The sequence below is a fragment of the Perna viridis genome, chromosome 11, assembly GCF_037379345.1.
Source record: "Perna viridis isolate PV_CMFRI_1.1 ecotype Kerala chromosome 11, ASM3737934v1, whole genome shotgun sequence".
In the NCBI taxonomy this organism is placed as follows: Eukaryota; Metazoa; Mollusca; class Bivalvia; order Mytilida; family Mytilidae; genus Perna; species Perna viridis.
This window is the reverse complement of record NC_142455.1, coordinates 10818589-10959660: the sequence shown is the minus strand read 5'-3', so window position 1 is coordinate 10959660 and position 141072 is coordinate 10818589. Positions and strand designations below refer to the sequence as shown.

The 141072-nt window shown below is 33.4% G+C and overlaps 3 protein-coding genes, 1 long non-coding RNA gene and 1 pseudogene across 4 annotated transcripts; 2 read left to right on the top strand and 3 right to left on the bottom strand.

The window, feature by feature from the left end:
• Positions 1 to 24149: 24149 nt before the first annotated feature.
• LOC148602962 (uncharacterized) lies at positions 24150 to 45533 on the bottom strand. Its single transcript, XM_088552355.1, has 6 exons — positions 45255 to 45533; positions 32849 to 33018; positions 31427 to 31564; positions 30901 to 30972; positions 27112 to 27324; positions 24150 to 26481 (listed from the first exon to the last, which is right to left on the bottom strand). The coding sequence occupies exons 1-6, from the start codon at positions 45374 to 45376 to the stop codon at positions 26387 to 26389; spliced, it is 810 nt and encodes a 269-aa protein (XP_088408481.1). The 5' UTR covers positions 45377 to 45533; the 3' UTR covers positions 24150 to 26386.
• Positions 45534 to 51955: 6422 nt separating this feature from the next.
• LOC148602961 (uncharacterized) lies at positions 51956 to 67721 on the bottom strand. Its single transcript, XM_088552871.1, has 7 exons — positions 67322 to 67721; positions 61454 to 61620; positions 60699 to 60845; positions 57865 to 57969; positions 57145 to 57348; positions 56413 to 56676; positions 51956 to 55632 (listed from the first exon to the last, which is right to left on the bottom strand). Exons 1-7 carry the CDS (start codon positions 67465 to 67467, stop codon positions 55616 to 55618), a joined length of 1050 nt encoding a protein of 349 aa, XP_088408997.1. The 5' UTR covers positions 67468 to 67721; the 3' UTR covers positions 51956 to 55615.
• An 8690-nt stretch (positions 67722 to 76411) lies between these two features.
• On the bottom strand, positions 76412 to 134731 carry LOC148602958 (uncharacterized). The gene is made up of 17 exons (XM_088552219.1): positions 134650 to 134731; positions 123394 to 123515; positions 120505 to 121682; positions 116044 to 116146; positions 111176 to 111314; positions 107666 to 107865; positions 105935 to 105982; positions 95550 to 96562; positions 94754 to 94838; positions 92942 to 93034; positions 92019 to 92189; positions 89281 to 89463; positions 88387 to 88563; positions 86539 to 86718; positions 84115 to 84300; positions 80592 to 80780; positions 76412 to 78798 (listed from the first exon to the last, which is right to left on the bottom strand). Coding segments are annotated over exons 1-17 (4350 nt in total). The 5' UTR covers positions 134652 to 134731; the 3' UTR covers positions 76412 to 78517.
• On the top strand, positions 101904 to 102804 carry LOC148602960 (uncharacterized; annotated as a pseudogene).
• On the top strand, positions 105811 to 115615 carry LOC148602959 (uncharacterized). Its single transcript, XR_015916465.1, has 3 exons — positions 105811 to 105988; positions 112008 to 112086; positions 114151 to 115615. It is a non-coding gene; the product is annotated as an uncharacterized LOC148602959 (long non-coding RNA).
• Positions 134732 to 141072: the final 6341 nt, after the last annotated feature.

Genomic DNA, 141072 nt, shown 5'->3' with positions numbered 1-141072 from the left:
GAACCCTAGCCGGGGGCTAGGGCGCTCTGCCCACAGAGCAACTTGGATGTGTGCCCTAGGTGGTTGAATGGGGTACCTCTGGCGTGTTACATGCTGGGGTTGTCAGGCTATAATACGGAAAACCTGACCTCAAACCATAGTGGTGCACCGTGTTGGGAAAGATGCCATGTTCCTCGCACGTTAAAAAACCCTACTGTGGTATTCTCCCGGTGTAGGAACAATAGGGCTCCGCCACAGGAGGCTAAGTTGCCTGACCCTACCCACCTCTCCCTATTTCCAGTGGCAATTAAAATTTGTCGACCCTACTGTCCTTGTGTCCCATCCCTTTTTCATTTCATCGTCATTTCATGTTCATTTTATCATCAATTTCATGTTCATCGTCTGAATATAGCTGAAATATTGCTGCTCGGACGTTAAACCCCAACAAACAAACAAACAAACTCTTTTTTCCCATTATCCCGGACTCTTACAAAAACTTGTACTTCATGACAAAGAATATAAGTGAAGGCAATTCAGAATGACGCAAAAGAAAAGTAAAACTAGAGCCACCTACATAATCCTATCTAAACAATAGCTTGGCATTCATTTGATTTACTGCCATATATATCTAATATGACTTTCCTTTGAATAGATATATTACTTTCTATCTATTAGGTGTGAGACAACAATAAATATTGGCCATTTTCATCACAAGAGATGCGGACAATTTATATGAAAACACTCTATCTAATTATATCACGTTGTTTTCAAGAACTTACTAATGATTATAAAGAAAACATATCTAGGCATATTGAGTCAACAGATTTCTATTATAGATAAGCGACAAATCTAGACTTTAACCAATAATTACACCAAAATGGTGTGAACTTTTTAAGCTTATTAAGTACTATCTAAAAATTGTCAATAATAAAAATTTTGTCTATTGAAAAATAGCATAAATTTTCCATGTGCATATTGTTTAGTGCACTTCATGCATTAAACAAAATATGCACATGGAAAATTTGTTATTTTTCAATAGACAAAATTTTTATTATTGCCAATTCTTATAAATTAATTTTAAAACATATTTTTATCTTTAAACATGAGAAAAGTAGCTCTGAATTTAACTGAATAGGGGCGTGTCAATATTTTTTTTATTCACTGAGATATAACAAAATTATTTTAACCAATCATATTACAGTATTTATCTCAAATTAATTTATTATACTTTTGTTCAAAATTAAGAGTAACAACAAAGCTACATAACACTAATCCAATCCATAATCAAGTCAAGTTCAAATCAAATCTGAAAAATATAGATGTTACATCACTGGAGTACATTAGGTACCCCAATGGTTCTGACTTGGTACAGGCATTTTAAAAAATATCCATTTTTCATGAACAAACTAGGTGGTCTAAAGGTAGCAAGGTCCCCTCGAGTGGTGGATGGTGTGGGTTAGAACTCAGTACTTATTCTTGCTAATTAGGTAGCATTGAAGACAGAGTGACAACAGCTTGGAGATAGAATACTGTGTCTAAGTGGGATGGTACAGCCTACCTGCAAGCTGTTGTACCTGTGGGTTGACACATTTAAATTTTCTCAGTGTGTCAGTCTAGTACAAAGCAGGGTCAGTTTGATTGGCTCAGCATATCAGACTAGTACAAAGCAGGGTCTAATTGATTGGTTCAGCATGTAAGCCTAGTACAAAGCAGGGTCTGTATCATCGGCCCAGTATGTCAAAATGTTACAAAGCAGGATCTGTTTTATTGGCTGACCATGTCAGTCTAGTACAAACAGGGTGTGTTTGATTGGCTAAGCACGTCAGACCTGCACAAAGCAGGTTCTGTTTTATTGGCTGAGCATGTCAGTCTAGTACAAAGCAGGCTCTGTTTGATTCGCTCAGCATGTCAGACCAGTACAAAGCAGGGTCTGTTTCATTGGCTAAGCATGTCAAACCTGTACAAAGCAGGGTCTGTTTGATCAGTCTAGTACAAAGCAGTGTGTGTTTGATTGGTTCAGCATGTCAGACCAGTACAAAGCAGGGTCGGTCTGACTGATAAAATATTTTGTCCTGAAATGCATGAATTATCTGCCATATGATGTAAAATCACAATCAATCCATCAATCTATTTTTTAATAATGTTTTACATCATTTTCTAAAATAAAATGCTGAGCTAGAGCATATGACTTAATTGTCCCCCTCACCTAATTTTTATGGTCCATAACACAGAAAAAAAACATTTGAAACTTAAGAAAGGTTCCTTCTATGAAAAATTACCAGTAAGACCTATCAATTAGGTTACAACCCAAAATATCATTCCTTCAATGTGACAGTCGCCAATGGCAAAACAGAATATGCTTACCCTTCCAGAGCACCCGATGTCACTCCCGCTCTTTTGTTGAAGTTTATATTGCTAAAGCTTTAGTTTGGTTATGTGATGTCTAGTTTTCTCTATTTTCAGTTTTTTTAGGTCACAGTATTTAATTCTATTGGAAGTACTAGATTGTGTATGTAGATTGTCTCTGTCATATGATTTTACATTTTGCACTAAAACTGTCCTAATATTGATGCTTTGTTCATCATTCTTTTTGCCAATATTCCAAGCATTCCTTTTGTAGAACAGATGCTGAACTTCCCTAGATTTACTTTTTATCTAACTTGTACTTCAATATACTTAGAAAGTGATAAAAAGTTTAAATCTTCTTATTATTTGTATGCAGTTATCTACCTAACAGGTTGTCATTCAATCAAGGAAAGACCAACACAACTTTCTGAAGTGAAGTATGCTAGATATGTCCTGATTTCTGTCAAAAATTTAGTAGGCATGCAATCACAAGCCACACCCAATATTAAATATTCATGATTTTTTTTTCCAAAAAGGCTCACAACCCAATAGTTCACATTTAAACAAAGGGTGAAATCATTGTCAATTCTTATAAACCATACAATTTGTAGAAAATTTTAAATACAATATAGAGCAAAGACTGTATTGTGTCATTGTGTTGTTGGTGACAAAACGCACGCCAACTAAATTTTGCACTGAATGAACTATGCTAATTTCTGTAAAAAAAATATTATTTTTTAATAATCATGATTTATACAATACAGAGACCTTACACTTTGGAAATTTCTCAATTTCTTAATAAAGAAAATAATAATTAATTCACTATGTACAGTAACTGAATGTGGAACAAAATAGACACCTAGATAAAAATAACCTACAAAATATAAGTTGTTCCAGAAATGACTCTCCTGTGTGAAGGCTTATCAACATAAAAACTGTCTATATAATGTCTATCTTTCCAGAGAGCCTACACTTCTAAAGTTTCTTTATTTTTTCCATAAACAAAAAAAAGTAAATCAAATGAAATAGACTAAGTTATAGACACCAAGATAATGATAGAGAAAATATAAGTTATTAGACTAACATTAATATACCAGAAATGACTCTCCTGTGTGAAGACCTATTTAGTATCAGATACAAAAAATAAAATAACTATAAATCAGAAATAAAACATACAGCTGCATCAAAGAAAATGCTTCACCAAAAATATGTCTACAGCTAATAATGCCTTTCCTACAAATGACCATTATATATGAAACTAGTATTGTTGATGAATTAAGAAAATCATATTTTTTGGCAAATATTTTAGGCTGTAGTAATTTAGACTTATGGTCTGACAGAAGTAATAAAACATTTGTGCTAAATAACATGATGGGATAAGATGCTAACAACACTGTAGTTAAAAAAAAAACATACACAGTACACATTGTACAGAAAGTTGATATCAACATATTTCCAATATATATGAAGCCAGGCACCAAATTTGTAATCAATCCATCCATTTGGATTTTTGTGACAAAAAATTTTCTCTATCATTCCATAGAGTAAACAAGGCTCTCAAGAGCATGAATCACTCACCTGGTTTAATAGTTGAATACGTGCAAAACCTAAAAAAATAGTCTAACAGCTTTGACCAAATTAGTACAGATGATGTTTGTCATGATACTAAACAATAATCATCATTCTCCTTATGTTAACTGAATTGCATGCTGAAAGTGCAGAAAATCATTGAAAATTGTATCAGTTGATTTTTCAAAATTTGCACTGATTATATATCTTAACATACTTTCATATTGATATACATTTTTTTCAATTTTCATCAATTATCAATCTGCTAATGTTTATTAACAAGACACAAAATCAGGGAAATCAAAATGACACTTTCTGGGGTCATTATTCCAAGGAGGATCAATATTTTTGCAATTGTATAAAATACAAGGGATTCAATAAAGCTTACCACATAGTGGGCAGTGCTTTTAAAAAAAAAAAATTTTGAGATGGGGCCATTTTCAGATTTAATCAAAGAAACTCAAAACTTAAAGAGGCCATTTGTTAATAAACCAAATAATTTTTTTTTATGTGAAAGGGCCATTTTCTATCAGAAGGGGCCAATGATGCATGGTCCCTTACCTTCCCAACATCTGAGTGGGTCCATCATAGTACTCTGTATTAATAATGCAATCTGCTCAACAGTACCATTTTTGTACTGTAAATGACTTCTTTATGACTTAGTTTGGCCAAACCTAACAATCAACTGGTGTCCTTAAACCATCTGTAATTATTTAACTTAGGCCAAAATTAAAAACATCCTAGATTCTCATCCCCCTCCACACTAATTTTTTTACCCTTCCGGAAATTTTTCTTTTGGATTTTTTTCCCAGTTTAAATCAATTTCTTTCAAACTGACTGTATTTTTCACTTAAATTGATAAAAAATAAAAAATGCCCACTCACCTCTGATTTAAAAAAAAAATGTTGAGATGAGAATCTAGGAATCTTTCCTTATGATGGCCTTACTTGAAAGCAAGGAATTGTTGAAATACAATACCACAATAAGAATTTACTCTAATTTACTTTAATTGCTAAAAGAAACCTCTTTCATTTCGGTTAAGTAGGTCAAAAAGCAGTCTTGACTATGCACAGAAATTAGTGCAAAAAGTCATCTAGTTTAAGTGTACTTCTGTATTTAAAAAATCATTATACTGGATTATTAGACTGTACTTAAAATTTCAATTTACAATACATCAAAATTCCAGACATGTTTTGCATCATAACTATTGGTGGTAAAGGCCCATAACTCATACAAAAATTACTTAATATGCATGAAAATTCCATTAAATTTTCTTGATGGCAAACATTCATAAAAACAAATTGATTTCCTTGGTTCTGAGACATTTTTTTCCAAAAATCAAATGTAGTATAAGTAATAAAAGGAGCCGCATAATAAACAAGAGGCTCCCAGAAGCCTGAATCACTCACCTGGTTAAATTTTGCCTTTCAATGGCAATAAATTCAACAAGGAAATGTCCAACAATTTTGACTCAAGAATTCTTTGTTAGGACTTATCATACGGATCATTTTAGCAATGAAAGTTTCTTTCTATCTATTATAGTTTTTAAAGATATTGGCTGAAAACTGTAAAAAAAAAACAACAAAAAAATGTCATTTTTCATCTTTCAAAGGCAATAACTCTTACATGGAGTTGTCTGACACTGAGACTTTTGTAGGCCTTATAATAAGGATCATTCCAGCAATTGAAAGAATTGGGCTAAACCAAACGATTTTTGAAATATAATAAGGGAAAAACTACTGTCTGACCCCAATTTTCTATTTTTAATTACGGCAGCCATGTTTTTTTGACGGATCAAAAATCCCCATAACAGTTCTATGCAAGGTCCCTCAAGTAACATTCATACCAAGTTTGGTTCCATTTGGTCTAATAGTGTCAGAGGAGAAGAGTTTTGAAAGATGTAACATTAAAAATAGCAAAAGAACTTCGAAAAAAGGGCAACAACTCCAACATGGCTTAACAGATTAAAACGAAAACTTGACCACAGATAGATCTCATCATACTGAACATTTTACTCTTTCAGAATTTTGCTAAACCTAACTGTTTTGGAGATATAAGCAAACAACTACTATCTGATCCCTATGTTCAATTTATAGAAACGGCACCAATATTTTTCAACAGATCAAAAATCCCCACATCAGTTCTATACAAGATACCCCAAGGAACATTCATACCAATTGGTTAAGTATTGTCAGAGAAGAAGAGTTTTGAAAAATTGTTAATGATGACGACGGACAACGACGACAACAACAGATGACAGCAATGGATGCCAGGTGATGGCAGTAGTTCACATGGCCTTTGTCCAAGTTAAATGTAAAAAGACTAATTTACATTATTTAACCAAATTTGTAAAATACATGAGTTCCATTATTTTTCTTTACATTCACTTTAACTTTTTAAATTATTGTGAACATTCATTTTTGTGACTGGTCATTTTTGCCAAAAATGAAATTTTTATTTTGACTATGTCAAGAAAAAAATATGATTTCATTCAATTAAAATATAGCCAGACTTCTGTGCATTTAAAAATGTGTTCCTTTGTTTGTCTTTCTTCCTTCCCCCTACATTTTGGTAAACATATTGTGGAAATGCAGAGTCAACATGAAGTAGCACATATTGTTGTTCTAGTCATACCCCCATTCACACAGAAAGTTGATATCAGACAGCAATCACAATCATGAACAACATATTCCCTAAGTACATGTACATAAAGCCACAGACCAAATTTAAATTCAATCCATCCCTTGAGAGGCAAGATTTTTGTCTTAAAAAAATTCTATTCTATTTTATATAGTGAAAAAAAAAGCAAAAAAGTTGATGTTGGACAGCACCCAAAATTCATTGCTTACAACATATATCTAAACTGTTTTAAGACACACTTAATTTTAAACTGTACTTGCCCCGGGTGACAAGAGAGTGGAATCCTTGAACACTAAGATCTAAAGGTGACAGCATAAAAATTGTGCTAACAGGATTAAATGACTACCTATCTACATTCCTAATTAAAAATAATCCTATATTTTAACTGGGACACTAACAAAGCTGATTGAGAACAGATGTGACAAGACACAGTATCTAGTCTCACAAGACAATTATGTCATAAAGTTTCTGACTTTATATAATTACCTTACTAACTTTGCACAGTCAGAACAGGAAGTGAATATTAAATATATATACAAGTACTAACAACTCTATCTAGTTGTCAGGCAGTTGTAGGTGTACCAGCCAGGCAATTAGGATAGAAGGCAAAATCATAGCAAAAATAGAGGCGTTTATCCGGAATTAAAAGAGTTAAATTAATATCTTCAGATCATTAAGACTATTTCATTTTATGTCCTTTTTCTTTTTTTTTTTTTTGGGGGGGGGGGGGGTTCAACAATTTTATGGCCCTGAATTCATCCAAAAACTTATTAAAGATCTTGCGTGAATCCATAAATGTTCCTACCATTTGATCCTTGTCGATTGGTAAAAAAAAAGATTTTCCAAATAGCTGAAATTGAAAAAGAATATCTCAGGCTTCATGGATATATATACATCCCTTAAGTAAAATCAATTGATGCATGCCCACCTATTTCAAAGTGTGTTAAAGTATTTGCAATTATACAAAATTATTAACAAGAATAGCTACCAGTATCGCATTGTTTTTTTTTGCATTTATGGTTTAACTTGACCAAATTTGGAAATGCATTTTGTTTTCATGAATTTGAAGGATATCAGTTCAATAAAATTATTATCTTGACTCTTTATGACGAGCATATCTATATTCAAGTAACATGAAGCAAGTACTACTCCTGCATAAAGGATAGTTTTCAAGTTACAACACATTTTAAGTATGTGGTTAGTATCTGAAAATAATCATTTTCCATACATTTCCTCTTATATATGAAAAAATGAATATTTTTTTTATTTTTTGTTTTTCTTTCAAATAAATAGCTAAAAAGAGTTGCCATATAACTGTGTGATTGATTTAAACACAGAAATGTCACAAAAGTCAACAGCCAATTTTTTTAGTGGACTATTTTAGTGGTTCAAATGGACATATTCTAATGCAGCAAGAAAAATAATGGTGTTTTTTTCACATAAAAACAGAATTTTTTTTCAAAAAGCATCTAAAGCAGACAAATGTTATTTTGATATTTATACCAGTAAACTATTTTTCTTGCATCATAGCTATCTGTTTTAAAGAAAAAATACTTGTCCTGTCATACTGAGGTCCATTTGTATCTGCCTGGGGTACCAAAATGGCTTCAAATCTGTATTTTCTTTATATGAAAAGCTATATTTTTTAAAACTATGATATCATTTTTCCAGGATTTATTATAATTGAAATGACCATATCTATAGCTTAGAATAGTTGGTTGTACCAGTACATATACTTTACTTTAAACAAGAGGCTCCCTTCTGTTAAAGACAAAAAAGGAGGTTGGGATATTAATATTTTCATATATGGAACTCACAAGTGGGGATTAAATAATGATTTGGAACTCATTGAACAGCTAATGTATCTACCATGTCAGAATAAACCACAAATTTGGTAAGTTTGACTCAGCAGCTTTTTATCAAACGTAATATTTTCTGGCAAAAACTGAGATATTAGTCTTATGCCTGGAATAGGGTAATTATATAAAAAATTGAATAGAAAAACTCATGTTTGTAGCAGAGCAATGATATTCTAGATTTTCAGTATGAAAATTAATACTGTAGCAGAAAAACAACAACTTTTATGATTATATTGAAATGTTTATTAGTAATAGGTACCAGTATTGCATTGCATATCCCTAAGCGGGTGTATGTCAAAACATGGATGCTATAAAAATTTAGTGCATTTTCTGTTTGCCTCTCTACAAACTAATGTTATGTCAAAAGATAGGAACAATGAATTATAAAATAGAGCAAAGATCACACTATAAAATGACAAAATTTTTTAAAGAAAGTCTAACATAATGACATAAAAATGTTCCACTGAAAGGGTTGGTTTGATGAGTGCAAAATGAAAGTGAAAGTAGAGAAAATGGCTATTTATAGTTCAAGACTACTTTTCTGTCCAAACTTCGTGGACTCACCCTATTTTCTTTGCGGGAAATTATTTTTTCACATGTCCTTAGAAATGCTACATAAGTGAAAGTTTTATTGAATCAATTTACCTATTTTTAAAAAATCCTAAAAATATGCACTTCACTATAGAAGTCTATGGGAAAATTAATACGATACTGAGACCAATAGACTTTAACAGTGCTTGAGCCAAAATAACTGTAACATGTTTAAGGTATGAGCACAAATAAACAAGAGGTTCCCAGGAGCCTGAATCGCTTAAATGGTTAAAGTTTGTCTTTCAAGGGCAATAAATTTAACAAGGAGTTGCCCAACAATTTTGACTCAAGAAGACTGGTAGGACTTATCATAAAGATCATTTCAGCAACTGAAAGTTCCTTTCTATCTATCATTTTCAAGATATTGGCTGAAAACTGTAAAAAAAAACATCAATTTCATCTTTCAAGGACAATAACTCTCATAAGGAGTTGCCTGGCAACTTTGATGCCCAAAAACTTTTGAAGGCATTATAATAAGGAACATTTCAACAATTGAAAGAGTTGGGCTAAACCTAATGGTTTTGGAGATACGATGGTTTTTATGCGAAAAACTACTGTCTGACCCCTATGTTATATTTTTAGTAACAGCAGCAATAGAATGGCAGCCATGTTTTTCAACAGATAAAAAATCCCCCATATCAAGTCTCAGCAGGATACCCCAAGGAACATTCATACCAAGTTTGGTTCCAATTGGTCAAGTACTTACAGTGGAGAAGATTTTTTAAATACTTAACATTAATAAAAGAACAACTTTCCAATGTCCCCCACCAAGAAAAAAAAAGTGAGGAAAACTTTAAATTCACTGAAATTTTCTCAGTCCAAGGGACATAACTTCTATAAAACTCAATCAACCCTAACCAAAGTCGAACTTAATCTGTAACTTCTCATAGAAGGCTACATACAAAATATAAAATCAATTGATGAAAGCATTACAAAAAAAGTGTGGAAAACTGTAAATTCAGTGAAATTTTCCAAGTCCAAGGGCCATAACTTCCGTAAAAATCATTCAACCATAACCAAAGTCGAACTTAATCATTAACTTCTCATAGAAGGCTACATACAAAATATAAAATCAATTGATGAAAGCATTACAAAAAAAGTGTGGAAAACTGTAAATTCAGTGAAATTTTCTAAGTCCAAGGGCCATAACTTCCGTAAAAATCATTCAACCATAACCAAAGTCGAACTTAATCATTAACTCTTCATAATAAGGCCACATACCAAAAACAAACTTATTTGGTAAACGCATAACAAAATAAAAGTGTGGAAATGCGGACGGACGGATGGACGGTTTTTTAAAGAAATATAATTAAAAATAGCAATAAAATGTTGAAAAAGGGCAATAACTCCAACATGGCTTGACTGATTAAAATGAAAATTTGACCACAGATAGATCTCATCCTGCTGAATATCTTTTATCACACCAGAATTTTTGGCTAAACCTAAGGGTTTTTTGAGATATTTGCGAAAAACTGCTGTCTGACCCCTTTTTCTTTTTTAGTCATGGCAGCCATGTTTTTCAACATCAAAAATCCCCACATCAGTTCTCAGCAGGATACCCCAAGGAACATTCATACCAAGTTTGGTTCCAATTGGTCAAGTAGTATCAGCAGGGAACATTTTTGAAAAATTGTTAAAGATGACGACAACGGACGACGACATAGGCCAAGTGATTGCAATAACTCACATGGCCTTCAGCCTGGTGAGCTAAAAAGAGTTGGTAGCCATTCAGTAGCAGGAAACAGTTTTATATTTTTTTGGCCTGAACATTCATAGGTGATCAAATATAAAAGAACATTGACTGAAAAAGGCTTCAGCAGCTTATACGAGCAGTATTTAAGTGAACTGAAAAAAATTTTATGTTATTTCCATATTTGACATAAGAGCACCTACCTCAAATACTATATTTGGGGAGATCTCACGTATAAGCACTAAGCTCTAATGGCATAAATCTGACCTAGAACGGATGAACATCAATGTCAATTTTTCTATTTATGTTGCCATAAAATACAACTGGTAGTGAGTTAATATCCATAAATGACCAAGGCAGTTACAATCAATCAGTATTACAATATCCTGCTACTGGTGTTACCAATAGAAAATGAACTGACATTACTGAAAGATGAATCAAGGAAACCAAGGTTATAGCGATAATCAAAAGAATGTAATCAAGGGACAAAGACCAACCAAACATGGCAAACAGACATACACAGCAAAGAACATGAAGTAACTAAAATCATACATACAAAGTAACAAAAGCAAATGAGCAACTCAGACTCCACTAAAAACTGGGAGCATGAACCAGGTGCACCGGTAGGGTAAGGTACTGAAAGATGAATGTAAAACTGTGAGAATCAAAGGTTTATAATATAATACAACTTACAGTGAAAGTGTTATTGTTTGTTGGGTACCAATTTTCGTGCATGTCGTGGGTAAGGTAAACCACAAAATTTGATTCCCAGGTATATAATTACTTTCAAAGTATTCCATACAAGTCTGTTTAACAATCAGGCAACATAATTAGAAAACTACACAGTTAAGTAAGATTTGCTATATTTTCTTGGCATCATTGGAAATTTACAGATGATAACATGATTTTTTTCTATCATTAGGCAAAATTAAAAAAAAAGATGTGTTTTCTATTACTCTATACCCATCTAATTTTTCCCTAAAAATAAGTTTTTTTGCTTTTTTTTTGTCATTTTGCAATCACTGTTGAGGTAAGAATATTTCAACAACAGACTCAATGTAGAAAAAAAACAGTTTTTTAATAAAGAAAAAACAAAACTTACCAACCTACCATATTTTTTCAAAGATGTAATAGGAAACATATTATTTTTGGGCAACTGAGGATACACGAAGGTACAAAAGACCATCGATCGAAGGCAGATCCTGAACAGTGTGCAGGTACATCCTGCAATGTGTAACCCATACCCATAACAAATTCCCCGTACCCAAATCATTATATCGCTGATTTTTTTTTTATTATTGGTTGAAATTTTATACTGAAACTTGGTCTTAAAGTCATGAATAATGTTTAAAATCAGTTGAAGTTAAAACTAGTTGAAACATGTATGATATTTTCATACTCAGTCGATTTTATGTTCTCAAAAGTCCCAAAACGTGTAATAGGAAGTGACCATACCAAACTAATAATTGACTATTTCTTACTTTCAAGTCCAAATTTTACTTTTTTCTAAAAACATTCAGAGGTCAGAACTTCATTTTAAGACTTTTGATAACCTTTTTGAAAGATTTGATATTGTTTCAAAAAAAGAATAAAAAAATACAATAACAGTTTGAATTCCATACCGTACTGTAGCTAGAATCCCTGGATCAGAAAATAATGGATACGATCTTAATTTTTAATTTTTTAAATTTGATTTTAATTTATGGCCCTTCAATAATTCAAAAATATTATGGTATTCTTATGTGAAATATCTAATAAAACTGTACAAATAACAAAAATATAAGACTTAGATTTTGGGTATGGGAATATCTGGTTACACATTGCAGTGCTTTTTAAAAAACTTAAAATCAAATAAAATCATTTTTTTTAAAAAACATATTAGAAATCATTGATTCTGTCCTAGCCATCATATCATTTTGTAAATGTGTACAAATAATCAGTTGGAAATAACAAGTAAAAATGAAGAAATTGGCAAAAGAATATTTAACAAGTATATGGGTACTGGAAAAAGTTGGTACAGGTACAGGTCACAAATTTTGGTATATATATGTACCATGTGCACACCTTCTGGTTTTTCAGAAAAAAAAATGGTTGATTGGAATGAAAATAACTGAAGCATGATAGTGCACTCCCCTCTTTGGTCCGAGTTAGCCGGCCGTTTAAGTATCTCCCTGTCTAAGAATCAGGCAATATGTGTAAAAGATGCGGCACATGAAGAAAAAACGCAGCGATTTTATTACATTATCCAGATATTTGTGCGCATAACCTTCAAATATTACTGTCAAAGTATTTGTTAAGTTTGCCTTTTTAAGATTGATTGGTCAATATTAGATGAAATGTACTATAGAAAAAATGGCAGAAAAATTTTCCAGCATATTTTTCCTATATAAGCAGTAAAAAAATATCTATGTAACAGATGCTTCTGGATAAATTTAAATTGTTTTCCGCTTGTTTTCAAGATGTATTGAATATGTTTGAGGTAAAAAAAGATCGAATTAAAAAAAATGATGAGCCACTCATTGCCTGATTCTTACACAGAATGATATTTATTTCTTCAATTCTTGTATCCACCATTGTCCATTGTGGATTCTTTGATAACTGAGTAATAGTCCACTGATAATTAACAATGGTTAGACGACCTAGGAAACACATTTATTATTTTGTTGGCCTAATAAGTAATATGTATGACATGCAAATTTACGTAATCACTTAATCACTTATTCTAATGGTACTTCTATAAATGATCTCCAAGAAGACAATCTAAATATGTGATAACTACTTTACAACCTTTAAAGCCTTTGCACTTCCTCACAGAAGGAGACAATGACACCCTTTGTTTAGTCAGGTCTATCAGTTTCTAATACAGCAACACCCTTTTCCATCTCCAACAAGTTGTGCTATAATTACCCCAGTCGCATTGTGTCACAAAATTGATTTATTGCTGGACAATCTCTAAGACAATAACGTCGTTAGTAGCCTTTTCGGCATTAATTCAATTACAAATCGGTAATTAGTCTAGACAATAGGGGAGATAATTCATTAACTGAGGCCACAAAAGATAATATATCTTGAAGTTCTCATCCATCTTGGTCACAAAAGCTCTTATTAGGATGCAACAATCAATAAGAACCCTAAGCACATAGATGAACAAAGATTAGATAGTGGCAAATGGTCATTTGTTGAATGCATATTTCATTGTCATAGATACAAATACATTGTAGAAAGAGAAAACAATTGACTGTTGGGAAGTCGATGTACATAATAACAGAATAGCAGCAAAGCAACTGGTTAGGTTGCCATTGATACAGTTCAAACAGTACCACTCTGATACAGAAAACTGTATCATTCATTTTGTATATATTTACAGTGGTTCAATGTAAGCCCAAGGGGTGGGGATTCCTGAGGTTGGAATCCCTTCTTTTCAGATTAACAGAAACTTCACCTGATTAAACGCAATCCCTTTTGCGATTCGGCGCAGGAGATTTTTTTTTAGACAAAAACTACTGACCTCTATGTTCTATTTTTAGTAATGGCGGACATGTTTTTTGATGGATCAAAAATCCCCACTTTATTTCTATGAACTTCAAGGATATCCAAAGGAACATTCATACCAAGTTTGGTTTCAATTGGTCAAGTAGTGTCAGAGGAAAAGATTTTTGAAAGAAATAACGTTAAAAATAGCAAAAATCGTTGAAAAGGGGCAATAACTCCAACATGGCTTAACGGATTAAAACCAAAACTTAACCAGAGATAGATCTCATCATGCTGAACACTTTTACCTAATGTCAGAATTTAGCTAAACCCAATGTTTTTTTAGGTATATGTGAAAAACTACTGTCTGACCCCTATGTTCTATTCCCGAGGTTGGAATCCCTTCTTTTCAGATTATCAGAAACTTCACCTGATTAAACGCAATCCCTTTTGCGATTCGGCGCTGGAGATTTTTTTTTAGACAAAAACTACTGACCCCTCTGTTCTATTTTTAGTAACGGTGGCCATGTTTTTCGACGAATCAAAAATCCCCACATCAGTTCTATGCATGATACCCCAAGAAACATTTATACTATGTTTGGTTCTAATCAGTCAAGTAGTTTCAGAGGAGATGAGTTTTGTATAATTGTTAACGATGACGATGGACAACGCCGACGACGACGACGACGGACGCCAAGTGATGGCAATAGCTCACATGGCCTTTAGCCAAACAATCATGAAAGGGATATTATACACTTAAAATATACATAAGAGAAATTCAGTGTTTAAAATCAAATCCACTAGCTGAGAAAACTATGACGCGCACAGAATTAGTAAAAATTATCATTGTTTTAGGTAATCCTTAAATATTTATGGAGATCATTAATTATTTATGGACCTCCACCATTTGATTTGATTTCTTGACTTTCATAAACATTTGTTTAATATCAAGAAGTCCTGAAATATTTTTGGACCATCCACCATTCAATTTCAGAAGCTCCTCAAGTATTTCTGGACTTGCACATTTTTTTTTATTTTCAGACGTCTAAATATATTTCAAGACTTTCTGAAATCGAAAATTGTGGAGGTACTGAAATCAAATTGTGGAGCTTCATGAATATTTCTGGACCTCCACAATTCAAATTTAGGACCTCCTAAATTATGTCAGCATCTAAATAATTGTTTTATTTCAGGAGGTCCTCACTCCAGAAATATTTGAAGAGCTACATAATTCGATTCAGGACCTCCTCAATTCAATTGATTTCTGGAGGTCCTGAAATTAAATGGTGAAGGACCAGAAATATTTGAAGACCCCCTGAAATAGAACAAATCATATGGCAGAATCAATGGCAATTTACTCATTTGCATAGTGGTCATATTGGATTTGAGTCACTGATCGCCATTTCAAAGGCTTATATAGAGAACTTTAAGAAAAAAAATACATAACAAAGAATTTCAGTCCAGATACATTTTGTCCGCATGTGGACTGGTTTTTATCAATTGTATTGATCTAATTGTAGAATTTTCTTTGAACTCATTTCGATATTTTTTATGTAAAAAAAATCGAAGAATGGTGTCTGTTAGAAAGCACATCAGATGATTTCAATTTATGAAACTTGGCTAAAATACCGACTCTTCAATAATTCTAAAGAGGCCAAAAAAGGCAAAATCATTTTAGTTTATTTTTCAATGCGTGCCGGGGTAAGTGAAATAAATCGCTAAGAGGGCCATTAATATGTACAGGGGCTTATTCAGGTGGGGGCATGACGGGCGTGCGCCCCACTAAAATTTGCAAAGCATGGGTTGTCAGGGGTAGATTTAGGCGGTTTTAGGTTGAAACTTTAATTTCTTGCTATTTTTACCACAAGAGATATATTTACATTGCACCACTCTAGAAGAATATTTCAAAAATTTAACCTCAAAAAACTTTTTTTCACCTCGCTCTGCTCACCAAAATTGTAACTGTGCGCTCCCTAAACAAAAATCCTGGAACAGCCCCTGATGTAGAATGGGGATCACGTGATTACAATGTACCATCTCATGAATCAAGTATCATCATTTTGCCCTGTGCATTTATGGAGGTCATGAAATAATTCAGGAGCTCCTGAAATCGAATGGGGAGATCTATGAATAATTGAGGAGGTCCTGAATTCGAATGGGGAGATCCAGGAATAATTTAGGAGCTCCTGAAATCGAATGGGGAGATCTAGGAATAATTGAGGAGGTCCTGAATTCGAATGGGGAGATCCAGGAATAATTGAGGAGCTCCTGAAATCGAATGGGGAGATCCAGGAATAATCAAGTACCCCCTTAAATAATGATAAATTTGACTAATTCCGCGGGAAAAAATTAGTTTTAGACAGTAAAATAAAACCGCCTTTCAAAGTGCGATGCCCACTTGGAAACTGTTTGCAGCATTGAAAATTTTACTATTTGAACAGAATTCTGTATTAGTATATACATTTACCTCTATTCATAGTACGCGTAACTAAGGTAAGCAATATAGCAGACATCTCAACCTGAAATCCGCGGGAATTTCCCACGTGTATTATGAAAGCGTAATCAAGGGAATCAAGGTTATAGCGGTAATCAAATGAATGTAATCAAGGGACAAAGACCAGACATGGAAAACAGATGTACGCAACAAAGAACATAAAGTAACTGAAATCATACATACAAAGTCAAAAAGGCAAATGAGCAACTCGGACTCCACTGAAAACTGGTAGCATGGACCAGGTGCTCCGGTAGGGTAAGTGTCCTCTGCTTTTCCTATGACTTCGGAACACATCATCTTTATCGAAACATCTTTGATTTTTTGTTGTATAGGAGAGTTCTTCGTGATGTCATCCATCACATACAACATATGAATTATTTTATCTAAATGAAACATGTTACAGAATCAAAATTGGATATAAAACAACAAAGTTATGAAGTTGTTAAAATTGGGATTCTAATAATGAAATTATTAATTGTTTATTTAGTTGTGTATACGTACTTGCTATTCAATTTGACACTTAATGATATGCAAATTAATGAATGAGACTGACGAACTCTCCTATTGGTCTGATTTGTATTATGGATTCTAATATGACGTGCTTTAAAGCTCTTTAGACCACAGTCATGGTGAAAAAAAGACATACGACCAACGTCATAGACTGTGTCTATTCAACTATACGAAGAAACTAGTATAATTGTCTAATTGAAATAAATCACAGAAACTCCATTTTCTCATTGTTTTAACTCGAGCTGGCCATCTATGTCGTTATTATTATCGCTCGAAGTAGAACAATTCGACATAAATGGCAAGTGAAAATAACAATACAAGAAGAAAATAGAACAGTCAACTATAAGTGGCAAAGACCCTAAAATATTTTGGAATCTATTAAATACAGTTGCTAATAAGTACAAAAACCTAAACAAAAGTAATGGAAGCAATAATAAAGCATCCATATTGATATTTCAAATATGGTAAAAATCCTGCTCAACAGCTTGGAGTAAGAAACAACCTAATCTAATATGGATATAAGACTAAATGAAATTAAGAAAGCAATATGCCGGCATACTCCGCAATGGAAAAGCTTCAGCATCTGATATATCAGATGAAATGTTACAAAATGTAACTTGTGTTCTTTTGACGCCACTGCAAAAAAATATTTAATTAAGAAGCAGTCGTTATAAAAATCAAACAGGAGGCGATTCATGCATGTCAAAAATCCACCATATTCACTTTAATTTCTTGTTCATAAATCATTGTAGATTAAATAATCAGTCTTAGTTTTTCATTTAGGGGTTGCGCTTTTGAGATAAAACTTTTATAAATTGTACATGAAATTAGCACTTTGTAAGAGTTATTGTTCTTGATTTGGTTTGTTTTGGTTGCTTTTAGAGGCTGGTTAAAGTGTAGTTTTTTGGTTGTTTTTTTTTTTCAAAAGTACATATCTAATAACAGAAATGACTATTGTCACATTAAAATATAACATATGTAGATCAAAAAAGCATATACATTCATGGGTTTTTCTATGCCTTACCAGTGTCTGAATTTTATATGGACAGGTACTTAAGTCCTGAACACATAAGAAAGAATAAAATGTCTTAATATACAGGTCTCAATATACTGTAATGGAAATTGTTATACATGTATTGCCTGTATATGCAATGGGCCTAAACCAGTTATTGTGTTGGAGCCAATTAAATTATGGAATTTATTCCGTGATTTATTTCTTAAGAAACTGGTCCACAATACTCTGTCTATTTTCTAGATAAGCTTACTATAATCGAAGTATGCCATCCTTCTGTCTGTCCATCAGAAGTTTTCTCGACGGTTTTAATAACTATATACACTGCACTGAGGCGTAGACGCATCCCCCGGAAAAGGGGGGGGGGTCGGGGTTGAAGGTATGGCATCCGGGCCTTCACTTTTGTTTTTTATTTCGTCTTTGCATGTATTTATTTATTATTATTATTATTTGTCAAAATTGGACTAAATTATTAAATGAAATCCTGAATCCCCATTTATAAATAAAATGTCTTTTCACAAAGGCGGTGTTTTTATACGAAAATACATGAAAAATGAATTTTAAACAGACAATATTTATGGAAATTGCATACAACACTATATATATGTCAACAACATAGTTTGCATTAGGAGACAGAAAGATTTAAGAAAGATAAACAAAAAAAATATAGAAAGTGTAATGAATAGTGGAGACTAATATACTCTAGATACAAAACATGCGAAGATGATTCCAACAATTGCAAGTTATCGGACACAAAAAGGATATTTATTTCTTAGCGTCCAAAAAAATTTTTTCCACGTTTAATTTAGTTACGTTATCACTGAGGACATTGGGAAAAGCTCTTGACTCTATCTATCATGCTTTGGACAATTCATTAAGAAACAGATTTCATCCACTATAGAATTAGAAATACTGTAATAGGACTAGTATATCGACATGTTTCTAATTGAAGTTTAAGGTTACTGGTACGGAAACGTGAAAGAGATTCCATTTTCTATAGAATTTTTACATAGTTGGTATATTCAATCATCAGTCGATGTAAATTTATTTTAAATCTGCAAATCATGGATCTATCTTCTACATTTGTTAATTTATCAGTATTAAGTTGGTCTTATACCCATTTTGTAGACTCCCCTGAAGAATATCATTTTATTACTTCTTCCAGTATAAGAATTTTGTTCCTGTAGATACTTGTCATTAATAATTTGTTTTATTTGTAACAGTTTTGCTTTAAGCATATACTGATTATTGGTGGTCTGTGTTTTTAATATCTGAAATATAGGATTCATATTTTATAGTAAATTGAATTTTTCTATATGTTCCAAGTTTGTTGTATTAAATGACCAACATAAATTTCCACAATGTCATATGATTATTTTGTAATTTTTTCTTGATACTGTAAACGTGACTCTGTTTTATATTTCCAAGGATCTTCAGCATATGATCTGTGTTTAGATGTTTTGATAAAACATGTATATATTTCATCCAACATGGTTCGTTTTTTCCATACATAATGTTTGATACATTCCCTTTATTAGCTCTTCTTTCGTTGGGGGTAGGGATACATTTTGTTCATTTTACTAAAAAAAATCTTAAGTGATACCGCAATTCTTTTGGTACCATTGGAAAACTGAGACATTTAGATACATTGTGATACCTATATATATATTTAGTTTTCTTCGGAAGATTTAGACGCTCGAACAATTGAGGCACAAAAATCTTTCGAAGGGGAGCTAGGCTGCAGGGAGTTGGCACCCCCTTTTCATCGGAAAATATGTCATCTTCGTGATTAAGTTAACCAAAAAAGGCAAATAATGTTCTAGCACCCCTTTTTCTGAGGATTCTGCTAGCATCTCTTCCTTTCAAGTGTCTGGATCCGCCCCTGTAATAAGCAAGATAGCCATGGTAATAAAGTGTATTATTGAGGTACACTAAGCTAATCATAGAGGTCCAATGTACCACTGAGGTATATGTAGCTACTCATTGAGGTTCAGTGTAGCACTAAGGTAGCTTGCAAGTTATTGGGGTACATGGTACCGTAGTGGCTACGAATTATAGTGGTACAATGTATCATAAAGGAGGCTAGCTATGGTGGTATGTACAATGTACCATTAAGAAAGCGATTCATAGTGACATACTTTATCATAGAGGTACTAGTCCGAATTACCTCTGACCCTGCAACCCTCCTTGGGTATTGATATCTTTAGGAAGGTTGCAGGGTCTACTCAGGGGAAATTTGGACTAGGAGGTACATGTGGATAGACATGGGCAGGGGAAGCTGGTAATGAAGGTATGTGTACCATAGAGGTAGCATAGTGTACCATAGAGGGAGTTAGTCATTGAGGTAGCGCGTATCTTGGAATGTAACACCACAGCCGATCTCAGGAACGTCATTTATGACTCAATTACTTAAACTTAGGTGTTGAGTTGAGTTCTTCAGTTCAGGATACTAGTATGCCTTTGTTTTTGGATAAGTATAGCTTCGGATTATGTAGAATTATTATTTTATATTTAACAATGGTTTTGTGTACCATTTTTCGCTGCTGAAAATTTGCTTACAACCCCCTATCGGTGAAATCAATATATAAAAGAAGAATAGTCCTATAACAAATTGTTCTGAATATACTGTGAATTTAAGTATTGGCTGTTTAGACGTAGATAGTTTGGATATATACAAATTTTAAAGGCAGCCTTTATTGGTGTACCTATGAAAAAACTCGAATGACCAAACTTGACATGTCCATTTTACAACCAAAAACTATCAATAGTAAAATGTAGTTTTCTACAACTAAGTCTACGCGTTAATCAATCAATATCACAGTGGTCAAAGAACGCTAACTCAATTTTAGTCAGCAGCACTAGCAAGAAATCCGCTGTTTTTTTTTTTTTTTTTTTGTTTATTTTTGTTTTGTTTTGTTTTTGTTTTTGTGTTACTGTTTTATCAGTTCTGATTCTATTTTACTAATTCGAACAATAATATGATATAATCAATAATGTACATGCACATGCAATAATAAAAGTTAGTTTTTATTTGTTTAAAGATGTTTATAAATATGACGTGACTAGAATAATAAATAAGTCATTGAAAAATAATACAAATTTAAAAGGTCATTTATACAAATATATAACTCATATAAAATATAAATAAACACGGTAAAACAAGAAGGAAGTCCAAATTTTCGGTCTTACGGCCTTCGTCAGGCCGAATAGCTCTGGCCAAAGAAAAAGATACCAACTACCAATTAAGACAAAAGGAGAATGATTTTTTTTACACAAACGTACAGTATCATGGTTTGTTAGTAACTATTCAATTTTGTATACGTATTACATAAACATCTGTACGTGCAGCTTTTGAAAAATGAAGTATTATCAGGCGCGTAGCTGAGGCCAAATTGAAGTGTAGGCAAAATTATAGGCAGGGGGTCTGGGGCCGCTTAAGGCCCCCAGCAGCTTCGCCCCCCCCCCCCCCCGAAGCTCCGCGGAGATAGCGTTTTAGAGATAAAACAGGCCTAGCTACGCCCCTGTTCGGCGTGCCTCGCTTCAACTCAATTAATCGAATATATTACTATTCACTTGACAAATGATGAATCTAAAAAATAAACACTTGTGCCACCTGGGTCTTGGGGGGGGGGGGGGTTGCTCAAGGCCCCCAGTGAGTTATTGCATAAAACCTTTATTTTATCTTTAAAATGTATGTTTTTATTTTTGTTACTTTTTCCGAAAGTACGCCACTGCGTATTTCCATATAAGCAGCTACGCCCCTGCCGAATCTGGGATAACATTTTCGTGTTTGTATACAATATGTACTAGTCCGGCTGCATATTTAATAATGGGAGCAAACCCCTGTGATACACTAGAAGTGTTACTAGAGGTAAATACAGATGTTTCAGAGTATAGTGGTGAGTGGCGACATACTCTGATGAATTTTACATGCTTTGTTTGTCACATTGCTATTGTTTGATTGCAACACTGAGAATCTGGGAGGGTGAACTACCTCAGGCTATAGATCTTTCTAAAGAATTACATAAAATATTGATATCCATTCTTCATGTCTCAATAAAGTCCACATGATTTGTTTCTCATGAAATGAAATATCTTATAATTTGAAATATGGTCTTTGTTTATATCAAATCTTTTTCTTGAATTTTAAATGATGTGTGAAAAAAAGTTGTTTTTCAAATTTTCTCTCGTGTCTTTACCAATAAAGTTCATGACTATGTTAAATGTTCTTACACCCAATTTGAATTGGGTATATAGTGATATGGGTGTTTGTCCGTCCGCCCGTACTTCCTTTCCTGTGATACGCAGAGGGTTATCCGACTCTTATCCCTTACCCCGTCTACGCCATTGAACTGAGTGTTGTGATACGTTCACAGAATCTGTATGATATATTCCCATTGTAAACCCCTTATTTCAAATTTTGATTCAAATCAATTTGAAAGTTTCACGAGGGCAAAACATATAACAACTTTGTCATATATGATTATGAAGACACGGGACACACAACTCTTATCCGTTACACCGCCTACACCACTGAATATAATTTAATTAAATTTTCACAGCACCTTCATTACATCTTCTCATTGTTCACCTTCTATTAAATGTTTTCCGAAAATAGGTCAATATCAATTTGTGGTCAAAAGGTGCATGCTATCACATGGGGGAATAGGGGTATTAGTTACTTAATATTGCATACAGTTTTTCTTTTCTTTTATTTCATGTTTTAATCACAAATGTTTCATTCAGCACTTTGTCATGAATTATAATAGAAAAAATGAGGTTTTTTTTTCTTTTCTTGAACTTTTTGTTCTGTTGTTATTGGATATTTTGTATGCATTTTAAGTAATCTGAATTTATGTCAATACAAGGAGTTTCGATTTGAATGATCAACTTGGCTGGGTTTCTAGAAAAGCAGAGGACGCTTACCCTACCGGTATACCTGGTGCATACTCCTAGTTTTAGTAGAGTCCGAATTACTCATTTACTTTTGTTACTTTGTATGTATTATTTCAGTCATGTTATGTTCTTTGTTGCATTTGTCTGTTTTCCATGTCTGGTCTTTGTACCTGTATTACATTCTTTTGATTTCCGCTAGTCTCTTGGTTCCCTTGATTACTCTCTCATAAAACAAGACAGATTGCAATGAATAATTGTATATTTCAACATAAAGATCCATAAAAACAACTGAAAAAATCAAAATGTGTATCACATATTACAGAAATTATATGATTTATTTATTCTTACATAGACTACTAATTATAGATATGTAAAAAAATATATGTGAAAGTAATTCTTTGTCTTCTTTAGAACGGTTCTTCCTAATATTTTGCAAAGAAATGCAATATTATTATAGAATACAACCGTGTACCAACCTTAAAAGATACTTTAAATTAAGTTTGCAACATTCGAGTTTCAGTTGATGTTTTGACGTTGTGGATTTGTTTATTTGGTATTGAAGATTCACGAAAACCACTTGAAAAAAAATACAAAAATGTACCTTTATTGAAAATCCGCGAAAACCACTTGAAAAAAGTACAAAAATGTACCTTTATTGAAGGTCTATGAAAACCAGTTGAAAAAAGTTCAAAATGCATATACCTTTATTGAAGATTCACGAAAACCACATGGAAAAAATTACAAAAATGTACCTTTATTGAAGATCCATGAAAACCACTTGAAAAACTACAAAAATGTACCTTCATTGAAATTAAGATTGCTGTCATACACGTGTTGTATAAAGGTGAGAATTTCACATATTAAATGCACTGTTATGATTTTTTTTTCCAAAATAAAAACTGCAACCTTCTAGCATTCAAATAAACAATTCTAAAATTATCCATTGATGTGTATTTTAAGTAGCGGTCTTTCAAAAAGAAACACTGGGTCTCCCTTGAATGAAAATATACCATTATTCTGGTGGGCTATTTGACCTGCTTAATATCATTTGTGATTGTTACAAGAATTTGTACTTCAAAGAGAAATTCAAAATTAAGGTTCATGACTTTATTTCGAGGTAATATTTGACAGATACAATAAGATATTTTTTTCTAAATATATGTACATGTAACTTATTAAATGAAAAGTAGTGCAGTATATTTACATAAAATGTCAAATGCATAAAACACATGCCAATTACACACAATACATGTCAAACAGATAAACATATGTCAATTGCATAAAACACATGTCAAAATGTCAAATGTACAACTCATGTGTCATTTGCATACAACAGATTTCATATGCACAAACACGTGTAAATTGAATAAAATAATATCAATTGCATAGAACAACTTGAAGTTATTTTTTTTATTTTACTTACTCCATCTGTAGTATAAGTTATTTTTATGATATTTGTTCTATTTGTGTTGATTTCCGTGATTTATTATATGACGGTTACCTGGACTGTATGACATGAGTTTCCGTTTTTAATTAACTGGGCTTCAGTACTTTGATTTTGGTTTGGGTTTGTGGGTACTTATTGGACTTGGATTTTGTGAGCGGGAAGACATGGTTGATTTAGATAAATTTATATGTTCCTAAAGTATTTGGATTCCATTTATGTTTATGTCCACTTGATAGTAACTTATCTTTTGATAATTTCACCTGGGCTAATAATTGTAATATTTTAGTTTGTACAGATTATGAGCATGTAGGCAGTCTTTCCAGTTTCGATAATTTTCCACGAGAGACCCTGTTTTGTTGACATTTTGAACCGTAATAGAGAGTTTGTTACTTTTGGAACGGAAGGGTAGCGGGCACGTAATTTTTCAGCGGAATTTTGAAATATTCTGTTAGATTCCGGTTTTAAAAATCGTTTCTGCTCCGTTCCGTTCCAAAGGTAACAAGCTCCCCCTACTCTCTATTACGGTTCAAAATGTCAACAAAACAGGGTCTCTCGTGGAAAATTATTGAAACTTTAATGATAAATGTAATTTTTGTAGCAAAATTGGTATCAGCATACAGGAAAATGATTCCGGAATCGAACTAGGCAGGTGTGACATGCACAATTTCAACTTGAAAGTCGTTACAAGCGGATGAAGGGCGATACTCCGCGGTACCGCTAAATCTCCAACTTTTTGTATGGCACATCGTTCTGACCCCAACCCGACATATCAATATCCAAATAAAAAAGAGGAGGGTTGCAGGGTCAGAGGAAATTCGGACTAATCTTCTAAGAGCACGGGTTGTATGAAAAACTACATGTCAATTTCTGTTTACTATAACAATTTAAACAAAATATCAAAAATAAAAAATATGTTGGCTTTCCAACCATAAATCATATTTTGCATGATTCTTAGGTGGAGTACTACTTAATTTTGTATGCATTTTAAGTTAGTTGCTTTGAGTTTGCTTATTTTGAGTTCGCTTTTGATATTGATTGTATTTAAAATTTGAGAATAAGATGGAGTTGTCTTTCTTTGTATGTGTCTGTTTTATTACATGTTATTTTGTTACTAAGTTACAACTGCTGATATGCAACTATAAACTAAGAACCCTAGAATGGTTTTTTTTATTGAAAAGTTTGGTGGTTTCTGCACACCCACCAATACATCGTACTAAGATTAAGAAAACAACCCCATTTTGTTCAACATTACATGCATTTAACCAAGAAATGAGAACATACTATAAACGAATATTTTTGTTGTGTAGTTATGTTCGCTATCTTTGCAATCGACAAAAGCAAATAGTACCCGCGATGTTTTAAAAGAAAGAAAATATATAAAACGCTAATCGTTTTTCAAAATCCCAAAAATAAATACCTTCGAATATGTTCACCTGAATCGTAAAAAATAGTACGGTTAATAAAAAGTTCTTCAATTGTTCAGATTACCTTGAAAAATGTAAATTAACGCACATTGCTCAGCTCCTTGCGATATTTAGAAGAAAAACTCACTCTGTACTGTATTTAGAGATTTGTGGGCGTCAATCGTAGATTTCACGGTGGCAAATTGTTCGAGTTAACAGGCGATGACCAATTACGGTTACCTTTGTTAATAAATATGCGCATGCGTAAAAAAATTAAGACAATTAGCACTGAAATGTACGATGTTGTCCAATTAAATTCCACATTACAACAAATGTCTCATAAGAATTACTTTTTGGATAAGATAGAAACACAAAAAGGACTTATTTCCACCAAATTGTTCACATTAGTATTCGGAAGGACAACGAGTTAGTCTTGTGAATTTTGCACAAGAAGACGTTCTAAAGATCCTGATGTATTTTCATCCGAACATGGCTCTCTCCGTCACAACTTCCAAAATGGCATTATGGGAACGTCGGAAACGAAAAGGAGTTTCTGATACTCTACAATCAACATCTACAAAAAAAGCTGCAATCGTAAAATTTATACGTCGAAACTGAGAAATTATATTACTGATATTGGATGATTGTTTTACCGATTATGTGATTGAAATAATAGAGTTGTCTTACTTTAAATAACAACCACCAGTGTCAGTGATTCAGTAGCAACAAGTCATATAAAAAATTGTGTTTATTTTCATTTCAATCTTCCATTCATAAACTAGTCAAAAGTCCAGTGTTTTTATCGAAATCTGTAGCACAAATTTTTACAAAATAACACATTGACCAAGAATGGGCGTGAAGAAGAACATGAAAAAATGGCAATAAAATTTGTTGGAAATGCATTTTCGACACTCATACTTGAAATTAAAGGCTTTCAGTCAATCAATGTGACACCATGTTAACATAACAATGGGTTCCGACTGACGTTCTATGATCTACAAAAAACATAACTTGTAGGAACATAAGACTTTTAACTGGGGGCTTTCACGCGAATAATTGAGGACTTCCCAGAACACACACATTTTGTGTCTGCGTTAAAGTTCAAACAATTACTTCCTAACTACATTCGTCATTTCCGATATACGTCCTAAAGGGCGTGAAAAGAAATGGGGGGTAGATCCTTTTCCGGTTAAATGATGCTCACCTACGTGCGCTGTACAGTCTGGCTGACTGAACAATGATCCTATGTTAACTCCAAAAGATTCTTGTATTTTAATTTTAAGCCCGTTATTCTTACGGTCGTCTGTTGCCCAATCTCTAACAGCCTCTGTTGCATCAAAAGTTGCCCATGATGAGAATCTGGACCAAGTAACTGCATTAGCAGATATCAAACGGTTCATACGTGTGCGACTCCTTCCTGAAATGAAATAAATGTCTTGAAAACATCGTTATAAAATCTCATTCTATACCCATAGTAATCGATCCTTTCTCTACCTGATAGATTTATAATCGGAAGCATTTGGTGTTGATAAACGAAAGGAAATCCTCGTTTGCACTATGCGATATTATCTGTACAGAAACCTGCCCGATTTTTATATGAAATGGTTGAATTTTGTTTATACTTTTTTATACTCATCTGTTTGTTTGCTAAAACATTCATTGAAAAGTTGCTTTTCTTGACTAATTTTATCTTGATTAAATGATTGCTGCCGCCTGATCGTGATGAATCGAATTATTTCCGTCTGCGGATCGCTACATTTCCGGCAAACAATTCAAGAATATTCATTCTTTCTGCATCAAGTGAAGTGGTATTGACAGATGAGACAAACTTTCAAGCCTCGGAAAGAGACTGACATTCAGAACTCGGTCAAAATGATGCAGAATTACGATGATAAAGAAAGATTGTATGCTAATATGTTATCACATATTTTGAAGTGATATGGACGTTTTTACCCCGTTGAGGCTAAAAACCACTAATTCCACTTTCCATAGGCTTCTATGCTAATTTCACAATATTCAATGGCTTCTCTGGACTTTACCTTAACTTTAACCTGCAGAGGACTATATATCAGCATGATTCTACATATGTCAGCTCACAATCCTCAGAATGGCATGTGGGGTTAGCAGACTTGCAGTGCAGTACTGGTCACCGGAAGTGAAGGGTCTATAAATAGCATGGGAAATCCCAGTGTTTTCACAAGATAGGGGTATATTTAAAAATCATTATGGAGATTAGGCTTCACATCACAAGAAGCAAAATGCACCTATAAAATGTACAGAAATGTTTTTCCTTTCAGAAACTGTTTAAATTTTTTAAATAAGATGAGAACTTTTTTCACAGCACTATGAGGAACAGGGGTAATTTCTGCGTAGGACTATTTTTGCGTACGTTCCAAATGCTCATTGGTTGAATTGGTGGTCTGTAACCTAAAGAGTCACTTTTTGTCTTAGAAAAAATAAATAACTATACAGGTATCTTCCTACACACATACTGAATGCATTTGCAAAGTTTCAGTGAAATGTGACAAGCACTTTTTTAAATATTTGATTTTTAAATATAGGGTAACCAAGTTGTGCGAGCAAAAAAGTGACAATATTCTACCATACTTAAATGCATTAAATATTTGCAAAGAACTTTTTCTGACTTTTCAAATAAAAAATATCAATCACAACTTGTTTTTTAACAATATTAATGAAGAAATAGTTTTAAAAGTAATCATTTTCTGAGAAATTGGTCTATTTTTAAAAAATTATTTCTGACATGCCTCCCCCTTTTTCTTGATCACATGTCAAAAATCCTAAATCTTTAAATTTTCACAAAAGGTGATATATTTGGCTTTAAATTTGTAAATACAGTGTTTTCACATTAAAACATGACCAGTAAAGGGCACCTAAAGCAAAAAAAGTACTCAATAATGGATTTTCCATGTTGCCATAGGGGAATGCTGATATGGCCTTAACCGCAGTAATGAAAGTGAGTTTTTCCTCATTTCTAACCTAATTTTTGCTCAAATCTACACAAAACTTGATTTCAAGTGCTTATTACCACCATATTTAGGTGAATATAGCCCTCAAAGTTTAATATTTGATATTTTTACTAAATTTTCTACACTCTTTACAAGATAGGACATAAAAATCAGCCAAAAAGACCAATTTTCAATAATTTGGACCTATAACTTAAAAAAATGCATATTTTGAAGGATTTTTGTAGTGTATTCCTCTCATGGCAAAGTTAATAAGATCTTCAAGTAGTTTAAAGCTATTTCAAAAAACTTTTCATTTTGCCATGGCTTCTTCTTAAGGCTAAAAACCACTAATTCCACTTTCCATAGGCTTCTATGCTAATTTCACAATATTCAATGGCTTCTCTGGACTTTACCTTAACTTTAACCTGCAGAGGACTATATATCAGCATGATTCTACATATGTCAGCTCACAATCCTCAGAATGGCATGTGGGGTTAGCAGACTTGCAGTGCAGTACTGGTCACCGGAAGTGAAGGGTCTATAAATAGCATGGGAAATCCCAGTGTTTTCACAAGATAGGGGTATATTTAAAAATCATTATGGAGATTAGGCTTCACATCACAAGAAGCAAAATGCACCTATAAAATGTACAGAAATGTTTTTCCTTTCAGAAACTGTTTAAATTTTTTAAATAAGATGAGAACTTTTTTCACAGCACTATGAGGAACAGGGGTAATTTCTGCGTAGGACTATTTTTGCGTACGTTCCAAATGCTCATTGGTTGAATTGGTGGTCTGTAACCTTGATAACGCCGGAAATTTCAAGGCGATATCAGCCAAGGACTGATGACTGTTTATAGGCCCGTCGCCTCCGGCAACGATATCGATATTAACCCGTCGTCAATGGTAACGTCATTGGTAAAGACAGCAACGTTCGGAATAAAATACTAGTAGTATACTAATGAAGAAGGACTTGAAGTATTAATATATATATTTTTTTTTATTTTGGTAGTGACTTTGTAGTGATATTTTCGATTTCTGTTCAATGATCTTATAGAGTGTAACATTGCATATTCCATATCGGGTCATATTTCGACACGAGGGTTCATATCATAATATGGGAAAAAGCTTGTCAATGATGCAAGGGGCGATATAAAAAAAAATGCAATATTATTATTTTGAAATCACATATTTGAATCAAGTCATATTTGAATGTAAATATTTTTTTTCATTTACAAACTCTTGGCCCGGTTTCATAAAGAATATCAAATTGAGATTTTCCTCAAATTTTCAATTTCAAATTGGTCGAAATTCGAGTTGAGGAAGGATTTAGGGAAAATCTCAATTAAAGGATTTTTTTTATGAAATCGAGCCCCATCCCTGAGCGTCATCGCGAATACTTTATACTCGTTCTGTTGCAGTTGAAATTGACGTATTTTGGAAATGATGTATGCAGTTACGAAGTGATTGATTTTAACGCAGACGCACAACGTATGTTATAAGAAGTCTCGCATATTCCCCTTGGTCGGGACATCGGCAATATAAAAAGATAGCAGTATATTATCAACTAAAGTCAAATGTTATTCGAGTACAAATACCTCCGTCCTACACAAGCAAAGCCTATTATCAAATTATTTATTTCCTTTAATCAAATTAAGCGTTATACTTTTTACCAGTGACGTTACCATTGACATCGAGCCGATTTCGATCAGATTGCCGTTGACGACGGACCAATAACCATTTATCAGCCAGGGGCTGATATCGGCTTGCAACTTCCGGCATTAATAAGGGAAAAACATCCTATCATTTCAAATATGTGATACTTGTTTAAATTTCTGTTTGAATGGTTCTACAGAGTGGTGATGACCTTTTCCGCTTGGGTGATTTAGAGTGTTTTACATGTTTGTGTAACTAGATTGAATTTATACGTTTGTACGCTCCCCATTTGACGGTTTTGTGTACTAACATTTGCGTTTCCCTTTTGAGTGGTTTTGCGTAGTAATACTTCTGTTTTTTGTTGATACTTACGTCTTCGTCTTAGGGGTTTTGTGTATTGATACAGCATGACAGCTAGCCGTGTTGGTTCCGTCCGTTGTATATCTAGAATAAAATGTTTCTATTCATGTTTAGTACGAATGGCTTATTTGTAGTTACAATTTTTGTTCTAATACATATCCACTGTATATTTAAATAAACCACCGGCAAAATCTTGCGTTTTACACCAATTCTAATGCATCTAAGCATCAACCACAGGGGCGGATCCAGGATTTGAGTTTGTACGTGGGGGGATTAATTGAATTAAATGCCGCGCAAAGCAAGGCAAAAAATATTATGGGGTGAAAGTTGTGGTGAAAAATTAAGATTTCATACAAACATTTTTTTTCTTACCGATTTAAGGGGGGGCGTACGCCCAGCACGCCAGTCCTCTGATCCTCGCCTGATCCGTACATTGTTTCTATTTCAAGATACGCAGTTATTATCTATAAAAGGTGTGGTAAAGAATAGCAATTTGATTTGAGCGGATTCCATGGACAAAACATGTAATTTAAGATACCTGTATTTGGGAGAACTCGGAGTTTTAACGTAGCGTTAACGACCGTCTCTTCGTTGCTTATGATGTCAAAATACATATTTTGTTCATAGTTGTTAGATTCTGTCCACAAGGTTTGGTTGATTCTATTCGGCAGTGAACCTGAAATGAAAGATCATTGTAACCAATCGGAACGTCTCAGACTTTCTAGTTACACCGAAGAAAAACCTCGGAGGCACTAGGCGGAAGAATCTGTCCGGAATTTTGACCGATCCGATTCTAAAATTGTAATTTTACGGTTGAAATATTTACCATTACTTTTTTTCTTAGCTCCTCGCTTCGCGCCAGAATTTCTAAACTAAGTTATTGTTCTCTATTTCTTGTGATATCTAACAAAATTTTTAGTGCCACCTGTTGAATAGAACTTCTTTGAGTGGCAAATTTTTCAAGAAGAAATTCTCCTTTCTGCATCCTAGGTTACTATTTAGTGTAGCGAAAGTGGCCGAGCAGTTCCGATTGCATTGTAACATTACTCAACTGTCACTTCCGGAAAGAAAATTCTCTGTTCTACCTCTACCTCACGGAAGTATACAGTTTTTATGCTTTGCATGCTCAGTTAACATGAATGGGTCTATTGGGAATGGGATGGGACATCAAGAATATACGGAACATTGGGGTAGGAAAGGGGTAAATATATATATATATATATATATATATGGATTGTACATTCAGTTGGCCTTTTCCAATATTTATGTATTCGACATATTGCATTATAATCATGTAAGCATCAGAGTAACTTGGACTGATTTCATTCTGTTTCAATTGATTTAAAGAGTTATGTTCCTTACTATAGGTCTACCTCCTTAAGAGGGAAATAAGTGTATGGGTTTCTCCAAAATACAGATTCGTATATAGAGAGGACTTTGTGAACGTAAAAAATACGGCACAAGCAGATATGTTCGGCGCTTTACTGCCATACATACCAACGCTCAGGGTTTCATCCTGATCGACCTTAAGAATTTGGCCCTCTTTCAGGGTTCAGGTTTGAGAAAAATATTCTTAGGATTTTCAGAAATTGTCTGGGAAAAGAATTTCACCTCCAATTTTCAAATAAGAGGCTACCTAACAAAAAAAATAGTTGCCCAGATCCAATTTTCTCTTTGGAAAAATCATCAAATGTTCTTCAAATTCCTTAATTTCGTTTTCGGTCGGGGGGCTTCGCCCTGGTCCAACTGGGGATCTGTCACATTGAGCGGTCCCCAGACCCCTTGCCGATTTTATCAGAGTTTTCATAATTTATATGCTGGCAAGTATGTATATCTGCATATTGTATCATCTCTTACTATATATGTACCATTGTCGATGTTTTCAGTTTTATACATTGTGTAGAATGATGTATTATAGTACATAATCGTAGGTTTTAATGCAGCTGTTCACTTAACTTACAAGACGGCAGATAACATCGGCTTTCTTCAATCTTTCTATTTTGATATTGAGTAAGTACTCGAGCCAGCGCTTCCTGTCGACTCAGGTTAGCGGTTATTTGAGGGGGCGAGGCAAATCCTAGACTCTCTAAAACATAGCTTCGTAGCATGGATAAACGTTGACTTTTAATCCTGAAAATTCAAGAGGAAATATCGTGAGATCGGTAAAAAATAAAATCAAATTTGGTAGGTAACTTTAGAACCACTGGGTCTGATTTAAGTCAGAGAGGAAGTGATCTGATCTCAGACCGGAACTACTCAGTATTTCTAGTAAAATTGTAGGAGAAATAGCCGAGTAGTACCGACTGTGCAAATATTGGATAACTTCATATTTCCCCGTAACATTATTAATCATGCACTTCATGCAAGTGTTATCGTGTGTATCATATTTGCCGATGTCGTGGCCTTATATTAAACCAATAACCGTTATTTTAAAGGAATTTTAACTGATAATTTGCACAGACGCACTCGACACTTTTATTTTATTACAGATACACCAACTGTATATCATTTAACAAATGAATGGCATCAATCGTGGATTTATTGGCAGAAATTGAGCATCAATTGAGCAAGTATTATCAGGGTTAATCATGACACGACAACAATTTTTTAAATCCAATACATTTATTTCCTAACTAAAGTCATGTATGCGTTCAGGCATAATTATTATTGTAATTCAGTTGCAGATCAGACTCCGGTGTTTTTTGAGGGGATTTTTTTTTTTGCTTATTTGGCAAAAAATAGCAAATTACAGTCTGGAATCTCCACGTTTATAAGTTTTGGATAAGTTTCTTTTTAGAATTCCTGGATTCGACTTTGCAGGGTTTGATCTCTACAATGATGTAGTACCACTGTTTTTAAATGAATGGACTAAGGTAGTTTACTGAATAAATACAAAAATATCAATCACATATATTGCAAAGTTCGATAAATGATGTATCGCTATTTTGTTTAAAAATCCCTTTGATCTTACTGTATGATAGTTTTCAATATCACGTCCGTCGGAGATTGGCAGTTATCCCGTTTCTGTGCCTCATCTTTTTATTCCTTTTATGTGAAGTCAAGACACTATAATTGTCTAGATAAAGCACGTGTTCTGTACATTTTATCATAATTTCAACTAAATGCGGTTGTAGTGTTGTTATCGATGGCATGAAACAGATGCATCGAGCTTAAGAAGCACCTGATAAATAACAATAAATAATAAATGAATGTACAGAGTTCGTCTATTTGGGTTATTTACATAATAATTATCCTCCAAAACTGGATATAGCTCTACCTAAAGGCAGCGTTATAAAATATGCAAGTCTACGATAACATGAGATGTTTAGGTTTGAAAAATCATTTATCAAGTTATTGAGGAATCTAAAAGTTGAAAAAAACCCAAAGCAAACCAAACCAAAACAGAACAAATAACAAAGAAAACAAGACATCATAAAGAGGAGCACAGATCAGCATGAATTTTAAAAGTTTTCAAACGAGGTTGGAGCTGAAAGTTCAATTATGACACGAGGTCATCCATTTGCATATAATTATTTGTCAACGACAACTTCTTTCCTTTACCGTGTGTTTCCGTCTATACGGCATCTTGTTTACAATTATATTTTGACAAAAAACAATTTATCCGCATCAAGCGTGGACTTTCCGTACATTTAATTAGACGTCCTGTTTAACTTAAAATTACGTTTTCAAAAAATAAAGAAAAAATGCTAAAGGTGCTTCTTAATACAAATGTATTATTTCAATGTGTTCCGGGTGGTTTCTTAGCCAAATCTGTTCTTTAAACATTGATGATTGCATACAATGTCGAACTAAAGCATCGAAAGTCTAATATCAATACAGCTTGACTGTACTATTGTAGGCTAATATAGTAGATCTTATCTTAACTATACTGCCATTTCTTTTTAAGTAAAGCATATTCTCAACGTGAAACAAACAATGTCCTTGAAAGTGCAGTTGTAGATATATTTAAACCTGCGTACATCTCCAGTCGTGTATACTTGAACAAGATAACGATAGGAAAGGAACAGGTATGGTGGAGCGCAACAAATGCACCTTGAAGTTCGTGTAACCCCTATAAAATAGTAAATTCTTGCAGAGATCGCCGAAAAGTCTTCAATAAGTGAAAACACGAAAGGCCTCAACAACTATAGTAATACAATCCACAGTAACAGAACAATGACTTTCCTTCAAAACAAACTAAAAAGTCAAATAACAACAGGGAGACACGTTTATGAGACGTTTCGAAATGCATTGTGCTAAAATACTTTCCGCAGATGTATTATGGAATACGACTGTCTCCTGTCTGGCCGTCTGTCTCGTCGTCTGTTTGTTCGCAAAACAAATATAAAGTGTCTTGAAAGCGCAGTTGTACCAACCTATAGTAACAGTATACTTGGCCAGGATAACGAGACTTGCCGAATTGAGTGTCATTTCATACACATCATGCTATGTAAATCTCGTCCTTTCCGTCTGCCTCGGCATCTGTCCGCCTGTTCCTCCGACCACATGTCTCAAAACTCCCGAAAATTCCTGCTTCAAGGTTTTATCAATTTAAACACTGCATAGTGGCGGGACGTGCGTACGGCAGATTGCAATGTAAGATTATAGATAATCTTTTCTTCTTCATTGTAAAGCATTACTCTTTGGGATAATGTCATGGCCAGTTCAAACAACTGATGTTTTGTTTACCAATGCTTTGGCCATGATGACTTGACCTTGAACTCAATCTGGGTTGTGAACAAATTGTGTTTATTTACAGGCCTACTTAAATGTTTACAGATATGCAAGAATACAGTTATTTTTATAAATATGAAATGCTCTATGTATAAGTCTGTTTTACATATGTTAGTCAGTTATTCATTTTTTTTAGTTAAGAAAAGCCTGTAATGGCCACTTGAAAAACATAAGACGTTATTACGACATTGTACGTCGAAATTACGATATAAAAACTCGAAGTAACGTATTAATTTTCGCAATTGCTAATTTTCGTCAAGTGAACATATTTAACGGATATCAAATATTTGCGGTTTCAAAAAAATGTTTAGCGTTATATAGACTAAGTGTTTATTAAATTAAAATCAATTTCGTGGGTAATTATCTTTCGCGGTTTTCTGTCCACCGCAAAAAAAAAGAAAATTAAAAATTTGTTTCCCTTCTAGTGCATTTACTTATATACATACGTAGAAAGGTGGATTCAGAATATTGTGTTAAGAGGAGGGGGTTTTAACATTATATTCAATCTCAGTGCAGATCGAAGCATCTACGTAGGACAAATAAAATGACATTTTGTACAACTTTAGGCTAATGCCCAAATACATTGTAAAGCTACGTATGGTAGAAAACAGAAGATATGTTGCTGTGAAATACTTGCCCATGACAGTGAATAAGATTTCTGTCTTAAAAGAAAAATAGAACAGTGTGTCGACTACACTTGCTTCTGGCACAGGGTTGTGTTGTTACAAGATTGAAGTCATCACTACAGAAATTTTATGGTCGTCTTCCCGAACTCGTGGATCATTTCGGTGTATTCTTTTGCACCATGAAAACTGATTCGTTCAACATGTCATAGTTTTCCTTTCCTCTTTCGTCTACCCCGGATTTGACTTTTATGAGCAACTCGGCTGGTGTTTCTAGAAAAGCAGAGGACACTTACTATACTGTTGCACCTGGTCCATGCTCCCAGTTTTTAGTGGTGTCCGAGTTGCTCATTTACTTTTTTTGCTTTGTATGTGTTATTTTGGTTACTTTATGTTCTTTGTTGTGTTTGCCTGTTTTCCAAGTCTGGTCTTTGTCCCTGGATTACATTCTTTTGATTTCCACTAGAATCTTGGTTCCCTTGTTTACATTTGCACTTACTGTACTTATGGGTACGCCTTGTTTGTACGCTATTTACAATATCCTTTTTCATATTCCTGACTTTGACTTCGTTATCTTATAATTTTGAGCAAAGGGAAGCAACCTTCCAATCCGAGAGACTGGTTTACTGTCTGATTAGAGCAATGGACAGAAGTAGACTTTAAATTCAAATATTTGACTTACTGTAGCTATGGTAAGTACATGGTTACTTTTGAATAATTAATTTCAAAAATGTTTACTGTTCTTCCTTTCCCCAGTGAGACCGCCAACCTGTCTGGTATTAGTGGGTTACTTGTACGTCCCTTTGAAAAACTTGAAAATATGAAAAAAGGCTATTGTACAATATATACAGTTACATGTATGGGTTACACCGTACTCCAGTGACATGAATACATTTCATGGGAAGTACATATTAAAACATGGCTCTAAATATAGTATGTACAAATTTGACACTGAAACAAAGAGCAAAACCTGTTTCAACGGTGATTGGTGTCGATTAGGACGGGACCTTAATTGTTTGTTTTTTACACCTGGTTGTAACATTGTATAGCGGTGCAATTGTTAAAAATACCAAGCTGCATTATAAAATAAGCATTTAAATTATATAGCACCAACTTCAAGATTAATACACGTGCCTGACATATGTGTTTCATAAAAGGTACCATATAATTTAGTGCGTCAGAAAATTGTGCTATACAATAGCTTTTTCTTTAAGTTGCAGGTGAGCACTTTTTATTGCCACGGCCTCGGCGGGATGGTATATATATATATATATTATGATGCATTCTACTTTCGTTTTACCATAAAGCCTGTATGTAAAGTGTTCATTTTTGAAAAGTGCGAAGTTCAAAAGTTTTTGTTGATAAAATGCCTTGTACAGTAGCTAAATAACTGGTTTTTATCTATCTTCCTTAGAACAAAATCTTATAGTTTGTATAACCAAAAAAATATCTGAGAATGAGTTGTTCGAAATCAACTCGATTGCCTGACCTTTGAAAATTATACAAGGTATTACTATGAGCGGAGCTGTAAAGCACGAATCTTACCCGTGCGTCGACAAAGGAAAGACCATAAATTCAAACTTTTTAAAAGCTCTTATCTAAAAGTATTTGTAAACTGTCGTTTTAAATTCGGATCAGACAGATCTCCATTATTGGATACTTCGTCTTTCAGACGTAGATAACCATGTATTGGCAGTTTCCTGGCCTAATTATACCAAAATTTATCTATTATAGAAATCTTAGCGTTTACTTTTGATGTATACCAGATAAGACTTAGATACGATGTGTCAACTAAATTTCCTCTTTTACACTAAAAATGAAATTTGTCAAATGGGAAAATGATTTAAAAGGCATTAGATAGTATTTGCTTGAGAATTTATACATGTCATTGTATGTATTGACTTAAGTGAAATATTTAGCTTTATTATATACAGCTCTAAAAATTAAATAAGTTAGTTTTTAGTACAAAAACTTTGACACAGTGTCAATTACACATAATAGTATAAACAACTCGATCTTTATCACACATCTTTTTTGTTGTAGCATTATTTGTGTTAACCGCGTTCCATAAAATACAATTGTATTGGGTGGCTTTAAATAAAAAGGTGCCCGACTGAGTACACGAAGTTTGAGATAAAGAGAACTAACAAATTGCTAGTCGGCTAACAAAATAGACGATCGTAAAACCCGGAATACTAAGTATCGGATGAAGGAAAGCTTTCATATCTACGTTGATATTGAAAAGCGCATAATACTTATTTTCATGCAATAGATAGACCAATGTATTATAAGTCATGCAAACGGTTGGTTTACTGACAAAGTTTGTGATTATGATTTTTTTCGATCATAATTTGACAATATTTTAATTTTAAAAAAAGTTTTTTTTAACCTTGAGAATAGTTCTTATAAAAAAAATGCTAATTACACTTGAGTGCGGGGCTACAAAAAGTTTGAATATCAGGTATCTTCTTACCGCTGTGGGTTTTGCCCATCACCAAAGACCGTAAGGTAACCTGTAGAAGTTTAATTGTTCGTCGCCTGATCTTTGGTAGATAACTTAGGCTACCTCATTGGCAGTCATTTTTATATTGTTATGGTGGTTGAGGAAAAGATGGTCAACCCCTAATGCCATGGTGACCTTTCGATTTCTAAATATAAGTAATATTACAACAAAAACGGTGTTTTAGTCCTAGAATTATATATAAAAAATCTGGCTAACTGAAAAAGGTCAATGCAATAATCCTTCCCTTTTAATATTTACGGAACGATCATTTTAGCAAGTTTTTTTTTCAAAGGGAAGTAACCCACAAACACCTGACAACCTGCTTGGCGGTCTCATAAGGGAAACGGAAAAAGTAAACATTTTCCTTGGAAACTGAAACTTCTTTTACTTCGGTAAGTACCTGAATGGTTTGAAATAAGTTATCCAAGTACTTACCACGGCTCTTATAAATTGAATATTTGAAGTAGAAGTCTACTGCTGTCTATTGCTCCAATTTGACAGTAAACCAGTCTGTCGAAAAACAAATTTGTAGAAAGTTCCCCTTTCCTTAAAATCTTAAAAGACGGAGACAAAGTCGGGAATATAATGTAAAATGGACTACTTCACTATACAAGCGTCAGCAATAATATTACTATAGTAACCAAAGAGTTTTATATTTAACTCGTTGAGTTAACCGACTCCTAAGAATGACAGTACTTGTACTACAGAAATATCATAGATCTGCTTTCAAACATTCATTCGGATGTCACCACAGTAAATAAGATGATAAGTGATCCCTAAAGATATATATATTACATCACTGTTTCCTGCATAAGTAACGTAATGATCAAATTCGTTGTGTGTGGTATCAGTAAACCACTTGAAAGCTATCTTGTTCTATATTTTTGTTTGGCCTAATTTTCGTATTGTTAAGAGTGCAATGTATAGTGCACATGTACTTGTGAAGATCGGTATAAGGATCAGCCACCAATTGGCCTAACTAAGTACATGTACCAAGAAGGATTAAAAAGTGTTTCCCTGTAGAGAAAATGATACAAGTTACAAACATAACAAGGTTTGTTACAGACAGGTGGATGGCATAGGTGTAGGTAATAAATGAAAAAAAAATCATGTGAATATTATTGGTACGCTCGGAGCAGTACCAACCGTAGCTTTTCCCACGCCCATGTGTATGGTCCTAAACAACGGTAAAAACTCCTTAACGAATATGCACGAAGATTATGCCCAGATGTTCTCTTTATCAGTATATCTGATGTCAGAGTTTTAAACATGATAACTACTGCCTATTCATCAATGAGGAAGAAGATTCACGAGGATATATTATGGTCTTCAATACTGAATTCTGCATGACCGCTATTGATCTAGTTTTAGCGAAACCGTGCAAGCGGAAAAAATAAATTGTATTTGAGCCAATTTGAACAACTGTGAAGATTTAAAATGACACGAAGTAGTTTATAGACCAATCAGAAGACAGAATAAATATATTTATGTCATAAATTACTAGAATAATGTACTACGGTGGCAGAACGTGGCCATGCAAAACACATTTAACGTCGTTCCCTTAAAATGATTATTTGTTTTCTGAATATCTACATGTATGTCGTTCCCACAGGAGTTACCTTGTTCCCTCAATATATTATTTTGTTTCACTCATGATTCTGTGCTGTTCCCTCAAGACGTTATATTGTTCCCACAAAAAAATTTATTCATTTTTCCCTTATTTTGCATCGGAACTCCACGCTTGTATCGGACAATTCGTAATTCATATAAGTAATGATATTGATAAGTTAGTGGAATGTATATCGACCTTTCAGCAAAATAAAATTAGTCCTAAAAATTCCTAGTAAATGGTTCCAGTTGCAACCTCTAAAATCAATCCCAACCTTCCTTTCGAAGTCTGGCAATTCGTGCTTAAACCTCAACAAGATTCATCCCATTTTAGTCAAGTTATCATATAGCCATCATGACTTTGATTGATTCTTGTCCTTTTGAGCATCAATTGGTTCAAGCCACACCCCAAAGTAATCCAAGTTTACGAAATTCTTTGATGGCATGAGCATGACGCCTTGCGGTGTATTTCAAAGAGATTCATTTACTTTCTGTCAATTTCTGGTCCCATCTTAATTCATGAAAGTGTTTTTTTTTAATTTTTTTTTTCTGGTCCCGTTATTTGGCTCCAACTCTTAAGAGGTTCAAAGTCTAAACCCCGAAAATCCATCCAAGTATGACCTTAGTGGTATATCATATTGTGAAACATCATTTAACTGGAGTTATACAGTTAAATTCTAAGAAATGCTTGTTTAAGCATCTTTTGGCCCCTAATTCTAAAACGGTTGAGACCACTTACACAAAAATCAAAACTAATCTTTCTTCTGTTATTTTATACTTCTTGTAAAAAAAAGATTCACAGTTAATACTTAAGTTATCGTCACGTGGGTATCGTACAAAACCAAGATGTCGACACGGACGACAGCTCCACACAATTATACGCCAACAATTTTTTGTGGTCGTATGAAAGATCGTCTGAAGATCCTTTGAAACCCTTAAAATAGATTCTGCAGCAAATAGTTGGAACTTAAACGTCTTTTATTTCTCAAATTTTAAATGATTTGATTTATGATTATACATTAGAAAAGACGCTTTAATTTAGTAATATGATGAAGTTGAAACCTTTTAACGCTCCCGAAGAAACATTCATAAAAAACAACTTTGATAATTTTTGTCAGCTCTTATTTGATATATTATAATTATAACCTTCAAATATGGTAAATCTTGTAATGATATATGTCCTAAAGCATTATACTAATTGTCATGGTCTGATATGTCAATTGGCCGAAATGTCCGGCATTCATAAGGATTATCGGTTGTCATGGTCCTAAATGACTTTGGGTCGAATTGTCGGCACTGGTAAACAATGTGGTTCATATAAACAGCGAAACGTCTTAAAAATTCTTTTATTTAATTTAGTTTCGCATCATTCTGTTTCGATTTGTATCGTTTAATTTGTTTTTTTTTAAGTACCCAAGAATTATGGGAAATATTAATTACGTAATTTTCGTAAACATCTGGGCGCCATACTACAGGCTGTTATGGTCAAACCTATCTTGGGAAAGCTATGATTCGATTTGTATTAAATCATCGAAACTAGCGAATACTTTTCGAGGCTGGTTTGGTTCTCAATCGCATACATACAAGTATACGCAAACGAAGCTGCCATGATGCTGTTTTTCAGCTCCTGAAAATGAAGGTACAAACCGGGTATTGGTGCTTTTTCTTGCCGTAAGTATATAGAACCAAGTTTATTATACAACCATGAAGGCTCCCTTCGGGAACATATAAATTGTATTTGTAGCTGATGCTCAAAGCAAATACAGATGTATGGGATCAGTATTGGTCTTTCTAAAGATCTGTCCGCCCTGGTAATTCTAGAACTTTAAGGATAAGAATTGATCCTGGTCAGAGATCTGTCTGATCTAAAATTACAGGAAACCGTTCTAATATTGATTTGTCAGAATTTGTTCTGATCTGGAGCGATTTTGATTCAAGAATTGCCAGAGTATAACATTGTAGGAAATAATGTCATTGTTAAATGCCATTATTATAATGGAACAGTTAGTCGAGAGGTACACAAGCTATAAAATTATATGTATTTACAACAAAATATTGTGAACATACTGAAAATATACAAATCGTCTTGATAAGGGTTTGTCTGACCTAGAATTGTTTTAGAATTGTCAGAAATCGCTCAGATCAAGAACTATCATGGGATTGTCAGATTGTCAGAAAGAGTTCTGACCAAGAATTATTCTATAATTGTCAGACAGAGTTCTGACCTAGAAATGTTGTAGAATCTGAACTAGAAATGTCCTAGAATTTTCTGAAAGCTTCTGACCTGGAATTGTCCTAGAACTATCAGAAATCGTTTTACGCCCTGACACAAGTTGTAAATAATCGTTCTATCATTGTCAGTCATCCCGACGATTTACAACTCTGAAGCGAGATTAGAGGTGATTTCCACTTTTAATTATTATACACGGCTGTGTTAATTGATTTTTTGTCTTGCTATTTTTTACGCATTACACAAACTGCTTACCAACCCTTAAGAAACAGTCTTTATAAACCTCAGACAGTAGGTGAAACATGTAAAAAAACAAAAAATAACACAAATCCACTTTTAATGTCTTACACAGAAACATTTTAAGACCACAAAACCAGTCTTATTTTATTTGTTGCACTTTTGAGAATATATATTGTATATTATATATATTGTAAATGAAATTGGCACTTTGCAGTTTATCGTTCTGGTTTTGGTTGATTTATGTGGAGATGAGTGTATGCGTTAAAAAAAACTCCGATCTATATATCAAAAGGACTGACGTTATATGTAAAAATACGGCGTATTAAAAACATCGGTTATTTGTGTGTGTGCGTGTTTTTTTTTTGGGGGGGTGGTGGGTTGGTGGTCTATCCATTATATTATCTATACCATTGGCAGTGTCTGAATTTATTGATCTGTACAAACAAAGCTATTAACGTGGTAAACTAAACTGTTTTAAGAACTTGAGAGTTTGTTTTATTTTAACCTTAAGCGTAAATCAGAGCAGTGATTTGCATATTGGTCTCTGTTACAGCGAGTACAATGGCTATTTTTATGGAATTGAGTAATATTTCCGTTTCTTAAATTCTGAGGGACCGGTGCAAAAAAAAAGAGATTTAATAAAAGTTACAACCCTATGGCTATCTAAATGAATAAAAAAAAAATGATGTCCTATGCCAACTTGGTAATAAAAAGTTAAGAAATTCTTTGATGGCATGAGCATGACGCCTTGCGGTGTATTTCAAAGAGATTCATTTACTTTCTGTCAACTTCTGGTCCCATCTTAATTCATGAAAGTGGTTTTTTTTTATTTTTTTTTATCTGGTCCCGTTATTTGGCTCCAACTCTTAAGAGGTTCAAGTCTAAACACCGAAAATCCATCCAAGTATGACCTTAGTGGTATATCATATTGTGGCACATCATTTAACTGGAGTTATACAGTTAAATTCTAAGAAATGCTTGTTTAAGCATCTTTTGGCCCCTAATTCTAAAACGGTTGAGACCATTTACACAAAAATCAAAACTAATCTTTCTTCTGTTATTTTATACTTCTTGTAAAAAAAAAAGATTCACAGTTAATACTTAAGTTATCGTCACGTGGGTATCGTACAAAACCAAGATGTCGACACGGACGACAGCTCCACACAATTATACGCCAACAATTTTTTGTGGTCGTATGAAAGATCGTCTGAAGATCCTTTGAAACCCTTAAAATAGATTCTGCAGCAAATAGTTGGAACTTAAACGTCTTTTATTTCTCAAATTTTAAATGATTTGATTTATGATTATACATTAGAAAAGACACTTTAATTTAGTAATATGATGAAGTTGAAACCTTTTAACGCTCCCGAAGAAACATTCATAAAAAACAACTTTGATAATTTTTGTCAGCTCTTATTTGATATATTATAATTATAACCTTCAAATATGGTAAATCGTGTAATGATGTATGTCCTAAAGCATTGTACTAATTGTCATGGTCTGATATGTCAATTGGCCGAAATGTCCGGCATTCATAAGGATTATCGGTTGTCATGGTCCTAAATGACTTTGGGTCGAATTGTCGGCACTGGTAAACAATGTGGTTCTTATAAACAGCGAAACGTCTTAAAAAATTCTTCTATTTAATTTAATTTTATGGAATTGAGTAATATTTCCGACTCTTAAATTCTGAGGGACCGGTGCAAAAAAAGAGATTTAACAAAAGACACAACCCTATGGCTATCTAAATGAATAAAAAAAATGATGTCCTATGCCAACTTGGTAATAAAAAGTTCGCGTCCTACCACGAACTTAAGCATTCTAGTCAATTATTACATGTATATAATTATGTTATTCCAGTTTCTACTTTGTTATTTTAATTTTGTGCTTTTCAATTTATCCCGAAATCCTAAGAGCAGACAGATTGGAATAAATTATTATGCATTTCATCATATAAATCTATAAAACAATTTAATAACAAAAATTCAGATGTTTACCTTTATTGGGGTGTTTCACATACTGCATGATTCTTACAAAGACTGCTACTAAAATAGCGTAAATGTACAAGGTCAGCAGTAGTTTGCATTCGCTTTATATCATATATTAATACATCTGTTTTTGGGTATTAAATCATAAAAAATAAATAAATTCATGTACATGTACAAAGCGAATTGTTTTTGTTTGCCAATGTACTTACCAGATTAGTGAAATATTGTGTTACTTTATCATATACTGGTATATTCGCCATCTTTGTATAGTCTTTCTATAGTCACTTAAAACAAGTTAAATGGTACAATATGCCGAATTTGGCAATAAGATTTAATCTAATCGATCTTACCGGTAAGAGAACAAATTGTTCAATATATCCAAGAAAATCGCGCGAACTGCCCATGTAAAGCGAATATAACTATAATCGCTGTGAACCTACCTTTGTAATGTATAAGAAGGAGATGCTGTAGTTGTTTGAATATCTTCATTTCTCTGAGAACAAATTTCACTAACATAACTCGTTAAAGTTAGTAAAATCCAGAAACAAAACTGAAGTTCCATAGCTTCACAAGGTTACAAATACGCACGTGTTTTAGACCACAACTGAATTCAATTCGTCAGAATTTAAAATGTCATAACGTTGCCAAATCGGTTAGAGGACGTAGGAGAAATGACAAAAATATAAATACACCATCAATTTTATAACATGAGTATATATATATTCCCCTGAATTAGATATTCAATCTTCTATGACGTAAAACAACAACGTCTATGTATGTTTTTGACCGACGAATGAACTTTGTTTAACACTCCGGAATCTGCAAAGTGTACCTCCTACTTGCATGTTCTTTTATTATAATCCTAACACTCTTGAATTCAAGTACATTTTTGTTTATATATATATCGTTGATGTCAAAATGTAACTATACTCGAGACCTTGACTGGGAACAACTTTTTTCGCTCTCCGAAACTAACAGAGAAAGTAGACCAATAACAAAAAAAATGGACACATTATCTTTCATTGCATTTTTCAATTTCAAGTTTTATGTGAAATCCGAAAAACTTACTATGGTTCCGACTGAAATTCAGGCAAAATCTATTGAATATTGACTTAAATTCTTATTTCTTACAACCTTTGCGATGTAACCATTGATGTTCAATAGGCCATATTACGTAGATCATATATCATTGATTATGTACAACTGGGTCCACTACGCTTGTGGCTATAAAAAATCAACATCCGTTTTGCATGTGAAATTAGGAGCCTGAAAATAGCACAATGGCAGCCCCTTTTTCGTCTACTTAATAAACGCGATTGAGAACCACACCAGTCTCGAAAAACATTCGCGAGCTTCGATGAAGAAAATAAAAATCGAATTACAGCTTATTGGAAGATAAAGATGGTCAAAACATGGTGCTCAAAATGACCTTATCAGCTTATCAATGCTGGACAATGCAGCAATAAGACATTTCAGATCATGACATCCCATTTTTTCCTAACGAATGGCGAACATTTCGGTACTTAGACATTTCAGACCATGAAAATTAAGAGAATGTATTAGGAAAATGAAAACCGTATATAAAACATATTTTACCATATTGTAAGGTAAAAAGAATATGCCAGGGCTGACAAAAACTAGGAGAGGTGTTTTTAGTTTGTTTCTTCGGGTGCGTCGTCTCATATTAAGAACTCTGAAGCACACAATGCCATCTTCGACTTGGTCGTTTCATGTTTAACTATATTATTTAAATCTTACGTACCCCTTTGGAAAGTTCATGCCCAATTCGGAAAAAAAGTATTGAATAATATTTAATCTTGAACTGTATGCTATTCACGAGATCATTTTTGATTGATTTCCGTTTCATAGCTAGTGTACATTTTATGTTAAAATACCGTGAGGCAAGTCAAAATCGAACCTCAATAGGCTATCAAATTGGTTTGTTTTAAAAAGGTGGTTGGTTTAACTAGGACCAAAATACATTTAAAATGATAAAAATGGGCTATATATAATGTCCGGTCTAGACATGTTATAGGATTATTCAGTTTACTGAGGGTTCGGATCGGACAGGTTTCACTGTTATTTAATTCAGTTTTCAATGGAGTATCTTGAATTCGGTTTGTAACCACGATATTTCACGAGACCAATCGTTCCGGGTAAATAACTCATATTGATAGGCGAAATTGAACCAGTGACTGGTACATGTACCTACACGTTGCTCTAGTGTTGATAATACACTCCAATCACTATATAGAATTGAAGGTAATAATTAGAATGTGACGCTGGTCGATTTTTCCTTCCACGCAAAAACGAATGGGCAAGTGAGCTCAATGTAGTATTTTAGCTACATAGTTTTCCATGTTTGTTCTCTGAAGAAATACATAAAAAGGCAATTCGTGCATGGTTCTTATGTGGAATCATGCATGAATGTCAAACTGTGCCAAAATGTGCTAATTAAATGGAAAGATGTCCTGCTATCAAAAGTTCATAAGAAATAATAATCAAAGCTATCACTTATTTTGCACTAAATAGTTTCCTCGTTCTTGGACAATTTTCAAAAGGTGTGTTGAGTGCGAAGACGATTTTTGTTACAGATGTCTGGAAAATCCTACCGTTTGAACTGTGTAGCATGAATAAGAAAGAAAGGGGGGTGGAGAAATAAAAGTATGCATGTACATGCATGATTTAGTAAATATACAATTTGTTCTAACATTTTACCATTCGTTCAAACACTAATCATGTGGTTTAATTTTGGTTAAATTAATTACTTTATTAAATCGTTCTGGGTTATTCAATAGTGAAGAGCGTCAGTGACATCTTGCATACTAGGCAGATCCTCTGTCCAAACATCTATCCTTCGGGAGTGACGTATGCAATTAGGATGTGTGTGTTTTTTTTAAATTTTAATGCAGACGCACATCATGTTTTATATTGAAGTCTTGCATGCTTCCGTTGATCGAGACATCAATTTAAGAGCTACATAACGTTTGTTTCGGAGATTGTTAATAACATAGCGATGCATTATCAACAAAGTTGAGTACAAATATCTTCGTCCCTCAAAGGCAATTTAAAGCCTAAAATCATATTACACAAATGATGTGAGTTATAATAAGACTTTCTTTACCGATGACGTTACTATTGACGACGACCTACATGCTCCTTGTAGCGGCAGACGTTCGTTTCCTCTCTTACTAACCTCTGCAGACAGGCCTTTTGAAATTTTCGGGCGTTATTCAAATCATACTTCGTTTGACAATCAGAAAACGTCGCGTAAAATCATTCACTTTCACCCGATTTTGCAAGATTCTTGCATTTTCTGAGAAGGCTGGCGGCAGTGTTTACAGTGAATTTCGAAGTCTGACGCTGTTCAGAGCATGGACGGGCTGATGTCGATGACGTTGCCGTTTTGGACAGTCGAATAACCAGTTATCAGCCCGGACCGACAACAATCTAAAACATGCCAGTGCATTAGCAATCATAAAGTTAAATTCAATATGAGTACATTGTCAGGTTTTAGTGCGAGCGTAGTTAGGAGTGTATGAGGTATTAGGCGTCCTCTTTCAAAGAAGTAGACTCCATACCATTTATCATATTTCAAACGAAATGGAGGGTTAAATCGAGGTTTTACTGCTTTACGATAAAGAATATTACTGGTGTTAATAACATCTATTTCGTCGTTGGAAAATGGAATATGGATAGATTTTCAATTCTCAACGTGAATAGGCTCAGGTTTAACAGGTTTAAAAAGACGGAATTTGAGATATAAATCAAATATAGATATAATGCTGGACAATCTGTACTTCATCGAAAAAGGGTCGACACCTCCTTCGTCGAGAGCGAAATATCTAAGATTTTTCAGAAGGGTGGCTGGTTGTGAAAAAAGATTTTTTTTCTAATGTAATGAACACCTAAAGGCTGTTGGAAACTAGACTAGAGGTTATTATATCTGAAAGTGAATATGGCGTAACAGGATGGGGTATATCTTTTTCCCTAGGCTTCCGTCGTCTTTCGCCATGGCTACGTTTATTTCTGGAATATGTGTTAAAAACGTCTTTTTGCATTGATTTCGCTGTCACCTGGACTAGATAAATTCCCAATACCTTTTACCGTTACAACCGTATTGCACTACCTAAATCTTTAACCCAAAACAACTCCCTTTCGGTACGGTACGTTCTACAAAGTTTAGGGCTGTTAGTATGATAGTAAATTTTCTCGATGAAACGAACCTTTATGTTCAAACATTGGCCATGACCTGGCTGACTGAAATATTATAAAGAGCCCGCTATTTAGGGTTCTTGGCACCGTAACGATGTGTATTTATACGATTTAAACGGCATCTTCGGTAGAACAGCCCAGAGGTTCATAAGAATTTGGAAGATTGGTTTTGCCAGTTATATTGCTAATAAATTGAAGTGAAATAATCAACATATCACAAGTTTTTTTTTTCTGCTAGCTTTGGATCTGCATATAGAAATATGTGTGACTGAATCTTAAGCATTAAAAAAATTAGAATATCGGTAAAGTTTGTGATTGTTTCAAAATATGGTTTAAAGTAGGAATTTTGAAGTAATAATTACTTACAAGTAATAATTCAATTTCTGGCTGAACATAAGTCAATTCTAGTGTTTACCGTAGAATGTTCCTTGGAACAGTAAATTCGTTTACTAATTCGTTCACTACTGTCGTTTTGATGGAACATTTTTATTAGTTGAAGCGAGGAAAGGACATTCCAAATATTTGTAACAGTATCTTAGTCATACAGTTTCGGGTTTGGTTAAGAAAGCAGGGATTTATCACCGTCTCTTCAATCGGAAGTGGCTTTTTTATTTAAAAAAAAATCCCTGAAGTTCCAAATGTCTTCAAATGTCTTCAGATGTCTTCAAAACGTTTTATCTAGGCAGCATTTTTTAAATTATCATTTTAAAGATTCAAGATATTGAGATGTTAGGTTTGCTTGGACGAAAGTTTCTCAAGCGTCGGTCTGATTAATTCTTAGACGAATTCATTACATTTACGAGCGAGCTTGACTCGCTTATTAAATGATCATATGAGCGATGCATATAGTAGACTCTCTTTGAAATAAAATTGATTTACTGTCATACTGCTTTTGCAAATTTGATTTGGGATAATTTCATCTTCGGTAGCCGAGAAAAACATTTCCAAATATTTGTATTTTTATCGGTCAAACAGGTCTGGGATCGGCGAAGAATACCATGTTTTATCAGTAAAATAAAAGTATTTTTTTAATGTCCGAGGAATTCTAATTAAATATAATATTTGGGTCTTCGAAACGTTTTGTTCATCAGGTGTTTTGAGTTCATTTCAAAGATTCGATTATCTTTTCTGAACATCCGGGTACTTTAATATATAAAAGGTGTAGCGAGGTGACGCTTCATACATTTGTAGGTACCTTACTTTAACGTACGTAAAACCCCAAAAGCTAATTTAAAATCCGAGGCAACTTTTTTCTTAATCACTAAAAAATCTTTTTTTAACGGTCTTTAAGTAGATATTCAAGACCATTTAAAAAAATAATAACTTCTGTATTCGAAGGTCTTTACGATTGAATAAAAAAAGATTTTCTACATCTCGCCAGATGGACGTGGGAGTTCTGAATGGCATCCGGTTAATTTTAATTCCTTCATTATCCAATCATATTAAAGTGTGACGTCACATCGAAAATGAGAATGATTGAGATGTAGCGTTTTGATTGGACGAAAGTTTCTCAAGTGGTCAATATGAAAAATGTTTCCACGAATTTTTCTATGTTTAAGTCCGAACTTCACTCACTAATTAAGGATATAACTTACTTATTATAACATGAAATAAACAAAATAATAATGGTAAATATTCATGGTACCAGTATGACGCATTTCCGCTAATTAATTTGTTTACAATCTCCTTAGGGAGTAAACCACTGTTATCAAGGAGTAAGATAATTTCTTATCTGGAAGTCTGTAACATTTGAAGAAAACACATGCTGATCTGATTGACCGATACTGAGTGTCTGTTGACTGACCTTCAATGAGTAGAACAACGGTCTTGCAAAAAAAAATAAATAAATAAAAACAGTACCTGTCCGACCTCCCAAAGCATCTGAGTTCAAACCCGGATAAGGCATGGTCCATGATGTGTACTGTTAAGGGTAAGAACAAAAATACCAAACTGATAAACTCTAGGCAACAGTATTTGTCAAAAAGGAAGACTGCATAACAATGACTATTTCAAGGTAAAAACCGGAAAGTTGGAAACCACCGTAACGGTTCTGACTAATTGGTACAGGTATTTCCCATGGAAATCGTGGATTAACCATGCTTCATAGCGCGCTAAACCTCCCGCTTCCATTGGGATTAATTATTTCCGATATACATATTGTTTTATTTGTTTTGTGTTGTACGATTTCTTTATCGTCTATTGTCCTTTTTTGGTGTTCAACATATTTCACCTCGCTCATACCTCCAGTATTGCAACTTTTTATGAAACAAGTATATCTCAACAACCATGATGGGATTAGCTCAAACCTCTCACAAAACTACTCAAGTACAGTTCTATGACAAATTTACGACAGTTCTAGAGCCAGGTTTTCTGACAGTTCTAGCAGAGCCGGCTCTACTAGTAGAACTGTACTCGTAGAGCCAGCCCTGCCAGAATTTTCAGAAGAGCTGACTCTAGTAGTAGATTTTATTTATAAAACGTTCAGTTTTACTGTACATGTGAAATAGTCTGTATCTTAACCTAGACAATTTTGTTATGAGTTATTGTAATCACTTTGAGTTTATATCGTACATGTATACAAATTTGACAAGTAAAACAAAACAAAAACAATGCAAAAACAAACACAAAAAAACCAAAAACGAACAAACAAACGAACAAAATACGATTCATGACTGATGAAACAACTGGCTATGTTGGGTTTTGAATGAACATAATTTGATATGTTCGTTTATATGCCAAGGACTATACAGACCAAACAAGTTTGAAATGAAATTTTATTGCTCACATATATAAAGTGATTTTTTACATCTCGAGATCAAAATAATGCAAGAAGCTCATATAAGAAGCTTATATGTACAACAAACTCGATGGACTACCGTTTGATATTGACAGGGGGTAGCTCGGAAAATTTCTTCGCGTTAAAAATATTAAAATGTTCATTTTTACTTTGAAAACGGTTACAATATTCATTTTTGACATACATGAAATCAAATTATTTATTTTCATATATGTAAAAAAAATCAAATCAGATTGACGTGGAAGGATTAAAATCCTTTAAAAAGTCAAAATATGTTTTTTTTTAATTACACCAAGCTCCCCTAAAGTCAAATGGTCGTCGCTTAATTAACAAAAGACTGGCCTGCAAATTTTACTTAGCATATTCACATAGCATAAAAAGAAACAATTTGCACGTTACGCCTATATTGATGTGAAGGACTGTTGCAATGATAAATACAATTTCTTTTACAGTCATATAGTAGTAACATAGCATTGGTCTGACAGTTATAACATAAGTAAGTACATAATTGCTCTGGCGGATTTGGCTTTTCCAGCGGCCTACTGTTGGAGTGGACACCGGGTTGACAAATTTCTAGCTTTTTTCACTCTTCCCACCCATAGGAGTGGGGAAGCAATTTCTTTTGTGCTATCACAAGGTTTGCAAGTGCAATCAATCGAAAAAAAGCAGATAGGTAATTTATGTCTTGCCCAAGAAAGAGAATATAGCTAGAATGGGCACGGATGAGCTGCCCACTGACGGCCGATGAAAATGCAATATCCACACGAGCTGTTGTGTATTTTGATTGTATAACAGTGGTGACATTTGTGACAAAAGTTATAATGGCAATATCAGCCTGTCTTTTATTCTTATTTTAGTTCAGTAACAATACAAATGACTGTCACACAGGCAAAATTGAAATATATGTTTTGATTAGAGAATAATTGATATCAGTAACATCTTTATAAAAACAGATAAGAGATGATTTATGCAAGTAAAAAAACCCACTAAATTCAGTTTTTTTTCTTGTGCAGAAACAGTTACTAATCATATAACCAGTCTTGGTTTTTATTTTTGGCATTGCACTTTTGAGATATAAATTATATAATTTGTATATGAAATTGGCACTTTGCAAGAGTTATCGTTCTTGATTTTGTCAGATTTGTTAGATTAGTGGGAGATTAATGAAAGTTTTTCTCAAAAGTGCAAACCTGCGGTTCTTTTCACAAAAAATCTTATGTGTAAAATTCGTCGTAAGTTATGACGTCATAGTAAATCAAAGTATTGTGACAAAAAATCTTCAATAATAATGTTACAAATTTCAGAATGCGAATTATTACAAAACATCGCAATAATTTATGAATTTACAGTACTTGCTTGTGCAAATTTCGTAATAACAATATAAATATAAAATGCATTTATATGTATGTACATGTCTACAACAATACGACTTCATCATACTTAAAAACCCAATAACAATAACAAATGAGGTAGCATTGTTTAAAAAAATCAAATAGTAATTTTTTAATGAGTACATTACTAGGTAACGGGTGCAAAAGTAAAAAACAATCAACTACAGTTACGTCAACTGTTCAAGTTTAAGCAACGAATACATGGATCACGCGTAAAACGCAATTAACTTCTGTGTATAGTATACATTTTTTTGTAAGTGAAAGCATAAATTAATTTATGGTGAAGATTTTTTGCTCTTCAAATGTTAAACAAAATGAATGATTCGCAGGTCGCACCTTGATCGTCGAATCTGATAAATTAGAGGAAGTATGGACACACTATTCAAACTTGATACCGCTTTGACTTTAGTTGTTATTAGACCTATAAAACAGGGTCCTTTTTACCCTTTATTGGTATCAGTCACGATTTCAGTAATCAATTTCATGTTTTTGCTGTCTTATGAAAGTCAATGAAAGGGTGTCACATTCAGTAACATTGTGAGACATCATTTCTTAAAAAAACCCCACATACTTTACATCTAGGCAAGCTTATCTTTATTCTTTTTTTTTTGCGTAAAACTCATATCCAAATGGTTGGTTATTTCCACCGAAAGAGGTTTCATACTTTGTAATTCTACATAAAATCACGTACTTTTCACCCCCTCATATTATTTCAATACGCAGATCCCAATTTCCATTTTATTATCCACCATATAAAGAAAAGTTTAAACCACTCAAGTACTAAAACATTCTAAATTGTCTCTTAAATTCTTGTTTCAGGACTGAAATTTTCAGTTTTAATCCTATGTAATTAGTGCATCTTTCGTTAACGTCTTCCCATAATTCATATTAAGTACAGCACAAACTATTCAAATGTGGCATATGTATGTTCCATGAATGCGTTTTACGAATGGCACTATATTTCTGGTACATTGAAATCGATGAACTATAGTTTGAAGAACTTATTGGTAAAACATGAAACAAAATGAACAACATGTTATAAGCATATGTAACACCGGATAGTATAAAAATAAAAAAAAGATATTTTTGATTCGCGGTAAATATGAGTTGAGAACAGCCTGCAAACCTAGCATCGCACTTATACATTATTCTTACATTTGTTCAGACATTGAAAAAAGGGACGATAACCGAAAAGGCGAGATAAGATAGGTAAATGGTTGTCCATTTAAAAGAATAAGCGTACCAGATCAGGATATTGTAAATATTTGTTTTTATTTTTCATTGTTTATGAACTGCATATTTCAATTTTAAATCAATTTAACGGCTATTTTAACTTTGAATTCACTTCCTGATCCATTTCTGCGGATCTATCTGATACCTATTTCGGTTGTCTAGATGTCTATCGTTAGCCTCGATGCTCGGTATAAGTTAATTCTTATTCTTATACAGAATGCTACGAACAAAATTTAAAAGGAAATATTTTTGTAAGAATTAACTAGTACCTTGCAAGTTTTTTTTTTTTATTTTTTGAAATTTATACTTAAAATTTACGCAAAAGTCTCGAAACTTTCAAGCTTTAAAAGTACAATGATAATATATTATTTGCGAATAGATTTCAACTGTTTACTTCAGACAGTAAAAAAAAAAACTAATACAATTCATTGAAAATGTAACGGATTGTAATTTTAATAAAAAAGTAAAACATGCAGTAACATTTCATACCAATTCGTATAGATATGAAGCTTCTTAGAGTTATAAAGGCGCTTGATAATACAAATGTTATTTTCGTTAATTAGTTTACCAAAATATAGTTAACAAAAATATATCACATTTGTTTTCATTAGACTAAACATACTATTCTAATTGTTCCTTTCCTATTATAACTTAGAATTAAGGAAGTAGTCCTAGGGTAAGGGACACAATTCTTGCAAATCATTGGAACGTTTGTATTCAGCATTTTATATCAATCTCATATAAGCATCAAAGTAACTTGGACTGATTTCATTCTGTTTCAAATGAAAGCTTGATAGGTTTTGGTGAGATTGAAAATGATGCAAACACATCACTGATTTCAAGAGTTATTTCCCTTTCCTTATGTCTACCTCCTTAAGAACTAAAATTCAAGCTTACTGTCTATACCTCAACTAATACCTGTTCAAACAACTGTATATATATATATATATATATATATATATATATATATATATATATATATATATATATATATATATATATATATATATAAAACCGCTTCTAAAGTTGAACTTGAAACCAAATGATAAAGAAGTTGAGCCTAAGGTGTACAAAGTCGATGTTTTTGTTATTGTCCTTTTCTGCAAAACTTACAACGGAACAAACCACTCTTAATCGTAAAACGGATAGGCAGGTGGCTTTAGATTCAGTTTCCTTTTGTATCTGAAAAAGATAAATACGATTCAGAATCATAATATGCGACATATTTAAACTGTAAGAGGGTGAAGTATTAAGGTAAAGTGGGACTTATCTATTACAACCTAAGTTCTAAAAGACTTTGGACGACGTGTCCTTGGTTCGACCGAGTTATGTTCAGTAACCACCATTGTCTAACAGGTACACAGTGAAACCCTTATTGCTTGGTGAAATACCATTTGTCTTTCTGGGCATATAGAAAATTCTTTTTGCCTTACAGTGACAATGGGAAAAAATCATTTATGCCTACATGTTCAAGTAAAATATTGCTTTTTATTGGAACAATTGTAAGGATTAATACTTGTTGCCATACAGTGACAATGTGAAGTTCCGGGTGCCTTACAGGGCCAAGCTAAAACGCTTATTGCTTTTCGGGAGGTAAAGCACTAGTATGTATATACTGAAAACTCTATGACATTATTGGGACAAAGAGAGATGCCCTATAGTGACAAACAAAACATCTTATATTGCCTTATAATGACAGAGAAACGAAACTCACAGGGACAATGTTAATTACATGTTCATAATTCTTCACTCGGACAATGTGAAAGTCTTTGCTGTTAGGGTAAAACTAAAAATCCTGTTACCAAACAGGGACAAACTTGTAGTGAAAATCTTATTGCAATCTTATTGCAATATATGACCTAAAAGTTCCAGTAACAAAGAGAAACTCTTTTTGCCTTATGGCAACCACGTATGTACTACTGCCTAACAGGGACATGAGAAATAAGTCAGGCAAGTCAATACCTCGTCGTTTTCTATTGTTGCATTGGGTGTCACAGTCAATGTTGCGTTTTATCCGCTCAACGAACTGACTTCGTCTTATCTTGTGTATATTTTCTCCAGAAGAAGGTCTGTCTGAAGAGGAGATTGTGCTGGGAAGAGTTTCACGCTTTCCTCTGTAGTTGAAGCGTGGTCTTGTTTCCGTGTAAACTTCTAGAGAAGGTGACGTGCTGAAGTTAAGGCTCTTTTGCATTGCTACTGGAAGGCTAAGATCTTGGCAATCGACATCTAAAATATATGATAAATGTCAATTTATCATATGTTAACGGAGACCATTTTTATATTGCACATTTTGAGCAACTTACAAAGTTACTCTTAAAGGCAGTCGAATAACCTCTTAAACAAAGCCGACACATTCAAGCATATCCTGAAATATACTATATAATAGCAATGGAATTCATCTCAAAAATCTTGAATAGAAGACTTATAAAGTTTATTACGTTTTACAACATAAAGACTGTTAAGTGAATTTTATGTTTAAATTGTGCTTTCATGCACTGGAAATAAGAAGTTACAATACATATTTTGTAGAAAGATACAAGTTCTTGTAACATGTACTTTTTATCTCTAAAAGTTTCGTTGATGTAAAATTTACTTTTTTCGTGGAATCGACCCACATCATATTGTATATTGATAAAGAGAAATTACTCTATTTTTCTCGAGTTGTAGGTAAAATGTGAACATTTTAAAACTTACCAACAGGAAGATTACAGTCAACATTTCCAAAGACAGCTTTCGCATCGATTGGGAATCCCTGGGAGTCAATCACATTGACTTCGAGTCCGTGCCGTCTTCGTCGTCTCTGCATCCAGTCTTTAACTGCTTCATTCACGTTGAAGCTGACCCACGTATCTCGCCGTACAATAACCATCTTCACGTCTAAGATTTTCATTCTAGGAACTATACGTAAAGAAGATTTTTTGTGTTAAAAATAATCGGAAATAAAGGTTCATTACTAATCAATAAATGGTTTAGGCTTTTGGATAACATCGATTTGATATAATTAAAGTACTTTATGATTAATACGGAATTATGTCAGTCTTAAATTTCTATTTATAAGAATTGTTGAGATAAAAAATCTAACGGAGAACGTGTCTCCAACTCATCAAAAGATGGACCCAATGGCGGATACAAAGAGTTTGGTTAAAGAAAACAATAGGGTTCCATGTTACATTTGGACCATATGTTACCCCAAAATTGTACGAAGTTAACAAAATCTATCAAAATAGGAAAAGAGATTTCCAACCTCCTGACCCCCATTCCTCTATACGTCACTGAGATCCCCCAAATTGCTACTTTCATCTTAAGCAATATTCGGAAGTTTAAGTTTAAAATTCGTCAGCTACCTCGAAAGTATCAATTGAAACTATGCAGACAAAAGTGACTTACAATAAGTGCTTCAATTCCATATCATACCTCTATTTCTGCGCCTTAGCGGCTTTATAAACTGACTAACAAATACAGTAAATCTGATAGAGTCTTCCTCCTCACTGTCCTCGTCTTCTTGAAAACACCGACAAGCTGAATACAGAGTAACAGGATGAAAATAATGTTCGCGTTCTGACAACGTTATCGTAAGCTCCCGACCATAGTATTAGTACGAGGATTTTTGTCTGATCCATTTTTGAAGAACAACACAACAGAAATTGCCTAAATGTAAGACCGAGGACATCCATGGATATTAGGATACGTGCTTTATAAAAACGGATATTTACGATATAAACGGAGAGAATAAAATAGGACAGAAGAGAATGTATGAATACTACGCACAATCGAACATTTGAATTATCTATATAATTAATGTCTTGGCGTACATATATCTAACACATAAGAACCAAAATGATCATAATTTACATAATCAGTTTAAAAACAAAACGGCGAAAATTATATATTCTTTTTACTCAAATCTCGTATTAGTTTGAGACATGTTCTAAAATTGAGTCGAACTTAAGCTGTTTTGACGGAATAACGGGCCATAAATTTTCTGCATTTTTCGCTCCATGTAACTTAATCAAATCAGCATTATTAATTGGTTAGTCACAACTTTTCATTTTTTGAATTAAACAAGAATTTAAAATTTGCCATCAATTTTCTCGTCTGAAGAAGATAATTGTAAGATCTAATTTACGGTTATTAATTTACAAGCCAAAACATTCAAGGCCGTCTACAAAATCGTCGTAACATAAATTTCAAGTTTCACCATTTTTTAATTTTATTGCGATTAACAGGTTCTTACTTGAGTGGAGATTCAAGATGTGGTTATCTTTCACGAATTTAAGAAACGTGTAGAGAGTAGACCACGAATTTTTCTAACGAGTGAAAAATAACCCGATCTTTGAAATTCAACAATAAAAAGTATTATTTTTTTTTAACGTGAAACACATTTATATTTTGTTCGCTTCCACTACAGAGCTCCGCTTTTCTTGAAACATAGCACTCAGTGACGTCATATTTTCTCTTGCCTTTGTTTTATGAATGTCTATGACGCTGCCGTTTTATAACATTTTCATTGGATAAGAGAAAGAGCTAGAACGAACACGCGTGTCCTCGTCTTACACAGGTTGTCACAACTCGCAAAGGTCATTTCCGGAAGAAATTGTTTTCTGATACCAGAGATAAGGGAATGGCTATAAATCTTCCAGTATTATTAAGAGAGGACGAACATTCGATTCTAAAAGGGGGGTGTTTGCCGGCAGATTTTGTGAATAAATATCTAGCCTGGAAAAAATGTTAAAACAAATATTTTAGTCTCCACAACCTAAAAATAATCCCCCTAAAATTTCTGGCTACCAGATTCTACTTTACGACTAAAGGAATAAAATAATAATGTTGTAAATGCAGTTAAAAATACATTTGCTGATTAAAAATGTAAATGTTTGAAAATAAATATTCTGTCCCGACCAAAACTGCCAGCTTGCTAAAATGGTCATCTCAATATGATTATTTAAAAAAAAAATCATAAATCTACATTGGTAAACTTTCCCTATTCATATCAGGGTTATAAATCTTATATATTTGATTGCAGTGGCGACTTGAAGAAAAAATAATTATTACAAATTTCAAGCCGAAATACAAATAACAACCAAACACTTTTCATCGAAAACTTATAGATAAACATAGATGGATCGGGACTTTGTACAATTCTGTATTTGTTTGTATTGGCCCATGTATTTTTTGTTTATTTGTATTAACCTGTTGCTTTTTATCGAAATGATAATAAAATTTAGTTCCCTTAAGGAGATAGACCTATGGTAAGGGACACAACTCTTAAAAATTACTGGAACGTTTGTATTCAGCATTTTACATCAATGTTATGTAAGCACCAAAGAAACTTGGATTGATTTCATTCTGTGTCAAATGAAAGCTTGATAGGCTTTGGTGAAATTGAATATGATATAAACATATCACTGATTTCATGAGTTATGTTCCTTACCCTAAGTCTACCTCCTTAAATGTGAAATTTCAGCAGTAATGGATGGATAAAGAAAATACACAACAAAGAGCATGAAATAACCAAAATAACAAGCACAAAAAAGAGAGTAAATTGTCAACCAGATTTCCACTAAAACCTGGGAACAAAAATAAGTTCACTTTAAGGCAAAGCTTCATAATGCCTTAGCAGGAAGTTTCACTAATTCTATTATAATCGCAAAGCTATTAGCAATGGTAGTTTCCTTGACCTTAAAATCCTACGTTTATGTAGTAACAAGTGACTTAAACAATAAATTAAATCAGTGTTTACATTCTTCTCTCAGAAATTACGTATTTTTCTATTCTTGGCATTGCAATCACTATTTGTATAATCATATCATCAGACTAATTCACTGACTTTATTCACAGACTTTTCGTTGTTTATATTAACAGAATATTTAAGATCGGCTTTTGGCATGTATATTTATAATTGTAGTGTATCAAACCGTTAGGTTTACGGTGTAATGTATAAGAATAAACATTTTGAACTCGTATACACTGAACAGAATAATATAAAATCAAGTAACATACACCTTTTGTTTGTAGAAAAACTGAACGAAGTAGACGACTGTAGATTTAGAATAAGCATTTGAAGTAATAAAATATGAGCATAATGATAAAAAATCAAGTTCCATACTATTTTGATTAGGAAATAATCGTACGAATCGTAGATTCTGATTATATAAGAATAAACATTTTTTTTTTAAATTTCTTGTCCTTGAAAACTGGCAACTTTATAGAAAATATTTCGCTAACAAGTGAACTCGTCAGTTACATACCAGTCCGCTCTTTGATATGGAGACGTAAGCTAGCATTCATGACGGTAGTACTGGTGTCCTCAGCTGGCAGAATGTCAAAGAACAATCGCAAAGTTTTGGTGTCTGCATCGTTCCACATTTGGTCATCAATCCAGCTTGGCAGCGTACCTAGAAATTGGATTTTTTTTACTGTTTTTTAGTCCATGACCATACAACTGTAATTGTTATATACAGAGAAGATAATTTGTATTGCATCTTTCTTTAACATATGCCTTTAGTGGTAATACATTAACTTAACTTATATTTTATCTTAAAAGCGATCATTGCTTCGAAATCGAATTATGACAATATCGTCGTTGATTTTTTCTTTCACCACGTAAGTTATTAACTACATTTTTATAAAAATATATGTGCAGTTTTTCATATAAATTCCAGATTCTCATATTTTATCACATTAAACATAGAATATACTTATATACTACTATAGGTTTTCGATTTCGTACATCGTTGTTCTTCATCAATCTACAGTGATAGGTTTGCATACAGTAGATCGTGGTAGTAAAGTTACGATCTTTAATATGCGAGCTTTAATTAGCATATGTAGTTTAATTATAAATTCTTCCATCAAAATGCATGTTAAATTAAAAACTTGACTAACAGTAAGTAACTTTTCTCACGAACACGGAAGATGTAAAGTTAAAAAACCTGACGTAGAAACTTTAAAATCGCGGAAAATTTAACGTAAACTCTATCCATCAAAACAGTACAGAACTCACATGATCCGGCATAGCACTGTTGTAGAACTGCTCTGTATGGAATTTGTGTTAGAGTTAAATTGTTCAAAATTGCATTTTTCATCTCTTCGTCAATTTGAGGTGGTGATGAGAATCCAAGCGTATTCAAAACGTGCTGCCTAAGGTTGCTGATCCATTGTTCTCTTGATCTAAAAAAAAGTGAATATACACGTACTGTCAGTAACCTAAAACACCTTTATTCCAAAAACCCTAGAAAGACCGAAGTTGAAAAAAAAAAAAACAACAAAAAAAAAAAATTAAAAAGTATTGTTAGATTTATTACGACTTTCTGATTTGTTTTGCCATTTAACGAAATTATCATATGCACTTTATTAACAAAAAATGTTTCTCTTATAAAAACCGGACGCATTGAAAACCATTTATCATTTACACCTGATGGAAGAAAACGGCGGGAATCACATCAAGAGTCTTAAGCTGACAAGATGTTCTATAATAGAATGATAAATGACCTGACCTTAAGATAAGGTTGGGATAAGCGGTCAAAGCCCGAGATATTCCCAAGTGCAAAGAGCAATGTCCAGCGTTACTAATTAATGGCAATCCAACCTCGAACTTAACCTCAAACCAATGAGTCACGATGCATAATGCTCTTAGGTGCAAATCTTTATGCAGTTTGTGAATACTTTTCAAACAGATTATTAGATAATAGAAAAACCTATTGTTAAGGGGTAAAATCCTATTTCAGAATATTTGTACAGCTAATCTTTGTTTTTCATTTAAAAGTTCAAACAGTTAATTGTACACTTTCTAATTAAACAAATGATCCTATACAAATCATTAAATCAACGTTCAACAAATTTATAACAAACAAATTCACTCGCGGAAAATATTACATGAATCCATGTTACCTTCACAAATAAATAATGTAAAAAAAAAGACATTACAGGAAAATGTATTCTGGGGATGTTTATATCATGTTTTAATTTTTTTCAAGTGTATATGGAATCTTAAAAAAATATTTTCTTCAATATATGAATAAAGTAATTTGCTGATTTTTTACTTGTTGATCTCAATGACTTACATCATGTAACACAGTACACAAATGCAATTTCATTCATGAATATGATTCAATTAAGTTGTCTGAGAACATTTTAGAATGATATGCATATATGAAAGTTGTTACATTGGATGAATTGGTGTCGTGGCGTGGGGTTAGTTTTTTTTTTTTTGAGTGGTATATTTGAGTAAAAACTCAGAATTTTAATTCGATTTCAGTGTTGCAAATTACTGTGTACATTGTTACCACATGAGTCAAAAATTCACTTGGATATTCTTATATCTATTCATAACCATTGAAAAAATCCATTCCAAAATGCCATGCCGAGACTCCACGTGTTAAATACTGTAAATAAAATCAGTGACCCCGTGGAAGGTCTCCCGAAGTGCATTCTTGGACAGATGTTAGTAACATGATGGGATTAACTTTCAGGTCATAACTGCCAAATAACACTTATCAATGAAATTACAATCGGAAGGTATACAGACGGTTGTAATTTTCCGCCTCTTCTATAAATATTCTTGTACTTTATAATAGCATACTACTGAAGCGGTAAAAATGCATTATATCTTTCTCATTATATTTATTTTGTAAATTTATAGAAAATAAATCAACGAAAAAGGATGCAATTCTTTATCATTGTAACTCTTAAATATGATATTAAAATTCACTGTTCTATATAAAAGAGTAATACAAGAAACCAATATTTAAGAGAGAATCAAGGGAAAATATTTACAAGACTAAGATTGGACTCTGGAAAGAGACACAGACAACAAAGAGCATAAAATAACCAAACTTACACATACAAAGAAACAAAAGTAAAAGAGAAACCGACGTCCACTAAAATATTGAAGCACAGACCAGGTACATCGGTATGGTAAGCATCCTCTTCTTTTATAGAAAATCCGCAGAGTTGCTCATAAAATGTCACGTTCGGTTTGAATATTTTAATCGGTTGAGCACGTATTTTGTTTAAAATATGAGCTATATAAACTCCACCAAATTTACGCGTGTAACAACGTGTTTTGCCACTTATAAGGACACGTGAACACATGAAGACAGGAATTCAAAAAGTCTTGAAATAATTGGGCAATGCATAAAATTGTAAAAAAAAAAACGTTTTTTTTTTGTTTTTGCAAAACGATACCAAAGTTAGGAAAGTCGCATTTTAAAAATTGCAAAACAAATTTAAATTTGTACAGAGTAAAAATAATCAAATAGGTCAATTACAGGAAGCTCAGTCTACATATATAACAGTGTAAACTCAACTCTGAAAAAGTACTGAAAACCAAAAGAAAAAAAACATTTCAAATTGGAACTGGTAACTGTGTTGATATCGAAGTCTGACTCCAATACATGTGCATTTCTTACATTTTCTTCAAAATAAATTTAACTTATTTAAACAAATGTATAGTAATAACAATCACTGAAATCCAAACCATTTGCACGAATACTTCTTTCTTAAAAAAACACCTGATCGTTTCAACAGTACTGCGTTGTATCATGGTATTTTTGTAAATCCAAATCATTTGCGGCCCAAAAGGTCATTAGATGTACCATTGAGATCCTAAAAGTGGACTCGCGATTTTTTGGTTGGCTACAAGAACAATGTGTTTCATTTCAATTTGCTCATTCTTACAATAGTTGACAGACAGCTCGTTAATGTATCTTTTTGTTTTTTTTTGTTCTAACCTGTTTTAGATAAATTCACTGGTGTGGATCTAGGGTATAAAAGTCTCGTCAAGTGACTGCGTGGTGTCACAAGACGAGGTTCCAATCAATTTTTGAAAAAAAATAGCGAGGAAAATGTCAAATAAACCTTCAAGACAGTGGTAACACCACACATATTTTAATTGTCTTCATCACGGATACTCTGACTGATGCAATAGATAAGACAAAATATCTTTAGTAAGATTTTATATCTTACTTGATTGACAATCCACCAAACCTGACGCTCACTGGAAACTATTTACTTCCAATTTGACAAGTGCCTCTGGTGGAGCAAAGCATGCTCATCTTCCAAAGCATTTGGTATCATTTCAAGTTTTTTGCAAGTACTTAAGTTTTTTGTGAGGTATCTTGTCTTTCTTCTTATCAATTGTTATATGTTATTGTGTTATTATTGTTAGGACCAGTCCACATTCAGTCACTGACAACGTTATAGTGATTCGTAGTGAAGAAAAACCCAACAAACAAACGATTCTTTTTTTTCAGTCTACATGTGCTGTACTTTAACATAACGACAATTATTTCTGCATTAAGATCTGCACTTTTGAGAAAATTATACATTCATCACCCACTAAAATAAACAAAATCAAACCAAATCAAGAAACATAACTCTTGCAAAGCGCCAAGTTCAATCTATATAAATTTTATCTCATACGTGCAACAACCAAATAAAAAAACTAAGACTGGTTATTTGATCGGTAACTGTTTCTGAACAAGAAATAAAACGGAATTTGGTGAGTTTTTGACATGCATGAATTACCTTCTGTCTGATTTTTAGAAAGATCGCTATTTAATCACATTAAGTATGTGAATGGACGTCTCCGTTTCTTGTACGTATGTTGATGTCCCTGAATTTTTCTTTTTTTGATTTTGTATACCGATGCATCTGTATTTTATGTCAAATTTTGTTTCAAATAGTAAAAGAGAAAATGAAATTGTGCAAAAACCTTGCAATTCATCGATCTATTTTGGGTTTTAAATTGTTTTTAATTTTTGACAATGTTATGCAAGCTTAACTTGGTCAAATATTAAAAAAAACAAAAACAATGAGTTTAATTTAATTTTTAATCGATTAAATTCAAAATTAAGACTGGTCCCTTCACCAAAGCATTTTTAGTATGGAAGAGTAATCAAGGGAACCAAGGTTATAGCGGTAATCAAAAGAATGTAATTCAGGAACAAAGACCAGACATGGAAAACAGACATACACAACAAAGAACATTAAGTAACTAAAATCATACATACAAAGTAACAAAAGTAAATGAGCAACTCGGCCTCCACTAAAAAACTGGGAGCATGGACCAGGTGAAGAAATGTGGAAGAAATGTTTAAACTGCGGACTCGACGTCATAGGACCAAGTTTGTTTATGGAAATTAAACGATCTTGCCCAGATGAGATATAAACAATCAAATTAAATTATCATTTCATTAAGATCGCAAATATTTGACCTAAGAATGTTTATTAAAAAAACAGATGAATGTAGATAGTAAGAATTTGTGACAGTTTAAGATATTTACATGTGTATGTGAATTAAAACACCAGTACTCTTATGAGGAAAATTAAAAAAAAATATTCCAAAAAAATGCTTACATTAAATTACCCTTTAAGTATCATTATGATTATATTTTATTTATTTATTTTCCAATTATCCAGTATCGTATGTCTAATTTTATGATATATACTACGACTTAAAAAAGACAAGATTGCTTAAATCTTGAAATGTATTAATTTGATAGAAAAATAAGTTACTATTGAAAATCGTTTGTCCTATTTAAAAGTAAAGATTTTAGTCCACAAGTTTTCAAACCTTAAGTTTCATTAAATGTATGAATAACTTTTATAATTATTTTTTAACAATTATAACAGAAGCTAAACAAACATGCACGTTTTGTTGTTTGCTATAAATACTGAATTTCTATAACACTAATATGCATTTACAGAAAGGCATGAGGAAACAGGAAAAATACAGCACACCAGGGAAACGGCATCAATAGTAAACAAGGAAATAAATAAAATCAATAACAAACACATGAGAAGCTATGATATTTTTTTTCAAAAAGCTGATTATGCCATATTATAACTCAGGACAATTTTTATCACCCAAAGCAAGCAGAAAAAAATAAGTAGTTTTAAGTAGCTGTCTTTGTAAGAATCGAGCAAAATCTGACAAATGTGATACACCCCAAAAAAGGCTACATATTTTTATTTTTGTAATTAAGTTGTTTTATGGGTCTATACTATGAAATGTGTAATTATTCATTCAAATCTGCCTGCTCTTAGGAGATAATCAACATTGAGAATACAGCAGATTTCTATTGTATTTGAGCACCATTTACAAAGTAATCTCCCTTAATTTTGAAATCTACAGTGCATTCTATATAATTTTTATCTCCTAAGAGCACATGTTATATGAAAAACCACGTGTTTATTCCTGTGTACTATCACATTTCAAACAAAATATCAAAAATAAAAATATGTAGGCTTTTCACCCATGAATCACATTTTGCATAATTCTTAGCTGGAGTGCTATTTAAATAAACAGTTTTTACAACAACATTGCTTCACAAAACAAAAACTAAACGATTTTTGAAAGGTTTGTTTTTAACATAATTTACTTTGCAAGCTTAACTTTGTCATCAGTATCAATATGAAATGACCGTAATTTTCAATAGACTTTAAAAGAAGTAGCATAGAAAACTAAATACCACGACTTCAAAGGCAAGATAAACAAAATAACTACATTATTACCATTGAAGGGATTGCTATGCTTGGATACAAAATTTACAGTTATTAGGGAAGATATTGATACAAACAAAATAATGGTATTATGTTTTGCTGTACAACTGGAAAATATTGCTCAGGTTTTTGGGTGCGTTTAATTTTGTGAGAGCATAATATTAAGTATTTCCAATATAAAAATCTAATCCATATCAGGAGGTACACCTCCTTGATATCGGCAAAAAATACCAAAGCGTCAGCAGTGTGATGATTTAAATGGCCTATGGTATTTTTCAAAATGAGTAAAAATATAGCAACATTTTCATCGAACACAATATACTTATATAGAGAAAAACAGAATGAATAAAAACAATTAATTTCTTACCTTCGTCGCATAGTTTGAAGTCTGTTTTGTTCTGGGGTCCTAGAAACACCACTGTCCAGTTCAGTGTCATTTTGACAGCGTGCTGAATGTATTGAGAACACGACCAGAATGTAATATAAAATTTCAACTGTTGTAACCAGATGCATATTGGAATGTTGATTTTGTCCAGTTATTGAAATAACAAAACTCTAAGTCCAAGGTGGTCGTATGGTTTAAATGAGGTATATAGAATAGTTCCTTTATATTTGCATGAAATGTTCCAACTGGCGGAATCGTGAATTATTTATATTTAGGCAAACTTTTTGGGTCAATTTTTATAAAAAAATATGTTTGGGTTATTTTACTAATATCCTGTCTGAGATTTCTTGGCAAACTGAGGTGTCTCACCCGACCAGACCATAAAGACTATCTTTGAATGACGTGAAATTTGAAGCGTCTGGTGGGGTGAAAGGTCAGGACAGATGTTTGGGCGCGAACTTCATTAATAAAGTGGTTGATGGATTCGTTAATGTGACAACAAAAGATTCATGCTTATCTTTCTCTCCCACGTTGTTAAGGCCGACAAAAAAAATACTCGTGCCAATATGCACGAAGATATAATATAGAAGTTCTTTTTTCCTTTGAAAGAAGTGGAGAACATTTATCTTTATTTTGAATTAAAACAAAACAAAACAAAACAAAACAAAGTAAGGAAAATGAGAAACAAATTTCTTGAAAAGATAAAACATACCAATTCAATCAAAAAAACAAAAAATGTAAATATTGTATTATTGCTGGTAATAATTGATTATTTGTACAACGGATTACGTGTTATTACGATTGACGCTGGCGGAACATGACATATTTACCTTTCTGGATCAACTGATGTCACTCTGTTTCATATATTAGGAATTTTTAAAATTAGTTTGATATGTAATTGGATGTAGACCTAAGGTAAGGGACACAACTCTTTCAAAATAATTTGATCGTTTGTATTCAGCATTTTTATCAATCTCATGAAAGCTTCAAAGAAACTTGGGTTGATTTCATTTTGTTTCAAATGAAAGCTTGATAGGCTTTGGTGATTTTGAATATGATACAAACATATCACTGCTTTCAAGATTTATGTCCCTTACCCTAGGTCTACCTCCTTAATTCGATTTGTTTTTTTTGTCATTATGTATGTACATCGTCATTGTTTCCATTTTTCACGTTCTTGTATTTTGCCCATTGTTGATGCTTCGGTATTTCGGTATTTCGTTATGTCGATATTTGATTACCTTAGAGTTGTTAGTTCAAGATATATTCAACGGGTCATAGTTTTCCTTCCCTTGCTTGTTTACCCCGAATTTGACTTTTTATGAGCAACTCGGCGGGTGTTTCTAGAAAAGCAGAGGACGCTTACCCTACCGGTGCACCTGGTCCATGCTCCCAGTTTTTAGTGGAGTCCGAGTCGCTCATTTACTTTTGTTACTTTGTATGTATGATTTTAGTTACTTTATGTTCTTTGTTGTGTATGTCTGTTTTCCATGTCTGGTCTTTGTCCCTGGATTACATTCTTTTGATTACCCTATAGCCTTGGTTCCCTTGATTACTCTTTGACCATATGGAGCGAGGAGGGTGCATTTGTTTACAGTAAAACCTGTACAAACTGAATCTGGTATAAACATGAAACTGTTCGAACCAGAATTTGTTCTTATGTTTTAATATCAATTCAATTCACACCTGTATATCTAAAAAATCTTCGTAATTAATATACTGGATATATTGAAACCATTCTCAACCGAATCCCGAGTAATCCGAAAACCTTCGAAATCGTACACTTTTTGAAGGCACTTTATGTAAGTTTAATTGTATTTTTAAACTTGGCCAACTGATCATCTGCATGAACCGATCCAATTTTAAAGTCGAAATGACAGGTTCCTCTGTATACTGATCTGTCGAAAAGATGGTAGGTATAAACAAATTTCACTTCTTGTTTATGGTTATATTCAAATAATGTTTCGATGCGCGATAGTATATAAGTGTTTCGTTTTACTTAACGTAACTAACTATTGATGAAACGTATCACAGCCTGTGTAAACTAACGTCCTTTTTTTGAATTGGTCCGGTTTTTCATAGGCGAAAATGTATATAAACTGATATAAAGTAACTCTAAAAGTGTTTGGTTTAGACAGGATTGCGGAATTTGATGGTAGGTTGACAAGTTTTACTGTAAATATTACTTTTGGGGAGATTATTGTCGTGAGCGCAAATAATGTTTAAGTTTTGTTTATATGTATTGTTTTGAACAACTTTTTAATATGTGCTATAATTGCCTATACTAGTTGGCATTGTCAAGATGATGTTTTGGTAAAACATTAAAGTAATTGATTTATGACCTACTACGATTTGCGGGGGAAGTTCTTCGTCCTCCGTCTAGTCTATCAATATCTTTGCCAGAGACTGTACACGTCATGTAAATGCCTTCAATATGCTAACAAATGACATAGTACTGAAACAGTATTATTATTTTTTTGTATTTATGCAATTAAGAAAGAAAAAACCCTAATAACTATACCTTACACTAATTTAACAAAATCTACAATTACCACTGAGGGGCTGATTTCATTCTGACAGGCAATGATCTGCTGTGCTCACTTCTCGGCCCTTTTGTTCATCAACAATATTGTAGGAAAACCCCAGCTGTCCCAGGTCTACATTTTGTACAAGATCAACAATGATAATTGATATTTTTCTATGAACATATAATTGTTGCTAACATTCGTCCAAGATTAATTTTTACTCATTTATCAGTTTTAAATACACAATTTTTCGACGATGAATGGAGGAAATATACTCACCTTACAAAGCAACTCACACAGCCAAATTTAAATGATAGTAAAACATGTAGTATCATGTGAATATCATACAATTTTTCTTTGATAATTTTGGCTTGGAAACATTTACTTTTCATATGTTTGTGAAAATGAGATAATCATAAATAAACTGAAACGAAACATGTAACTACCATGTGTTGCAAACCATATGTATGTCATGTGGGGCACATTTTGCTATGTGATGCTAATGTTAATTCATTTCAATCGCTAGACATTCATCAAAGATATACAGTATAATGAAGCCTTTGATAAGTTTGATGAGCAGGGTATTGCACTTTTAAAGCAATTTCTTTAGAATAGAAACTCATGAGCACAGACTTTTGGCCGATAGCAAGCATTTTAATCGTGTTATTCTTTTTTTCTTCCTCACACCAGCTACTGGTTCTTGAAGGAAACACATGGTTTGTCTAAATATTCAAAAAGTACTATCATTTAAATTACTAATGCAAATGGGAAGGGTTATTAAGACCAGTTGTTGACCTTATGGTATTATATAAATACGTAAATGATGAACATGTTTTCTTATGATGGTATGCTACATTTCTTATATTAAAATGGAACTATTTTGAACTTTTATGCAATCAGTTTATTAGTATAGCACATTGAGAATGCAAGGAATTAGGTTAATTGGTAAATGTCTGATAATTTTATATGGTTAAGTTGGTACATATGTTATATCAACTACGTCTACATTGGAATTGCGACTTAAAATTTCCTCAGCAAGAGATATTGTCAAAGCAACTTCTTGATACATTTTTACTACCTTGCTTGCAGACTCTTATGTCATAGAAAATATGATGGAAAATACCAAACGTTCCAGATACTTTTAAGACATTTGAAATGATTTGTTATACCTCACAACCCAAACTGTTTTTTAACAATCAAAGACCACTTTGTAGCATTGTACAACACTAGCATACATAATCACTTCAAATTATTTTGCGACTACTTTATTTCGCTAATTCAAAATGAAGCGTAATTTCGTGACAACATATTTCCCCGATTATAAATGAAATTAAATATTTCTACAATGAAAATCAGTGGTGACAGCATTTTTGCGAAATTTTGCGAAAACTTTGTGCTCGCGAAATACGCGGAAATAAATTGATCGCGAAATACGCGGAAATAAATTGATCGCGAAAACTAGTTGATTTATAGTATTCAACCGGTAAGTATAAGCTACCTCTCTTGAATTCTGCACTCAGGGTTTCTTAGTGTATTTACAGTATAATGAAAACACATTCTCGTATATTTATTTTTGTTACAAATTAAAACCGTTTTGGCTAATAAAGTTTTTTTTTTTTTCACATCAGCAACAGAAGAAACAATTTACCCCCCCCCCTCCAAAAAAAAAATCATTGTGAAAATACATTGTTTTTTTTTTTTTCATTCCTTAGTGCAAAAAGGTCAATTAAAATGTCTTTTGAAGAATTTAAACAAAAACAAAGATAATGTTCCTGTGGTCTTTTTACGCTGTTAAAGGACATCTTAGCATGTACCATTTCTGTGTTTATTTCCATTCCATTTATTTCCATATCCTTTGGCTACACTTTTACAATACGGATGTCAACATAAGTTAGAAATTTTTAACTAAACGTGAAAAGATTTTTTTTCAATTTAAATGATATGAAGGTTAAAGAGTAATAAAGGTCACCAAGATTCTAGCGGAAATCAAAATAATAGTTCGGGACAGAGATCAGACATGGAAAACAGACATAAACAACAAAAAACATATAATAACCAAAAGAATACAAACAAAGTAACACAGGTAAAATGAGTACCTCATTCTCCACTAAAAACTGGAAACATGGACCAGGTGCACCGGTAGGGTAAGCGTCCTCTGTTTTTCTAGAAGCACATGCCGATCGAGAACTCGATTGATTAAATATTAAGTCCAGGATGTATGAAAGAGGAAAGAAAAACTATGACACGTTGAACAAATCGGTTTTCATGGTGCCGATGGATTCACCGTAACGTCCCGCTAATTCATGATGACAACACACAATTTCTGTAGTAATAACTTCAATTTTGTAGCAACATAACCCTGTTCCAGAAGCCTTATTGTAAGAGGTCTAGCGCGATACAAGAAGTCGGCGTAGTAACGACAAGCTCTGGCATAGCGTATGAGTTGTGCTATTGAAATATAATTCTTTCCCTGGTTGGTGGCAAACATTTTTAGTCTGATACCACTTTAATTCAATAACTAATGGACTGACAAATAAACTGTAACCTATCTTAACCGAACGCTTTGTAAATATGTTAAACCAGTCATCTTCGGAGGTCAAACAATTCTCATTCTGAATAAATCGATACAGAACACATTTCTCAGTCCAATAGGGTTCGGGTTATTCCGGTTTCATTGTGTTCTTTTCCACGAATGAATTTAATGATTTATTATAGACCATTATTTGATCTCTGCATCATTGGATTTTGTGAGAATTTTTTAATTGTATCTAAGAAAAATGAGGTTTTTGACAGAGTTATCTGCCCTTGAAATGTTCATTTTCAGCGCATTCCAATGAAATTGTAACTCAATGGTCCAGCTTGATATGGAAATCTTGTCGGTTTTCCTTGTTCTTGATGAGGCAAATAGTCCAACTGCACTATCAAAATGATGTTTTTTTCATACCATGTTTTACCTTCTGCCTATATCTTACGGGGACCGACATTTAAAAACGGAGAACTAGAACTTAGTTAAAGTCAAGTTAAGCAAAATATAAACTTTAATTCGGATTGAACAAACTTCCATACGTTTTTTTTTCTAGATTTGTTGATGTGACACAAAGATGACAGAAAAGTTTCCATTGTACGTAATTTTTGGGGAAAAAATTTGTATATTGTTTTCTTAATTGATTACCAAAATGTAAATTACAGGACAATAGAAAATTATATCTATCACATCACTTCCTGATAAAAGAAATATTCTGATAAACTTAAAACAAAAAACAACAGTAAACTGTTCTTTTATGCCACGTATTATATTGATGATCATATTTTCTTCGTGTTTTATTGATAGTGACAGTTTCCGATCAATTTACTAAACTAAATCTGCTTTACGAATTTCTGCAGAAATATTCACACTCATCATCTGCATCTGTAAGATAATTAATCGAACACGCCTAGACTAAATTGATTCATTTTGACGTAACTGCAATCTCCAGACAGCCATGATAACGCAACGGACCTGCAAATTGGAGGTTTCATAATAAAAGCAGTGCTAAAATGTAGAAAACAGATATTGTACGCATTTTCTTGCCTTGCCTTACTAAAAACAATAGTATAAATCTATCAATTGCTTGATAACACCGTCAATAGCCTGAGAGGTGTAATTTACAGTAGATAGATCAACTCTCATCAGTGTAAATTAAACATCTGGCCATCCTCCAATACGGCGTGGTTAATCATTTGAGATCACTAAGTGCAACAAGTAAATGTTTCAAACAGAAAATAAAAAGCAGCAAATCACATATAAAGTTTAAAATTTTTGAATTTCATTTTAAGCCAACTTTAATGAAAAGTTATGTGTGATTTCTCTGCTTTCCTGATCTTAATGTCTAACCAAGTACACTCTCATACCAAAAATTATTTGTTGTTGTTTTAATGATAAAATTGTATAGACTCCTATTGTCTTAAATTGTCTTTTAAATGTATCTGCACATTTAATCATAAATATTGTTTTGCCATTACCTCTTGTGAAATAAAATACTTTTATTTTTAGGTAATTAGCAATTCAGTAAGTTCTTTTTCTGATCTATAAAACGTTCAATTATTGCAAATAAATCGTAGCCTAAACCTGGACAAAACACAGTGAAAAAATAATTAGGCGCAGAAGGACCTGCTTACCCTGTCGGAGCATCAGGCTTACTCCCGAGTTTTTGTGGGAGTTCATACTGCTAGTACTTTAGTTTTTGTATGTTACGCTTTTTCTATATTTTCAGTTTTTATGATGTAATATATTGTATTCAGTTTGCTACTTTGTTTATGTAAATCGTCTTTGTTTCCTGCCTACGTATTTTAAATGTCCCATTGTCTACTATTCTGAATGATTTTTTTTATTTGCTTAATTTTATGTTTGTTTTAACATTTGCTAGATTTTTGATATTAATACTATACACGTTGATGCACAATATACAAACTGTATTCACATTAATAAATAGCCATGTTGTATTTAATGTAAAATGGTAAGAGTAGCACTTTTTAGAGCTGCTAACCTAAGTATAATCATTCTAAATAAGAATATGTAGAATATTATCAAGTATAAAGTAGGACAATTTCGGATGAATGTGTACTTAATTATTACGAAAGACTGGGCGGCCCTTGAACCAATATTTGCATATGACCATTTCAATCAAATTATCTGTTCAGGTGTTATCGTCCATGAATTGTTGGTCGACATAACGAGCTTAAAGAATGGTGAAACTGGTTTATTTACCTATAAAACATATAGTTAATAAAAATAAAAGGGTTATTCTATATTTTAAACAATTGTCTAATCACTATTAAATTTGCTAATGAAATACTATAATACAACTAGAGATTGTCTGTCCGTATTTCGTTTTAACTCCAGATTAGATTTTCAATGTAGGAGATTATAAAAAGATAATGGCGGATCTAGGGGAAGAGGCGTTCAGGGTGTTGGAACCCCTTTTTTGTTGGAAATATTTTGTTAATTTCGTGCATCTTTGGAAAAAATGAGAAATTAAAAACCTGGAACCCCTTCCAGAATTTCTGAATCCGCTCTGATTTTATCTTTTGAATATCAATAATTATAAATCACTATAGTTTTAAAATTCGTAATGAAGGGTTATGTTGTTAACATGGTATTTGAGATTTAACTAAGTCTGGAGAAGGTGCAAAATGTACCAGGCTGACGCAACTCTCTCCCAGACTATTTTTTATAATATTATGTCTGGCGACTGTACCCTGAAATAGCAATTCTCATTTACCTACTAGTTTGCAAATCAAAATAGATTTCATCACACGAAGAACCAAGTAAACATTGTACTTGGATTCCTTCCAAACATAATGAACAATATTTTCTGATTGAAGTAAACTGTTTTGACAATGTGCTTCCACTTCTTAATTATCAACTTCACAGAAAAAACAATTTCACAAGCCATTAAGCTCTTACAAGATAAAGATCAAATCCTTTAATCTGTCTGGATCACCAAGACGTTTTACCTGTGCGCAGCTAACGATGTTGGTGGTAGCGATACATCTAATCATCGAGTCTGCATATTACGGATTTTCTTCTGTAATAAATTGGTTATTTATCGCTGTCTTTCAATAACATATTAAATCATTGTTATGAATGTGGGTTGTGTGGGATAATTTAGGAAATTACTGTTTGACATGAAAACTGCACTCAAACTACGAAGGAAGCAGTATGGTACTTGAAATAAAGAATAGGCATAGGCATCCGCCTATGTAGGTACCATGACCTCATGCCTGCCCCCTTCGTTCGAATATATGAGAATAAAATTGGAAATCGCTTGAGCTCACTCTTCTTTGAATTCCTAGATTTGCCATTTGTAGGTGATCATTATAAGCTGAATTGAATAAAGAACCCGAGCTCCACTAAAACATAGGAGCAAAGAACTAGTGCTCCGGTAGGTTGAGCGTCTCCTCATTTCTAGAACCACAGAGTCGCTCATAGTAGTAGTAGAAGAAAGGAGGACACCGTAATCAAATCGGTTCACATGGTCCGGAAGCGCGGTCCTACCTCAATGTTTTTTTTATAGTTAATTCCAAAAAAAGCGAAACAAAAAATTAACCTAATTTATGAAACATTGAATTAAAGCTAGGTTCATCTTCAATGTGCGCATATCAAATTTTCTGTCCTGAGGAGGTAGACCTAGGGTACGGAACATAACTCTTGAAATCAATGATATGTTTGTATCACATTCAACTTCACTAAAGTCTTTCAAGCTTTCATTTGAAACAGAATGAAATCAGTCCAAGTTACGTTGATGCTTACATGAGATTGATATATAAATGCTGAATACAAACGTTCCAATGATTTGTAAGAGTTGTGTCCCTACCCTAGGTCTACCTCCTTAAACTGATATATGGGGACTTTAAATGTGACTGGAAAGGACATGTCTTCCGTTTCTTCAGGGTTCGGTTTCACTGTATAGAGTTTCATAGCTTAGCGCTTCGCTTTAAGAATTCTTTTAATGGCCAGTCTCTGTAGGAATCAAGCAGTGGTTGAAACATGTTATGAAAAACAACACAATTTTGAAAGTTTAATTTGTCTATTTGCACCATCAAAATTAAGGAAAAAGGAAAAGATTGTCCATATTGAACATTTCAGATAACTCTGTCAAAACCTTCATTTTTCTAACATTCTATTGAAAATTTTCTGACCAAACCTAGTAATGCAGAGATCAAATAATGGTCTTTTTCAAATAGAGAAAGCATTACTGAGTGAAATAATATTGTCATACTGGTGGGTTTTGATATGCATGTTTCTGATTTTTTTCCAATTTTGTCTGATTCTTACGCAAACTTACACTTAATTCAAATATAAAAAGTATATAGATTCAAAATAACCAACGGCAAATCCATAAATATCACTGCAGTGTAATCTGACTAAACCGAATCTCTTTTTGACACTAAAAAACTGGTCTTCTTAAATAGGTGGTCGGCATGCGAAGATTAAAAATACATTTAAATTGATATAAATGATTGTTAATGTGACTGGTTTACATAGTTTTTTAAAATTATTGTTGGTTTCGGTTATGACAGCTTTCACTGTATTAGACATAAATTTAACAGTTGCAAACACAATATGTCTCATGAAACGCTTTATCTGTCTATAAAAAATGCATTTTGCCTACCACAATCCTCAAAAGATTGTTGAACACTTAAACATAACATAAGTTTAGTTTGATATTAGCTAATGTCAATATGTTTTGTGTTGAGGTAATCACAAAATGTCAATGTAAAGACTTTATGTGTTGAGGAAGACAAAATGGCTTGACCTAAATTTAATCACTGATCACCTCAACGCATACAGTTTTGATAGACATTTAATCCACAAATAAAAACAAGTACTATCTTTAAAAAAAATGGTCGACGAGGTAAAATTTTGTGCTTTTTACTTAAAATTTTCTGCAATTCATTAAAAAAAATAACACATGGCACGCAATTTCAACTTTCGATACAGTTTTTTCGAACACCACTGAATTATCAGTATTTGGTCAACGGGGAAACAGAATTGCTATCAGGTGACTTGAGTTTCCATAGCAAAGCGTCTTTAAGGTCAAAAGTTAAAACGCGAAACTATACCGACTGTGTCGGAAAAACACAAGATATACACTAATCCGTTAAAAATGTAGAAAATAGCGTTTAAATAGACAGTGTCTATTTATAGCAGTTAGCTTATGAATGTGCAAGGGCCTTAATATAACAATTACATAGAAGTATGAAAAATTATGAATAATTATTTCCTTAAAGACATATCAACACAAGCATCTAAAAAGAGTTACACAGTAATTTTAAAACCAAATTTTAACTAAAAAAACATAATTCTATGAACATGAAATGAAATGAAACGTTTCTTATCTAAACAGAAGGAATGAAAAAGAATCGAAGACTTCAAGGTATTGTATTGTATAGATGTTCGAATTTTCCGTTTCATTGCTAAATACTAATAATTTCTTTATGATAAATTACATTAAAATGTAAGCACATAGCTGCATTTACTTAGTGCAGTGTACCACCAGTAATATTGTACCTTGACCGTAAAAGCTTCTCATTTTACCGTTAACACGAACAAGCCATATGTGCATTGCGAATGACACACTTGAAACACTTAGAAGGATTGAAACATAAACCTATGTAAACATTTATACACATATGTCCTTTTATGTTGTTTCACTTTAGAATCCAGGAGCCTTAATGTTAGTTTTAAGGTTTTTGGAATGAGTTAAGTAGCTGTCTTTGTAAGAATCATGCAAAATCTGAAAAATGTGATACACCCAAAAAAAAAGGCTACATATTTTATTTTTGTAATTAAGTTGTTTTATGGGTCTATACTATGAAATGTGTAATTATTCATTCAAATCTGCCTGCTCTTAGAAGATAATCGACATTGAATATACAGTAGATTCTATTATATTTGAGCGCCATTTATAGAGTTATCTCCCTTAATTTTGAATGCTACAGTGCATTCTATATAATTTTTATCTCCTAAGAGCACATGTTATATGAAAAACCACGTGTTTATTTCTGTTTACTATGACATTTCAAACAAAATATCAAAAACAAAAATACGTAGGATTTACCCATGAATCACATTTTGCATGATCCTTAGCTGGAGTGCTACTTAAAACGATCAGTCCGATCTTGAACACTTAAAATACCTAAAACATCTCGCAAAGTCAACTAAAATAATTCCACCGCCAATTACACCAAGCAATATAGCCCCAATGTACCCAACATTCTGTGCGGAAGGTCGTTTATCAGTGGCACTTTTTTTCTTTCGCACGGCGGCCGATACAGCACTTTTTTCCACCTGAAGCTCTCCACGTGTTTCCTCTTTTATCTTGGTTTCATCTTCGCTTGTCATGTTGTCGTATCTTGGATTTCCTCTTTTTCGACGCGGACAATTGCAAGCTACAGTTATTAACATTCAAAATGTGTTAGATTTACAACCACTAAAATATATTTCATAGCAAAAATTGTTTACAGTGAATGATAACGTACATGAACACAAATGTAGAAGTTAAAATCTTATCTTCACGCATCGACAGCCTGCCACATATTTAGCCGACTATCTCTTCCGTGAAATGGGAAGTTCTTGAACGTTTAAGAAACTGTCCATTAAAAAACCAGGTAGTTCCTATGATATGGTTGGCGAATGCTAAATTTCATCCAACAGAATTTTTTGTTCCAAATTTAATGTATTGTTTTTACCATATACATGTCCAATAATACATATTAGTTTTTAAACCAATAATCATGGATGACTCAGAAAATGATTTTACAGTTCCCTTAGAAAGCAACCCAATTCTGCATTAAATACAGAGTTATCTCCCATTTTAAATGAATTTCAATTTGTTTCTCTTTAACTGTTGCAGTTAATCAAAAACGAACTTTCAACTTTAAAAAAAATAGATCCATTTCCGGTATGAAATAGATGAAAACTTTTTGTTTAAGAAAATTTGCCATGTATCACCCGCTGTCTAATTTTTGCGTAGACGCCCTTCTTATTCTTAAGTATTAGACAAATGATTCAGAGAACTTGACATATACGTGAAACTTGCCTCGCATGTTGCCTGTAAAGAACAATGTGTCTGTAAAGTACGTGCAAACAAATTCAAACAAAGATAAACAAACAAAATATAACAAAGAAACAACAACCAAACAAAAAAACAAAACAAAACAAAAAAAAAACAAGCAGGTTTTGTTGGCCAACACCCTAAGAAATAACTTTGTTAAGTCACAGTCTTGCAAATATCAGACAAGAGGTAATACGTTAATGTCAAAAACCTACAGATGAGATCAGTTCTAACCACTCAGCAGGGGAACTGTCAGAAAAGCCGGCCCAGAACACTTCTATAAGTGTAATATAACAGTTCTATAGTCAACTCTTTTGATATTTCTACTAGCAGAACTGACTCTACGAGAACAGTTCCACTATTAGATCCAGTTCATCTGACAGTTTTAGCAGAGCCGGCTCTTCAAGAACAATTCTTCTAGTACAGCCGTCTCTGCTAGAACGATGAGAATAGCTGGCTTTAAAACTGTTGGAGTACTGTTCCAAATTGGTCATAGAGCTGTTCTTCTGACCGTTCCAAGGACAGTTTTGTGAGAGTTTGAGCTAATCTCATCTGTATGAATTCACTCTAAATACGAAACAGTCTTTATTTGTCATTCGGTTATTGATTTGTTTGGCACCAATTATATTGTAAAATGAAACCGTGACTTTGTAAGACGTATCTTTCTATATTTGGTTAATTTGAGATGGAGATTAATGCATTATCTTCTCTAAAGTACAGAGTTGCACAGAAAGACTCGTTAGGTAAAAACATTGGGCATATAGAACGAAAAAGCATTTCGGTGGGTTTAAGGCATCTTGTTTCCCCTAAACCATTGACAGTGCCTGATTTTTATATGGATTAATACTCAACAAAGCAATAGTACCGAGATAGCTTGGTAAAAGATGTAACTTCTGACTGAATCATTTATAATGAAAACAATGGGGATTAGATTTTAAACATACATGTCAACCATAAAGTAATTTCGAGTGATTTAATTTTTCTTACCATACTTAATCTGCACAATGAATTTTATGGGGAATTTCAGCAATAAAAAAAAATAAGAAGAGCTATAGAATTTATCAGTGTTACAACACGACGTATCTTATTCTTTCAGGTATTCGTGTATAATAAATGTAGAATACTCACTTTTACAAGTAATATTTACGGATGACCAAGTGGAATCTTGTTGACATCTGATTTTACCGTCTCCGTACATAGTATAAAACAAATTGCATCGGAAATCATATGTTGTTCCATAGGCCAGTGAAGATTTTGAGTCAAACCTTTTCAAGTAGGCGTACGGTATGTCAAAGTGGTTGCGTGGGTCAGGGCAATCTTAAAATAAATACAAGCAACTATATTGTTTAGGTAAACAAAGTAAGAAATATGTACCAACTTCAGTACATATGAAAAAAAATCAACATACGTCTTTCATTTGTTTTTAACGAACTAATCTTGAAGTACAAGGAAATCATAATCATACGATAAGTTCCCGTTTTCAATAGGATTTCATATATGCGAAAATTTGCATATGATTTTCGAAAACATATGATTTCATGTATTTTTAAATGCACAAAAACATATATCTATGTTTTAAAACATATAGAGTATAAAAATATGCCATCTGCATCGGATACGGAACTTGAAGGACTTTGTAAATTCAGAATACGTCTTAACTTTACGGTTTTGTAAGAATTGGGCAAAACGAAAACAATAACATGAATGTCAAAAACCCACCGATCCGACAAAATAATTTCACTCAAGGATGCTTTTACTATTTGAACATTGTCCAATTTTGATCACTTCATCACTAGATTTGCTCAAATTTCTTTTTTAAATAGAATGTTAGAAAAAATAGGTTTTGACAGAGTTATCTGCCCTTTGAAATGTTCTTTTTCGGAGCTTTTCAGTGAAATTTTAACTACATGATATAGAATTCTTGTCTTTTTCCTTGATTCTGATGGTACAAATGGTCAAATCAACCTTTCAAAATGACAGTTTTTTTCATAGGTACCATGTTTCACCCAGAGCCTGATTCTTACATAGACTAGCATTAGATACTAATCTGTCTAAGAATCAGGCTAAATGTTATTAATAGATCAAATTTAGTCGAAATGCACTATGGAAAGATGGCAGGAAAATTTTCTCGCACTTTTTCCCTATGTAAGCATTCAAAAATATGTACATCACAAATTCTTCAGAATAAAGTTGAATAGCTTTTCTTTTGTGTTCTAGATGTATTGAATATATTTGAGACAAAAAGGACCAAATTGAGGAAAATGATGTGCCACACATTGCCTGACTCTTACACAGAATGGTACTTTAATTAAATATAAAAGAAATATCAATTTAAGTGGTTTTAAAAGAAAAGTAAAATCACCATAAAATTTTAATCAGAATAAAAATATCTTAAATTACATCATGAAAGTTCATTTGAATCCACGATATTAACTATGCCAAACCACAAATATCCACGAACTGTATACTTCCACTGTTATCTACATTTTGTACACGAATCTTTCTTACGAATCCTTGCGAATAATTGATTCAATCATTCGCAAGCATTCGTGTTAACAAGCATAACTATTTACAACTCGCAGACATTATCGATTCGCAAAAGGAGATCATTTTTTTAAATGTCAAAAACTAATTAGTTTATTCGTAAAGAGTTTGCAACCCCCCTCCCCCCAAACCATTTGTTAGGCAAGATCGCGTAAAGCATTCGCAAGAATTGTTTGGTTTGCTATTTTTTACGACTGTTTAACGATTCTTTTCGAATGATTGCGAGTAGTTTACGATAGTTTTCGATGGATTAATGGATAAACACGAATTCAAACAAGCACTCTACGAATGTATACGAATACTTTCCAATGAAAAAAAGGTTGTTGTGCCAGTAGGAGAAGAAGTCGAAAGAAATTTTGGTATGATACTGATCCATCAAATGAGGCTGTATGACTATTTTCTTTTATCAGAAAATACACCACCATTGAAAATTCATTACCATTCGTAAAATAATCGTAACTATACCGCAAATATTCGTTTAACTTTGTGAAGTTATCGTAAACCATTCGTTAATTATCCGTAAAAGTTTGGACCAAATCGTAACAATACGCATTGTACTCGCAAACATTCTGAACAATTTCGTATGCATTCGTATTTAATCGCAAGGAAACTTGAACTGTTATCGAAAACGCATCACATTCATTCTTAGTAGATCAAACTCGTACAATCGAAAAGCACTCGCAAAACACTCGAAAAAGTTGCTTATTCGCAAGGACTTGTGTTAATTTAAAAACAAATTTTGGAGATTCGTAACGACGCGTAAAGATTTATATTTGTTAAGGGGGTAATAATATTCTAATAACTAATTACTTGTTGAACAAGTATGTCATCGATTCACCGGTCGAACACGATTTGGGCAGTTATAGATTGATAAGTTTAACAAATCGAATACTGATCCGGAAATGTTGGTCCTTTTGTGATAAATTAATGACTGTTCAGATTTTTTTTCTGAAAACGAACAATATTATAAGACATGATTTATTCCTTGCTATCCGATCACTTATCAATAAAACTCGACTAATTCATCAATAGCATCATCATCCCCGATGAACTGAGCTATGCATTCGATAACCACACGATTCTGACCGACTGAATATTTAAGTGATTGAAAATCAGTTTGACAGGTTTGTTTTATCTTCCTAAGCTAGCAAAGAAGTATTTAAATCATGGCTTTCGTATTTTATGGTATTATTCAGTCTGGAACAACTTACGATCGTTAATCATAAGTGGATCTTTTTAATAAACTTACATATTCGTACTTAGTAATGCAGACAAAAATGATAAAATTACTATAAATCGGAAACTCATCTTAACCAATAAGAAAGCGTTAAAAAAGTTCTGAAAGCAATGTAAAGTATTATATATACCCAAAAAATTACAGCTGAAAATTGATTCAGCTATTATCAATAGTAGGCGAAAGTGGATGGATGTAGGACGGTAACTATGGGCAATATGGCTGATTGCAAAATAGTGAGAACCTCAACTTGCTGATGGATAATGTTTACAACTCTCATGTGATGTTGATTTCATTCAAAGCTTTCTCTAGGTAAAGACACAAGTTGAAACAGTCATTTAAATTCAGGTTCCCATATATTGATTATGACATGCCTTAATCACATCTATCCAAAATAGTCTGAAATCTAGGATGAAACAGGCTGTCTTATCTTATCCGTCATCTTGCAATTGACAAAAACTGGAAAACGTTTGGCTAAACTTTATAACAAGAGCAATGACATTGATTTTCCCATTTTCAATTTTACATTTCTATTCATATACTATAGTAGTTACATTCTAGCTGCAACAGCGTCTTGCACTCTTACTGCTTCCTAAAATAAAATTGCGTCCATTACACTGAAAGAACAGCATATTCGACGGGAAAGTGAAACAAATAGGTTAAAATCGTCACTCTGGATGTTCTACGGCGATTGCCTTGTATTGAATGACACATAGAGTGTCAGCTTTGTTTTCACATGAACAACGACATCCATCATGCATATATGGTTTTCTCCTTTCACTTGGAATGACCTATAATGAGTAATAAACAGGAAATGTTCACCCCTTCGGAGTACCTTAGATCGTTCCAGAATATTTATTAAGGTTCTCTTACCTCGAATACATCTAGTTCTGTCCGTCCACTTCTTGTTAGCAAGGCATGTTATTCTGCTGCTTCCAACCATGGTTGATCCGGGCCTACACTTAAGACTGACGGTGATACCCTCTAAGAAGGGGGTACCCTCATTGAAGTTTGGAATAAACATGAAATCCGATGATGTGAGCCTGGGATCATTGCAACCTTAAAGAAATGAAATAGTTCTGATTTATCTGTTTTCCTGATGGAAAATTTTAAAAATTTAAACTTACTGACCTTCAAACGAGGTCAACATAACATGCGGTTTGTGTAGAGTCATTTAGAAGAAGGATGCATTTCAAAACCGTCTGCTTTGAATAAAATGGTCACAGAAGTTATTCATTACTTTTCCTTATTCCTTTCAATAGCAAAATTTATACTGAAAACAAATTAATTCCGTACTTCTTTCTGAAAACACTATTGAAAGTTAGACAACTCTTGCATGTTGAATCGATAAATATGTTCCGGGAACTGTAGTTTAATTCAAACATGTAGTGCATTTAATACACAAACAACAAAAATACTTAAAGAACCACCACGATTTAAAATTTTATATAGGTTTAAAAACAAAACAGCACCGGAAGTCTGTACAAATCATGTTTTATCGATAGAAAAAAAAATCAATAAAAAAAAATATTGTAACTTTTCTACTTCCGGTGTATTTTTTTTTTTTTTTATAAATGTGCGTGTCCATCTCTGTGTATCCCTTAATGACAAGAATTGACAGGTTGAATAATTTGAGGCAGTCAATCCTATTGACTACTTGACATTTTTGGTGTTACATCGTATCCATTGAAATACTGGTTATGGCGTACGTTTTGTTTCTTATGAAATTACTCGTTACAACGTACGTTTTGTATCCAATAAAATTACTCGTTACAACGTACGTTTTGTATCCAATATAATTATTCGTTACAACGTATGTTGCATAAAATGTTTTTTCTTTGCTTTGAAATGATCTAGAGAACGATGAATTTCGTATACTAGAACGGGCAATTGTTCTTTGAAAATACAGTACCGAGCTCCGAAACAGCGTCTGACGTTCGAAATTCACTCTAGACGCTCCAACCAGCCCTCTCAGAAAAAAAAAAAACAAGATTCATGCCAAGTCGGAAAATGTTCAAGGATTTTAGGCGAAGTTATCCGATTTAATAATTTAACGACGTTTAATTTGACGATCGAATGACCGAGCATTCGAAAGGCCTGTATGTACCTGAAAATAAGAGAGGAAACGAACAACCGCCCTTGTGTGGAGTTTGGTACAATGCATGCAGTTTGTTTCATTTCTAAAGAAACAATTAAAAGAACACGATTATCAAATATTAAACGTTATGAAGCAGATGAGAATTTAAAAATTTGAAAAGGGACCGCGTAAAGTAGTTTTTCTGAAAATCACCATCATCGAAAAACTGAGTTGATCGTGTTTTCTTTTTAAAACGCTGTTTTTATGTTTGACCAATTTATGCCTTTTTAGCTCACCTGGCCCAAGGCCATGTGAGTTATTGCTATCACTTGGCGTCCGTCGTCGTCGTTAACAATTATACAAAACTCTTTTCCTCTGAAACTACTTGACTAATTAGAACCAAATTTTGTATGAATGTTCCTTGGGGTATCCTGCATAGAACTGTTGTGGGGAATTTTGATTCTTAAAAAAAACATGGCCGCTGTTACTAAAAATAGAACATGGGGGGGGGTGAGACAATAGTTTTTCACATATATCTCCTAAATCATTAGGTTAAACTGAATCTTGACTGCATAAAAGTGTTCAGCATGATGAGATCTATCTCAGGTCAAATTTTGGTTTTAATCCGTTAGGCAATGTTGGAGTTATTGCCCTTTTTCAACGAATTTTGCTATTTTTAATGTTATTTCTTTCAAAAATCTTCTCCTCTGACACTACTTGACCAATTGAAACCAAACGTAGTATGAATGTTCCTTGTAGTATACTGCATAGCACTGATGTGGGGATTTTTGATTCGTCTAAAAACAAGGCCGCCGTTACTAAAAATAAAACATAGGGGTCAGACAGTAGTTTTTCACATATATCTCCAAAACCGTTAGGTTTATCCAAATTCTTTCAATAGTTAAAATGATCCATATTATTAGGACTACAAAAGTCTTCAGACTCCTTGTAAGAGTTATTGCCCTTGAAAGGGGAGAAATAACTTTTTTTAAAAATAGTTTTCAGTCAATATCTTGAAAACTAGGATAGATTAAAAGAAACTTTCAATTGTTGAAAAGATCTTGTGATAAGTCCTACCAAAGACTTCTTGAGTCAAAATTGTTGGACAACTTCTTGTTTAATTTATTGCCTTTGAAAGGCAAAATTCAACAAGGTGAGCGATTCAGGCTCCTGGGAGCCTCTTGTTAATAAAAAGTGATATAAGCATATGAACGACTTACTTGTGACACAGGAAAATTCTGGTTCGCTCCATGTCGTATTGTCAAGGCAAGTAATGAAGGCATTACCCTTGACGCTATAGCCATCATTACAAATCATCTCATGGGTAGAATTCATAGGACGTAGGCGGTCGGGATCTTTCATTTTTGCATTGGAAACCAAGTTTGTCGCTTTAGTGCATCCTTTAAGATCGACATAATATATTAGGCAGAAAAGTTGAATAAAGTTAAATGAAACCAGTTAAACAAATTCAAAACGTCATTAACAGTAGAACAGTCAAAGCACACATGCGTTGAACATTAATAGTGAAACATTTAACATTTTGTATATATGAACGCAAAATCATCTATGACACTCTCTAAGCCTTTTCACGACTCTTTACCTGTCAGAGAACGTCAATTATGTATTAGGCCAAAAAAAAATATGTGTGTTCACGGTCACCCGACCGTCCTCATTTTATCGCTGCGACCCTAACCTTTGTGTCGGTAATTTTCTAAAATTCCGGAAATTCCTGCCTTTTCCGTCACCGCTACCGGTATTTATCGTATCAAACAACAATGGCGGCAAAAAAAAAATCCGACCTACCGACCCTATTTTTTTAGCAAATGACAGTAAACACACATATTTTTTTTATTGTGGCCATAGCAAATATACCTTGTAATGACCTCGTGTTATGAAGAGATGGGCGTTATGAAATGGATCAATGATTCGGGTTGCATTGTCAGTTATAAATATTAATTTACATGAATTCAGATTTGAACTTTGGGGGAAAAAGATTCACTTCATTCGCATGGACTGATTTCCACTTTTGAATTCGTGTCGAAATGGGTATGTTTTTCATATTAAATTGTAAGAAAACAACCTTACCGTTGCCCTATAAATTTTCCTACAATGCTCTTTTTTGGAAGGAATCCTGCCCAAAAGAAAACTTCCCACCTACCATGTGTATATGTCATGTGAAATATTTGAAATTGATAGTGTATAACAACCATGTCTATTTCAGCAAAAAAATTGTCAATGTCCTGCTTAATGGTTACATATTTATATCAATAGGCATTAGTGTTACAACTCTTGTGTGGGGTGTTCATCCAACCCTCCCCTCGCCCCATTCCCATTCATATCCAACATCGCGTCATATGTAATAAAAAAGGATAGTGCATGTTACTAAATTGTTTTCCATAAATTAACCATTGCCCCAAACTTTATTTACCACCCACTCCCCGTGCCCAATTCCCAATACACCATTCCCTATCAGTATTCAACATCTCCCCATAGGTAATATACGCTGATTGTACATGTAACAAAACTACATTTTTTTATTCGCTATTTTCCAATGCCGAATTCTCCATTTCTCCATTCTCCAGGAAACCAGGAAATAAAGTTATCCCCAATCGGTACTGTGCGTCTGCTGGGTATTTAAAAATCATCTTACGTACCTACACTTGATTCCTGTGGATGTTGATAAGGAAATTCTCTCTCTCTCTCTCTCTCTCTCTCTCTCTCTCTCCTTCTTCTGATATTGAAAAAGCCGAAATTGTGAAACAAAAAACGGAAACAAAATCAAAACCAAAAAAAAAAAAAAAATCATAACAACTTTCCCTACCTTAAAACATACTCTGTTTTAAAATGTAGTTTTAAGAAAATCCATTTCCAGATACGCATTTATTCTGACGTATAAAGACAAGCATTATGTCACAACTTGATCCCAAGTATCCATGAAACAGTTTTGGAGTATTCGTATAACATGTGGACGGATGAGCAGAAGGACTGAAAATAGCAGTTTACCATGAAATGTAAATACAACATAGAGGGATTCATATATATTAGACAAAATGCTCAAGGAACTGTACCTGGACTACATGTAAATGAATTGTTTGTCCATTTGCTGTTGTCATCGCATACTAGCACGGGGTCGCCGATTACAAAAAGATCATTGGTACATTGCATTGTTACATTAGAACCGACAGACCATGAACCATTGATGGCAATGATAGAGTTGTTGTATTCTTTTTGTGGGTCTGAACAGTCTGCAAAATATATCATTTTAAAACTTGAATAAATATTTAATCCGTCAAATCATTACATTGTTTCCATATGAATTTTTGTATTGCATGCCTTTGACTTATATGTTTGGCCCGATGTCATGTAAGTAGTAATATGATAATTAATTGGAAAGCGTGAATAATCGAAAAATGATCACGAGTGCCGAAGAACGCCTAGATTTAACGAGTGTGCGGAACTTGTTTCGCGCACCAGTTAAATCTTTATGCGCTCTTGGCACGAGTGATCATAGTTTGGTTATTCAAGGTAACAAATTGATTATCCTATTTATTAAATAGATTATATAAAGAAAATCAATATTATCCAATCACAACAACTAGACAAGATAAATAGACCTACACAGCAAAGAACATGAAATAACAAAAAAAAAAAAAAAAAAAAAAAAAAAAAAAAAAAAAAAAACCAAACAAAAACAAAAGTAACTCTAAATACTTTAACTGGGAGACTGAACCAAGTGCACTAGTAGGTTCTTCTGCTTTTCTTTTTCTCAAAACACCCGCCGTTTGCTAATAAAATATCACGCCGGGACAGACGATACATATTTATTTCACTATGGTGTATGAAACAAGGAAATTATTGATATGATATGATTTGAAGTGCTGAATTATCTAGAAGTTTTAATCATGTCATTAATTTACAATATAACAAATAATTATGATATCATTATTCAAAACTGACAATACCTGCAAGACACCAACATTCCTCTTCAGCCCATGTTGAGTTCTGGAAACACGTAACACTTGGATCACCAAATAAGGTATAGCCTCTCACACACTTCAGCGTGACGTTTTCTCCAACCGCTAGATTGTTTGCATCATCATCAACTGCTAACGGTGACAAAAATATCGTAGACGGATCAGGACAATCTAAAAAAACATACCAAACTAGTGAAAAGGAAACAAAACATATAAAGAGAGGGTAAGATATGTTATTTTTCATTAGAAAGAACAAAAAAAAACAAAAAACAAAAAAACAAAAAAAAAACAAAAACAAATATAAAAATAAAAGCAACGAGCATCCATTTATGTTCTTAAAACTTGTCATTTTGATAGTCACTTATTGTTACATTGTAACAACTTGAAGTTCCAGGCAGACTCAGTAGGTTACATTGGAACAAACTCAAAATGCAGTTTAAAGCGGATCTAGTGGGAATACAGGGATTTGGCATCCCCATTTTATTGCATAATTTGCACTCTCTTTTTCTGAGGAACCCCGGCTGGCACCTCTCCTTTTCAAAGTGCCTGGATCCGCCCGTAGTTGAAAGGCTGTGACGTGTAACGATGAATTTTATAAAACTTGGTCAAAATCAAATAGTCAAAATACCATATTTGTTTTCTTTTATGGTTAGCCAAAATGTTGTCATGTTGTGAACTTTCAACTCGTATTGTAAACTATATTTCTAGAAAATACAGTTTCTTAAACTTGATGGTACGGTATAATAATGGCTTTATACATGAATATCGTTGAAGGTCTTTAAAAATTCCTACTTTTATGTTGGTTTTTTGAAAAAGAGTAATCAAGGGAACCAAGGTATATGTAAATGTATATACCTTTTACCATCTTAATTTAAGCCACTCAAATCTGTATTTAATGGGTTAACGGAACTACGAAATAAGTAATTTTTATGCTATAATACCCCCCCCCAAAAAAAAAAAAAAAAAAAAAAAAATTATACAAATAAAGCAATTTCCGTCTGCTGTACACGTGTTTCAATGAGTAACCTCTCACCAGACAGCAGCGTTAGAGTATAAAAATGTAATTAAATATATATTCTGTAGGAAGCATAAAAATGTCAAATGGAAAAGGTTGTATTTTTGTTCTCCGAGAAAGCGGACATGAGGTCCATGGATCGAGGATATTATTTCAGATATTACTCCTAAATTTCTCGTTTATTATAGTGTACCACTTCCCTGTGTGATGCAGGAAGACAGAATATTTACAGACAAAGCAAAATCATAAATTGAAAAAATTAGATAAAGACTTATATATCTAAGAACAACAAACAATATACATGAACCGCATAAGACAGGGAAAAAAAGTAAATTAGCAATCTGGACACTACAAATGAACGAAACAAAACAGGCAAAGAGTAATCAAGGGAACCAAGGTTATAGCGGTAATCGAAAGAATGTAATCCAGGGACAAAGACCCGACATAGAAAACAGACATACACAACAAAGAACATAACGTAACTAAAATCATACATACAAAGTAACAACAGCAAATGAGCAACTCGGACTCCACTAAAAACTAGGGGCATGGACCCGGTGCACCGGTAGGGTAAGCGTCCTCTGCTTTTCTAGAAACACCCGCCGAGTTGCTGATAAAAAAGTCAAGTCTGTGGTAGATGAAAGAGGAAAGGAAAACTATGACACGTTGAACAAATCAGTTTTCATGGCGCGGATGGATACACCGTAATGATCCACGAGTTCATACTCGGAGTTACAAATGTGCACGTAAAACAAATATTTACAACACCATAAACAACATTAGATTTAGACGATTAAAAAATTATAGTATGATTTCTTGGTTATTGCATCTGAAATGGCAGAAAACTTGTACAAATAATATTACATATTGTACAAGATTCCGTTATGGTGGTGGTGGAGGCATGGTTCCAAACTCATAAAATGAAAAGACTAGACTTTCTGATAAATGCAATAATAAAGAGTAATTCTTCTATTACAAATACTTTTTGAGAAAACTATGAGGATAAACAGAAAAGAAAATGAACTGAGAACTGAATAAAAAAAGATCATACTTTCCCATCCCGAAAAAAAATCTAAAAATGATTTTAAAGTTCCTGTACAAAGCAACCAAATTTTGCTCAAAGTAATTAAAATAGTTAATGAATTTCAAGGCCTTCTATGTAATTTATTTCTCTTTTATTGTTGGATACAATCCAAAAAAAAACTTTCAACGTTGAGAAAGGATACATTTGTGATGTGAATTGGGCGAAAAATTTTGAAAGCAAAATTTTTCATATGCCACACACTGCCTGGTTTTTGCACCCTGTTGAATGCTGAAGCTAGCCCCTCAGACAGTTCCAATGTCGGGAAAAAGTTTTATGATTTTATACGCTGATTTTGCAAGACGTTATTCGATTTCTCAAACGATGCTTGATTTAAGGAGGTAGTCCTAGGGTAAGGGACACAACTCTTTAAAATCATTCAAATGTTTGTATTCAGCATTATACATCCATTTTATGTAAGCATCTAATTAACTTGGATACATTTTATGCTGCTTCAAACAAAAGCTTGAGAGGCTTCGGTGAAATTGAATATAATGCAAACATATCACTGATTTCATGAGTTATGTCCCTTATCCTAGGTCTACCTCCTTAAGTAATGTCCTAGAATTTCTTCATCTGAAAATAAGAGAGGAAACGGACGTCAATCGCTGCATTGAGCTTACAATGTACCTGGTAAGCAGAGAGGTTCAGGATACCAACTGCCGTTCGCATAACATGTCATCCTGTCAAATTGATAGGCTGTGTAATTTTCGTCACATGTGAAATGCAAAACGGAAGTTACATGTGTTTCCGGTGCTTCATCTTCTGCATGCCCATGTGTTATGTTCGGCATATAACATTCTGAAAATAAATATATCCTAAACAATTAAGTTCTTAATCGATATACAAGTCTCAAGCCCTATATTGTGGATGGCAGCCTATTTAGGATATGTATTTCGAACTTAATATGTTAAATTATTTATAAATGTTAAAAAAAGTCAGTCATTTCTGCACTGAAATATGGATAGAAATTCTACATAGCAAATAGGGCTAATTTGTGTGTAGGTCATGATTGATTCGAATACACCGCTTCTGAAGTAATTATCCCTATGATGGAGGTAGGATTCGTCAGATATGTTTTGAATTACGTTTACACTGTGATATATGAACTTCACTCTAACGTTGTACTACTTGTGCATATTAAGAACACAATGCCTAGCGACGAAAACGCTTTATTGATTGCTTGAAGTTGGTCAGCCATTTGCAGCTATTTTTAAGAATCTAAGAACGAGGGTCTTTGATCAATTATCGGATTGGCATTGTTTTCCTGAAAGCAAAATATTCAACCCGAAGTCTGCCTATATGTAACAGGATATCTATATCTAACTAATAATGGAAATTGGAAATCATGGGAAAACGTGTCCAAAGTGACATAATACTGATCTCAAGCACAGGAAACAAATGATCTTGCTACAACAGAGACCGTTAAGCTCTGAACAACGTCTAACGTTCGAAATTTGATGAATCCCTCCAGGGAAAAGCAGGAAAAGAATACATTCCGCTGTATGGAGCTTTAGACTGGAAGCGTATCATTTTGATTGCAAACGGTTTACCTGGTGAAGTGTAGAAACAGTCTTCGTCGTAATTCCCATCCAAATCGAAATCGGGAATGAACTTTCCTGGCTGAAGTAGATGCTTCTCTGGTACTACAATTTACATGTACAGTTTTTACAAAAAGATTCAAATCAAACATGTCGAAAATATTGATTTTTTTTTTCAGTTTTACAAAAAAAATTCAGAAAAGTTTAATATTCACAGTTCTCCTTTGGTGTAAACTTTCTAGTTCTGAGGTGGGCAATGAGGAATTAGCCAGGGGAACGCAATATTCGAGCATCAAGCTCGAAAGGAAAAGAACCAAGGTTATAGCGGTAATTAAAATAATGTAAACCAGGGACAAAGACCAGACATGGAAAACAGACATACACAACAAATTACATAAAATAAACAAAACAATACATACAAAATAACAATAGCAACTGAGTAACTTGGACTCAACTAAAAACCGAGACCATGAACAAGGTGCATCGGTAGGGTAAGCGTCCTCTGCGTTTCAAGAAATACCCACCGAACTGCTCATAATAAGTCCGGGGTAGACGAAAGAGGAAAGGAAAACTATGATACGTTGAACAAATCAGTTCTCGTGGTGCAGATTGGTACAATGTAATAATCCACGAGTTCGATCATGGTGACGATCATAAAACTTGTAGCAACATAACCCTGTTCCAGAGGCCTAATTGTAAGAAGTCTAGCCCGATAAAAAAAGTCTGCATAGTTACGGCAAGCTCTGGCATAACGTATGAGTTGTGATATGAAAATTCCATACGCAGTTGCTAAAGGGATGTTGCCATAAATGTCGGGAAAGTTGACAATTCTGAATGAAAAATTATCGCGTTTGTCGTATAGTCCGGTCGATATTTTTCGTTACAATTGATCTCTAAGTATAGGTGTGATGTGAGGCTGACTTCACAGTGTATGTAGTATCCTTTGTCTCAAGTTCTTTTGTGTAGATGCGATGTATAAAATCCCCGGAACTAGAATCGTTTAACGATATATAGTGAAAAATGAGATCAAAGGATACATGTATGTCTTAATGATGTTCCTTCCTTAATAGTAGATCAACTATAAAGTCAGTCTCATAAGAATAAAGGGTTATCTATAGAGTAGCACATTTTTATCCCATTTGAATGTCGACCGTTAAGTTTCGTAAGTGGGAAATTGATCGTAAATTATGACGTTACAATGCTATTTTAGATTGTGACGTCATTACTTACGATCAACTTTACTCTTACGAGTTTTTGTGAATTCGACGCCAGATACGGGAAATCTCCATTGTTCAAAATGACTGCTACGTAACTACATTTATGGTGTAATACTACTATTTCGGAAACCAGTCGCCTGCACATACAAGAAAGTAGTTCGTCATGACACGAAGTAGTCCCAATATTGCACTCTATCATTCTCCTTGTATAGTAGAGGTATACAAACTTGGTGTAATCTGAAAGCTAAATGAATCAGCAATACTCTAAAAACGTAAGGTAAGACAGTTCTGAACAAAAACTCTAGGTCCCTTGATATGGCTAAATATCAAAACGAAAGTAGTGATTTCTGCACCTGTCTACTTTCACTTTATTGTTCTTTCTTAGAAGGCACATAAGATATGTTGGTATTTTTATGAGAGTAAAGGGTGACCATCATAATGATACCCCTCTAGCACCATCTGTACTGATGTAAAAAATTGAGCCTTATAAAAAGCTGAATTCAGCATAAAAAGTAATGGAGACCAGAAATAGTGATATGACACCTTATGTAATACATTACTGTTAATCAAACAGATATTCAGTGCCTAGATATAGTGTCATACATACAGAAGTTATGGCCCGTCAGTACACATATGTCTTCTTCAGTCAATCCATCGCAATCTGGATCAGTGGGCCCACCAATGGCGCAAACCTGAACATAATTAATAGCATATGACCTTCAAAGTTGCGGAGTTGTCAGACGGAATTATGCTGTATCGTGCACACAACTGTACAAACTCTTCCGTATTATCCGGGTCCCCAACCAAAATTTAACAAAAAAAAACAAAAACAAAAAAAAATAAATCAACTCATTATAAAATAATGCAGCTTACCTCAGAGAGAAGTAATATTTTATGCAAGAGAATATCCAAGCATTCAACATCCTACAATACTATTACAATATTTATTACCAAGGTAATCGGGCGAGCCTACATGGCGAGTCCTTGACAGTTTGATAATACTAGTAACAGACAAGAATGTTTTAATATTGCCTTTGTTATCAACACGAGATGATATTGGTATCGGCCAGAGGGCGTTACCCTGAGGGACGATATCACTCATAGGCATATAATAGGGATAATATTACCATGAATGAATGTATTTATCACATATTCATACACCATTTATACCTACTAAGAAAGGCATATAAGGCAAATGAATAATAAAATCTGTGTACGCCAATGGAGACCGATATAGCTCTGAGTAAAGTGTTTTTTTTTCTGACATTTTCAAGGAAGACTTCGTGAAATTTATTGAAAGATTGGAAATATAAAGAACGAAAATACAAGGAATGATTTGGCAAGTTTACGTTTTATCAGATTATATATCATGGTTAATACCGATGAATATGTACATGTCTTACCGCTGCCTGCTTGAATTGTACGTTTGACGTTGTTGACCATGCCTTTGCTTGTGCCTTGTACCCATAAGGCCAATTGTAATCGGTAACTGCTGAATGAGTAAGGACCATGTGGCCTGCATTTTGGTCCATTACAATTATCCATACCAAGACTGGCTTATTACATTTTATCGAAACTAACTCGTCGTATGAGTCTGAATTTAACTCCTCAAAATCTCCATGTCGTTTGAAAAACAACAAAGATTTGATATTAACATTGTCAATTTTTATGACTGTTTCACATGAGGTAAACATGTTTGATGCCATTATTCTATTAACTATTTCTCTATTCTCTTTAGAAAGTTCAAATTTGGTAAACTTTTCGGTCTGATAAAATTTGGTCGGTATGATTTGTTCAGCCATTGCATATTTATTGAATTGCGTACCACAAATCATCGAAATTGGATTATCGGCCTTAATGTAAGTTCCGGTTAAGTCTTGTTCCGTTTCAAGTTTAATAGAAGTATACTGATTCAATTCGTAGCGAACGGACATCTTTTGAACAATGCTATCATTAAAATCTACACCAGTAACAGATACGTTTAGATTTGTATTTGGAAAAATGATATCTACAATAGTGTCATTATGTATCGAAGTAACTATACAATACGATTTACAATTGTCGCCACAGTATGTTGCTGCAAAGTACTCCAACCCAAGAACGTCTGTTGGAAACAGAATTGTTGATACCATGTGATCATCGTTCTCCATGGTAACATATACAGAAACTTCGGTGTATGATGTGATTCGGTAAACATTTCTGCTGTCATTTTGAGATGTAAATCTATAGGTAGCGTTAACCGTTTCCCGTTGACTAACATATGTAATAGTTTGTGATCCCGGTTCGTTGTTGTATTTTTCAACTCGGCTAATGGCATCATCTGTTTTACCAGAAATAACTTCTATTTTGTAAGATGTATAGTCACGAAGAAGACATGCAGGAAAAACAAAGCTTACTCCTTTTGTGTCTTCTTCCTCTAAAACATGTACAAGATTTCAATAAAAGACAGACTCAGAAACTGTATGGCATTCTGTCGTAGCTATTTTTCGAGACGGTTGACGTATTTTACGAGTAAGCTGCGACGGTGCAACATTGTGTACGGGTATGGAAGTTGAATATCTGAATTGGTCCATTAATATACAGCCATATGAGACATAGATTAAATACTAACACATGTTAAAACCCTTCATGATCATATTTGCATCCCCAGTTTCAAGTCGATTTCGCAAAGGGTTACCGAGTTTTTTGCCCACAAAAATTTATGGAACTGTAAAAAAAAACACGTAACCACATGCGTGATGAAGATATAACCCTTCGATTTGTCTCTATTTTTTTTTTTGGGGGGGGGGGGGTAATCACTATGGTAGAGCCATACTAAAAAAAACAGTTTTACATATTTTAATAACGTCTGAACAATTCAGCAGACTATAACATAACTAAACATAAAAATCACCAAGAATATCAGGTTCGAGTCACAAACATGATTGAAATATGGAATAAGTAATAGCTTGGCCAATACTAATAATTGTAACAAATAGCTTGGCCAATAGTAATAATTGTAACATATAGACTTTAGAACATATTTGACTTTAAGCTAGGATTACTTTCAAACACTAAGTTTTGTCTGAAGAATAATGTATGTTTAAGATTAGCAATCACGTGTAGCACCAATTTTCGTTTGTCATTGTCAGATAACTTACATCAAGCCAAAATGTTATTAAGTTAATCCGTGATAAACTCTTTTAATAAACTACACGTACTTGGGACTATGTTATGAATATTTATGAAACACGCTGAAAACGTATTGAATCTAAAAATAAAGCTTTGTACGTGAAAACCGTAGGGATATAAAGATTTGATTCGCATTTTCTTGTTCGCTTTGACGACATACTTGTCTACCCCGGACTTGACTTTTTATGAGCAACTCGGCGGGTGTTTCTAGAAAAGAAGAGGACGCTTACCTTACCGGTGCACCTGGTCCATGCTCCCAGTTTTTAGTGGTGTCCGAGTTGCTCATTTACTTTTGTTACTTTGTATGTATGACTTTTAGTTTCTTTGTGTTCTTTGTTGTGTATGTCTGTTTTCCATGTCTGGTCTTTGTCCCTGGATTACATTTTGACTACCGCTATAACCTTGGTTGCCTTGGTTACTCTTTCAATAGTAAGAACTTGAATATCAAGTTTAGCTTACATGTAGTTGATTGTGAATTTTAAATTGTTAGTGTGTATATTAGGCTATGTACGTGTGGAATTCAAACTCGGCCATTAAATACACTAAATACAAATTTACACATGTAAACATTGTTATCGCCAGCAGTGTGCATTAGAATACACACAATGTGAAACCAAGGTATTAGACCAAGTACAACCCACTCTGTTGGAAGCTGTAACCAAATTCCAAATACTGCATGAAGACAAACAGGGAAGTGATTTGCAACATGATAACTAATATGCAGTCTGTCACATGAAAATGGCCGCCTTCAATGCAAAATATAAAACAGACAGACAAAAACAAAAGAAAACCCCTACTATAGTTGCCTACATGATGTGACATTCATTGAGGAAAAGTCACAATTTGAATGTAAAACAGCAACCCAATGAATACACAATATCATTCTTCACAATATACATTCAGTTTTACTAGTATAACACTATGAAATATATAAATAGTTCAATATTTTTTTTTATGGCGCAAAGGTGCAAAATCAGGAGTTATCAGGAAAATTCAGGAAACAATTAGGAATTGTTCAAAAGTCAGGAAAAATCAGGAATAGTTATAGAAAAATCAGGAGTCACTTGACAGACTGTATGTGAGTTAGACACAGAATACAACCGAGTATCGCACTTCAATATATTTACTTATATTTATTAAGTCATTGAAAAAAGAGAACGATAACCGTAAGGGGTTAGATTGGACAGGTAGGTTGTACATTAAAATGAAATTAAGCGTATTAGATCAAGATGCTGTAAATGTTTTTTTCTTTCTGTGTATAGAACTGCAGAAATAGAAATAAACGCTCCTAGCGTTTAAATGAACGCTTCTATCAAGCATTTATCGTGCGTTTAAACGAACGCAAAACGATGTGTAAACGCACGCTGTTCGGTATAAGTCTAGCATACATTACAACTAAACATAATGGAGCTGCATTACATTTAAGTGTCAGTCTTAAAAAGTCAGCCAATGAGCGAAACATAGTATGAAAAAAATACCATTTTGAAATTTTAATTTGCCATCGAATATGACGTCTTCATATCGTCAAACACTGTATGTCGATACAACCCCATGTTTAGCACCTACGCACTGTCTCTTTTTTTTTCGCTGTCGCTTCGAGACAAAACACTCATTTAAAAACGTTTACGCGAGTTTACGCGATGATTTAACCGCCGAGAGGTTATCTAATTGAAATCAATTATATAAATACACACATTTAACACATACGATGACATAAATTTACAAATTTAATCCAACTTCCATACGGGGGAGAACAGCTGTTATTTTGGCTACGCCTAGGGCAATTTTTGTCACAAAAATACCGCATTTGTCATATTAGAAAAGAAATGATTCCTTCCAGGGGTAGATTTGTACTCATTTTAAAATGGGTTTGGCATTTATATTCTCATTAAACAAATCGTTGTCGCTTGGTGTTAAATGAGAATATAAATGCCGTACCCATGTTAAAATGTGTGCAAATCTTCCCCCTCCATGAATTATTTCTTATTTATACCAGCGTCACACATTGACGTGTGGACCGACGTACGTTGAGCATACAAGAAAATCGACTAAGTTCATCAGAGTTGTAAAGAAGCGAGAAGCACCCTAAACAATCGTTAGTTGCGCGTTGCATACGCTTACAGGACGCCGGAATGCAAACAGTATACGTCCAGGGAACGTCACTAGACAATTTTTATGCAGCATAAAAAATTGCTTTCAACTAATGTAGCTTGTATCAAGTACGGGGGGGGGGTACCTTAACAGGCAAAAGGGTACGGGTGTGCGGCCCTGAAAAGTTTATTCACCCCATTCATACATTGTATATTCTGACATTGAAAACATTGAAAAACGGACACCCATTTACATATATGTAATGCATTAATGTAACCCATTCATATATATGCACGGCATTTATCAGTATTTACATGTCACAGCAGGGTGCTGATCAGAACCTAAGACATTGTATCTAAAGAAATCATTATCATGTCAGAGCTATTTGGACCGATCTCTTCCTTCTTAGCAATTAAGTGTTATCTTTATTTACTTTCAGATTTTAAGGATGATTTAATTGATGTCAAGTCAGTAACCACGCGTAACTGTATAGCCTTTAAATGTTAACCCCAATCACAAATACTGCAACTAAAATTCCTACCCTTTTCATATATCACTAATCATAAAAAGTTAACCGATATGGGCCGAACATCTCTACCTATCCATTGAACTTAAGTTACTCCCACCCTCTCCCCCTGGTATCAAGCGAATATCCGAGCGATGCAGATACGTTAAAGATACTTTATCGGTAATTCGAGTAAAACTCTTGTAATGTGTACTTGCTGATAATGCTCGGAGCGGCTAACTAACTTGATACACGAAATTACTGAATCAGTTTGCAATAAGCATGCGCCAATTACCCGCGTAGAGATTCCATTTTTGTGGAGGCCAATGAAATCAGCTTTACTATGACGTTGCAACGACTGGCAAATTTTTACTTGCAACCCGTTACCGTTACTCTGAACAATAGTTTGTAAAAAATACAGAAGAAAATGCGGTACATGTATACAACAATATAACAAATTTCTTGAACATTTTTTTTCCTGAATTGGTATAATAAATCAATACGGTATACTATTCTGAAATCACAACGAAAATTTGCTACATTCTTACATATTCATGTAAATCGTCTGCTCTTGCGCAGAAGTATAATAATGTGGTAAAAACTATGATGTTCTTAAGTACATAGCTGCTGTTTATCTTGTCTTGTAAGCTAGTTACTATAAAGTACTATTTTAAAATAAAACGTAGCGCATGGATGGTAACCAGATGTTTATCTTCCTTTAGAATTCGATCGATTTGTACTACGCAGGAGTGCCTTTATTTTCATGAGAACTGGCAAAATCGTAACTCGGTCACCATTGTAGTGTTTATAATCTTTAAAATAATCCTGATAATAATGCACATATATTAACTAATTAATCTTATGGCTTGCCAACCTTCCCCTGTTACGCTGCTTCCTCAACTGACATACGTACTAAATTTTGACTGGACCGTATCACAAATCATGACAATCAGAGGTCATCCGATATAATTAAAGTAGTCCCAATTTAATTATAGCTTTTGTGTAATATTTCTAATATATTTCAGATAACGAGCATCATTTTCTTTTGTGAATAGCAAATTACCGATAAAAGAAATAAAGACCTTTTGTTTTAGACACTGACTTCATCACGTATAATAGCCCGAACGGGCATATATGATATGAACCGTGATAAAGTCACTATCAAAAATAAAATGCCATTTATTTGTATATTACATGTATAAGCGCGTTGAACACACTACCGGTACGTTTGAAATGCGACACAGACATGCAAACGCCACAAGACTATTTGATTTCATGTTGGGCGTTTGACGGGCGTGTATAAAACGTGCGCTTGACGTACTCGCGGGTTACCCCAACGCTCTTTGAACGTATAATATGTTCCAGAATGTGTAAAAAAAGCTTACTCCGATATTTACCTAAACTTGTGCTGACATCTGTGCTGACAAATGCATGTGCACAGAATTGACATGTAAAATAATGTATAGAAAGACCGAAGTTTGCTCGTTTTGTCATTACACAAGACGAGTAAGGAGAGCTTATATCTTATATGGCTTTGCAGCATATAAAACACATCGACACGAATATACATAATAATCTACAGAAAACTGAAAGGCGTTGACGAAGAGGACAGGGGAGACGGTAATGGCAGCTACCATTGGCATCAATTCATACCAAAGTTCTGGGCTTTACATTGATTTATCCTTGACTCCTACGAAATGTTCTTCCGCCCCTATTTTCAACAATGTATATCAACTTCTTAAATGGAACAAAGGGGCCTGGAGGGTTGTATAGTTGAATAATAAATGGATACGGAGTAAACTAGTATGTTCATTGCATTTCGCAAAGAACCATAAAAGCCTGGATCGGAATTAGCTGCATCTTTCGACATCTTTCTTCTGGATCGTCTTATGCTGGTATGAAATATTCATGGAGAGTCCTAGCCAACATATTTACTAAAATTATCAGGGAAGTTTGTTACGTCATAATTGAAGAATATACGGATAAGGTGATGCCTTCACCGAGTTTTTCAGACAAATGGAAAGCTATCGCCGATCATTTTATGCACATATGGCATTTTCCACATTCATGTGGAGCACTGGATGGAAAGCATATCGCCATTAAGAAATCGGTACACTCATTGTCTTTTTACCACAACTGCAAAGGATTTTTTTTTCATAACCCTCTTAGCCTTGGTGAATGCGGACTACAAGTTCATCTACGCAGATATTGGTGGTATAAGATATTGTATATTTTCAGAATATTTTAAAACATTGTAGATTTGTCATTTTCCGGGCATTTTGAAACCTACTAAAATTGGTGGAAATAGTGAATGTCGTGCTGTTAAAGAACAATTTATGCCCGAGTAAGAAAACAAAAATGAACTTTTAACTTAAAAGTATCTCCATCAAATGGTATCTGAGCACATTGTAGTCAATTTGTTTCTCCATGCACAATTTCATTGATTTAACAATATATAAATGTACATTACTTGTCATAAATAATATGTGATGGATTTGAATGCGTAATACTTCATGAACTTCAAAATTATACAATATCTAAGTATGGTTATTGGTCTCCCTCCGCTTAGTACATTTTGAACCTGAAAAGTTTGATAATGAATACGATGTAAGAGAATAATCGAGAAAGTATACCCTATTATTGAGAGTACTTAGAACTTTGTATATTGAACATTACATGTGCATTGATTTTTATACATTTCAGAAAATAGTGCCTATTCTAATACTCAGATTTATAACGAATCCGAATTTAAATAAGCAACGGAGGACTGACCTATTGGTTTTCCTGATGCCGAACCTCTCCCACATGACACTGAAAACGTCCCCTACTATATCATTGGAGATGATGTATTTGGTCTACGAACAACAGTGATGAAAACTTGCTCTCACTGAGCGATGGAGAGGAAAGAACGAATAGTTATAGACTACTGGTAACAATTGGTTGGATAACTGGACTAACCGGGCGATTATCTGGACTATGATCGACTCTTACTCTCTCCGCTTCATTTCAAGACTTATGCTTTTAGTCATTACCGCAGCCTCTTCCACGTTATCTTCCTTTAGGTCGCATCACGGAATGAAGAAAGAAGAAATGTGGGGGAATGTATTAAGACGGGAATTTAAAAGCATGAAATCGGAAATGACACATATCCCCAACAATAATACATCCCAGGTACGCCCAAAACACGCCAAAGCGTTCGAAGTAAGTTCGAGACGCGCAACACATACGTTCTAGGCACGTTCATGTTGTTGACCTATTTTCCTACGTCACTTAAACCCCAGAAATACGCGCACATTCGCATGGAAACGTTTCACTAACCCGAAACAAACGCTTGTATACGCCCTGCGTACGTCTTAGCACTCCACATAAGAATCATGCAAAATGTGATTCATAGTTGGAAAACCTACGTATTTTTATTTTTGATATTTTGTTGAAAATGTTACAGTTGACAGAAATTAACACGTTGCTTTTCATATATACCGTGCTCTAGGAGATAAAAAATATATAGAATGTGCTGTAGAATTAAAAATTAAGGGCGATAACTCTGTAAATAACACTAAAATACAATAGAAAGCATTGGAAATTCAACGTGAATTATCTCTTAAGAGCAGACAGATTGGAATGAATACATGAATACGTATGTAATTATACATTTCATCTTACATGTATATGCCTATCAAGCAACTTAATAACAAAAATTATGATGTTCAGCCTTTTTTAGGTGTATCTCAATTTACAGACTGTGCATGATTCTTACAAATACTGCTACTTAACAATACTCTGGAGGCTCATTTAATACGCTACAAAGATGATTGACAGGTTGGATACTTTCAAAACTATCAGCGTGTTTGTGGCATATTAGATTTTTTCACGCGTTGCAACTACAAGCCAATGTGTAACGCCGGCTTAATCAAGGGAAAAAAGACTATATCATTTTGGTAATTTTAATTAAATTTTCACTGAAAAGCACTGAATATGAACATTGCAAGGACAGATAGCTCGGTCAAAATCTTCATTTTTCTAACATTCTATTGAAAATTTTCTGAGCAAATCCAGTGAAGCAGAGATCAAATAATGGTCTTTTCAAATAGAGAAAGTATTCTTGAGTGAAATTATCTTGTCAGATCAATAAGCTTTTGACATGCATGTTTCGGATTTTTCCTTTTTTGCCTGATTCATATAAAAACTTGCATTTAAAAAACCAAATTGTTCTCACAACACGTTGGCGAAATGTATTGTCACGGTCAGATGTTGACAATGTATGGACATCAATTAATTACAATATTATATTAAAATCTAGCAGTTCCTCTTTTTGTATGAAAGGTTTCTCCTTTAAATATTTTAGTAATAGTATTTTAAGCCAGATATATCTCGAGTATTTCACATCCCTTGACAATTGTAGATTTTGAAAATCCAACAATACACAGGATCAACTCTTAGCGAGAAATCTTATTTTTAGCAATGACGATAGTTGGTTTGCTTCAATTTGTACGATTTGAGACAATTTGAGGTTACATTAATTATATTATTTATCAAAGAAGAAGTACTTGTTGTATAAGAAATAAGTATCCATAAACACAATTTTAAATTTGAGGTCACATCAATTGAGTAGTGTTACACGTGAAATATGTATCCAAAACCACTATTTTAACTCATCTACAATGTAAGACCAACGGATTCATACCAAATACCAACAATTGGAAAGATTTCTGAACGTGGTTAACACGATTACACGAAAACAATTCGCACGTTATTCTCTAAACTGGGAATTTTAAACGTGCATGGTATGTATTTTGTAACTTCACCGCGGCAAGTAACCACAATTTAGTTTTGCTGGATAAGTTTTTCATTACTATGGTATGACAAGTAAAATATGCCACCACAAAGTACAAAAATGATGATTTTTTTTATTTGAATTGACGCTGAATTGAAAAAGTTGAACTCCAATGACTAGTTCTCTCGTATCAGTCTATTTTAATGCCAGAGTTATCTCTCTTTGCAAGAGTTATTTGACCGGCTAGGTTCATGTACAAATTACAATTAAGATGTAGAAAACCAAATATTATAGTTTTTTATTAACCAACTACCCAAAATACGATAAAATATGCCTAAAACTGACCAACTGATATGAATTCAAACCGGGCATCTATACGGATAAAAAAAGAGGGCTAATATGGATCAAAGCAGGGCCAATACTGCATCATAACTTCCGGTCATTTGATACCACCATTTTGAATTAGATATTATCACTTCATTATCCTGCTGGATTATTTATGCATATGTACCTAAACATGTATTTAACCAAACAAATAAAAAAGTTAAAATAAGGTAAGAAAACTTGATTTTGATTTGGCGTATCATTCAAATACAACGACAAGCTCTAAGGAACTTCAGACTAAATATAAAAACATACATTATGTAACATACACCAGACAAATTAGAATCAAAGGATGTGCACATAGAAAACAAAACAAAATGGAATCCAACATAACTATGATATGCAAACTAATAATTTATTACACCTTGCAACCCTATTATAATGCCTAAAACAAAAGAGCAGAATATAATTTCAATTGCACATTCGTGCTTTCAGAATTGTGTTATTTCGGGAACTTTGATCACCGACACTAAAAGCTGCAGAAATCTTCCATTTATACAAAAAGGATATTTAAGACTGATTAATGCAAATAAACGTACATGTTCTTGGTAAAATACGAAAACAACTGTTCTACAAATCATCTAGTCGAGTTGGTTAATAAAATTGTCAATAAATATGTAATTTGATATTAGCATATTTATAACATTTGAATAATTTATTTGATTCTAACGTTGAATTGTACTGTTAGTATATATCTTCATCTAAAATACATTCAAATACACAGTTTTGCAATGTTCAATTGCTCTGAACTCTGTGAATTTTTAATTTATGTGGGAAGATTTAATACTTAATATTTTTTGCAAAATATTTCACCGTTAAATTTCACGAATCAAACTTGCATAATTTATATACAATGTACTAACCATGGATATTAGAATTGCAGTCTAGCTGAATATTGTTCTGTGTCCAATCTGAAGGTAAATATATATACAGTTATATAATCCGTTATGATATATCGTGCATTAATAATAACAAAAATTATTGTTTGTATGTACGCTATATTTTAAAATCAAAGTACCGATGAACTGAGTCATTCAGAGGCGGATCCAGATTTGAATTGCGGTGAAATTTTTTTTCTTACCGATTTGGGGTGGGGGGCGTACGCCCGGCGCGCCAGTCCTGGCCTTGGACCCGCGCCTGTCATAAGATATAGAACCTTGGGTATGAAATTCTGCTAAATTCATTCCTATTCTCTCCTTAACTCTCTAAGAATTTTAGAATGTCAATTACGGTATTGATAAATGTATAATGGATTCATATTGACCCCTGTTAAGACTGTTTCAAGGAATTATGGTTTGTTGTAAATGTAATTTTGAAAAGACAAAACTATTTCAGAGGAGTTTATTTAATTAAGTACCATTCTGTATAGGAATCAGGCAATGAGTGACACATCATTTTTTCTCAATGTGGTCCTTTGTGCCTCAAATATTACAATACATCTAGAAAACAACTGAAAAACTATTTGAATTTATCCTGAAGCATCTGTGACTTAAAGATATTTATTTGACTGCTTATATAGGGCAAATGTGCAGGACAATTTCCCCGCCATTTTTCCATAGTGCATTTCAACTAAATTTGATCTATGAATTATATCTTGATCATTACGTCTGGAGGTTATGAGGTATAAATACTTGGATAATGCAATAAAACTTTTTTTCTTCATATGTCACATCTTAATATACACAATTTGCCTGATACTTAAACGGAGAATAACTTAATATTTACATGTATTCATACGCTAATCTCGTAATACAGTGGAATTATGTAATATATTTGTGATTGCAAAACTTTTATTCCAAAACTTTCAATTATCTCTTGCCAAAAAGCTGTTTTGTTGATAAATTATAATGTATAGATATAATTATACCATGGAAGTATATTATGTAGACATTATACTTCCATGATTAGGCGAATGAAATGGCGGATATTCAATGTGTTTGGTCAAATTGAAACTTCCTTTTAAAACACGTTATATCAATCAGTAAGCTCTTGATGTCAAAGGTCAATCATGATAGGGTTGAACTTGTCTAAACCGAACCACTTTTGGTCTTTACAATATGTTCGCTTTAGAAAGAAACATTAACATCAATTTAAATGTCTCTGGTTTAGACACGTGTTCGTTTTACCAAGGTTTAGAATATATCTGAACTGATATTAAGGCACTTCGAAAAGTGTTTGATTTGGACAGGTTTCCGGTTTATTCCGGATTCGGTTTAGACAGGTTTCCGGTTTATTCAAGATTCGGTAAAGACAGGTTTCCGGTTTATTCAGGATTCGGTTTAAATAGGTTTCACTGTAGCAGCAAATTAACGCAATGGTGGACCACCATAAAAAATTATAATAATAATTATAAAAAAAAATAATAAAAGGTTTTGAGAACTTTTATAAATAGCCATCATTATCTAAAGTTAGTTATTAAAGACTTCTGAATTAAAGTGCCGTGCATAAAACTAATTCCCCGTTAAACATGTAAAATTTGGTGCATTCTTTATTCGAAGTAACATTTCTTAGTGAATACATCGAAATAGTTTTCGGTTTTAAAGAATTGTTTCATTTAATGCCTCATTCTTACAAAGACTGGTATTTAATCTTACTTGCACATACAAATGGACGATTATTCATACAATCGTCGTCGTGAAGTCGGAAGTTTGACACCCTTAGAAGTCCACAATTTTTATCGTTTGGTTGGTCACTGTCCCACCACTCTGATAGTTGCTGTATAGCGCTACCATCTGACCAGGTGAACTGTGTATTTTTGTAAATTCCTACCCATACGTACTGATCAGTTATGTCCCTGAAATCAAAATCACACCGGACAAGCGTGATGCCTAGAAACTTTCAAGAGGTAATACTATAAATGTATTGATTTTCGCGGTATCCTTATTTTCGTTATTTTAGCGGGGGACAGAAAAACGCGAAATCGATCTTTAACACTATATAAGGTTTTTTTTTAAAACGCGAAATTGTTTTGGGAAAATTAGCAACCGAAAAACTTAATTCTTTTACAGTACCTTTCAAAAAAAAAGATGACAGCACTGTTCAAGCTACAGACGAGGAGTGGAGTATGATAATTTTTTTTTCCTCTGAGAAGGAAGGGATTTCAAGCATGGTACTTGTAGTTAGGTTTTGCTCAATTTTATACCATGATATTCATATTCATAAAGCTTTATGATGAAGATTTGAGTTAAAACTTTCTAAACCGGATGTATGGAAAAGGGAGACATGGGACATGTATTCTTTGTTGCAGATCTGAAATATTTATTAAATCTACAAACTATCAAAAATATGACTGATTTGGATGGAATCTTGGTTTAAGCACAAATTAAGTAGCACTCCAGCTAAGAATCATGCAAATGGTTGGAAAGCCTACATATTTTTATTTTTGATATTTTGTTTAACATGCTTCAGTAAACAGAAATTATCACCTGGTTTTTTCGTATAACCCGTGCTCATAGGAGATAAAAATTGTATAGAATGCACTGCAGAATTCAAAATTAAGGGAGATAACTCTGTAAATGACACTCAAATACAATGGAATCTATTGAATTTTTAATGTTGATTATCTCTTAAGAGCAGGTAGATTTGAATGAATAATTACAAATTTTATAATATAGACCCATAAAACAACTTAATTACAAAAATAAAAATATGTAGGTGTGTGGGGTGTATGGGGTGTATCACATTTTTCAGATTTTGCATGATTCTTACAAGGACAGCTACTTAAAAAATAAAATGAGAAACAAATTTAAAAATAAAAAAGGCAACTGGTCCAGCTTGCTGAATATTTCTCGATGTTCCCCAGCCTTAAATCTTGAATCCACCCAATGATGTGTAGTCACTGGCGCCTTAAAACCAGATAGCCTTGTGTAGATGGAGCTCGTAAACCTTGGAGGGTAGCCCATCTAGGAGAAGGAAAACTCGGATCTAAAAGCTCCGCTGCCTTGCAGCTACACCCTTTGACAAGGGAAAGGCTTCAGAAGACAACCTCGAGGAAAATCCAGAACCAGGAATCTGTAACTTCCTTCCTGTACTTCCAGGATCAGAACTTTTGTTCAGAAGCTAAGGGTGACCCCGACGGAAACCCTAGAGTGCTGAAGACGGAATTGTTAGGTGATACAGCGCCCTCGAACAGACCACAACACCACACACAAACAGCCAAAATGACACTCGAAACCATGAACAGGTGCAGTGCCGGCCTCTCTGTCTCCAAGGAGCCCAACCAATGCTACTGGAGGTACCTTAGTTTCGTCTTGTGGAGTCAGGGGACAAACAAGGAGAGCTACGGACCATAGAAAAATCAAACCGAAATGAAAAGAGCAACCACATTGAGCAGGGGAATGCAGAAGGGGTATCAAACAAGGGAGAAGAACTTCAACACCTTCTTAGTTCATGAAAACAATGTGAACACCTGCTGTATTGAAGGAACACATCTGCAAGAGGACAAATCTTTTAAGATCAGAGGATACCAAGTCTTCAGGAGTGATAGAAAGGAAAGAAAGAAAGGTGGTGTAATGACTCTTGTAAGAAACAACATTAATGCCTTAGAGACAAAAAAGTTTATGGAGGAAGCAGAATACATTGAAATCAAAGCAACTGTTGGGGAAAGCTCGTATAACATCGTTAACTTCTACTGTCCCAATGATAACAAAGTTGGGGGTATAATACCATGGACAAAAGAGTGGAGACCATAGAAGACTGGCAGGATGAAAACCACCTTATCCGTGTCAACGACGCCACTGACGCGCCTACTTTTTATTCTCGTCGATGGCATACAACCACCACACCAGATCTAGCTTTATGTACTGACTATACACACCAAAAAATCAGTAAAAAGGTATGTGACCAGTTAGGAGGCAGTGATCATCGATCTGTCATGATATCCATTGCAGAAACAGCAACATCTGAAAATGCTCAGCTACCAAGATGGAATTACAAGAAGATAAGTTGGAGTATGTGTCAAGCTAGAACAGATGAACTTACAAGGGACATAGCAATAGATTTGTTTGTTTGTTTGTTGGGGTTTAACGTCCGAGCAGCAATATTTCAGCTATATTCAGACGACATAGCAATAGAGGGAAAGAATATTAACAATGTGGTGAAAGCATTCAACACTGTTGTATGAAAGGCAAAAAAGGAAAGTATACCAAGAGATATAAGAAAGAATTACAAGCCATACTGGTCAAGTGAGATACAGGCAACACACAAGGCACTCACAAGGGCAATTAAATCCCAGTCAGGAAAATAACATCAATGTAACCATTCAGACTACAGTTCCGTTACTCAGTGCCAAAGATGAACAATCAAACATCGTCAGAAAGACCGTAACAATGAGCATGCTGGAAGAAGAGAATCCATCAGAATTGTGGGCAAGAGTTTACACAGACGGTTCAGCCACAAATGCAACAACAAAAGGAGGGACCGGTATCTACATAGAATACCTAAATGGAGAACAACAGGAGTACATTGCTCCAACTGAAGAACACTCATTCATGCGGCAAATTACATCAAGGAAAACGCAGAAAATATGCAAGTAGTATTCCTAACAGAAGCCCTCTCCGTAATACAAGCACTGACCAACAACAAACTACCACAACTTGAAAGAGCTGTTTATTTCATCAAGAGCCTTAAAACTGCCATACAGTGGATACCTTCATATTGTGGAATCAACGGAAATGAAAAAGAAGATAAGCTAGCAAAGGAAGGCTTTCAACAACAGAGATGAAGACCATCATCAAATCTCTGCACGAACCCCTCAGAAGCAAGATAGCTACCATCAACTAAAAAGATCTGAGCAAACTACAATATTCAGGCTCAGGACAGGACACAACAGACTCAACCAACATCTGTAGGGAGTTTTGAATGTCATACCATCACCTATGTGTCCCTGTGGAGAAGCAGAGCAGAATACAGATCACTTTCTGCGGACGTGCAAGTTACACCAGGCACAGAGAGAGAAGATATGGGATAAACCAACCCCCATTACAGAGAAACTGTATGGACCTGTTGAAGACCTACAGAAGACGGTCAGATTTGTTGAGGAGATTGGCATTCAAGTGTAATGGCGAACAACAAGAAGAAGAATGATGTGTAGTCAATATACTTACTCCCTTTTTGCCCGTACATATTCCTTAAAAATTCGGAACTTCTCAGGAGTGTTTGCTACACATAACTCACTATTCGACTTGGCACACTGTTCTTTGGCTTCATTAAAGTTTAATTTCTGTGCAACATGTAATTCAAATCCTGAAAAGTTATAAATCGCGTATTATAGTGGGTTTTTCATATTGTGGTTGTACGATTATTATTATTGATGTGTTTTTGATTGACTTGTTATGCTGCTTTTATTTCATTACTTCAAATGTTCATAGACCAGTACTCAGTATTTCAGTACTTTGATTTACCTTTAACTATACATGTGCAGTATGTACATGTACCTGTATGTTTTGATATTAGACAGTACATGTGTTTTACTTATTTATAGTATGCTGATTAGAGTGAGACACTGACCTTATATAGTTCAGTTTTTGGAGGAAATTTTCTATTGTTGGTTAGAAAGTTCTTTTTGGTCGGAAGCCATATTTTTTCTCATAGTTTGGCTTACATTCACTTAACTAACTTTCTAGACCCTTATTTCGGAAGATTGAAATTTTCAGTGTGAAAGTGCGAAATTATGGTAAACTTGATAAATTAGTTAAAATTATATGAAATTAATTCCACATTTAAAAAGTTAAAACTAAAGAAGTTAAAAATAATATTAACAACTTGACTTAGATGAATGTGTTATTTGATAGACTCTTATCATAATTGAAGTGTAAAATCATATATCTGACAGTTTTACATATTTATATTTCATTGTTTTATTGATAAAAGCATTTGAACTAGACATATTGTGGTTATGGGAAAACATGACTTATGATTGCTGTTTTTATTGTGTAGATATCCACGCATTTGTTAGAATAGACTAGATCAGTAGTAACTAGATGATATTGGATGAATCATTTGCATCACATGTGAGGTAAGGTATTTAGTTTCAATATAGATGTTATAACATATGAATTTTACTATTTCTATCAATTACTTAATTTACGTCTTTTTACTCTGCTCTAGTTATTGTATTTTGTGTAGTGGTGCAAAGTATTATTTTTCACATAGATGTGCAATAAACTTCACCCTTTAGTTTTGAGCTATGTCATCTCAGGTATACATTTTATACGCCCCCGAAGGAAGCCTAAATGGCTGTATAATCAACTGGGTCCTGCATACTTATGGGCAGAAAAAGCATCAATATCCGGTTCATGCATGTGAAATCGGGAACTTAAAAACAGTATTACGGCAGCTTCATTTTCGTATACTTTGAATGCGATTGAGAACCACACCAGTCTAGGAAACATTAGCTGGCTTCGATGATTAAATATAAATCGAATCTAAGCTATTTCCAAGATAGGGATGTTCAAAACATGGCACCACAATGTGTACGAAAATGATGCAATACGGCTTAGTACAGAATGCATAAGGACAATAAAACCAGATATCATATCAAATTTCACTATTTTGGAATTTAATAACACGGCTGACAAAAATAATGAAAGGACTTAGGTTTTTGAATTCATATGTTCCACCTTTCTCATATTACCATTATTTGTTTAATGTAACTAGCGTATCGTCGAAGTTCGTATACATTTAGTGCCATGAATTGGTCATTAAAAGATGTTAGAGTTACTTTTCTTTGCACTTGATTTATAATGTTACTTTTGTTTTATAGGGAATTTAATCTTGCATTAAGAATCACGTGTCATTCAACTCCCCGTTAGAGCTAGTCGGAGCTTCAATCGCATAAATGACATATTTTTCATTGTCAAATTGAATACCCTTACAATGTTAGTACTGTAGTGAAAATGGCATATATGGCACTTTCTGTTCAGTACAAAAATATCCAAAAAAAATTCTAGGCAATAAATAATACGAGAAGTCAAAAAGGAAACTCTTATTTATGTAACGAAAGGCAATATCAAGGCAAAAAACAAAACGTTGCCTGATTCTACCTTAATGGTCCCGACTTAGCATTTCTCACAAAAATGGTGGGATAACCAGTTGTTAAGCGCGCTAACACCAACCCAAAACCGTTTCCATTACGATTAGATGTTAAACAGCGTATGAGGCCTATTATTTTTATCTTGTTCCAAAAACCTGTCTGTCAGAAATCGATTGCGTATAAAGAAATCAGAGAAGTGACCACTATTTGTAGCTCTGGCATACCTTAACAACTGAGAATTATAGTGACCACTACTTGTACCTCTGGCATACCTTCACAACTGAGAATTATAAATTCCATATGCTGGGGAAGCTAGTATATTACTGCACGTTAAAGGCAATTATAATTTTCAAAATCAAAATTGTTCCGTGCTTGTGCTGAGATGAATACTGTCTCAGTTTTGAAGGTTAATGTCTAAAAATGGTGCCGAGGAAGTGGTGTCAGTAGTCTCTACAATTTCTAGTTTTGACGCATAAATACAAGGAAGCCGTTCTTCAGATAGACAAAGTTATGATATTGGTATATTAAATCAGATTTAGCAGTATTGTGCTTTAAATTGGAAAACAATGTTGCTAGAGACTTTGTTCGCAGAATCAACAACACTATTTTTAATGATGGGAGAAGAGACATTTATATACTGACTTTGGTTTACCATTCATGCGGTTGCGAACGCATCGTTGTTCCAAAGACCGCGCTCTTGTGTAATCTGCAACTGCGTTCATTATGGTTTCAAAATTATGGTGCCAGTTTACTTGTGGCAGTTTAAGACATGAAATATCACTTTTCGGAGATGCTCATTTTTAACAATGTTCAGATGGTTGTGATGATATGACAAAAAAAAGGTTGTAAACAAAAGGAGATTTAAAATGGAGGTACCTTTCTTCACTTAGATCCTGCAATTTATTCATTATTGAGATTATCGTGGGCAATGGTTCTGTTGTGATTGTAGAAAACAATAGAAATAGATCGATTTTTGAAATAAAGAAAATTACTCACATGTACTGGTCAGAACAAAACAATAATTGTTATTTTAAATTTCCCTTTTAGAAACCTCCTACACGAACAATACGGAGATGACAATTTAGAAAATCTTCATCCGTGTTGGAAGCTCCATACAAGCAGACGACAGCTTTGATGTCAACGTTCGAAAAAGCAATGCAATCCGTGATAAACATTTTTCAAACATACTGTAAAATGTGAGCTTTTCGTTTTTCATAACCCAAAAGCAATATCTTCGTTTCCCCCATCAAAGCACGGATTTCACCATTGTCTCTGACTTTATACAACGTTCTTATACCTAATGTGACATCTGCAATGCATGTCGGAGTTCTATACTCGACTCTAGGTTCAGATCAATGGACCAAACGACAAAAGCCTGTAGACTACTATGTTCAATCGCTATATCTGTTATGAATTCTGGATGCCATCCATCTATGTTAAATCCGTTGACATGTTCGTCTATCATACTTCATATGTGTTACAGGGAAGCCCTTTACGGATGTGAGCTTTGGAATACACTGTCTCAAACCGAACTATTAATGCTAGAAAGAGCTCGCCGTTTTATCTGTAAAATTCCACATGGCATTGGTCTCCCACAAGGTACTCGATCAGACAAATGTACTAGTCTTCAAGGATGGAATACTTTGGAAAGTATCATGGACAAGAGCAAACTTTTATTCTTTGGCAGACTTCGCAGACTTCAACCTAGTGCTTTACCGAAGCGAATTATGATTACTAGACTTATGGAACACAAACATATGTGTGTGTCTGAACAACTTGGATTCATCCCCGACATCTATCGAATCGCCCTGAAATATGGGTTAGCAAATTTTATAGTAGACTTTGCAAACTCTGGCACTTTCTAGTCCAAAAGACAATGGTCAAGTATTGTTCGTAGCCATATCAACAAACACTGAGCAAACGCTGTGGTATGGAAGGGTTTCGTCGGATCCGAACTTTAGTACGTTCACCAAAATACACCCCATGATTAAACCACATAGAGCATGGACAGTTCTCAAGCAGTTTCCTGAATTTCGTGACAATGTGAAATATATAACAGACCTTTGTTGTATGGTGAGACCAGAACCATATCAACTGCTCGGTCTGAGATAAGTGTGAAACATTTTTTCACAACCTGATTGAACATTTACTGGTGTCATGTGATCATGTCAGCAGCGAATGAGACGATTTATAGAGGGATATCATCAATATCAACCCAATCCAGTTTAGTGTATTCTTGGATAATCTTTCTTCGCTTGACTTAGCGTGCACAATACTTTCATGCAACACTTCATTTAAACTCGAAAGTGGTGAGGTGGACTTTTTTTCCAAAATTTGTGTATTATACGACTTTAAAAATTTGTAAGAGACTCAAAAGTTAGAATTTTGACAGATGAATCTGTTATGAACACTTTACCTGAATAATGACTCCCTAGTAACTTTCCCCTCGTTTCATTTTTACAAAAAAAATATTATTATTTTTTTTTGCTTCGTACAGTATATATTTTTTTATTTGCCAGTATACTCTCTTGTGAAGAGGAAATAAAGATATATATTGAACAGAATGAGCTTCGTATCGGTACATATTTCAATTGACAGTATGTTTCCGTTTAAAATTGGCAACGATTTAATGACCAGAAAGACTAAGTAACGGGTAATAACCAAAATTACCGAAATGCTAAAAACGAGGTTAAAGTCAAAAGAAAAAATAGGGAACTACAAATGTCCTGACTCGGTACATGTATTCCTACGTTCTCCATGCAGCGGTAGATGTTCATTCTCTTTTACTAACCGTCATACACAGGCCTTTCGAAATTCAGACGTCGTCTGACACTTCAAGATTCTCGCAGAGGCGTCTGGAGTGAGTTTCGAACGTCAGACTCTGTTCGGAGCTTGGCATTTCCAATGGAAAAGGTTGGTAAATAATATAATGATACTTACCGGAAAAGAACTGCTTGTATCCGCAAGTGTCTTCATCGATCTGTCCATCGTTATCATTGTCCTCCATGTCACCAGCCACCATTGGTTTAGTCACAAATATTTCCTAAAATGTTTATCACAGTGTAAAACTGAAACCTATCTAAACCAGTCCCTGTTTAAACTGAAAATATACACAACTCCGCCGCACTTTTCCGCCTGTCCTAAGTCAGACATTCCTGGCCTTTGTACATCTTGTTTCGTAACCACTTTCAGGTTACTTTTATGTTGCTTGAGTCTTTTTTTTTTTTTTTTTTTTTTTTTTTTTGGGGAGGGGGGCAGCTGAAACCTGCCCAAATGGTGTGAGGGGTTCCTCGTCGTTCATTGAAGACCCATGGATGGCATTTAATTGACATTTTTCATTCCGGTGGGGTTGTTGTGCCTTTGACATATTTACCATATCAATTCTCGTTTATAAGTTAAACTAGGATAAGATATGGATTATGAAAAAGAATCATGAAGGCGAAGCCAATTTAGCGTACATTTCCTTTTTAAGTGGTCATTGCTGATCAATGATAAGCTGTTAAAAAGGAATTAATATGCTTTTCACACCCTCTTAGTCTAAAAGAAGATAGATTAAGGTAAAATAAATTTGATCCTTTTTTTTAAATTGCATTCAGTTTTCAGAATATTATTACATGTGGTTTCTCGTTGAAAAAGGCCTTATTTGTACTTGCAATTCAGAATTTTTTCCATTTGACAATCGTCAATAGTACATTTTTTTTACAGAAATATCAAAATCTTGCTTTTTAAGGGTTTAGTAGTAGTCTTAGTAAGAATCATGCAAAATATGAAAAACGTGATACACCCCCAAAAAGGCTACATATTTTTATTTTTGTAATTAAGTTGTTTTATAGGTCTAAACTATGAAATGTGTAATTATTTATTCAAATCTACCTGCTCTTAGGAGGTAATCAACATTAAAAATCCAATAGGTTCTTTTGTATTCGAGTGTCATATACAGAGTTATCTCCCTTAATTTTGAAATCTACAGTGCATTCTATATGTTTTATGTCCTAAGAACACGGGTTATATGAAAAATTGAATGTTTATTTCTATTTATTATGGCATTTCAAACAAAATATCAAAAATAAAAATATGTAGGCTTTTAATCCATGAATCACATTTTGCATGATTATTAGCTGGAGTGCTACTTAAAAGGAAGACAAAATATATCGTTGCATTATCTCACAACCTAAACCAAATGGCTGTTTCAAAAAGTGCATACAATGTACAAAGAATAAGTATTTACAGTACAACCTCTCTAAACCGAACCCCTTTCGGACTGTAGAATTCGGTCGGGGTGGACAGGTGTAGGATTTAACCAGGTTCAAAATGACACAGACACAATGGGACCTCAGGAGTTGTCTGGTTTAGGCAGGGTTTCGGTTAATTCAGGGTTCGGTTTAGACAGGTTTCACTGTATATGTAGCTTCTACATCTAAACAGAAAAACGAATAGCGTCACAGTATTGTTAGATCCTACATGCAGTGACTGAATGGAAAAATTGATAGGTTTAATTTTAATTAGATTGCCTGTTTCTACATAATGGAATGAGTAAAACAGTATGGACCTCCTTACAATTTTTCAATAAGATTCCATAAAAGAAATATTTTAGTTGGTTTAGGGAGTTATGAACTTACTGTTTAGTATATGGGTAAAAAGAACCAAAAAGCACGTATTTCATTATAATTAAAGAGGTATACCTAGGGTAAGGGACATAACTCTTAAAAAGCATTGGAAGGTTTGTATTCAACATTTTACATGAATCTTATGTAAGCATCTAACTAACTTGAATTTATTCTGCATCAAACGGAAGCTGGAGAGGCTTTGGTGAAATTGAGTATGATGCAAACATATCACTGATTTCATGAGATATGTCCCTTACCATAGGTCTACCTTCATTCATATTTTAGGTACCGGTATGTTTGTATGGATTGGTATAAAATTTTATCACAAGGGTCATGAGCCATAGAGTAGGGGGTCAGAAATATTAAGCATTTTCTTTAAATTTGTATAAATTGCATATTTCTTGTGTCTTAGAGCAAATATTAAGAATTTTCTGGCAATCTAAATTAAGAGCTGTATCAAGTTTGAATGTTGTATCAATGATTGTTCCAACTGTCATTACATGTATCGACAAAAATACCGAAGCGGGAACAATGGGACACGTACGTCAAAATCCAAATCCATAATCAGAACGTATAATCAGGGAACAAAGTCGATCTACATACATTACATTGTAGCGAACCGAATAAAATAAATAATTTCTAAAAATTGGAGATAAGAAAAGCATGACGTAACACACACACACACACACACACACACACTTAAAGCATTAGCATCATAAACTACCCCCTCCCCCCCAAAAAAAAACAAACCAAAAGAAAACAAAAACAAAAACAAGGAGACTCACAGAGGGACATTAGGTGCAGTAACATTAAATTTTAACTCTTACTTGTTTAGAACTAAAGTGTAATGTTGAATAAATAATATAGGATAAATACCATCATCATTTGTGCCTAAAGGTATAAAAACTCTGGTATTTATCAATTATGGACTTTTAAGGAATTCAATACGTTATACAGGTATATGGACCAGTGAATATATTCAAACGGGTCCATATACATTTTTAACTCATTGACCGAGAAAATTTATATATTAAACATGTAAAAGGTGCATTTGGAAATGATATTGCATATTATGTACTCTAAATTGAGACTCGGCATTTCATTTTCATCTTTGACGAAGCATTTTGAAATTTTGAAGTCGGTCACTATGGCAACGTCGACTTTATGATCGTCTTGAAACCTCAAAATTTACGGCCTCGGCATGTCAAACTTTTCATTCAAATCGGCGCACTTTGAAATTTAGGAGGGAAAATCGATTTCTTTGGCAACGGGAACATTTCGTTTCCATAGTTTTGCAAAAATCATGTTTAGCATATTTAACTCTATCACTGTATTAATTTTCAAGTTCCTTCCGAGACTTCGGAACGGTTTGTATCCGTTTCCATTTTTAAAAACATAGTGTCAATGTATATAAAAATAGAAATAAAGCTTCCATATACATATAAATAAAAACATGACGGTACGCTGAATATCCATTGAATCACATGGCCTTAATAACCCATGAAAATAGAAGAATGCACACCATGTAATATATAAAAATACCATAGTATTAATGTGTGGCCTTTTCCATATTGGCCCTGTAATATGTCCAAGGTATTAATAATGGCCAAGGATGACTACAATAGCCAAGGCAACGCCGAGGGCCATTACAGCCATCTGAGGACATTATTAATACCAAGGGCATGTTACAGGGCCAATATGGAAATGGCCATGCATTGATATTTTTATTAACCAACTTTATTTCAGGACATAGTCAGAATCTATTATCAATACATATTATACATTAATTAAATATAAGTTCATATCTCGATGAATCAAATATTTATGAAAATAAATCATGAAGGTTTCGTTGTCGTTTCCAATAATCCCACCAAAAAATCGTAAATTTATAGACAAGTACAAGATTATACATACCTTATAGATTATAATATGGAGAAATTGCGATCACCAAAAATGAATATTTATGAGCTAATCAATCACGTGAGCAATCGCCCGACAAAAACCATGACTTTTCAGATATCCATAATTTACGGAATATTTGGGTTGTTTCCGTTCTTAGGTTTATTGATACTGTCCTAGCATGTGACCAGGGAAATTTGAAAAAAAAACAACCAAACAAAATGATAATTTGGTAATTTTTTAGGTAAAAACCGTGCTTTTAAGTGCATTTTGATCTGTAATCAAGCTATTTTTAAATGTTATTTTGACAGAGGAGCGCACAAGGTAGGTGAGTAAAAAGAGAAAAGAAATTCAGTTTGAACATTAATTTCAACACCTGGATTCGTGTAAAACAATGAGATTTGACTGCAAATTTCGTCTGAAAATCACTGAAACACGCAAGTCGTCTTTTTTCTTTTGCATTTCTGTATAGAAAAGTATGTGCTCCCGCTTCGAGATTTCATTTTTGTTGCATGCCTTTTCCAATAATACCCCCAAATTGTAAATTTAAAGCTTATGATTAAAGATACCTAATAGTTCAATGTACTTATGCCCAGTACCATCTTTCAGCAACTTTAAGTATTCTAATCTAATTATTTGAATTATTAGGTCACTCTTAATTTAAGTTGTTACTTATTTTAAGAAATGTACGCTATTTTGATTTAGTTCATAATGGCCCAGTATTTATGCCCTGTTTAGAAATTCGTAATGCATGGCTGTGATTTCGTAATGACTGGCTGTAGGAATTTCCGGTTCGCGATTACCAGTTGTCGAAATTTTCGGTTCATAAAGGATGGGCATTTCTATACATATTGTAGTAAGTTGGTTAATAATTCATAGTAAAACTCAGCCTTACCTTCAATACTGGGTTTGAAATATATTGCATATCAATTATAGATGCATCAATCCTATTAACTACAACTATAATCCCATTTGCCTTGCCCAGTGAACATTCTGTGGCATTGAAGGGTACATAAACATATCCTGACAATCCAATAGGTTTATAAATCGGACCAGGATTATCTGTACTGTAAATTGATAATCCTTCAAATTGACATTTGACGGAAAATTCCGTATCATAATATTGCTCGATTGGCGGTACTATCGTCATTTTAGACTGACCGGAAGCCTTTGTAATTATCTGTGCTATCATTATTGGTTTATCTGCGGATATGTGGACTACGTCCCCTGGATAGAGAGCCTTTTGTATCCATTGCGTTGTACTTCGAAGTCTGCTTGTGTGGAATTTGTCCATTTTTACTACAGTGTCATCATATCGTGATATCACACGGAAAATATCGCCTACGTTACTTGCTTCAGATCCAAAAAGAAAGAACGATCTTCCCCAGGTATTAACCGGAAAAATCTGGGAGATAAAAGAAGTAGTAGAATTCCCTGTTCTCACAACAGTTTCCCTTCCTCCAGCGAAAACAACAAGATTTGAGGAGCTGTTAATGGTGGTACCAGTCAAATCACAGGCTTTGCATTCAAATACAGCAATTTGTGAATTTTTAAGCTGAAAAGTGAACTCTTGTCCGTTTTGGTAGTAATTTTCGTTTAGTTTAATTTTGATTGATCTGTCATTCGGTAACTTTACAGACACGTTCGACGTTCCGTCGTTAATTGTGCCTCGTGTCACAGCAACGTAACAAAACCCTAAAATCTGGCAATATGTGACAACGTTGTACTGTGTTCCTGGTGTGTCTAAAGCATAAACAGAAAAAGGCGCCAAATCTTGGTATTGTAGCCGCACGGAGTACTGAAATGGACTTCCGTTTAGTATTACAGATAAATGAATAGCAGCTCCACCTATATTCCCAGCAGATGTTATCTCCCCTGGTTGTAATGTGAAGTTGTGCTGAAATTTGTTACCAGAACATGCACCTTGACTCGGTGTAATAGTTCTATCTCCAACGCGTAGAGTATCAGATGAAATACAATTTGTGGTATTACTGTGCGATTCTATAACCACAGAGACATCTGACGATTCATTTGGTTTCAGGAAAGGGATGGCTATAAACCTTGTATGGACACCTAAGGAAGGCAAATAGTAAATTAAAATAGGCAATCATATTTTACTTGCATTTTACAGTGATATGTCTTTGCAAGATTTGTAGGGAGGGGGTTTCCGGTGGTTAGACATACCTTTTGTTTGCAAATTGTGTTATTTTTGTGCATTAGGGGGGAATGACCGATATTATTTTGTATCCCCCTTTCTGCGCCTGTATTATAGAGCTGTTTGAGCAATATTGTTTTTGCACATAATCGCTTCTCGTGGGTCTTTATAAACATACCACAAATTCCTAACAATATTTTTTTCGAACAAAATGTTTAAATAAAGATGGTCCGTGGAGATCATTTGTTGACTACTAGAAGTGAAACTAGCGAACACAACAACCTTCTTCTGTTACACCATTCGTGCTTTTCTATATTTTATATCTGAATTCAGCGGTTCTGTATGTAAACAGTATAATACCTTTACATGTATATACGTGTATATGAAAATTGGGAATAATATGGTGTAGGCATTGCTTAAATCAGCGAGCACCGTGAGCTTCACCATACATGTACCGTCTGTCCGAGACTCGTAAAAATAATAATGGATATTACAAAGAGTGGGGTCGACCCGGATGGAAATTTTTGCTTCGCAAGTGTAATATTTTTGTTTATATTTAACCAGCAAGCAAGATCAATATTTCTATTTGAAAATCTGTCTTTTTAATTAATGGGGGAGTTTTTCTTCAATAAATGAATAACTTGAACAATTTTTGCCCCCAAAATTCCAACCCCATACCCCACTTTCCCCTCGCTATCACAATGCTCAATAACTTTATAGCCCTTCGCAATACTTAACATTTTTTATCCTTAATGGCAACTCTAGCAACATCCATTTCAGTTTTGGCCTGTCAGATCAATCTGTACAGATACCGGAAATATTACAGTTCTCCACGCATGGTGGGAATATTTTACACATATCATGTGACGTAAACAAAATTGAGACGACAGCTGCAAATTCCAAATAAGAAAATGATTGCATTTCCTATCTTAGAAAAGCTATGCTTCGATTTTAATGTAATGTGTTTTTTCCGAGGCGGGTTAGGTTCTTGACAACAACAGCAGTTTAACAGCGGAGATACACGTACGTACATCCACGTATTTTCCGAAGTTTTTATGAACATAACATTCACTTCTTTAAATAAGTAAAACAAATTATTAAAAGACTTAAAAACTATCAGAAAAGATGAATCTATTTTTACTGAAACGTAATTTTAACATATATTTTTTTTGTTTGATTGAAGGAAATGATGAATTTTCTCCGTAAGGACAGTAACTTTTTGTTACTTCCGGGACATGACTTTTTTCTCGTTAGTATATTAGGGAACCTTAAGTGAAATTTAGAAAGTACACGTAATAACGGTAGAGCTCACACCGCTTCGCGGTGCTCGCTATCAATAAATTATTACATACATGTAGTATCACGTGTTTTTTACTTTTGTTTTTGTTTTTACTTTTTGTCATTTACTTTTCTTTCTGTGTACGTTTTTTAAGGTTATTTCATGTTCTTTGTTTTTTGTGTCTGTTTTTTTTTTTTTTTTTTTGGTCTAGTCTTTAAACCTGGATTGTATTCTTTTGGTTTCTGTTAAAATCTTGGCTCCCTTTAAAGTATTGCGTAGCTATTATGGCTTAGTATTTTTTTTAAAATATACATTTTTCGTAGCTTTATTTCTAAACAATTGAAACATACCTCCTGAACTTAAAGAAGTAGATGCAGCAAAAAGGATTGTACACAGTATTAACAAAATGGTGGTGCAGTTTTTCAGTTGATGACTGAAGCCTTGCCAGCACAAACAAAACATGGAAGAATCCCTGAAGAGAAAATATTTACATGATAGTTAGCGTACTAGGTCCAGTTGTACAAATGTGGATACTTTTTCTCGAATGTTAAGTGATCCTTTTTATTGACCATTATACATGTACTGGAAAATTACGAAGGTTGATTAATTGAATTAGAATAAAATGATTTTGGATGTAAATGGTTCTTTAAGAAATAATTCGTGTAGGGGGTAGATTTGTACTCAATTTAACACGGGTACGGCATTTATATTCGATTATTTAACACCGAGCGATAGCGAGGAGTTAAATGAGAATATAAATGCCAAACCCATGTTAAAATAAGTACAAATCTACCCCTGGAAGAAAAATTTCTTTTCTAATATGACAAATACGGCATTTTTGTGACAAAAAATTTCCCTAGGCGTAGCCAAAATAACAGCTGTTCCGTTTAACCTCCCCCGTATGGAAGTTGGATTAATTTGTATATTTATGTCATCGTATGTGTTAGATATGTGTATTTATACAATTGATTTCAATTAGATAACCTCTCAGCCCTTAAATCATCGCGTAAACTTTTTAAATTGAGCGTTTTGTCTCGAAGCGATAGCGAAAGAAAACAGACAGTGCACAGGTGCTAAAGGTGGGGTTGTACCGACTTATACTGTTTGACGATATGAAGACGTCATGTTAGAATTGAGTCTTAATTCATAGAGGCGTTTTCGAATATGGATAATTCTAAATCAAATATTGTCTTCTTAATCTATTTCTATTCGTTACATGTACATAAAAAAGGATTTGTGTTTTGTTTTGTGTTGGAATAATAGACTGTTTTTATATTTCTCGAATTTGACTACCTTTTTTTTTTAAATTTGAGCAAACAGTATCCTTGTTCCTGGTATTAACTAATAGCCATACACTGTCACGAAGGAATATTGAGATCGGGAACCAGTCTAAGCAAAGAGCAGACTGGTTTACTGTCCGATTTGAGGAGTGGGCATCTATAGACATTTGACGCTAGTATTATAAAACATTTATTTAATATTAGAAAATCATTTATAATATTGAAAATTCAATTGAATTTCTAATATTAAAAAAATCGATTTTTTAATATTAGAAATTGATTTTCTTATATTAGAAAATGGATTTGTCGTATTCAATTACAATTTTTTAGTATTAGAAAATCATTTTGTAATATATAAAAATGTAACTGATTTTGCAATATTGCAAAGTGATTATTTAATATTTCAAATTCATTTTCTAATATATATTATAATTACAAATTCATTTTTTCTAATACTTGTATAACAAATTCATTTTCTAATAATAACAAATTCAATTTGTAATATTACCAAATGTGTGAAATTTTAAAATATTACTATATCAGGAATGTTTTATATCTGAAAATGAATTTTCAATATTTTAAAAAATTAATTTCTAATATTAAAAAATATTTTCTGATATTAAAGAATAATTTTGTAATATAAAAAAATGTGTTTTTTTTTAATATTTGACAATTAATTTTATAATATTACAAATCATTTCTAATATCACAAAACCCTTTTTTAATATTAAAAATTCGATTGAATTTCTAATATTAAAAATCGATTTTTAATACTAGAAATGGATTTTCTAATATTAGAAAATACATTTGTTGTATTCAGTTACGATTTTTGAATATTAGAAAATCATTTTGTAATATTGCAAAAATGTGACTGATTTTGCAATATTGCAAAGTGATTTTTTTGATATTACAAATTAAATTAGTATTACAGATTCAATTGATATTATATTACAAAATCAGGAATTTGTAATTATATTAGAAAGTATTTTTTTTTAATATTACAAAATATTAAAATATTTTCTAATATTAAAATAATGATTATAATATTAAAAAATTATTTTCTAATACTACAAAATATTGATTTTTGTCCACTTTGGCTTGCCATAATTATGTCTCTGTATCGACTATGCGCCGAATTAGAGTAGAAAAACCATTTTATCTCTCCTTTTCATTTACACAAATAGACAGACATCACGTAACTGCAATTAGTTAAAATTATTATGACTTTGTAAAAGTTTCCGATAACTTTATAACAATAGGGTTTGTAAGTCTCGTCATGTGACTCACGAGAATGGGTCATAGTCTACCATTCAAATGCATAGAGATTTGTCATTTTCTTAGCGTTGGATTCAGTATATAAAAGCAAAACATATTTTCGTGTAAAGATACCAATAAAAATGATAAATATCTATTTCCACATCATAAAAGTGTTAAGAAAAGTGTAAAAATAGAAGAATTTGCATTGTAATACAGCGTTTACTCGGCGGGTATTTCTAGAAATTCACAGAGGACGCTTACCCTACCAGTGCACCTGGTCCATGCTCCCAGTTTTTAGTGGAGTCCGAGTTGCTCATTTGCTTTTGTTACTTTGTATGTATGATTTTAGTTACTTTATGTTCTTTGTTGTGTATGTCTGTTTTCCATGTCTGGTCTTTGTCCCTGGATTACATTCTTTTGATTACCGCTATAACCTTGGTTCCCTTGATTTCTCTTAGAGATCCTGGAAGTAAACAATAAAATGCAGACCGGTCTTCGGATTTCAATATGTTCTACATCAGAAATTTCGGTAAGGGATGTGAAACTAGAACGAGACTTAGAAACCGTATGGCATAAAAGCGCATGGGTACATAAAGTAACGATAGTTTATTCTACCAGTATGCTCAAGTGGAAACCAGCTTTAAAGTTTCCTGTACTTTCAACTCCCCAAAATTGTAATATTTTCCTATTAATATTTTAGTACAGCGGCCCGGAAATTTTGAGGAATTATTTTTGATAAAAACGACATGAGTAAAATACAATTGTAAACGTTAATCTGCAAAAATGGTTACTCCAAAAACACGTCTTTTCTGTAGTCTGGACATAGTTGATCATGGAAAATTCTGAAGATCTTCAGGAAACCTGCAGCCTCAATTCGGTATTATTATCAGAATATAATAGCATTAAAACCTAAGATTTTTCAACCTTTATACTTCTATTCTCTACATTCAGTTAAAATCCCGATTCAAAAAGATTATTCATCGTTGCTTCTCCAGAAGAACATCTAGATACAAATACGTAGTTCTTGGCAGAGATTCCTCATACTTTGTAAAAAGGAAGATTCCGGATCATCATCCAAATATATTGAAGATGTTTTCAAAATGCTGGATTTTTTTTATCGACAACATAATTGTCCATTGTGGTGGACGCGTTTTCAACAAATGGCATTCCAATGTGAACAAATTGTGCTATTCTACTCGCCGACCTATTCCCCCACTCTTATGAGGCTGGCTTTATAGCTGATCTGGTAAAAAGGTAGAAACATATTTTAGCCAAATCCTTTAATCTCAGTTTCCGCTATATAGAAGGCGTAATATTGTTAAACAATGCTAGTTCGGGGATTTCATACATTGCATCTACTCCAACGAACTTGAAATAAAGGATATTACAGACACTGTGAAGTTAGCCTCATACCTTGACCAAACTATACGACAAACGCGTTAACTTTTCTGTCCTTGTTGTAAACTTTCCTTTCATCTGTGGAAACACCCCTTCTACACATTTTTTTTCATATCAAAACTCATACATGTACATTTTGTACGTTATGCCACAGCTGGTCGTAACTTCGCCGACTTTTTGTACCGCGCTCGACTTCTTACAATTAGGCTACTGGAACAAGGTTATATTGCTACAATGTTATTGAAGTCATCGCTACAGAAGTTTTATAGTCGTTATCATGACATCGTGAATCGTTACGGTGTATACATTTGCACCATGAGAACCGATTTGTTCAACGTGTCATGACTTTTTATTAGCAACTCGGCGGGTGTTTTTAGAAAAGCAGAAGACGCTTACCTTACTGGTGCACCTGGTTAATGCTCCCAGTTTTTAGTGGAGTCCGAGTTGTACATTTACTTTTGTTTCCTTGTACGTATAATTTTGCTTATTTAATTTTCTTTGTTGTGTGTGTCTGTTTTCCCTGTCTGGTATTTGTCCCTGGATCGCGTTCTTTTGAATCCCGCTAGAACCTTGGTTCTCTTGATTACTCTTTCATCCTCAAAACTAAAAAAAACCAATTAAACAGGTTTTATAAATTGTCGTATCTCCCGGTCTCGAATTCGAAAACTGGTGCGACACAACACCGAATTTTAGAAAGAGAAGTGGAATTTACCAAACCTGTTTCATCAATAATTCTCATGACTATTTATTTTCAATTTTCTATACATGGTTGCTTATGTTATTTGACACAGACTTATACGGTACCATTCTTCTTTAAAAGTATGAAATATAAATTTCCAAACTTTTTTGTACAATTTAAAACTAAAAGCATATTGGGGACATAGTATTACTTTTTTTATTTGTTATATCTAATTATTTATTTGTTATTATTAACAATTTGATATAACTAATTAATAATTTGATATGAAAAATAAATAATTTGATATAACAAATAAGTAATTTGATATAAAAAAAAAGAAAAAAAAAAGAATACCATGTCTTTAATACGCTTCCGTATATAACATATGGTGACAAGCGAACTTTTATTACTAGCCTAATTATCATGTTTTTTTTATCATATTCAATTGAATTTGATCACTTCTCTACAGTGGTCTTATTCATTGTGCGCTTAATTGCATTTTGCGATTGTGCCTAAAATCTGCCTAATAAAATATACATAGGGGTTGGATGTTCTAAAATTTTCTACTCGTGATTAGTATTTAATTTTATACCTAGAAGTTTGTACAGTGTTATAGGAGGCCAAGATGTATGTACACCCTTAAACCTGGTACATGTATTTTTGCTCTTCATTTTCCCATTTACTTTCTTTTCATTTTTTCAAGTTAAAGCGCTATTTTACTTGTTTTCTGATATTGATTTTGAATATCATTGAGTCAGTATTCCCTACTTGCGGAGCTCGGGATGCAGCCATATTTTATCCTGTTTTTGCAGAGTTACCTCCCGTAAGAGCAGGTATAATTTGGAAGTCTCTCTAATCGATGTTCGAATTTGGGTGCAGAAAAAAAGAGGTAACTCGAATGAAAATGGAATCCCCAGCAGACAAACACAACGGTGTTTCTAAAATTTACAGGGTGTTTCATTTTGTTGGTAGGTTACATAAGGATGATTTTCATTTGTATCCGGGTAAAGAAAATTTACGGCAGGGTCGGTAGAACGAGAAATTCCCTTTTGACTTTCAAGATTTTCTAAAGTATCGTCGATATCGGATGGAAAATTTTACGTGTTCCGAATAGACACCTGCTGCAAAGGGAGATAAATGTTGACAAAATGTTGGTCCGCAAGTCGGGAATGGCTAAGTTTCCTTGTTATACTGAGTACTTATAATGAACTTTAATGGTCAGTTTGTGTACTATTATAGTTAACTGTGAGTATTACATGAAAATGCTTATACATGTAATGTTGAGTTATCTTCTGTTTATTTGTACAATATGTATTGAACATACAGATACAATTGGATTGATACTATTGGTTTGAATATTTGCAATAATTCTATATTTTGCATATATTTGGTAACTGATAATTTTGTATGCATTTTTTGTAAATTTCTTTGTAATTATTTTGTGGATTTTTTTCAATTCTTTCTATTTGTTAATTAAATGTAGTTCCTAATTCGTGTTGTCTGTCGGTTGACATTTACCATCAAACCCCACTTTGTCACTCATAGATAACCAACAACGATACCAGTATTGATACTTTTTTTGAATTTTATATTTATCTTTAGTTTAAACATATTTATTAAGTAATTTGCATATTTTAACATCAAACCAAAACAACAGAATGAAACGAACAACATCAAATTAATAGATTTAGAAACAAGACTAAAAGTCGTAAATCAATCTGTCTCCTGAAATCATGAATACTAATATATCATATAGCATAGCTCAAGGAAGTAGTGCTCTAGTGCTTATATCATGCATTTGGTGAGTTTGGTGCAAAGCGAAGAGGTTGATATTTAATGCTCTGTGTATTTACTCAGGTCATAAGGAATTGCTAGAATTATTCAAAAGAAGTAATTGTGTAATTTAGGTTGTTAATTTGAAACGTTTGCTCTGTATCAAAAAGTTTTGAACCTTGGTAAACATTTTAACATTATACTCATCAGACATCTCATCTGATCCAAATAGGAGAATATTTGAAGTCAGTTGATCAGGAAGTTGAAGTGCTGAGATATGTTGTCTCCTAAGCTAATTATATTTGTCTTATAACAGTCTCCAGGATGACTTTGCCATTCCGGCGAATGCCAAAATAGTTTTTGCCACTTAGACAAGTCAGATCCTCGCTCCCAGGAGCCTGAATCACTCACCTGGTAAAATTTTGACTTTCAATGGCAATAAATTTAACCAGAAGTTGTCTAACAATTTAACCAGAAGATGTCTAACAATTTAACAAGAAGTTGTCTAACAATTTAACCAGAAGTTGTCTAACAATTTAACAAGAAGTTGTCTAACAATTTAACCAGAAGTTGTCTAACAATTTAACCAGAAGTTGTCTAACAATTTAACCAGAAGTTGTCTAACAATTTAACAAGAAGTTGTCTAACAATTTAACCAGAAGTTGTCTAACAATTTAACCAGAAGTTGTCTAACAATTTAACCAGAATTTGTCTAAAAATTTAACCAGAAGTTGTCTAACAATTTAACCAGAATTTGTCTAACAATTTAACCAGAAGTTGTCTAACAATTTTTACTCATGAAGATTTTGATAGGACTTAGATTATTTTCAGTAATTGAAAGTTTTTTCTATTATTATTTTCAAGATATTGGCTGAAAACTAAAAAAAAAAAGTCATTTTTCATCTTTCAGGGCAGTAATTCTTACAAGCAGTCGTCCGACAACTTTGATCCCTGAAGAATTTTGTAGGCCTTATAATAAGGGTCATTTCAGCATTTGAAAGAATTAAGCTAAAGCTAACGGTTTGGAGATAATGCGAAAAACTACATTCTAACCCCTCTGTTCTATTTTTAGAAACGGCGGCCATGAGATAAATCCGAGGAATAAAAGTTCCCATATCATTTCTTATCAGAATACCCAAAGGAACATTTACATCAAGTTTGGTTCCAATTGGTAAAGTAGTGTCAGATGAGGATTTTGAAAGAACTGACATTAAAAATAGCAAATAAATAAATAAATAAATGAATAAATAAAAAAATAAACGTCGAAAAAGGGCAATAAATGCAACATGGCTGAACAGGATAAAATGAAAATTTGACCACAGATACATCTCATCATGCTGAACACTTTTATGTAAGTCAGAATTTCAAACCTAACGGTTTTGGAGATATATGCATGCAAGAAAAAAAAAAACAAAAACAAAACGAATGTCTGACCCCTATGTTTTATTTGTAATAATAGTGGCCAAGTCTTTGAACGGATCACAAATCTGAACACACTTTTGTGCAAGATTACCCTAAGGATTATCTGTGCAAAGTTTCATATAATTCCGCTCAGTAGTTTCAAAGAAGATTTTTGAAAAATTGTTAACAGACGACGACGACGGGCACCAAGTGATGGCAATAGCTCAATGGCCTTCGGCGAGGTCAGCCTAAAAAATGGAAATAAGACCTATCAATTATTTCATTCCGTCACTGCATGCAGGATTTAACAACACTCCTTTCTACTTTCTGTACGTTCTGATGACCTTTTTAGATTCCTCGGTTTTTTTCCTATGAATGGTACTTTGAAAATCCTGAATGATAAAATATGATTTGCTGATCGGAAAGGTCACCTGAACAGAAAGTTAAATGATGTGTTGTTAGCACAGGCGCTTGTTTCGTATAAAAAATAAAAGTGATAAGTACTCTCTAGATGGAGTACTTTTTATTTTTATTTTATTTATACGAAACAAGCGCATGTGGTTGTTGGATCCTACATACAGTAACTAAATGAAACAATTGATAGGCCTAAAATCAAATTTCATTTGAGGAAATTTCAAAACAGCAATTTTTTCGAAGGAAAAAACCGTTTGTGAAACAAACTTAAAGTTTTCAATTTCCTTTACGGAAAAGACTCTCCTATACGGGTATTTATCATGTTAACATTTCCTGGGAGGAAATTCTTTCCACTACATGCAAATGATGACACTTCTTTAAAATTTAACTAAATAGTAATAAAACAGCACAAAAACACATAAATGACCATCATCTCCTTACTCTGGACAAGCGCTTGGAATCTGAGTTGGGGTTAAATTAGTTTTATAAGGTCTTAGTCCGACAGTTTTTAATTTGATTTCCTCATTTATGGACAAAATGTTGCCTTTTGAATCTCCCCACAAATGAAAAATAAAAAAATTATTACTAAATATATCCTTTGCAAATGTTTATCATTATGAAAGAAATCCTCGATTTATTTGTTAAGTACTTCTCCGTCTAAGAATCAGGCAAAATGTATATACATGAATGGTGTGGCACATGAAGGGGAAACAACTCAAATAAACCAATTGATTATACCTGATACATATCACTACCAGAAATAACCATCATAGTGTCTGTAAAGTTTGCATTTTTAAGATATTAATAGGTCAAATTTAATTGAAATGCACTACGACAAAATGACGAGAAAATTTTCCCGCACTGTTTCCCTATATAAAGCAGTCGAAAAATATCTACGTCACTGATGCTTCAGGATAAACTTAAATAGCTTTTTGGTTGTTTTCTAGATGTACTGAATATATTTCAGGCAAAATTGACTAAATGGGGAAAATGATGTGCCACCCTTTGCCTAATTCTCACACAGAATGGTACTTCAAATTACATTTCGCTGATATTGTCGAAAAAGAAAGAAAGCTTCTGTTCATGACCCTTAACATCCTCGTTTGCATTCAAGCTGCAAAACCGACCTGTTCATTTCTTCCACTTAAAAGGTTAGAAGGAATGTCAATCGTTCCGAAGCATGGTCAGATAACGAATATTGCATCCCTTTTCCCAAAAGTATACAGTTATTGAATGGCATAAGATTTACACCATGTACCATCCCCCATTCACCATTGGGACTTTCCGATGCATTCCCCACAGAAAAAATCCCATCCCCCATAGGATATTGCAATTTTCTTATAAACATTTATTTCTTTTTAAATTTGATTTTTTTTATTTTTAAATTCTTCATCATTCGAACTATTACTCTTAATCAAATTTGATACAGTTATCATGTCAATAAAAAAAAAATAATTTCCCCATCCTTCCAATTAAAAATCCCCATCCTCCATACACTATCCGCGTCCCCCGAGCCCCATTTTCCCAATCCCCATCCCCTAAAATACCATAGATAGGGATTTTTTTTCCCCAACCAAGTAATGTTTATGATAAAGAAATCACTACTTAGCATTGTGTATACACAGCCTGTAGCAGCCCTCCTTTAAATTATCACCCTGGAGCCTTGCGACACTTAAACAGATCTAGAAAGAAAGCCCTCGTACTTTTATACAGGAATTAATATAAAATGCTTTGTAATAATCCATATCCATCACATCAAATTTTAATATACTTTTATGACTATGCTTTGCAGATATTATTGTCAATAAAAATAGGTACTTGTTCACCTAAAACAAAAAGAAAAATAGCTTTGATCTGTGGCTCTCTGGTAGCAATAATTTACAAAAATGTAGCGCTTGACTACACGGTTTGATCGACAATTGGATAAAAGGCAACCCTGGGGAACATAGATTACAAAATTATAGCTTGTATGATATAGATAATTAAGTAGCATTCCAGTAAGAATCATGCAAAATGTGATACATGGTTGGAAAGCTTATATATTTTTATCTTTGATATTTTGTTTAATATGTTACAGTCAACATAAATTGACATGTGGCTTTTCATATAATGTGCTCTTTGGAGATAAAAAAATGTATAGCATGTACTGTGGAATTCAAATTAAAAGGAGATAACTCTGTAAATAACACTAAAATACAATAGAAATTGTTGCATTTTCAATGTAGGTTATCTCCTAAGAGCAGATAGATTGGAATAAATTATTATACATTTCATCATATAGACTTACAAAGCAACTTAATTACAAAAATAAAAATATGTAGCCTTTTTTTTGGGTATATTACATTTTACAGAATTTATGATTCTTACAAAGACTACAGTACTACTTAATATTAAAACCTGTCTAAACATATCCCTGGATAATCCGAAAATTTGTCTGATTCACACACTTCTCCATGTAAAATTCTATATCCGTTTCAATTATTTTGAACCTTGGTAAAGTGACCCCCTGTCTTAACTGAACCAAATGAAATCTGAATTCCAAAACGGGTTCGGTTTGGACCGGTTTCACTGTATTTCTAAATATCACAGTGTATGAAACTTGTTGGCAACACAACGCAACAAAACTACCGAATTAATAATTTGTAGGCAAAAGGAAACTAAATCCCTTAGTAGTTGTCTTTGTAAGAATCATGCAAAATCTGAAAAATGTGATACACCACCAAAAAGGCTACATATTTTTATTCTGGAAAATTAAATTGTTTTATGGGTCTATATTATGGAATTGGTAATTATTCATTCATATCTGTCTGCTCTTAGGAGATAATCCACATTGAAAATCCAATAGATTCTATTGTATTTCAGTGTCATTTAAAGAGTTATCTCCCTTAATTTTGAAATCTACAATGCATTCTTTATAAATTTTTCATTATAGAACACGGGTTATATGAAAAAAAAACGAATATTAATTTTTGTTTGCTTTGGCAATTCATACATCATATGAAAAATAAAAACATGTAGGCTTTTCAACAATGAATCACATTTTGCATGATTCTTAGCTGGAGTGCTACTTAAAAGAAATGGCAATATCAAGGCAAAAACTCGTGATTTTGCAACAGCTGTATTAATGCTGACTTGGGACAGGTATTTTCGGTGGAAATGGTAGGGTCAAACCTGTTTTTTAGCATGCTCCAACCGTAATCATGATTGATTTCAGCATATTGCAATGAAAACGGACGGCATAAAATTGCCACCATGAAAAGTTGGTAAAATCAGTTGACACGATATTACCGATGGTAGGCATTTTGAATTTACGAAAATTAATGCAATTACACAATAAATGTACTCATTGGAAAAAGGGGCTCAAACATTCGAGAGAAGAAATCAAAATGAAATTGTTTACTCACATCCGTCATTTGACAAATTCTATTCCTAGAAATAAACATTCAACACGTCTCACGTTTTAAACCTAGGTTTAATCGATTCTCCTTTTCGTAGATACGCAACGGGAAACAAATATTTTTAGCGTTTTTAATTGTTCACAATTTTAAAACAAAGCTTTAATTCATTATTCAATACTTTTCATTGATTTTCAAAGTTTTCTGAAAAATATTTTAGGGCTTATTAATAAGTAATCGCATTTCACTTGTGTATCAAATAAATAAAGCAGACGCTTCAAGCAATTTCAATATACACAAAAACCGTCTGGTTTTCTTTTAATATTCTTTTAGAATATTTAGATTTTCTGGTTCCACACTACGTGCGCTGCTTATCAGGATAAATCTATGATTTTAACCTTTTGAAGGTAAACTATGGATGCCGACATCGGTCATTCAAAAAAAGAAAAAAAAATGAATCAATGTAGTAAAAACAGTCGAATTTGTCGAATTTACGACATAAATGTACTTTGTCGAAATACATGTAAGAATTTTTTGTCGATATTTCGATAGTTAGTAGAAAAAACGACATATTCATGTCGATATAACGACATATCATCTCGAAAAGCTACTAAGTCATTTCGGTTTTTTGTTTTGTTCTTTCCACATGAATATGTCGTTATTTCGACTAAGCTATGTGTGTTTAATTTTTTCGACACTGCTTGGCGAATTAACGACATAAATATTCTTTTCGAATCATTATAACACTTGTCGGCTGCTGTAGCATGCAGACATTCGTTTTTGTCAAGAAATGATAGTCTATTTTTTATTCTATTGAAAACACGCTAAAATTAATAATTTATAGTGCCTTATTTACATTTTACAAAGACTATATACGCTGTGACGGATATATACTGAATAATCATGGAGGTTTTGTTATTCAAATACTAGAATGCGTCATGACCATTTCATCAACTGAAAATTTTGTTCTACAGTGGTTATGCATCTAATGTAGTCTGAACAGAGGCCTGAATGATAATTTAAAAAAAACATTCTGAATCAGACACTTATAAAAGACTTTTTTTATATTAGTGTTTTGAACTTTGGTAAAGCCAACACATGCCTAAACCGGATCAATAACGTACGGAAGCGTGTAGGTAACTTTTTTTGTTGTCGTTGCTATTGAATTGGTGCGTTATATCAAACTTATCTATATATTTTATGTCTACTTGTGTGGCGATACCGCAATAAATTATGAAAAATATTGCGAAATATTTTGTTATACCAAAACAATGCGATATAGAAAATATTGACTTGAAGTGGATGTCGATATATTTATGTCGAAACAAATTATAATCGAATTTCAGTTTTGAGTAACGGGGTTCGGTTTAGAAAAAAATCATTGTAATTACTATTAACAAACCTATTAAAATATTCTTATTTCTAATTAACTATTGAAGTACAATTAGATATTTATATGTACGATGTTTCTTCTATCAGTAATGATATTTCCAAAGAAAGATAACTAATATTTTTCTGTATTATTTTCTAGTATACCGATACCAATGTAATTTCAATTTCTTTTTTTAATGTTTTGACCATGGTGTTGTTAACAACATTTTAGAAGGGTTTATTATATTAATTAAAGCTGTTATGCAGGGTGCCGTCGATGTATGAAAGAGAACTGTTACAACTCAATATTTAAGTGAAGACCCAATGACCCCGTGCAGGTCCGAGTGTTAAAAGAATAGGCCTTGTAGCAGCGCTAAGCTTGTCGTAAAAGGCGACTAAATAGTGCTCAGAAACCTAGCCGGGGGCTAGGCGCTCTGCCCACAGAGCAACTGGGATGTGTGCCCCAGGTGGTGGAATGGGGTACCCCTGGCGTGTTGCATACTGGGGTTGTCAGGCTATAATACCCTTACCCACCCACCCCTTTTTCCAGTGGCAATCAAAATTTGTCGACCCTATTATCCTTGTGACCCATCCTTTTTTTTTTCATTTCATGTTCATTTTATCATCCATTTCATGTTCATCGTCTGAACATAGCTGAAATATTGCTGCTCGGACGTTAAACCCCAACAAACAAACAACAAACAGAAGACCCAATGTTTTCACGTTTGTGAGTAAATTTGCGGGTTTATTGACCGGTCGTTATTTTTTTTTTTTCAAAACAGCTTTGACGTGATTTGTTGTATTTTACTGCGTCAACAAGCGTTGACCTAAAAATAGCCAACCAATAATAATCGAACTGACAATTATAGTGCTGAATTTATAATGCGGACTTTATATAATAAAAATAAAAAACACGTTAAAGGTTGTATTTCAAGACATAATCAGCAGAACCCGGGCATTATTGTTATCATTTTTAAAGTTTTTGATATGAGTTTCAACTTTTAAACCCTATAAAGTAATATTTTCTGAATTTATCAATGGGGAAATGGAGATGATTGCTATACTTAAATTTATAATTACATTTAATAATTATAGGTATAATTTGTGAAAATTGAATACCGTAAAGAAATTATTTTAATACATGTATAATTTCAATACCAGAAACAGAAACTTTATTCAAGAAAACACTCAGGCGCTTGATAAGCGCTACAGGAGCGAAAATGAAATAATGAATTTACACAAATTTACAATACAATAAAGTACATGATTGATTAGTATTATATATATCAGATTAGAAGTCCTATAGTATTTTAGTCAAGGAAGCGAAATGAGTACAACACGCCGATTACAAAAAATAAAAAAAGTAAAAAAAAATTAACTACTTTTTTAATTTATCAATTACTTATCCATCAGTCATGTGACCTAGAGGGGTATGATGGGCGGTACCACACCTTTTATGGATGAATTAATTAATGAGCTTTATTACCGTACGTTATACAGGTACATGCGTACGTACCACAGAAAGAAGTGTATAACAGTGAAATTAACGGAATTCATGCAATTTAATATTATGATGTGCATTGTATATATATGTATGGGTTTACATAAAAAAGGATAATATTCTCGAAAATTTATTTGTGTAACATTTTGTCAGTGTTTTGGAACAAACAGTGTATTCATGAAAATTACCTGGATGTGGACAATATCTTTTCAACCTTTTGCAAAAAGATAGAAAGGTGAGTCAAAACTTTAATGTTACAATACTTCAACATACCGTAGAACTTATGTGGGGTAGGATTCGTTCTGTAATAGGGGGGTATATACTCATTTCGTATTTCAGTGACTGAGTTGTTTGAGCAATGAGCAATGTAATGGAGTTCATTTCCAATATCAGAGCCACAGAGTGTACATATTCGTTCATTTTCTGGAATTCTATTCCATCTCCCTGTCTCAATAGGGATTTTTAAATTACAAGTTCTTGCCTTACATATATATAATCTACTTGCTTCTTTAAGACGTATAAGGTATGGCTCAAAACAAAATTCAGTCTTGAAATTGGAATAATATTTCCCTCTCGAGGAATTATCAGTATCAGAGAACCACTTCTGAATAAACTGGTCTTTAAGACGCTGTTTTACAATATCTTTTAAAGCATTCAATGTATAAAAGTTTACATTATCCCATATCTCACTCGTGCCAATATTGTCAAAAATAGATTTTACGAAGCTAATCCACTTCAAAGAACGATTACCGTTTGCGTATAAACTATATAATAGGTCACATAATTTTCCAGAAAGCTTATTTTTATTGATCATAAGCTTATACCAAAAACAAACCATACGCACCTTGATATTAGTTTCTAGAGGGTATCTTCCAAGTTCTCCATATATCATAATATTTGGCGTTGAAGACCGCACGCCAAGTATCTTTTTGCAAAATTGCAAATGGATTTTCTCAATGCTTGAAAGATTTTCGAAGCCCCATACTTCCGAAGAATAAGTAAGAATAGGGGTAACTAGAGCATCAAATAATCTAAGTTGAAGGTCTATTGGAATGTGCAAGTTGCGTATTTTATGGTATAAAGCATACATCGCCTTTTGAGCTTGATTAATAAGTTTATCCCGGGCTTTACAAAAACGACCATTAAAATTGAATAATAGCCCAAGATAAGTGTACGAATCACACTTTTCTACATTATCATTAAATAAGGTAAAATGAAAATTACATTGACATCTTCTATTACAAAAAATTACAATTTTAGTTTTATTAGTATTAACCTTAAGTTTCCAGGAAATACAATAGGATTCAAACACTCGAAGTGAGTTTTGTAATTCTTCTTCCGTATCAGCAAAAATAACTGTATCGTCTGCATAAAGTAAAATGAAAAGTTTCAAATATTCACCAAGTCTATCAAAAAATACAGAATCTAGGAATTGTAAATTGGAACAAGAATTTTCATCTAGATAACTTTCTAAGTCGTTGAGATAAACGGAAAAAAGAAAGGGAGATAATTTCTCACCTTGCCGTACACCAATTTCACATGTAAAATAATCAGTTTTTGATTCTCCATAGTGAACACATGACTTAATATCTGAGTACATATTATATATCAATCTGAACATCTTCCCATCTATACCCGATTTTAATAGTTTTTGATATAACCCTACCCTCCAAACTGTATCAAAAGCCTCCTTGAAATCTATGAAGGCACAAAAAAGTTTTCTGCCAGAAGAAAGATACAAAGATATAAGAGAGTGTAAAACAAAAGTGTTGTCTTGAACAGAGAATCCCCTTCGAAATCCACCTTGTGCTTGAGTTATAAGTTCTAACTCATCAGCAAATGTATTAAGTCTAGTGTTCATAATAGAGGTAAAAACTTTACCAAGGTTTGACGTTAAACAAATTGCTCTATAATTATCTAGGTCATTCTTATCACCCTTGTTTTTATAGACAGGTTTAATAATTCCTGTGAGCCAGGCATCAGGATTTGTACCACTATCAACTACATAGTTAAAAAGCTTATTGTAAGTCGGTAACATCAAATTTAACATACTCTTAATGTATTCATTAACAATGCCATCTTCAGCAGCTGCTTTAGAATTTTTCAAACTTTTTAGAGCAGAAATAATCTCGTCATCAGTTATATCAAAATCAAACATATTTACAATACTTGGATCGATCATTTGATCAATGTCAAACTCATCATCATCATTTGGATTTTCATGTAACGATTTAAAATAATTGTACAAAGTATCAACTGAAATATCAGCCTCGTCTGATGTTTTGTTATGCTTTAATTTATTCAATATTTTCCACAGACCTTTAGGATTTGTTTTGCAGGTTTTTCTAAGTTCAGCCTCCATTTTATGTTTGTAGTTATTGTATGCTTTATTCATGTTTTGCTTGTATTCCTTGCTCTCTTTTTTAAGCTCATTTCTGTTGTGTTGGTCTTTGATGAAGCTGTAGCGATTGCGAGCCTTGTGAAATTTTTGACGTGATTCATGACATTCTCCATTGAACCAAACCTGAAATGTTTTGTGTGGTGCATATTTTTTGTGGTTGTGTTCTTGCTAAATGCATGAGTCGCTGCCTTTTTGAACAGGCCACCAATGGAGTTAACAATATCATTGACTATGTTTTTTCCATCTTGACCAGCGTCATTCAGATCATTTAATTTTTTATTGATTTCGTTGATTGTCTCAATGTCATCTTGCACTACTTCAACAAACCGGTTTTCTTTGTTTGTGTTCCACCTAGGAATTCGTGTAGCTTGTTCGTGGTGTGTATCGTTGGAATGTGTAGTAAAATTATTCATTGTTGCGTGGAAAGTAAATTGTAAAGCATTGTGTACATCAGAGAAAAGGGGGTTGAACTCTAATACATTAAACATTTTTACAATTGGAATAGCACTTGAGGACAATAAAATATAATCAATTAAAGACACATTTTTACATGTTTTTTGACCAATCATATAGTCATTACCCATTAATCTATCATTACCAATATAGAGGTTGTTTCTCTTACAAAAATCAATTAGCTTGTAACCATAATTACTAGCAGGTGAAATATCTTCTGAGAATCTCGAAAGAGGAAAATATAATTTTTTCAATTCTTCAAAATCATAGATATATGATCTAAAATCATCATCATCTCCTATGTCATCCAAAATATCAAAGAGAGAATCATCAGGAATTACTACTTCATTCAAATGTCTAGTTTTTGCATTAAAATCACCAACCGTACAAACACAGCAACTATTTTTGCTTAGGATGTAGAGCATCTCGTCCTCAATTTCATTAAATGCTTCACTAGATGCATATTTGGAATTTTCTGGTGGTAAATATATACAACCAAGAAGAAGATCTTTATCTAACTTCATAATATCAGATGAAAAAATTACCCATTGAACAAAATTAGAACTAGTCTTAATGAATTTCAAAAAATGTTTGAGATATTCTCGATAAATCACCACAATTCCACCTGATTTTCTTTTACAATTTGTTCTTATTTTTGAATTACATAAATAGCCATTTGGCAAATTTAATACATCAAGTTCGTCTG

Excerpts from the sequence above, each read along its gene's own strand:
- LOC148602962 (XM_088552355.1), bottom strand. The coding sequence starts at position 45,376 with ATGGAACTTCAGTTTTGTTTCTGGATTTTACTAACTTTAACGAGTTAT. Across the intron at positions 33,019-45,254 it reads CCTTCTTATACATTACAAAG|GATTAAAAGTCAACGTTTAT; the intron begins GTAGGTTCACAG and ends TTGAATTTTCAG. Across the intron at positions 30,973-31,426 it reads CCGAGTTCTCCCAAATACAG|ATATACAACGGACGGAACCA; the intron begins GTATCTTAAATT and ends ATTTTATTCTAG.
- LOC148602961 (XM_088552871.1), bottom strand. The coding sequence starts at position 67,467 with ATGCATCTGGTTACAACAGTTGAAATTTTATATTACATTCTGGTCGTG. Across the intron at positions 57,970-60,698 it reads CCATATCAAAGAGCGGACTG|CTTGTCGGTGTTTTCAAGAA; the intron begins GTATGTAACTGA and ends CTCTGTATTCAG. Across the intron at positions 56,677-57,144 it reads TGACTGTAATCTTCCTGTTG|ATGTCGATTGCCAAGATCTT; the intron begins GTAAGTTTTAAA and ends CATATATTTTAG.
- LOC148602958 (XM_088552219.1), bottom strand. Across the intron at positions 111,315-116,043 it reads ATACAAGCAGTTCTTTTCCG|GATTTGAATTACATGTTGCA; the intron begins GTAAGTATCATT and ends ATAACTTTTCAG. Across the intron at positions 86,719-88,386 it reads TTCATTTACATGTAGTCCAG|GATGCACTAAAGCGACAAAC; the intron begins GTACAGTTCCTT and ends TCGATCTTAAAG.